Source organism: Tenrec ecaudatus, chromosome 5, assembly GCF_050624435.1.
Source record: "Tenrec ecaudatus isolate mTenEca1 chromosome 5, mTenEca1.hap1, whole genome shotgun sequence".
Lineage (NCBI taxonomy): Eukaryota > Metazoa > Chordata > Mammalia > Afrosoricida > Tenrecidae > Tenrec > Tenrec ecaudatus.
This window is the reverse complement of record NC_134534.1, coordinates 181,292,322-181,436,500: the sequence shown is the minus strand read 5'-3', so window position 1 is coordinate 181,436,500 and position 144,179 is coordinate 181,292,322. Positions and strand designations below refer to the sequence as shown.

Below are 144,179 nucleotides of genomic sequence, written 5' to 3'. Positions count from 1 at the left end.
TTTTTTATTTTAGTTTGTTGGCATATAAATCACCAATTATACAACTGAATAGTTCAATAGCATTAAGAACAGTTGTACAATCGTCACCACAATCAATTTTGGAATGTTTTCTTCATTCTTGTATGCATCTTTATTAGCTCCCCATTTCTCCCCAACCTCTCCTGCCAAACCCCCAAAGAACCACTAATCCAGTTACTGTCTCTACTTTCATATACAGAAAAACATTTTTTTAAAGAAAATGACAAAAAATCTCAGAATGCCCAGTCAGGAATACAGAAGACACACCTAAGACAGCATCTCCAGATGGCGAGAAAGCACTGGGGGATGTTTTGAGATGAAGGTCGCTTTGAAGGGCATTGTACTGGCTACATAATTCCATGCCAACTTGATAAATAGTGAAGGGGTGGAGTCTGGCCCGTCAATCAGGCCATATAGCTTGATGATGCCTCCTTGTGGGTGTGGCCTTCTCATAAGGATTCTGGGAACTTTCTCTTGCTCTTTCTCCCTGGAGGCAGGTCACACACACACTGTCTTCCTGTTGAAAAGACCCTTAGAGAGCTGTAGGAGACACATGCAGATCTAGGCCAGTGCTGAGATGCATTGGTCTGTTATCTTCCTGCATCTGGCACCATTGCATGTAGCTGTGTGCGCCTGAGGAGGGGTTTATGAACTAGCATCAGACTTATGGGCTAATATGGACTTGATCTGGACTTATGGACTTGGCCTGGGCAGGGCTGTGATGTTTTCTCAATATACAATTTTTCTTTTTTTTAAAAAATCATTTTATTGGGGGTCATACAACTTTTATCACAATCCATACATACATCAATTGTATAAAGCACATCTGTACATTTGTTACCTTCATCATTGTCAAAACATTTGCTCTCCACTTAAGCCCCTGGCATCAGCTCCTCATTTTTCCCCTGCCCTCTCCATTCCCCCATCCCTCATGAACCCTTGATAATTTATAAATTATTATTTTGTCATATCTTAAACTGTCCAATGTCTCCCTTCACCCATTTTCTGTTTCCCATTCCCCAGGGATGAGGTCACATGTAGATTCTTATAATCGGTTCCCCCTCTCTACCCCTTCCTCCTTCCACCCTCCCGGTATCGCCACTCTCATCACTGGTCCTGAATGGATCATCTGTCCTGGATTCCCTGTGTTTCCAGTTCCTATCTGTACCAGTGTACATCCTCTTGTCTAGCCAGATTTATAAGGTGGAATTGGGATCATGATAGTGAGTGCGGAGGAAGCATTTAGGAACTAGAAGAAAGTTGTATCATCATTGCTACACTGCACCCTGACTCATCTCCCCACAACCCCTCTGTAAGGGGATGTCCAGTGGCCTACAGATGGGCTTTGGGTCCCCACCCTATTCCCCCTCATTCCCAATGATAAGATTTTTTTGTTCTTTAATGCCTGATACCTGATTCCTTCAATACCTCATGATCACACAGGCTGGTGTGCTTCTTCCATGTGGGCTTTGTTGCTTCTGAATTAGATGGCCGCTTGTTTACATTCAAGTCTTTAAGATCCCAGATGCTGTATCTTTTGATAACCAGGCACCATCAGCTTTCTTCACCACATTTGCTTATGCACCCATTTGTCTTCAGCAATCGTATCATGGAGGTGAGCACAAAATGATACGATTTTTTGTTCTGATGATGTCTGTTACCTGATCCCTTCAGCACCTCGTGATCACACAGGCTGGTGTGCTTCTTCCATGTGGGCTTTGTTGCTTCTGAACTGGATGGCCACTTGTTTCCCTTCAAGTCTTTAAGACCCTAGATGGTATATCTTTTGATAACCAGGCTCCATCTGCTTACAATTGCTCTTGGATATAAAGTTCTCTTATACACATACGAGTGTCTTTGGATTTGTTTCTGTAGTCCACTCTGCCTACCATAGTCATCTTAGTAAATCTAATAAAGAGGTCTACATTTTTGGCAAACACAGAATGGGCAAATGAATATAAAGGTGAAGAAACATTGTTCCAGTTTTCAGTTGAAGTTGAGTGTTCAACAGCAGAGGTGCACTCATCCCAGTTTCTTAATCTTCTGAAGATTCAGATTCTCCTGAGAATCATTACAAAATAAAGACAACAAAAATACCCCTCCCCCCCCAAAAGACTGGATCTTTCCAGAGAAAGGAGCCTGTATGGTGCAAGGTTGAGAGCTCAGCTGCTGACCAAGAGGCCCGTTCCCCAAACCCACCAGCCTCTCCAAGGGAGCAAAGTCCTAGGGATCTGCACTTCTCAGAGACCCAGCCTAGAAAACTGAGTGCACCAGGATCCCTGTGCCCCATAGCTGGACTCCACAGTGCACAATGGCAATTCTCAGCACTCAAATTCAAACTCACTGCCTCCTAGTTGAGTCAGCTCCCTTGGAGAAGGATGCTGCCGTCTGCTTCCTTCAAGAAGACCGCCCTGGAAATGGTCCTTCTGTGTCTGACGGTTGCACGAGTCGGAATCCACTGAAGGGCAGTGGGATTTTGGTTTGAACAGCAAAGTGAAAGTACTATACTACATAGTGGCTTAGTATCCCATTGGTAAATTCTCTGTGTGTGTGTGTGTGTGTGTGTGTGTGTGTGTGTGTGTTGGCGGGGAATGGTTCCTGACCATTGTTGACCAATGGTGGTTGGATAGGATGTACTTTGTTTTAATTGACTGTATTCTATTGAGCAAAAATTAAAGGAAAGGTTATAGGAAGGGGGATGTTGTTGAGTGAACTGGATGGGAAAGGAAAGATACAAACGTCCCTAATGAAGTCAGCCCACGAAGCTCTCACTCTGTTCCTGCCCTTGTCCCTCAACCGTGGACTCAGGCTGGCCTCTGAGACACAGACCTTATTTAAGGCCCTCCGTCACCTCGTTGGGGTGGATACATTTGTCCCTGTGATTGGGCCTGCTTCCTGCACTGACAGTGGAGCTGAAGCTGGGGTTCCAGGTGGTCACATTTGCTCTCCATGGCAGGGTCACTCAGAGACTGACGCTTTCTGTCCAAGGGCTTTTATCATGGGGGGTGGGGGGCCTGAGGGGATGCCTGTAAAGTGCACTGCGCACAGCGGCAGCCTCCCTCGCTGGGGAGAGGTCACAGATCCAGGTGGCCTCAAGTCGTAGACCCAGCCTTGCTCTGACATCTCCTTTGCTCCTTGTCGGACTCTCCAGGAGCAAAGCGCGAACACACTGTGCTGCTAACCAACAGTTTGGAGAGTCCAGTCAACCCAGAGGCACCTCAGAAGAAAGGTCTGGTGATTCGTGTTTGAAAAAGAAAAATACAGCCTCTGGACACCCAATGGAGCACAGTTCTCCTCTGACACACGCTGGAGAGTGGGGGCGCTGCCTGGAGTCAGAGCACCGGGGGCGGGGGTGGGGGGCGTCGGGCATCGGTTTTCTAGCTGCAATCTGGAAGGGCCCGATGGAACACCTGCTGCCTTTTGGCAGCATTTTCCGCGACCTTTAGACCCTTTGCCGTCTGGACCAAGAACAGCTGAGCCTTGTTTCTCACACATCGATATGTCCCATTCTTAGCTCCAATTCTTCTTGGAGACTCGGGTGTTTGCCGCCCCCGCTGCAGAAAGTTGGCCTGGCAACAATGCCTTCTTCTAAGCGAGTCCCTCCCTTCTCAGCCAGGTTGCCACCTGCCCGGTGAAGAGTTGACATGAGAAAGGTATCGGGGTTGAGGCAGCAGCATCGGGATCCATTCCAGAAGGAAGCCATCCGCATGCGGCCAAGAGAGAGCGGAGTTTCCACAGGGATGTTTGCACATGTGGACTGTGGGTGTTTCTTGTTTTTAGTAATTAAAGCTCTGACTTCAACAAGGAGGCAAAACACCTCGTCGCTACATAAAGAGGACAGGCGAAGAAGGGTCAGGCGAGGAAAGACAGCGGGGGGGGGGGGGGATTGGTGGAGAAGAGGCAAAAAAATAGAGGGGAATAAGAAAAAAAATTTTTAAAGGCCAAAAAAATAATTAAGAAAAAGGCAAGGACTGGGGCCCAGTTAGAAGCACAGTGTGCTGGTGTAGGTTTCTCCTGGAGACAGCCCGGTGGAAGCGAGAGGGCTGCGCATTCCAGCTCCTGCAGTGCTGTGACATTGTCAACGGAGGGACGCGTCTGCAGGAAGCAGGCAGCTCCGTTCTGGTTTAATGTGATCAAGAGCTTTTCCTCTGGGATGAGATGCTAAATCCACCGGCTCCTTTCTGCGAGGCCTTAATGAGCCAGCTTGCAGTGCAAGCTGCTCCTCCATTGGCCAATGGGAAAAGTATGGAAAATTCCAGACAGTGGATAAACAAAAAAATTCCAATGCCTTTGGCTTGGTGTGCATGATATATGATGGTCGGGTTTTCAGTAGCAGATTTCCTTCCTAATGATGTTTTTCTTCGGCTAAGAAGACAGCCCCCACATGCCCCTGCATATTTGGCTGTTCCACCCAGCCCTCACTGCCTAATAAGCTCTGCCACTTGGTCTCTTTCCACCTTCACCTGCTCAGGCGAAAGTTCCCCTGATGCGTCTTAGCAAATTTAAGCAGACAAATGCAATTAAACCGACTTCCCCACTGCTCTCGCAGCACCACTCTGGACGCAGGCATGATTTGGCAGGACTAGGTCACATAGCTCTAATAATTAATCAATGTATTGACACATTAGAGTCTCAGGCTGGGGCAGATGGTTAAGCAATCTGCTACGAACTGGAAGGCGGGCAGTTCAAATCTCGCCAGAGGCACGCAGGAAGAAAACCCTGGCGAGTTGCTTCTTAAAGCCCATAGCCATTGAGAACCTCAATCTCTTTTGTCTGACACACATGGGCTCGCCATGAGTAGGAATCAACCTAACGGTCACGGGCTAAAAGAAAAAAATGTTTTTAATTGGTATATTATCTCTCATCTGCTGTGCCAGCACCACTTTTAAGCCCTGAGCAGTCTGAAAGTCAACTTTATACAAATGAAGGTCAATTCCAACTGGGTTTGACTGGGACGCTGGTGCCCCCGAGCCAGTGCTGAGTCACAACAACCTTCTGTATAAGAGGACGGAACACTGCCTGGTCTCACACCACCGTCCTCACAACTGTTATGGGGCTGGGCCAGGGGCTCCCAGAAGGTTCTCAGACTGTTTCCTGAAAATGAATTCCCTGGAAGCAAGTTGACTAAAAGCCCGTTCATCTAATGAACAGTGAGGATTTTCATCCACATGTTTGGCTTTGCCTTGACCTCTGCCCATATGTCGGACCCTGCCCACCTCTCCCTTCTCACACCATTTTGAATTGCAGTGGGTGTCCTGTCTTGGACCACAGAAGACAGGGTGTTTATTTGTCCTTCGGCTAACTGGACCCTGGATCTGGTTCTACCACAGTGTCTGGCTCCACTTCCACAGCGTGTTAGTAAACGGAGGGATCTTGTCTTCAAACACGGGCTGCCACCTTCTCCCGGGATTTGGCGGTGGAGTTCCATTCTCACGCTTCATGCGCAGCCAGGACCCAGGGGGCTATGGAAGTTGTGGCGTTCTCAGGATGCTGCACAGCGGAGCTCCCAGACTGAGACACACGGACACATGGACAAAGAAGTCTTGGGGCTTTCCTGTGGGAATGTGGACCCCAGTAGTCTGGTCTGTAATGGTGGGCACCGGCCAGCTCGGTTGTGCCCTCAGGATCAGGGCTACCTCTGAAGAAGCACTGAACGACAACCACCACCCCACTACCGTGTTATTTCCATTTTGCCCAGTGAGGCCATGCTGCCGCTCTCGTCCGTCCCATGCCATGTTCCGATCTCGGGTAATAAAGCTACGGAAAATGACTGCAGGCCTCGTCATTGGCATTTGGGCCGAGGTCAGACTGGTCCCTCGCCCACTTGGTAGGTAGATACATTTGTCCCTGTGATTGGGCCTGCTTTCTGCACTGACAGTGGAGCTGAAGCTGGGGTTCCGGATGGTCACATTTGCTCTCCATGGCAGGGTCACTCAGAGACTGACGCTTTCTGTCCAAGGGCTTTTCTGTTTATTAAGAGAGATTGCAGAGGGAGACCAGCCCTGGCCTCCTCCCAGAAGGCTCTTGCGCCCAGCCCCAGGACTCGGCGCAATGTGCTTTGTCAAGTTGTAGCAGGTGCTGGTTGCATGACGGGAGTGGTTGAGTGGCTGAAAGGCTTGGCAGCTAGTTGGAAGGTCGCTCGACCCCCCCTACCCGCTACTCTGCAGGAGAGAGGTGTGGCCGTCTGCTTCTCTAAAGATGAACCCAAACCCAAACCAAATTCAGGCCCGTCGAGGCAATTCTGACTCAGCAACCCTAGGACAGGGTAGACATGCCCCTGTGGGTTTCTGAGACGAGATCTTTTTATTTTATTTTTTCGTGATAGGGCAAAACTTTCAATAATTTCATTGACAGTGGCAGAACGAGGCATACCAGATTAAAACATCCTTATAAAGCAAGGAGAGCATTAAATTAGTAAGGATATGATTGCCCGGGGCCAGCATTCATGGGAACTGTCGAGGCAAGTGATCTGAACCAAATTCCAAGGACGGCCAACTCCATGTCCTTGGGATAGCAGTCCGCTGCTCCTTCTCACACTAGGGAGTTTCAGCCTACGGCCGCCGAGCAGTTCAGGTGCGTTTGAGGTAAAGCCCAGTTTGCTCAGTGGGGTTTCCACCTTGAGTCCTTCTGGTGTGGCTGATGAAAGAAGTTGTGCCCCGTAAAGGAACAGAGGAGTCTACAGACCCAGTGAGGCTGTAACTGTGTATGGGATTCAAACATCTCGGCTTTCTCCCAAGGAGCGGCAGGTAGTTTTGAATTATTGACCTTGCAGTTAGGAACTGCTGTGTCACAAAGCTCCGCCTTGGAAAGGCTACTCTGCTCTACAGAGCTGCTATGCGTTGGAAGCAGGGGTTTGGTTCAGTTTGGTTGGGATTGTACTTCCTGCGCCCCCCATAGCCAGGGACTGAGGCAGAAGCCAGAGAAGGGAGGAGGAGCTAAGAACACTGGTAGCAAAGTCAGAGTCGCCGGGCTCAGACTGTTCGGAGAGTGTGCAGTTGGGAGGGGGAAGCCCATGCCTGCCCCTCGAGGAGGTGCAGCTGACGGACAACCTGGGAAAGGTGTAAAAAGTGAACAGCAAGACAGATCTGTGGGGTGTTAGGCAGCAGGACCTCTGCCCTCCAGGTCACAGGGCCGACCTCCAGGCGTGCTAATGGGGCCTCAGGAGGCAAGTGTGGAGGAGGTGAGAGCCCTGGAGGGACTTCACTTCTTCTAAAACCACTGCCCCTCTCATTTCCCACACTGGAAGCCTTTGCAAAAACCCGGAGTGTTTGCAGTCTTGAAGGCTTAAGCACAGTGGAAGTCATTGTCTCAGGAAAGAACCCACGGGCCAGAGGCAAAGCAGGCTCTTCAAGGGCTCAGGCTGAAGCAGAGACGTTTTCGTTCCTGCCTGGAGGACAGGTCTCCTCTCCCTGCACAACTGACCTCATTTGGTTTTTCCACTGGGGTGGGGGAGACCTGGAAGGAACTGAATCTATGGAGAAAGATGACCCACTTTCCATTTTCATCTGTGCTTACACCTTAAAGAAAGAACGGTGTTCTCAATGGTGGCTACTCACAACACTATCAATCAAGCAAATGCCATGACGTGCCAATAAAATGATTTTTTTTTAAATCAGGCTTAAACAGCTAAACTCTCAACAGCAGCTCATAAAGTGAGGCTTGGCAGTTGTTAGGTAGTTATGGTTAAATCGACAGTCCTTTGGGGGGGGTGGTATTAAGATATCCAAAAAGCAGGGGTAGTTAAGAGGAGAGTGATAAATGGTTGGGCTTGCTAGTTGAAGAGAGTTTATGGCACATATTTAAACTTGACGTCAGGTGAGAAAGTGAACAGGAAACAAGGTATCGCTTCTCCAGTTACTCTGTTCGTTATTGACCTCGCTGGCGAGCTTCGGGGACACACTAGGAAAATCAAGATAGTGCTTATTTTAAGGAGGAACTCATTTCTAGGTCATGTAATATTGTCAGGTGAAAAAAAAATGTTTTTGTTAGTGACTTGTGTACAGTTAGCCAAAGCACAGAAAGGAAGGAATGCGTGATCAGAACAAGAACCTCTGGGAACGGCATGAAGAAAGATCATAGGAATTTCATTTCCCCGGGACTTTTAGCTGGAGAGGGTGCAGTTACGCTCGCCTCTCCATCAAGACCCGCCTGCCCCTGCTCACGTCCAGCACCGAGAACAAGCAAAACCGGCCGGAAAACGGTCCTCATGGCGGAAAAGTGGCTCTGGAGCGCAGCCTCAGAGATTGAAGGCAACCTGGGACCCACAAGGCAATGCTGACCTAGTGGAGGGATGATGGGAGAGCTGTGGGCTTCCTCCCCACGTCCCAAGCAGAGTGTCATTTTCTCAAAGAGTTAAAAAAAAAAAAGAGAGACCATCTTAAAATGGCCCGGCAATAACCCGTTACTTAGGAAGACAAGGCCTGAGTCATAAGGAGACCACAGGGAGACGGTAAATCCTGCGGAGTTCAGTTTCATAACAGAGCTAGAAGGGAAGCGAAGCTTAAAGGCTTGTTTTACCCCATCCAGAAATGGACTAGGCGGGAGGCAGGCTGGAACCTCGTCTGTAATTGCAGGCCCGAGTCAGCTGAATCAAGAAACGATCTGTCCGAGCCGGCGGACCTGATACGTGTGTATCAGGTGTGACCTTGCTCTGAAACACATGCCTGGACCGCAGCAGCCAGGGGTACTGTTCTCGGGCCCCCACGCCCCACACTTACAACTCAGGGGTCCCTGTGTGTGTACAGCGCTTCCGGTGGCTGCCTCCCTGAAGCAGATCCCCAGCCCTTCCTTCAAAGCGGGACTCAGATGCCCCTTTCAAAATGGAGAAGAGCAGGCACAACATTTTATTGTTTATATAAAATTTTATTGGGGGGTTCTTACAGCGCTTATGACATTCCATCCATCCATTCATTGTGTCAAGCACATTTGTACATTTGTTGCCATCATCCTCTAAAATCATTTTCTTTCTACTTGAGCCCTTGGTACCAGCTCTTTTTTTCCCTCCTGCCCCCACCCTTTCTCCCTCATGAACCCTTGATAATTTATACATTATTATTATTTTCATATCTTACACCGACCACTGTCTCCCATCACCAACGTTTATGTTGTTCATCCCCCTTGGGGGGGGGTGTTATGTTGATCATTGTGATCAGTTTCGCTTTTCTCCCCCACCTGCCCCCTACCCTCATGGCATCACTACTCTAATTATTTTTCCCGAGGGCTTTATCTGTCCTGGATTACTTGTGTCTAGAGGTCTTGTCTGTACCCATGTACATGTTCTGGTCTAGTCAGATTTGTAAGGTAGAATTGGAGTCATGATGCTCGGGGGTGGGATGGGGTGGGTGGAAAGCATTAAAGGACTAGAGGAAAGTTGTATGTTTCATCGGTGCTACACTGCACCCTGACAGGCTCATGTCTTCTTTGTGACCCTTCTGTAAGGGGATGGCCAATTGTCTACAGATGGGCTTTGGGTCTCCACTCCAACCCTACCCCGTCATTTGCATTGATATGATTGTTTGGGTCTTCTGATGCCTGATACCTGATCCCTTTGACACCTCGTGATCACACAGGCTGGTGTGCTTCTTCCATGTGGGCTTTGTTGCATCTGAGCTAGATGGCCGCTTGTTTACCTTCAAGCCTTTAAGACCCCAGACACTATCTCTTTTGATAGTCAGGCACCATCAGTTTACTTCACCACATTTGCTTATGCACCCATTTGCCTTCAGCGATCGTGTTGGGAAGGTGAGCACCACAGAAATAGCATCTAAAAGCACAGGAGGGACCCGGAGAAGAACATCTCTGACAGATATCACACCATCTCAAAGCAGATCAAGAGGAACAGATTGTGGAAAGCAAACTCAGAGAGAAGAGAGGGGGCATAAGTGATAGGGGAAAGGAGATAGTAACAAGTGAAGAAAAGCCTCGCAGGGGCAGGGAAACATGGAGGACAACAGTACAACCCCTGGACAAGTGAAGACTGCCCACGAGAGACCTGAGAGTCAAAAAACTGTCAGGAAAGGACCTGGGGCCCCACTAGGGGTTTGTCTCCCAGAGTGGAGCCTCATAGTGTCACACCTCTTCTGTATCAGACCACAGAGGTTTCCTGGCCATTTTAATCAAAGACTAGTATATGATCACTGTAGTTGTGAATTAGTTAAACATAGCTTATAGGGATCTTAACAAAACGGTTTTGTACATTTTTTTCAAACACTGACTGACAACATCAGTAACCGAGGGAAACCTCTTTTGTTCTCCTTTAATCACTACAGCACTCTCAAAAAATTATTGAAATAAGTTCACCATACTGATCACCACCCTGTGTTCGGCTAAAATGCCAGAACCTTGGACAAAATTATGAACGATAGAAGCACTGGTGACCATGAGATGCACAGCCCGTGCTGGGAGCAAGTGCAGATGGAGCCATGTGATTGGAAGGACCATTGCCATTGGATGATAACGCTGCCGGCTCTGAGCAGAGCTCATTTAGGAAAAACAACCAAACGCACTGCCGTCGAGTCCTCGCTGTCTCAGAGAGACTCTATAAGACAGCATAGACTGTCCCTCGGGTTTGCGAGGCTGTGACCCTTTACCAGAGTGGGATGTCCCCGCTTTATACGGAGGACTGGCTGGTGGTTTTGAATAGCTAACCCTGCAGTTAGTAGCCCACCTTGTAATCACTACACCGCTGCACTCCTTTAGAAGGCTCGGGGGGAAAAGTAGAATAATGTTTTAGCCTCGTAGACATGTTGACACATGCATGTTGGGCTTATGAAAAGTGTTTTCGCTGTTGTAGCTAACTGTGCCACACAAAGCAAGTGGTTGGTGAAACACCACGCACAATTTGTGTAGACAGCCCATCTGGGGTCACCCCTCCACCAGTGTCCCCCAGTGTGGCCACACACACTCCCTGAGGGGTACCAAGGGGAAGAACCGACACAGGAGTTCAACCGCAACCTCACCACAGCCTTGGGACACCCCACCCTCAGCCAAGTGTCTGCCATACTGCAGTACTCTACAAATGTTCATGAAGCACAGTGCGCCACGCCAAGGAAAGGAATAGGAAAGAAAGGGGACGTGTAAGCAGTTTTGTCAAGAAGTGAGGCAGATTCCCCACGTGGAACACATTAGATCTGAATATCTAGTCAGCTATCCCCTGCTTTGCAAAAGTCCATTTTATACCAGAGTTTGTACGAAACTTACACTAGCACCTGTTTTCCCTAAAAGAAACATCGCAAGAAGATTTTCACATCCACGCAAAAAAGCAGAAAGCACAACTAGTGTTCCAAGTGTGGTTTGCAGGGAGCTGTTAAGGGGCAGTGTGCACCCCAAGTGACGAGAGCAGCATTATCGACACGCATTAGGTCTACGTCCCAAGGCAATGTATTTCTCACCTCGTCCCTGCTTTGACCACGTGTGAGTGTGGTTCTAGGTTTCGTGTGCTGTTTGGTGTGATTGGGCAGGTTGTTCATTGAGTCAGGGAATGAACAAAAAGGGTCTTTTCCATATAAATTTATGATAGACCTTGGAGTTTGTTCTTGGATTTAGGAATGGTTTTCTGGGAAAACTCAAGTTTGGGGTAGAGTAGGAAACCTGTATCCTTAAGACAGCGCCACCCTGATGCAGATCTGTAGCCATGGGATGGGAGAACGTTGCAAAGTGATAGGGGCAGTAAGAAATACATCACGAAAAAGCACAAGTTGCCCCATTCTTCCCCATGGAGCCCCGCTAGGTTTGGGTCATTGACCTTGAAGTTAGCAGCCCAACTTGTAACCCAGTATTCAACCAGAACTCTTTATATATGCCACACACACACACACACACACACACACACACACACGAGCCCCCGGTGGCATAGTGGGTCACACATTGGCCTGCTAAACACAAGGTCAGCAGCTCAAAGCACTAGCCACTCAACAGGAGAAAAAGACTTTCTACTCCCCATCCAGAGTTACAGTCTCAGAATCCCCACAGGGGCACTTCTTCCTAAGACATGACATCACATTGATCCATGACACGGAGGGCGAGGCGTCTTAGTCCCAATAAGGAAAAGTATTGATCAGGCTTCCGCGTGCTACACAGTGGGAAATTGGTCTGACAAAAATTCAGGCAATCTCCGCCTCAGTGACCCTTCTAGAAGGCCAGTGGTGTGAGGCATGTTGAGATATTCCCACTAAGTTATTGCATCTGGCTCCTACTACAAGTAAAAAGTAGGCACAATACCAGGTGAGCCTCTTTTAATTTTGGAGGTGCATACCCTTCGTTTGGGTCAACTACTACAGCCTATTTATCCAGTGACTATTGGCTGGTTTTGAGTGGGGCGCAGAGCAAGGGAAGGCACTGCAGCATGTTCAGGCTGCTGATGAAACTGTGCTTGTGGTGTCAGGGGCCCACAGAGATGCTCTCTGAAGTCTTTGTCAGGCCCCCGTTGGTGAATCTCAGTGCATGTCCTTAGGACTTTGGGGTAAATCTAGGCCATCCCTTGCAGATACCTACTCCCCTTTTGAGGAACAGCTTTGGGCTTGCTCATGGGCCATCAGGAACTGGGTGTGGTCTGACCCCAGAATCTTAAAGTTGGATGTGCAACACAATAAAGATTGTGTACAACACAATCCATTATTCAATGAAAATGGTATATAAGGAGGGTTTTCAAAAAAGTTTGTGGAAATTTTTCATGATCTTTTCATCCATTTTCCAAGAACTTTCTGAACCTCCTTCCTTGGAGACTGGGCTCAAGCGGGACCTGATGCAGAAGTAAGTAACAGGAACAAGTGATTCAACCAGCCATGGTCCCATGCCTGCCACATCACCTCTCATGTTCCAGTCTGCACTTACGGCCTCCAGGGGGCTCCTCGTGATCATCTGACTGAAGAAGAGAAGCCTTCTGCCTGTTTAATGATGGGTCCAAAGGATAAGGAGACGCCACACAAAAGTGGGCAGCCATGTCACTGCAGCCCATTTCTTAGATCTCACTGAAGAATAGTGGTGAAAGGAAATCCTCCTGGCGGACAGAATTTCAAGCAGTACACCTTGATATCCACTTCTCTTGTCAGGATAAACGACCAGATAGGTGATTGTATACTTATTTATAGGCTGTGGCTGAATGATCAGGGAAGGAGGTGTGAGGAAGAGTATGTGGGTAGATCTCCCCGAATGAGCCAAAGAAGTGGATATTTGCATCTCGTGTGAATGGTCACCAAAGGGTGACCTTGGAAGAAGAGGGTTGTAACAACCCAATGAGCAGGATGATGTGCTCTGTGGAAATCAGCCACCCTCTCTCCTCAGCTGGTGTAGTTTTTACCCTATGAGTCCATGGACAAAGCAGCCAGGCAGCAAGGATGGAGATTATGCACGGGCTCAGCAGCCTGGACTTTCGCCCGCCAAGGCCGACTTGGCTACAGTCGTTGCTAAGTGTCCAATCTGCCAGCAGCCGAGACCACACTGAATGCCCAATGTGGAACTATTTTTTGGGGCAATAAGCCGGCAGCCTGGTGACAAGTCAATAACATCGGACCACTTCTATCGTGGAAAGGGCAGTATTTTGTTTTTTTCTGGAATAGACACTTGGGCTCTTTGCCTTCCGGCACTCAGTGCCTCTACCAAAGCCCCGCCCCCTATCCGTTGAGTTACACCACCCATCGCCTTATCATGGTTTCCCTTACAGCAGCACATCAAATGCAGCGTGACAACAGACCCATGCCTATGAAATTCACAGTCCTACTGTGCTCCCCATAATCCTGAAACAGCTGGACTGGCAGAATGATGTCTTCTACAGCGTGCAATATGCTGCTGGCTAGGTAGCAAAACCGTGCAGGTTTGGAGCACTGTTCATCAAGAAGCTGCACTTCGCTACAACAGTGTTCAATACATGGTGATTCTACCCATAGATAGTATTCATTGGAAATGGAATTGGTGTTACATAGTGGAGGCGAATAAGAATATGTCTGAAATACAAGAGGCCCCTTAGGACATCTCTTTGTACTACCATGGCCTGTTTTTAAAGTCACTAGAAAACTATAGCAATCTAATTTTGACATGTCTGCTAATGGCCCAGACCATTCCAGAATGAACATTTGGATCACTTCATCAAGCAAAGATCTGTGCTCATTTGAGGTAACTTTTGAGGAAACATGGAACATGTAGAGGGTGGTGGAAGGTGGTTCTAAATACCAGCCAAGTCCATGTGACTAGTTACAGGAATAAGGACTGCAATTGTTTTGAGTATCCCTTGTTTTGTTATATATGTATACCTGAGGGGTACCCAAGAAACAAATGGAACAAAACTCCCCTGGAAGGAGCTTTCATAGTATGCCTTCATCCTGCTAGGTGAGCCTGGAGCAACGTGCTCTGAGCGAGTGTACCCAGTGGCGTCACCAGGGAAGTGAATTTTTTCGTAAAAGCAGTTTTGCTTGAACTTGGTTTTTTTCGTGTGTGTGTGTGATGGCCAATTTCAGAGAACAGTGTGTGACTATGAACTTTTGTTTCCTGCTTGGGAAAAATGCCACAGAAACTTTTGTGATGTTGAACTCTATGGGAAAATCTCAAGTTTACAAGAGGTTTTCTCATTTACAAATAGGTGAAATGTCGATTGATGACAGCCCTAGTTCTGGACGTCTTTCAACTTTCCAAGCTGATGAAAATGTCGACAAAAGTCATGCACTTGTGCTTGAAGGCCTTTGATGGATGACTGAGGAGATGGGGAAGTTCTCTGGACTATCTTGGAGCTTGGTTCAGTGAATTTTAATGGGAGATTTGGGACTGAGATGGGTCGTTGTGAAATGTGTGCCTCGGGTTTTGACTGACCAGCAAAAAGAGCATGGAGTGGAAACATGCCGTGCTTTGAAAGAACAGCTCTGAAGCGATCCAGACTTTTTTCCCCCAAGGTCATTACTGGTGATGAGACATGGTGCTATTCTTATGACCTTGAAATCAAGTCAATGGAAGACACCATCATCTCCTTGCCGTAAAAAAGCTCATCAAGTGAAATCAACGATCAAAATGATGCTCACTTGTGTTTCTGATGTGAGGGGGACAATGCACTTGGAGTTCGTTCTACCAGGTCAGACTGTTCATCAAGCTTTCTATTTAGAGGTTCTGAAGAGATTGTGTAACAAAAAAGGCCTGATTTGTGGCAGGTGGGGGCGGGGGACTGGTTTTGCCACCATGACAATGCACCTGCTCACACAGCCATCTCATTGTGCTAGTTTTGGACAGAAAACAGCATGCCTCTCTTGCCCCACACAACTTAATCACCTGATCTCACTCTGTGTGACTTTGTTTTGTTTCCACAAATGCAGAGGAACATGAAAGGGCAGTGATTTGATGACATGGAAGAGGTGAGGGAAAAACCAAGGGAGGTGCTGTCAGCCATCCAAACAGATGAGTTTGAAAAATGATTCCAAAAATGGAGTTGCAGATTTGACAAATGTATTAAGTGTGATGGAGAGTACTTTGAAGGTGATAAGGCTGTTTTATAAAAAAATAACAACTTAAATACATAGCTTTGAAAAAATTGTTTTGGGGGGTTACTCCTTCGTATGCATATATGAGTACATATATAAATATATGCACACAGCAAACATATTCCATGACTTGTGACAAAATATAAGATATGAATGGGGCTAATGTATTTTCAGTTGGGCATGTGTGAATGTTTTGTGTTAGATACAGACATGACTTTATAATTAGGTTTAATTGGGGGATTATTCATTTAAAAAGTATTACTACAAATAACAGAAACCTTTAGTAAACAAAAATATCAAAACATGAAGCTACTGTTTCTCAACATATCCACCGTCTAGGTCTACATACTCTGAAGCCAGGGATTCTGCCTCTCTACACCTTATGCAAAGAACTTTGTGCTTTTCGGTTGATGCCACACCGAATGACAGTTTGGGCATCCTGGAGGAACTGCGGGCGGGTCTGTTTTAAATATTCTCCGGGTTTGGGGAACTAACAGGAGTCTGACGGAGCAATATCAGAGCTGTAGGGTGGATGGGATAAGGTCTTCCAAAGGAATTCTCATAGAGAGCCCTTGAAAAGAATGAATGGGGACATTGTGATGGGGAAACATTCCTTCTGTGACTCTCCTCCCGTTAATTCTCATCAACTCAGTTTTCATTGTTTTCTAAAACTTCCTCATTATAAACCTCCATAATCATTTGTGTCTTTCAAAAAAATCTATGCAGATTACCCTTGGGAGTCCCACCAGATAGCCACCATAACCTTCAGAGCTGACCTCTGTGGGCCAGAAGACCCCCTCATGAGACAATACCCTCATGAGACGAAGACAGTTGTAACATTGAGAAAACTTGTCTGTGGCTACTCGTGATCTCAGAGACACGTTTAATCAGTTTGTTTGGAATAAGCTCATTCATGTATCAAATGGAACCCTAGTGCCAGCACTTGTTTAGTTACTTAGGAACGATTTAAGGAGGTGGGGACAGACACCAGGTTGGCAACGGTAGACTGTGGTGGGTAAGGTAGGGGCTACCTTGGCTGGGCCAGAATTCTTAGTGGCTCGGCAGTTACGGTATGATGTAAAACGGTGTGCAATGCTGTAGATAACCTGCATTTTGTAAAATGATGTCGTTCTATCCGTGAAATGCACTGATGTGATCTACTGACACACTCTAAGAGGAATTTCTTTAAGGGTATGGCCTGCAAGTAGAGTATATGACATTTTACAGTATATTCTGCAAAATGGGATATTATATGGTTTGGTCATTGTGCAAACACCATATCAAAATCTATGTGAGTCCAATTCCAGTTGCCCTAGTGAGAGCATCTGCTCCTGGTCTCAAGCCCAGACCCATGTCCTCTGCCTCACCTGCCTGTATTCTGCCCAGAATGTGGTACTGCAGGAATCTTAGATTATTATGTACATGCTATATAATAATATTACATATTATATATTATACAGACATTAGATATTTATTTCATATTAAATGATGTATGAATTAAAAAATAGAAAATATAAATAAAATGCATATATAATATGCATATGTAATCTTTTTTTGTTTTTTAAAATCGTTTTATTAGGGGCTCATACAAGTCTTATCACAATCCACACATATATCAATTATGTAAAGCACATCTTTACCTTCATTGCCCTCATCATTCTCAAAACATTTGCTCTCCACTAAAGCCCCTGGCATCAGCTCCTCATTTTTCTCCTCCCTCCCTCTTCCCTCATGAACCCTTAATAATTTATAAGTTATTATTTTGTCATATCTTTCCCTGTTCGATGTCTCCCTTCACCCACTTTTCTGTTGTCTGTCCACCAGGGAGGAGGTCTCATGTAGATCCTTGTAATTGGTTCCCTCTTTCCAACCCATTCTCCCTCTACCCTCCCAGTATTACCACTCACACCACTGGCCCTGAGGGTATCATCTGCCCTGGATTCCCTGTGTTTCCAGTTCCTATCTGTACCAGTGTACATCCTCTGGTTTAGCCAGACTTGCAAGGTAGAATTCAGATCATGATAGTGGGGGGGGGGGGGGAGGAAGCATTTAGGAACTAGAGGAAAGTTGTATTTTTCATCGGTGCTACATCGCACCTTGACTGACTTGTCTCCCCCACTAGACCCCTCTGCAAGGGGATCTCCAGTGGCTGACAAATGGGCTTTGGGTCTCCATTTTGCATTCCCCAACCCCTCATTTGCTATGGTAAGATTTTTTGTTTTGATGATGCCTTATACCTGATCCCTTCGACACCTCATGATCGCACAAGGTTGGTGTGCTTCTTCCATGTAGGCTTTGTTGCTTTTGAGCTAGATGACTGCTTGTTTACTTTGAAGCCTTTAAGACCCCATATGCTATATCTTTTGATAGCTGGGTACCATCAGCTTTCTTCACCACATTTGCTTATGCACCCATTTGTCCTCGTATCATGGAGGTGTGCAGCCAATGATACGATTTTTTGTTATTTGATGCCTGATAACTGATTCCTTCAGCACCTCGTGATCACACAGGCTGGTGTGTTCTTCCATGTAGGCTTTGTTGCTTCTGAGCTAGATGGCCGCTTATTTCCCTTCAAGCTTTTAAGACCCCATATGCTATATCTTTTGATAGCCAGGCACCATCAGCTTTCTTCACCACATTTGCTTATTCACCCACTTTGTCTTCAGTGGTTGTATCGGGAAGGTGAGCATCATAGAATGTCAATTTAATAGAAGAAAGTATTCTTGCATTGAGGGAGTACTTGAGTGGAGGCCCAATGTCCTCCTGCTACCTTAATACTAAACTTATAAATATAGGCACATAGATCTATTTCCCCATCCTCATATATATATATTTGCATATGTACATGTCTTTATCTAGACCTCAAAAATGCCCTTTGCCTCCCAGCTCTTTTCTCTATTTCCCCTGACTTTCCTCCTGTCCCACTATCATGCTCCGTCTCCACCTGGTTTTCAGCAATACCTCTTCATTACATTACCCTTGATCATTCCCTACCAGGCCTCTCACACCCACCTCACCACCAATTTGGATCACTTGTTGTTCCCTTGTCCCTGGGTTTGTTAACAACACTTCCTTTCCTCCCAACTCCCCCTATCCCATGTCCCCTGGAACTGTCAGTCCTGTTGTTTTCTCCTCCGGATTGTTCATCTAGCCTATCTTATTTAGACAGACCTGCGGAGATAATAACGTGCACTAAAACAAGACAGAGCAAAACCAAGCAATGACATACAACAAAACAACCCACTGACAAAGAACAAAACAAGGAAGCAAAGCTTGTAGTTAGTTCAAGGATTGTTGGCCTTTAGGCATGTTTTCCAGTCTAGTCTGTTGGAGCACCAAGCCCTGCCCCCAAAGTCTACCTTCAGCATTCCCTGGGGACCTTGCCGCTGCATTCCCTTGCTGTTCCACTGCACTCCCCTAGTGCTTTGCCTCAGTGTGGTGGGATCAGGTCAGGTGCAATTCCCACACTGTGTCTTTGGCGCTGTGCCCCTCAGGGCCATGGGTCAGTGAGGGGCGTCATGTCTCATAGTGGAGCTGGCCATGTGATCCTCTCTGTGGACTGGCTTCTCTAATTGGGGTCATTGTCCTCAAGACCTTGTGGGCCAGGATATGCTCCACTCTCTCCTACTCCCCCTTCATCTGCTTGCCTGTGCTCTGATCAGATATGTCCCTCTCCTGGAGCTGCAGATTCAATGCCATCCTTTGAAATAAATTCTTCTGGGGGAGGGGCAGGCATCCACTTAGTATTTGGTACTGGGGCCAGCCTCCCAGACCTTTCCACTGGTTCCCTACTCCACGCCCGAATGTTGCATTCATACCTTGGGGGCACTGGATTTGAGTCTGGTCCCTCTTTCCCTGTGGAGATATAAACAATACCCTCTCCTTGGGTGAGTTAGCACCCTGTGGCCCTGCTACCCATTTCTTCCTTTTTTTCATCATTTTTTCCTTTCCCCACCTCTTCCCCCATTGTCTACATGTGCATCCCTGCATTTGATCTGGTCCCTGCCATAATACATGGTCCTCACCTCAAGGATGTTTGTATAGAGTACCTTTTTCCCCATGCCCCTTTGGCATTTCTTTTAGCGCTTGCCTCGGTGGACTCATGTTGTACTTGTCCTTTTGTGCCTGACTTACTTCGCTTAGCATGATTTCCTCCGGTTCTTCCCATGCCGTTATGTGCTTCATACATTCATCACCACTTTTTATGTACATACCACAGTTTTTTTTACATGTAGCACAGTTTTTAATCCCATCATCAGTTGATGGAAATTTGGGATGCTTCCAACTCCTTGCAATTGTGAACTGTGCCGCAATGAACATTGGAGCACAGATGTCTGGCCTTGGTTTGTTTCTTGCCTCTTCTGGGTATAAGCCCAGCAGGGGAATTGCTGGGTCGTATGGTAACTCGATTTCCATCCATTTGAAATATCGCCAGATTGATTTCCATAGTGGTTGTACGTACTTACAGGCCCACCAGCAGTGGATGAGAGTTCCTGTCTCCCCACAGCCCCTCCAACACTTGTTGCTTTCTGATTTTTTGAATTGGGCTACCTTTGAGGGTTTTAGGTGGTAACTCGTTGTTTTAATTTGCATTTCTCTTATGGCTAAAGATCAGGAACATTTTCTCATATGTTTGTTGACCATTTGGATTTCTGCTCCTGTGAAACTTCTGTTCAAGTCCTTTGCCCACCTCTCAAGTGGGCAATTAGTTTTTTTCTTTTTGAAAGGTAGCAGAGTATTGTAGATTTTAGTAATAAGGCCTTTGTCTGATGTGTCATTGCTCAAGATGTTTTTCCAGTTCGTGGACTCTCTTATTACTCTCTTGGTGAATTCTTTCGATGTACACAGGTGTTTTATCTTCAGGATATCCCATTTGTCGATTTGTGCCTCCTCTGTGTTTGTGTCCTTCCCTATTTCTGATAGCCTGTGTATTCTCTGCGCCAAAGTTCTGACGTTGGTCCCAATTCCCTCATTGATGGCCCTAATAGTTTGGGGTTTAACATCAAGGTCTGTGATCCACCTTGAGTTTATTCTTGTGCATGGAGTGAGATAAGGGTCCTGCTTCATTTATCTGCAGTTAAATAACCAGTTTTTCCAGCACCACTTGTTAAAGAGGGCATCTGTATCCCATTTAATATTTTGGGGGCCCTTATCAAAGATCAGTTGTCTGTATACTGTGTTTATTTCTGGGTTTTCAGTTCTTTTTCATTGGTCTGAGTATCTGTCATTGTACCAATACCATGTGGTTTTGACAATTGTGGCTGTATAGTATGTGCTAAAATCAGGTAAACAAAATCCCTCCCACTGTGTCCTTCTTCTTGAGGAGTTCTCTGCTAATTCTGGGCTTCTTCCCTCTCCATATGAAGTTGGTAATCAGTTTTTCCATTTCTTTGAAGAAAGATGAGGGTCATTGTATTGGGATTGCATTAAGTTTATATAGTGCCTTTGGCAGAACTGACATCTTGACTATATTGAGTTTTCCAATCCACGAGCATGGGATATTCTTTCGTTTGTTGAGGTTGCTCTTGGTTTCTTATAATAGTGTTCTGTAGTTTTCCCCATATAGATATTTTGTTCTTTTAGTCAGATATATCCCAGGATATTTCAATTTGTATTTGGCTATTGTAAAGGTACCACCTTTTTGATCTCCTCTTCTGTGATCTTACCCGATGTGTATAACTGTCTGATGGACTTCTTTTTGTTGATATTGTATCCTGCCACTCTGCCAAACTCCTCTAATTGTTTCCAGTACTCCCCTTGTGGAACTTTTGGGATTTTCCATGTATAAAATCATATCATCTGCAAGTAATGATAGTTTCACCTCTTCCTTCCCCAGATGAATACCTTTGATGTCTCGTCTTTGCCTTATGCTGTTAGCTAAAACCTCCAGCACGATATTAAATAGGAGTGGGGACAAAGGGCATCCTTGTCTGGTCCCCTTTTTCAGTGGGATTATGTTAGTCTTTTCTCTATTGACTACAACATTGGCTGTTGGTTCTTCATATATATATATATATATATATATATATATATATATATATATGCTTAACTTTATGTAGATTCGCCTTATGCCCCATCATGTGGTCTATATTTAAATATGTGCCATGTGGGTTTGTGAATAAAGTGGATTTTTTGTATTTGGATGAAATGTTCTGTTAATATCTATCAGGACAAATTGTCTAATTGTAGTCTTTAGCTCTCTAGCCTCCTTGTTGAGTTTCTTTCCCTGTGATCTATCTTTATCAGACAGCAGTGTATTGATGTCACCCACTATAACTGTTGAGGCTCTGATTTCTTTTTTAATCTTTTGAAGTGTTTGGCTGGCATATTTGGCAGGTCTCTCATTCGGGGAATATATGTTTACAATGCTTAGTGGTTCTTTGTCTACCATTCCCTTGAGCATTATAGAGTGTCCCTCCTTATCTCTCTTTATGGTTTGCACTTTGAGGTAATTTTATCCGAGATTAGGATTGCAACCCCTGCTTTTTTTGTATTGCTGTTTGCTTGGTATGACTTTCTCCAGCCTTTGATTCTCAGCCTTATTTTTGTCTGTAGCCTTGAGATGTGTCTCCTGTAGGCAGCATATCGATGGGTTGTGTTTTCTAAGCCAGTATGCTAGTCTCCATCTTTCAAAGCCTGAGTTCAGGCCATTGATATTCAGGGTTATTATCTCCATCTACAGAATCTGTGGTGTCATCCTATACCTTTTGTGTTGGGTATTTTCCTACTTTCTCATTAGTGTCTTGTGTGTGTGTGTGTATAATTCTTGACTTCTTTCCATCCTTAATCCAAAGCTATCTTGGGGTCTGTTTCCTCTTTGTTGCCCTCTAGGTCTCTTGTTTTGCTTGGTGTTGTTCTGCCCCTACTGGGCTGTGTTTTTTCTAACGAATTCTTTGAGTTTTTCCTTGTCTGGGAAGACTCTTACTTTTCCATCTATATAGGGAAGAGAGGGAAACAAAAGCAACTATGTAGCTGAGTCCCACTCCCCACTTGTGGAGCTGCAAGTGTTTATCCCCTGCCCTGAGGCAGCAGCGACAAGTCGCAGCTGAGCCGAGAGAAAGCCCCTGCATAGCCCTCAAAGACCGTGGGGGGACAGAGTGCAGAGATGTAAACAAAAGCAACAAGGTAGCTGAACCCGATCCCTGCCCGTGGAGCTGCGAGGGTTTAGTCCCCAACCGGAGGCAGCAGTGGCAAGCTGTGGCTGTGCGGAGAAAAAGCCCCTGCACAGCCTTCCAGGGCTGTGGGGGAACAGGAGCAGAGATGTAAACAGAAGCAACAATGTAGCTGAACCCTGATCCTGGCCCTTGGAGTTGCAATGGTCCTATCCCTGTCCTGAGGCAGGCGGGGAGGGGGGGGGTGCTGTGGCTGTGTTGAGACCAAGCCCACCTATGGGCTCCAAGTGGTCCTGGCTGAGACAGTGGCGGGGCCAAGGTCAAGCCCCAGAAGGCTTCCACTGAGGTAAGCCAAAAGCCCCCAGCCCTTCAAAACTCCATGGGTCTGTGCCTACTTATCTTTATGATGCTCCTCCTGCGTTCCAGCAGCTTTGAATTTCCCTCTAAGCAACTCTCCTGGGCTGGATTCTGCGGAGCCCCCTGGTCTGTGTCCCTCCGTCGCAGTCTTCGCATATGTAATCTGCTGGCTTTTTACTCACTGTGAAACCTTCATCTGGTCTTTTTTGGGACTTGAGTCAGCAGCCTGTGCTATTGATGACATCTTCCATACCAGTTAAAATTTTCTATAATTGGCAGATGTTACATTTACAATTTTAAAAAACATATTTTGTTTGTGCTTACAGTCAAGAATATAAGTCTGGTTTTACTCATAATAGTCAAATTTCCAGAACCTAGCTGTGGGGTAAAGTTTGCTTCAGAAGACTTATTGAGAAAATTTTTACAGGGCATGAATCTCCCATGTGGCTATTGTGTAAAGATCTGAAAACATAGGGGCTTGTTTTTTTCCCCTCAAACTCAAAAATCTCAAAGTATACTATGGCAGATACACACACCCCCAGTGCAAAATTTTTAATCCATTTCTAAGAAGGGTCTCAAAACTAGTAAATGGTGAATTTAGGATTATATCCCAAGGGTTATGACAGTCAACCGATTCATTATGATCGTGATAATTCTTATAATGGTGTTACAGTTCCATGGCTCTCTGAATGCTTGCAAGGGCTCATAAATATGCATTTGACAAAATCTAGGTCTTACATACTTCACGGGCCATTTGGGACACAGTGATAACCGTTAATGGTTGTGTAGTGCTATGCTGGGTGATGTAAATGATTAATTGCTCCACTAATAGCTTAAAGGTGGGCAGTTCAAAGCCACCCAGGGATGCTTTGGAGAAAGACCTGGTGATCTACTTCCGAAGCCACAGCCTTGAAATCCCTACAGAGCAGGGCTCTCGACACATGGGGTTGCCTGAGCCTGAACGGACGTGGCTGGCCAGTTACAATAGCCTGGTTTAGAAAGCACTTTTGTATCTACTACTTAAGTCCGCACTGCAGGTCTTTATCGATGTCACTTTGCAGACAAATAACTGGGTACCGAGGCCGAAGCGTGTTCCTCAATTCACAGAGGAGGGAAGAGTCCCAAACAGGCTGTCCCAGCCCAGCTCTGACCATTACCAGACCCTGTCTTCCAAACCATCCAGACAGAGGAGAGTCTGGCCTGCGGATCCTTGTTCTCGGTGTTTATTTGCACAATGTTATGCCATGGAGCTGGAAGCTTTTAAAAGCGGCCTACGGCTGTTGCCACTGTTTGTTAAACATTGGTCTTTGGAGCCGGCAGACAATACAGACGGCAGCTTGAGTTCGTAGTCATCTTGAATAGTATCAGGCGGGCTAATTGGAGGAGAAAGCGGTTCTTAGTGTGTCTGAATGAAGGAAACCGTTGTGCACACTGTTGTTTTCATTGGCATGTCCATTCTTACCTTCTGCTGCTTTCGGCTTGTGTCCAGGAAGCTCCGAGAGACGATAATAAAGCAATCTCCCTCTAATCCCGACACTGACTGCCACTGTTTCCCTACAGACTTTCACGTGAGGTAGCTTCCACTTTCCAAGGCACATTGCTCGCCTTTCTGGTGCACATTGTTCCGCGTTCAGTTATGAACTGGGAGGAGGGGAGTTCACATCTACTCAGAGGCACTTGGGAAGAGTTTCACTTAGCTCCGTCTGAAATATCAGCCGCCGAGGGTCCTCCTGAGCACAGTGCTGTTGCCGTGCGTTGAAACTCTTGGCCGCAGCTGGGTGACTTTCTGTCTCTCTTTTGCTCGATTGTGAATTTTCGGGGGAAAGACGAGGCTTTCTCCTCCTGAAACGGGCTCGTCTCAGAAATCCACCGGCTCCGTTCCACCCTGACCACGAGTCGCTGTGGGTTGCAGTGACTCGATGGCAGTGAGTTTGGAGTTTGATTGTGAACTTACCCACTTCTCATGTGCCCTTTACATTTCCTTTTTCTTACGTTCAAGCCCCTAGGGCAGAATTATAATGATGTGTTAATGCCTTTCCTCTACTGGGCCCCTTACTCACTGCCAGGCACAGTGGCGGGCACTCTGTATATTGAATGCTATCTCTAAACATCATAGAAAACTCTACAAGACACAAGACCCCTTTGGCAGATGAAGAGACTGAAGCAGAGAGTGTCTAAAGACGGCACGCAACACACAGCAGCGAGTGGCTGAGCTGGGATGCAGATCGCTCTGCCTCGATTTGTGCAAAGCCCAGACATCCTTTCCGGGACGCGCACAGAGCCAGGGTGCTTACCGCGTTACTACGCGAAAGAAGGCACTTAAGGGAGAGCCACGTTACACGGACGCATTTTAACAGCCAGCCTCACACTCGCTTTTCTCCAGCTCCTACGAGATGGGCTGGTCGTCTCAGGTGATGAAATTCAAACTTAGTCCAAACTCAGCCACGTGCCCCCGCCAATATTTCCTCCCTGTCTTGTCCCTTACCAACCTAATGAGAACTGTAGCACGTAACAGAGTGTTCTGTTCTACTTTACCTCCAGCCGGGCAACTCAAAGGAAAACAACATTCACAGGATCACTGAGGTCTAGAAATTAACTTTTATTTTAAACCTGTCATGGAACCCTGGCAGTTATTAATTTTATTAAAATGATTACATATGGTAAAACAAAGAAGAGAGGTCATGCTATTTCTCTATGACATAAATTAGGAGTTAGACTTTCCGCTGCTGGCTCAGCGTTGTTCAATACTCTTAGAAACGATTGCACGGGGTGGGGGTGGGGGTGGGGTGGGGGTTGTTTTATTTCCAGAACATGTGAGAGCAGCGTGAGAAAAATAAATGAAAGGTAATTGCAAGGATGTGCTAGCTGTAAACCTTCTTGGCGTGCTATATGGGCCGAACTCCAAGTCTGGGTATTAAAACAAAACAAAATCACATGGACAGTGTCCTATATTGGCTTTGCTTTTATCGTTTTCAACGGAACAAATCTGCTGATGGATTCTTCTTTTCAAAAGATGGCACAAAGAAATCGTGACTAATTCGGATACAGAACAGCCAGGACTCAATCATGTGAATGAAAGATATCAAAACAAACGAACAGAAATCAATTTATTAACATATGTAATGCCAGAATAACTTATCATAGTATGAAAAAGAGTGAAGTACGTGTCCTTAGTTTTCATTGGAATGATCACATTATGTTATAAATTGGCTGGTTAAGAGGCCAACGATTTGTATCCTGGATCTGTAATTACTTCAAAGTTTAAAGCAAAAGAACTCCTACTTCATCTGATCATACAGTCATAACATACATATCTTGCATTTTGCTCTTACTGTTATTGCAGACAGCAATTTGGAAAACAAAGTAAATATATATACACACACTCACATACACACACAATATTTTCATAGCAAATTATCTTCATGACTTGAAATAAACCCAATGCTATGTCACATGAAAAAGTGTCCCACAATTGATACCCAGACTGATGTGGTCCGCACATCACTGGAGCAGCCTTCAGTTTTAAAAACATTTTTGCAAAATAAGGAAAACTGTCACCACATGGCTGCACTATTGGCTTTCACACACACCAACAAAAACACTTTCCAGTTTTAAAAAAAAAATTACAAAATAGATTATATTATCTGGGGGGAGGGAGGGAGGGAGAATCCCACCGTAAAAGAATCAACTCCTTGTTGGTTTTCTGTAGCACATATGCTGTCATATTAGCATCTCTGTTGTTTATTCACGTTTCAAGCCTTCCCAAGCTGGTTCGAAGGTGACTGTTTGAGTGAAAATGGTTCTTCCTTCTTGATATTGATGATTCTCACTCCATGACAGTCTCATTCAGAAACAAAATGTTCTTTCTCTTTATGCATGATTCCACTTTTTTTTTTTTTACTGTGATGTCTTCTGTGGCAAAACCCAGAGGCCGTCCAACGTCAGCTTTCCATGTGTTTTAAACGTCACAATGAGCTTTCTGTGTGTGCATGTATGTCACATAAAGATCACCGTTCTTTCATGGTCTTGTTCTCATTGCAACGTAAGCCATCTGTCAGCAACTGTCATTCAAAATGAACCAAATGACAAGTTCTTCGCTATGTCTTATGAGAAACAGTTTCCATGGCCAAAATCACTGAGGTCTACCACAAACAGTTCTGCTTTAAAACTACACTCTTGGTTGTACATGTAATAGTGTTTAAACAGCAACAACAACAACAACAACACTTTGGCCAAACTCAAAAAAACCCAAATTCAGTCTTTGCCAGTGCCAGCAATGCTTGAAACAAACAAACAAACAAACAGTGTTTCCAATCACAACGTGCTCATTGATGATTTTCAACTTTGAAGGAATCTGTTCCTAAATGTACACAGAACCGGGATACATGGTACCTTCCCATTTGGATGCTGGAAACGAGTCAGAGACCCAGGCAGGAAGCATGCATCAAAAACCCCCACTGTCACTCTGCAAAGCACACTGAACAGTTTAAAATGCTGCAGGATTCCATAAAAGAGACATTGCTTTGGGGCTGAACAGATTTCCAAGTTTCAACATGTGAATTCTTGAATACATTTGCAAGGCCTTTCAGTAATTAGGGTTCTCGTCCTGGGATGCTGAGGTCCATCTGGGACGACACACGCAGACTAATGAGCATAATGGCGTGGTCCTCCTGAGGCACAGCTGTTTCCCGATGCCACGTTGCAGCTCAGTCTGGGGAAGCAAGGCACTTACTGTAATGACGATGCAGACACTGGATGCATAGTTTGAGTAGCATAAAATAAGTTAATATTTTTGATTAAAAGGTGTTTTTTTATAAGTTACATGTCTTTTCTAGAAGCAACTAAGTGATCTATATACTTTTTTTAGGATAATTAAAAATACGGATCAGGTGGGAGGGGTTGAGAAAGGAGGCCTTTCCAGCCTTGCAGTGGCTCTCGGGATTCGGCTGCTGGACGAGAGGCTGGCCTCCTGGGCTCTGACAAGCCCCTGTCCCCTAGAAGGGCTGCAGGAGCGGCACTTTGACCGTCTTTACTTCTGCTATGTGGGACGACTTCTGGATGATGCAGCTGGCCGTACCCTGCAGCTTGTCTTTCCCCTGGGCGAGGTTTGTCAGGGCCATGGCAGCGTTGATCTCCTTCCAGTACGTGTCGTCCTTGCTCGGCCCCTTTCTCTTGGCCGCACTGGATATAAGCAGGGCAGGGAAGAAAGCGTCAGATTCACGGCAGGGGGAGCTGACAGTGTCACCCCTCCAAAGGCACAGAGGACATAAAAATAGACACTGCTCACCTGTCACCCTTCCTGGATCCAGTTTCCAGATTGTCTGTAAAGAAAAGCAGAGTCCCAATTACTTCTCTTCCTTCAAAAGGCAACACACACACACACACACACACACACACACACACACACTCACTCACTCACTCACTCTTTCCCCAATACCAAGAATAAAATTTATCAGAAAATATGGCTGAAAACTGAGATGTACTCTGGAGAAAGATAAAGTGGTTCAAGTTAGTGTGAGAAACGAGTCTCTTTTAAAAGGAGTAGGGACAAAGAGGCCTTTTGAGTGCAGGTCATAAAAACATCGGAAGGAGCTCTCAGAGCTGCAGCTGGGTGGTGCAGACCAGGAATGCAGTCGGTGGTGAAAAGAAAGGCTGGAAGTTTGATTCTTCCCAGAGGTACTTTGGAAGTAAGGTCTGGTGATTTACTTCTGAAAACAGTCACTGAAAACATTACAGGTTACCATGCGTCAAGAGTAGACTAGATGGCAATTGTGTGTGTGTGTGCGATCCCCAATGAGATACACAAATTAAAGGTTAATTTATCTTAGAAATTGGACCGTTTTATCAAGAACAAAATGGTCCTGGGCAGGTTCTGCTCATGCTCCACCATTTGCCAACTGTCCACCTTTGACCAGATCATACTGCCTGCGATGGAAGTCCCGCAAATGTAAAGCAAAGGGATTCCTGAAAGATTCTGCGCATGTCGTGCCTCTGGCTCTAGATTCTACAATCCTATGGGAACCAAATATGTATCATAAAAATAAAAATGACTGGCAACTCGTTCCCTTTGGCTCGCTAGCACACGAGTCACAGACCCAAAGCTGGTAACCACCTAAGAGTTGAAGGCACATTAGACTGAGCAGGTGCTAAACTGAACCTTCCAACAAACCCCGCAACGTCTTTCTGAACCCACAAAATGAGGATGCTAGCTTTTATGTCCACACTTGCGCATTTGCTTTTTTCCCTCCCTCTCTCAAACAATGATTTCTCCTAACTCTGCCCAAATGTGAAGGATGGTGAAAGCGGCTCTTGATCTCAACGAAATCTTTCTCCTTGGGTTTCATTGGATAAAAGAATAAGGGTTGGGAACATAAGACCAGGCACACAAGAGGGACAATGTGCAGGGGTGAAGAGCAGCCACCAGCCTCGTCTGGGAAACCTGGAATGCTCCATCAGTCTACGAGACCCCAAAACTAGACAGTGGCCCGGCCATCGCCATCTTCAGCGACAGCAGACATTTATAGAAGAGCTATGCAGTACTGAGCGCAGGAAGCACTGACAACTCCATGATGTCTCAAGACCATCTCGGAGTTCTATGGTCTTTGGAAAGCTGTCTTTTCTGGCCTTCCTCAATCCAGTATTTCTCAAAGCAATTTTACCTTCTCTGGGATGCTCTGGTGGCAGAGTGGGTTACACACTGAGCTGCTCACCGCAAGGTGAGGAGTCCAAACATCCTGGCCACTTCCAAGAAGAATTATGAGTCTACTCCTGGGCAGATTTTAAAGGCTTGGAAAGCCAGAGGGGCAGTTTTATCCTGTCCTGTTACTAGGAGTGGGAATTCACTTGATGGTAGTGATTTTGGTTGGGTTTTGTGTCATTCTGGGCACGCTAGAGAAACAAATCCACAGAAACTATGTATAAGAGAGAGTTTTATATAAAGGCTAAGTGCACAGCAAGAAACAGCCCAACCCAGTGCTGCCCAAGCCCAAAAGTCCAGCATTAACCCCTATGTCCGACACCAATCCACTAAGTCCTCCTCCATCTCACAAAACACACATTATGACGCTGACTGCAGGAGGAAAGCCGAATCAGTGAACGTGTAAGCATCTCAGTGCTGGCAGGGGTCTCCACACGGCTGCTCCAGCACCCAGGGCTGCATCGGAGTAGGCTCATCTCCTCAGGGATGTCTTGCCACCTGAAGCAGGGTACTGGCGAAGACAGCTGTATGCTGGTCCGACCATCACAAAGCAAGAGACCCGAGAACTAGCAAAGTGATGCTCACCGAGCCATTTATCTCTCCATCCTTCAATTAACTCCACATTTGTTTATCAGACATGTTGGCACAATAAACTTTAACTATCTCAGGTTTATTATGGAAAATAAACCCTATTTGTTAGAAAATGCAGCATAATTTCCAATTCTGGGATCTAAAGAGTCATAGAAGTAGAAGAGGCTGGGGAGAAGAACAGCAAAATCATCAAGATGTAGTTGAACTAGGGCACAAATTCCCTAGAGGAGGATGTACCATGGAAAAGAATGAACTGGTCAAGATGAGGCAACAGTTTTACTGCCCTCTATGAAGCAAAAAAATTGGGAAGTCTGATAATACATCCTAACTCAAGGTTTTAAAGTGTCGACTATTGGGTTGTTGAGTGAGTTCTGGCTCATGGCAGCCCTGTGTGCACCAGAATAACAGACTGCCCGGCACAGTGAAATCCCCAGCATTGTTCCTGTGTTTGAATCCACAGTGGCAGTCACTGTGCCAATCCATCTTGTGGCGAGTCTTCCTCAACCCTCCCCCACCCCCCGGCCCACCCATCCACCCACTGACTCTCTACCAAACACGAGGTCATTTTCCTGGTATCAGACCCGCCTGATAATATGTCCAAAGTACATGACATCCTCACACTTCTAAGGAACAGCCTGGTCATATGTTCCCCAGGACAGATTAGTTTATTCTGCTAGCAATCCATGGTAAATTGAACGTTCTTTGGCAACGCCATAATTAGAAGGCATCGTTTTTTCAGTCCCTGTTAGTCACTGCCTAGCTCTCACATGCATATGAGGTGTCTGAAAAATCACGATGCGGGTCAGGCACACCTCAGTTCTCAAAGCAACATCTTTATTCTTGAGCGAATTAAAGAAGTCGTTTACAACAGATTTTACCGATGAAATGTATCATTTGATTTCTTGACAGCTGCTTCCATGAGCATGGATATGCAGATCCGAGTAAAACGAAATCCTGACAACTTCAGTGTGCTCTGCACTTACCATGACGTCACTATCGGTCCAGTTGTGAGTTGTTTGTTTAACTATGGTGCTCACCTTTCCCTATCATGAACCATGCAGTGCACCTTGGTCATACGATTGCCCACGATCTAGGAATAGGTGTGACATGAGCACAGTGAAGCGTTCTGGAATTCTCATCGTTAACCACAGTGGTTTATGATCTGCACAGATGAATCTTCAGAGTGCCCTCACAGGGCAGAGTAGAATTGTCCCTGTGGGTTTCTGAGACTGTATCTCTTTACAGCGACCGAAACCCTCATCTTTCTCCCGCACAGTGGTTGGTGGTTTCACACAGTTTAACAGCCCAACATGTAACCACCACCCACGAGTCAGAACTGACTCAATAGCGGTGCGTTTGTTTCATTGTGTGTTTGTTTACACAGTTGAATGTCTTTGGACAGTCAATAAAGCATAGCCAAACATCTGTCTGGTATTCTCTGATACCTGCCAAGATCCATCTGACATTAGCAATTATAACCCTCATTCCTTGCTCCTCTTTTGAATCCAGCTTGAATTTCTGGCAGTTCTTTGTCAATGTATTGATAGAACCCCATTTTACTTGTGTGTGCTTCTATTTGATAACTTCTGCATTGTGTGGGTTGCATGTTTGGCTGCTAATCACAAGGCCAACAGTTTGCATCCATCTTCTCAACATGAGAAAGGTTGTTCTTTCGGTTCCTATAAAAATGTTCCACCGCAGAAGCCCACAGGGTGCGTTCTGCTTGGCCCTGGGGGGTTGCCATGGCTGCACTGCGGAATGGACCCGACGGCAGAGAGAGGCTGTGTGTGTGGTTGGGTTACCGTTCTTTACCATAAGCACATGTATGAATCTTTCCCGGTCGGTTGGCCAGGTAACTGTCTTCCAGACTTGGCACAGGTGAGCACTCTGGCATGACGGCCATTCATTGAAACATCTCAGTCGGCAATCTGTCAGTTGCCGGAGTTCTGTTTGCCACCAATCCCCTCAGTGCGGCGTGGACTTCTGCGCTCAATGTCGCCACTTCTTCATCCGCATGCCTAACATGTCAGGACATCAGCCAAGGGGGTGGCAGGGGGGGCGGCTAGTGACTGGACTCCTGCCATCTTCTTTTGATGTTTCTGCAGTGTTCCATCTTCTGCTCCCAAAATCGCTATTAGACTTGGAGTTGTCTTCGTTTTTCTAGGCCTAAGGAATGAGGAGCATATTCTTTCCTTTTGGTTTTCCACCTCCAGATTTTTGCACATTTCATTTTAACACTCTTTGTCTTTTCAATTTGTCCTTTGAAATCGTCTGTGCAGCTCTTTCCCTCTGTCATGATATCCAATGACTTTAGCTGCTCTCTGTCCAAGAGCAAGTTTCAGAGTCTCCTGTGACATCCATTGTGGTCTTTTCTTTTATTCCCCCCTCTCTTTTTAAAATGGCCTTTTTGCTTCTTTCATGTCTGATGTCCTTGATATCACCCACAGCCTGTCCGGGTATTAATGTGTCACACCTGTTCTGAGATGGTCTCTATTCAGCTGGGATCTACTCAAGGATGTACTTTGGCTCTTGTTTTCCTTTTCTTCAGCTTCACCTCGAACTTGCATATGAGCCATAGTCTGTTTCACAGTCAGCCCTTGACCTTGTTCTGCCTGATGACATTGAACTTCTCCATCGTCTCTGCACACAGATGGAGTAAAAAATATTTCTCTGTAGTCCATTTGGCAAGGCCCACGCATGTAGTTACTGGTTATGTTGTTGGAAAAAGGTATTTGCAGCGAAGAGGTCTTCAGTCTTGAAAAATTCTTACCATCTCCAGTTTCTATCACCAAGACTATATTTTGCAAATACACATCCTTCCTCTTGGCTTTCAACTTTTGAATTCTAATCACCAGAAGTCTTCAATGCATCTTGATCGCATGCTATCAGTCTCAGACTGCAGCAGTTGGTGGAAATAAGGAAGGCCTCTTCATCATCGGCTTTGTGGTTGTGTGCAAATTTGAGTCTTGCTTGCATTCACTGGTCTTCCTTGGAGGTAGTTGGATATTTCCTATCAGTGAACACTTAGACTGTTCTCTTGACATGTTCTCTCGTCATGATGACTGTGACACTGTTCCCCTTCAATTTGCTATTCTCAGCAGAGGAAAGCAGCTGATTCATTCCAAATGGTGTAGGCGGGGAGGTAATAATTGGTCACTAACGAGCTGTAAGACTCCTTGGTGGGAAAAACGGTTAAGTACTTGGCTGTGAATGGAAAGAGTGACAGTTTGAATCTACTCAGGGGATGCCTTAGAAGAAAGGTCTACTGACTTGCTTTCAAAAGGACACAGCAAATGAGACCTGATGAAGTCCAGCCTTACTCTGACATGAGTCAGAATCACATCCTAAACCATAAGGGCTATCAGGGGAAAAACAGAGACACCTTAAGAGCCCTAATATAAGGCATAAACACTCTACTGACGATAAAGCAAAACACCTGCACTACAGAAAACAAAATAGAGGACTGGGATTTCTAAAAATACGACATTTATGTCCATCAAAAGACTACACTAAATGAGTAAAATGATCACTGACAGACTGGAAGGAAATGTTTGGCAATGAGATATCAGCTAAAAGGCTCAGTTCAACAATCTGGAGGAAACTACAACACCTTAATAATACAAATAATTCAATGCAATACAAATACAATAAAAATACACATAATGCAATGCAAATGGCCACAAGACATGACTAGGCAATTTACTAAAATTTGACATCCAGGAGGCCACTACATGAATAAATGTTTGAGTTCATTAGGCAGAAGATACATATGAATTAAACAGCTGTGAGACACATACTATCTCATGGCAACCTCCTAGCAAAATGAGAACAAAAATAGGAAATAATAAGTGCTGGAGGATGTGGAGAGACTGGAATGTCCGTGCATTTCTGGTGGGCTTGTAGAGCGAGTATACATACCTCCCGATCCTGCAATCTCTCCTAATAGCTACCTGTGGCAGTGACGTACTTTCATGTCAACTTGACAAATAAGTGCAGGGGTGGAGCTAGCTTGTCAATCAGGTCCCAGCCTCGTGATGCCTCTTTCTGGGGTGGCCTTCTCATGAGGGTTTTGGGAACCTCCTCTCTTTCTCCCTGGAGGTGGGCAACACTCCCTCTCTCTCTGCTGAAACTTCCTGTTGAGGTACCACACTCAGAGAGCTGGAGGAGCCCCATGGAGACCCGCGCCAATGCTGAGATGCTTCCACCCAGTGGCATTGGATCCATAAGACCTTTCACCCACCGGCCTGTGATCTTTTTGCATTGTGCATCATTGCAGGTGTTGCTGAGTCTGAAGAGGAATTTATAGACTAGTATTGGACATATGGGCTAATATCAGACTTGATATTGTGGATTTGATCCAGACCTGGCTGGACTATTTTCTCAATATACAATTGCTCTTTGATATAAAGCTCTCCCTTATACGCATAGGCGTGTACTTGGATTTGTTTCGCTAGTCGACCCAGCCTAACACAAAACCCTACAGAAATAAAGAACAAAAAACACACAGGCACATGCACACCCATGTTTATTGCAGCAACTTCTTTAATGGTTAAAAAAAAGGAAATAATCAAAAACCCCATCTGTAGAGGAATGCACAAACCAACTCTGGGACACTCACACAATGGCGCGTCTGCCAAACACTTCAAAATGTGGACAAAATCAAAGAACATAATGCTCATCAGAGTTAATCTCATAAAGTTAAATATTTTATAATATCACTACTTTGAAGAAAAAATGTCTTTCACACTAAAGGTTAAGACTTTAAAGACCGTTGCTGTTTTTACGGATGGGGGAGTGGGGAGAACAGGAAGGTCCCGCGAGAAGGAGGGTGGAAAAGGATAGCAGGTACAGCAAGGGGGATTTAATGGAACGTTGTCACTGATTGGGAGAGAGGCCGTGCACATACAAAGAATATGTTTTCCTTTACATGTAATATAGTCCACAAGCCAAAGCGAAAATATACATAAATAAACAAGATCCCCCAATACAAACAACGGCAGCTAAAATTAGAGAGAGAGAGAGAGAGAAGGACCACAGCTTAACAACCCCCTCCACATTCTTTACCCATCCACCTAAACATTGGTCTGAGAGACTATGACAGAAGGAACGGGGAAAGTGAAAATGACTTGGATTCATTCCACTATACAAGTTAGTTTACAGACAAAGGAGACATACAAGCAAATCAACAAAAACCCAATGCCATCGAGTCAATTCTGATTCAGAGTGACCGTATAGGACAGAGTAGAATTCCTCTTTTGTGTTGTCAAAGTTGTACATCTTTACAGGTGCAGAAAGCTCCATCTTTCTCCCAGTGAGTAAACTACACCTTGTTGTCAAGAGCTAACATGTCAAGTGCCACCAGGGATCAGTGTAGGGAAACCAAAATCCTCACAACTGGACCAATAGGTAACATCAGGGCAAATGGAGAAGAGGACTTCATCTTGCGAGGGTCCACCGTCCATGCTCATAGAAGCAGCAGCAGAGAAATCAAAGGACCATTGCGTGGTCAGATCTGCTACACTAGACCTCTGTGGAGTGTTGAAAAGCAGGGCTGTTACTTTGAGGACTGAGGCAGACCTGACCCCGGCCATGGTATTTTCAATCGCCTGTCTGCATGTGAAGGTTGGACTTTGTATAAGGAAGACCTAAGAGGAGTTGAGGTATTTGAACTAAGAAGGTACCATGGGCTTCCAGAATCAAACAACCCTGTCTTGGAAGAAGTGGAGTCAGAACGCTCCTTGGAAGCGAGGAGGGTGAGGCTTTGTCTCGCGTGCTTTGGATGGGAACGGTGTGCTCGGTGAAGTGGAAGGACAGCGAAAGAGAAGAGGACCCTTGATGAGCTGGATGGACCTAGGGCTGCAACAATAAACTCCAACACAGCGGTCTTGAGGCTGGGGCAGGCCAGGCAGTGCTGACTTTCTGCTGTGCACGGAGTCGCCAGGAGCTGGCGCCCACACCGCAGCAACATCGACAACGACAGTAGAGTTTCATTGTGGTTGAATTGAACTCTTTGCACAACCCTTCCCCAGGGCTCCAGGGAAAGTAACCCAAAGAAGGCCAACGAGTAAAACGAAACCCCTCTGCGCAGACACGGCAAAGCTAGTGAGATATGAATGTAGGAGATAAGGTATCCAAAATGGACCAAGAAATGCGGACATTCAGGCAGAGTTTTGTATGGTTCTCAGGATGCTTTGGGGGAATGACTCTCTCTCTGGGCAGCCGGGTGGTCATCTTTCTGGACCTCCATCAGCACCTGGGTCATCTGGTGTTCACTAGGTGGTCTGGGACAATTAGCTACACTTCTGCTGCTTTGGGCAACCTTAGAAACTACGGGGAAGAGTCAGTGCTTTGACATTAGTCCGGAACTCTGGAGAGAAGCAAGGGTGTGGAGGGGTGTTGAACTTATGTCTATCTTCAGAAGAAACAGAGAGTCTTGTGGCTGTTTCTTGTGAGGTCAAATCTGTTCGGGCTCACTGTCACCTCCTGTGTACGGGCAGGGCGGCTCCACAGGGTTTTCAAAGTCAGAGCACGCAGGAGGCCGACGACTGGGCCTGTCTTTGGAAGCATGTCAGGGTGGGTTCCAATAGGTGACCTTGTAGTCAATCAAGTGCTTCCTCATTTGTGCCACTTGGTGACGACACTGCTCTGGGTCATATTTTCAATTACACAAAAGTCAGAACCTAGATAAGGAGGACACCTGCCAGAAACAGAAAACTCGAATGTGTTCCACGAATGGCGAGTGACAGCAAGGGGGGAAGACCGTGCCCTGTGGACAGCGGGAAACCTGTGAGACCGGGAAAACAAGACGTTTCCGTGGCGTTCTGGCTCTCACAGGCTTCAAGTTGTAAAATTACTCCTGATGGGAAAGGCACAATTTTCAGTAGACACACACACACACACACACACACACACACTCTCTCTCTCTCTCTCTCTCTCTCTCTCTCTCTCTTTCTCTCTCAAAAGTCTGATCACTTCAATTTGCAATAATTTACTTGTTCCCAGTAGTATTCCAGACACTCTCCGTGTCCTAACTTATTTAGTACAAATGCCTTTTGTATGTGGAGCCCTGGTGGTGCCACTGGGGAAAGTGCTAGACTGCTAACCAAAAGGTGGGTGGCTCAAACCCACCAGCTGCTCTTCAGGAGAGAGTTGAGGCTCTCAGAGGAACAGCCTAAGAAACTCTAGATGTGGTCGTTGCACATCAGACTCTATGGCAGTACGTCGGCTTTGTTTTTGCATCTGGACTGAGCGCACCTCTGTTAGGGACACTGACATCATTTCTTGCTAAACATTATTTGGATGTTTTACCCTGCGGTGACAGGGACAAAGCACAGAGCCTTTGTTTAGGGGAAGGCAGCCAGCAACACAGGGCATTTTAGAGAGGTGGTGGGTAGTGGGTGGGACAGGGGTGAGGCAGTTAGGCCTTCCCTCGGTTTTGCCCACAAATTGCAACCATTCTGTTGCCAAAGTGAAGCTATAATAGGCCATGGAGATATTTATTCAATGGAAAGAGCTGGCAAACGCGGGATGCGCTCCATGAGCTTAAATAACATGAAGGAAAGAATTCAGCGAAGGAGTGTAACCCATGATGCTCTGACTTGCTCTGAGAAGGAAGCCATCTCCAAAGGGGCTGATCTCCATCTGAATGGCAGAGCTGAGAGGGGGCACTGGGCAGGCCAGGGGAAAGGACCTTTGAGTAGTGACTGAACCTGGGGGTGACAGCAGGGAGCTGCTCAGCCACCCCGCCTGCACTCATCTCCCCCCCCCACACACACACACACCAAGGACCTCAGTTTCAGACACAGAGTGCAGCCCGCTGTCTGTCCCGCTGCTCCCAGAGGCTTGGAAGCCGCTAGCTCTCCCGCCCTGGCTGCCTCCTTGAAAGCTTTCCCCTGAATACAGCCAACTGCGAAAAGTAGAAAATTCGGCTCCCTCCTGGTTCCTAGGAAAATAAATACCTTTGAAATGTAAAAACGCAGATTTCCTCTAAGCCCAGCCTGGGTGCTCTTTAATTAGTTTCATGAATTGCAAAGAAGGACAAGGAAGCTGTACTGAAAAGCCTGAGTCCTAGAGTAAAGACGGAATGTCCTTAGGTATGGAAGGCAGAGCCCGCCCCCACCCCCACCGCCACCAGCACCCTCGCTGCCAGCACCAGGGAAAGGCCTGGTCCTGACCTGCTCCCACCATCAACTGTGCGTGCTGCGAAGCGTGGGCCCTAATGGCAAACGCCGGCTCCGACTTTGAACCACAAGGGAAAGCTGACTGTCACCACCTCTGGGGGCTCGGTGTCAAAGGTGGTTTGGATTCAAACCCTCAGTCGGGGCTAGGAGGGCTTTCCTTCCCTGAGGCCCTTGGTGGGCTGCCCGGTCACTAGGCGCATGCAGGCAAGGGCCACCTCCTGCCGAGTCTGCTGGTCCAGTTCCCAGCAGGATGAGCAAAAGGCAGATTGGAAACAGGGGCCCTTTTACTCCGAAATATTTGTGTTTTTGTAGGAAAGTGACGGGCGGTTTCGGTCTGGTGGTTTGGGGAGATTTTTCTATTTGTTATTCGGAGGAAACATCCAGCTTCTTAGAGCACTGATATCATTTGAGGGGACTCAGAACTTTGACAAGCCTCCCAATTATATTAAAGGTGCTCATTTACTTCCCCCTCCTTATACATAAACTTGCCAGTTTTTATCTGGTTCAAATACTTTGGGTCTTTTCCGCCAATGTCAACATCCAGGGAGCAGTAGTTGTATTAGTGGGATCCCTCTCACCGCATCAGCTGACCCTGGTTCACAGTGACCCCACAGGACAGGGTGGAAGCGCCCCGGCGGTTTCTGCGACTGTAACTCTCTATGGGAGAAGCGAGCCTCATCATTCTCCCATGGAGCGGCTGGTGGTTTTGAACAGCTGACCTTGTGGTTAGCAGCCCAATGTGTAATCATTACACCACCGGAGCTCTGGATCAGCAGGATCCCTGAGTGGGGTAAGCGGTCAACATTCAGATACTCGAGGAAAGATTAGTGGTTCAAATCCCTCAGTGGTGCCTTGGAAGGAAGACAGAAGGCCTGCTTCTGAACTGAATGAGCAGTCATTCAGCCCCCCACGGAGCACAGCTCCACTTTGTGCTCACACACATGGGCTGAGACTGGGTTTGGCGTTTCTGGATCTCTTGGGAGGCTCCTACCCCACAGTGTAAGGAAGTCTTGCCAGCTCGTCTCACAAGTGACACCTAGTAGCTCAAGAAGCAATTGGACAGGAAGAAGGATGGATTCTGAAACTACTGCTGGAAAGATGGCAATCAGGAGCTTTCGAAAGATGCCTGTGTCCGCAGACTGGTCAAGGCAGCTCATTAGCATGCACAGAGCGGCCGGCCTGCCCAACTGGAGGCTCAGCTGAATCTCTAACCCGGCAAGTAGCCTGGCTCAGCTTCCCCAAACGTCTGAGCTAAAATGCCGTGTTAGATTGGAAGGTTCCAAAAATCGGCTACGCTGTCAATTACCATAAAAGCAACTGGTTGGCAGGAACACTGTATTCAACCAGCCAAAAGAGCGTGTTTCAAGACCAAAAAAGAAAAGGCCAGGGGGAAAAAAGAAAGAAAAACGCATCGTTAGGAAAATCTGGGATGCTGTAAAACTCAGAGCGTGTTCAGACTCAAAGCAGGGCTATCCTACGTTTAGAGGCTCGTGGTGCAGAGGTGAAGATGTCAGCTGCTAACCGAAAGGTGGGCCGTTCAAACACACCAGCTGCTCCTATGGTGGTCTGCTTCTGGGAAGACTTGAGCCAAAAAATCCTACTAGGATCAGTCCTGATCTGTCCTATGGGGTCAGTACAACAGCAACGGTATGGTTGAGTTATCCTGGGTTTGATGATGTGTTCCTCGTAAAGTACGGCGGAGGAACAATTGTATGGAAGGTTCTATTGCGATTTAAGAGCTATGAGTATATGCAAAAAGCTCTATGGACAGAGGGTCTTTCCAACGTGGATAAGCTTACGGCCACATTCAGTCTGCTATGTATTCCTGAGAGTGGCATTTTTAGTCACAAGAGACAAATATATGGCCAAATAGTTCCCCCAAAGTCATCGATAAGCCCCGAAGCTGCTAATGTTTTACAATGTGATACAGAGGACTAGCCACACTAAAGAAACCAAGACAGCACTATGTAAGGTGAAAAATGTGAGCAGCTGTCTGTGCTTCTGAAGCAGAATGCTTCACGGTGGTTTCAGTCTGTGTCCCAGGCCCGGCGTACTCCCTCCAACAGTGTCTGCACCCAGTGTGCGCTGTGATGCTGGCTCTTCTTTGCACAGTAGGTCTCCTTCCCAGCCCCGTTCCCATCTCCTCTCATCGTTGCTTGAGATGCTCACAGAGGGTTGCTAGCCTTTTAGTCTCCTCTGGATGCTTTTGGATGTTCAATTCAGCAGCACGCTCACGAGTAAATTACTTCCTTTAGTGGCCAATCTGCGAGCCGAGAGTGGAGCAAGCACTGCTGGGCTCCTGGGGAGGGAGGCGCAAGAGTAAGAAGCCATCCCTGGAGGAGCCTGGAAACAAGGCCTGGCGATCTGATGATTGACACCCCCTGGTGCACACTTCTATTGTGACACACCGAGGGCCACCAAGTGTCAGGATCGATTAGACACGACTGGTTCAGGTGTCTGTGGCAACAGCGATCAAAGGAAGGCAGAGCTTGCTTCAGATGCTTGGAAATTGTACTACCTATCCCCCCTCCCCACCCATAGATCAGCTTGGATCTATCATTGGATGGGAGTGGCTGGGGACAGACAAGGCTTTCTGTGACTTATCTCTGAGATTCTTCAACCAGAGATTCCCAGCTGGAGAACAAGACTCTGATGGGTTGGCTCAAGATGAACTCTCACTCCAGAATCCACAATATCGCTTGCTCCAGATTTGCAAGAGGTTACAAGAGAGGCAAAGGTCCCCGAGAAGCATACATGAGCCAGAGCAGATACGGCAGCTCCCAAAACAACCACCGACACGAACCTGAAGGTTGGCTACTGGAGCCCACTCAGTGGCACCACTGAAGAAAGGTCCGGCAATTTGCTGGTATGAAGACTGTGGTTGCTAGGCACCGTCCAATTCATTTTGGTGCATACCGACCTAGTAAGACAGAGTAGAACTTCCCTGTAGGGTGTGCTAGGCTGCAGTTTTTAACTCAGTTCTGCTCCGTAACACACGGGGTTACCATGAGTCAGAGTTGACTTGACAGTGAGCGGTGTACCTGATGCACTAAGCTTTCCCAGGCTCCTCTGCCATTGCCTTGGTCCTCCCTGGCCCACGTCGGTAGGTCCGGGCCCGGCTCAGACACACAGCTCGGGATGGGTTCCACTGGGGCTTTTTGCATCTTTCCTTTAAAACATAGCACTTGCTTTTCTCTAGTCAGGAAGCGACACAAGTTCACTGCAAACAATCCGAAGGAAAGTGTCAAGGAGAAAATAATGGGTATTTAGGGATAACTAATACTAACATTTAGGAATAGGGCCTCCCACCGAAGTATATGCACATTTATAAGAAATGGAGCATTCTGCAGCACACGGTTTAGAACTGATCTTAGCGCCCGTGGCTGTACGTAATATGACAAGCTACTTGATGTGGACAGGGCTTTGGCCATGACATAGAAAACCATTGGAAAGAGTTTAAAATCCAGCGACACCCAGTTTGAACTTGACTATTGAGAGACTCTGAAGTTTAGAGTGTAAACTTAGAAGAAGAGACGATGTCTTTTTATTTAAGTGTTGCTTTTCCCCCATGAAAACATACATAGCACCAAGTACCCCATTCGATCCATTTCTGTACATTCAACTCCGGACCTCAATCACACACTTAGACTGTGCATCCATTCTCCCTGTCCATTTTTGAATCATCCCTCCACTCTGAATGGACCCTTCATATCCTCCGAGCTAACACTCACTGAATGTTCATTCTTATGCCAGGGCTGCACCAATAACAACCACACAGTGTCTTTACAGCTCCAAATGATAGGCGTGTGTGGGGCTTAAAAAGCAAGCAGACAAACAATGTCCCTGAGTTGGTGCTGACTCACTGCCACCCGACATGGGCTTTCTGAGACTACACTGCTCTTCAGGGAGTCTATTCTGACACATCATGATCCTGTGGGACCAGGGAGAACTGCTGTGGTGGGTTTCCGAGTTGGTAATTCTCTGTGGGAGTCGAAAGCCTCATTTTCCACCCAGGAGCAGCTGGTAGGTTTGAACCACTGCCCATCCGGTTAACAGCCCAACGCTTCTCCAATTGTGCTAGCAGGGCTCCTATCTGCCAGTGGGTAGACCTGGACACATGCAACTCAATAGAGACGGACTAGGGAGCCGCTGTCTTGGGATTTTTTTTTTTTAATCGTGCACGAGGGCTTGGGCTGGGTGGCTCCTTGTTCATTCCCAGTTGTGTCTTGTTTCTGGAGGGCTGCGTAGCTGTTAGTACCTCAATGGTCGGGCTGGAGGATGGAGGGTGCAGGATGCAGGCTGTACAACTGGGAAATAGCTTTTCTGGATAAACAGCTTACCACCCAGTGACGGCGTCCAGTGCCAGCTTCACGTGCCATCATATGCACGCCCCATAGTAAATATTTCATTCGCCACATTACATATTTCGTTCCTGAGGCTAAACTGCTCGGCAGAGCCCCCTCTCCCCACTGTGCCCCTCTGCATTCCAAGAGGCTCCCGCCTTCCCCATGTCCAAAGCTTGCAGTCTGGAGATTTCACGTTGAAGATGAACTTGCTGCTGCGTGATCAGCATGGGGGGGGGGGAGACAGGGCGGGTCTGGCGATGTTCAATATTCTCATTTCTATTCTTAGCTCATGGTTGTGACCGCTGAGTATGGTCTGTGTGAAGGCATGGAGGTCGTGCAGCGCAGTGGCTAGGAGCCGGCCTCTGCAAACAGATGGCCTGAATTGGACCCATTCTTGACCACTTGCCCATGCCACCAATGGACGGGCTGCTTGGTTTCTCTGTGTATCAACTGTCTCATCCCTGAACCCCATGGAACCAGCTCACTGCCATCGAGGCGATGCTAACTGATAGCGACGCTAGAGGGCAGGGTAGAACTGGCCCTGTGGGTTTGCGAGACTGTAACCCTTTACGGAAGTAGAAAGCCCATCTGTCTCCTTCTGAGCAATTGGTGGTTTCAAACTGCTGACCTTACGGGTCGCAGCCCAACGAATAACCACTAGACCACCAGGGGTCCTTTCTCATTTATGTAAGATGAGTAAGAACCAAGCTGGAAGAGTCGTGATGGAGACTAAATGAATTAATGCTGAAGAACTCTTAAATGACAGCCTGAGCACAGACCCCCACACTCTTTGAAGCCACCTGCTGTGGCGGCACTGTGACTCAGGGCAATGGCACATGTGCAGCCAGGCCCCCTGGGGGTTTCCGTGGCTGGCCGCTCAGAAGCAGCCTGCAAACTTTTCTTCCGAGGTGCCTCAGGGGCGGGGGGCTCCAAGTTTCAGGTTAATCACCATTCCACCAGGGCTCCCTGGGGTGGTATGCAGTCCCCAGAAGAGTCAGCATGGTTCAGAGAGTGAAAATGAGTACATTAGATAAGAATAACATATTTTAAAGCGGGGCAAAGCCCATGGCCCAGATGAATGAACCGAGTACACAGATTCTACCGTCTTCAAAGACAATCTGGTTTTCCTGACGGACATCCGTGCCAGAGCCCTGTGTCTCCCACAAGCCCAGGCAAAGTCTCCTGGAGTTACTTCAAAGAGAATTTCCGAGTGTGAAGTGCCAAGTGGATTTTGTTACCTCGTCTTCTGCAGGGGAGTCTTGGGGTGACACCCAAAGTGTCTCACCCACGAATGATTAGTTTCTAGCCAGATTCTTGGAAAATGGCTTTCTAACGGGGGCCGTCCCCTTCTAGGTGGGCATGCAAAGTAGAACGACTTGTCCCCCAGACGGGGGGGGGGGGGCCGCTGACTGTGGTTTGTAACCAGCCCTTTGTTTGGTCCTCACCCCCCAGTATCGATGCGCATCCTCCACGTTCTTCACACTAGGGCCGACTTTGTCACGCTGCCTTTCTAGAAGGACTAGCATGCTTCATCAATATCCCAAGGTGTGGCTTTTGGCTACAAAGGACTAATGTATCTTTGAAAAAAAAAAAAAAGGCCTTGAAGTGGGGAAAAGTCCCCAAACCTAGGACTTGGCTGGAGAGGTTTGGTTCCATCCAAGTTTTCAAAGCTCTTCGTTGTCATCTACAAGGCCTTTGCCTGTGACACTGGCCTACCCATGTATCTTGGGCCCAGCGCACGTTATAACACATTGTCCTCCTCAGAGGTGTCGCCTCAGGCAGATGCTGGGTTGCACCCTGTGTAGTGGGGGTACACCGGACACGACACCGTGAACGTGATGACAGTCACAAACGTCTGGGTGCTTTCAGGCGAACGGCACTGTCCCTACTCAGAGGTCATCTGTCTGGGGAAACAGGATTTTACAAGGAGCCACACCCATATCGTGGACACGCGACGAGCACTACTGGCAGCCTTCTGCCCCGCCGTTTCAAATCCAATCCACTGTCCTTTCGTCTGGCCGGAATCCGGGACGGTGCGGGGTGGGGCAGTGCTCCACGTCCACATGTCTCTAAGGAGTGGCGATGCTTCCACCCAGCGCAGCCTCTCAGTCTCAACCGGGGCAGCGGGAGCCTTGGCGACGATGATGGGGAAGATTTCCACCGGGTCACAGTGGAGGGGGGGCTGGTGCGAAAGCAGTCATCACCACGTCGACTCGGACTCCCTGCGAGCCCACACGCATCAGAGCAGAACCGGCCGCCCCAGGGTGTCAGCGGCTGGGGGGGGGGGGCGTGCGGGGGGCAAAAGACGGGCAAGCTGAGAGAAAGGGGCTCAGCCAAAGCCAGGTACCTGGTGGGGAAGCCAAACCAAAGATCTTGTCAACCCAACACCACATTGCGGCACAACCATTCGCCCAACGATAGCCAGGATTCGTCTTCGGCCCACCTTGTGGGAATCCCTGGCTTCTCGATGCGGAAGAATTGATCTGTGCCCAGGACGGGCGAAGTCTCATCCCTTAGGGAATGGGGACAGGTTGCCTGCGTCACAGGCTGGCTGGGCGGCCTAAATGCGAGCCTCTCTGTGAAGCTGTCCGGACAGTGCCTGGCCCGCAGGAGGGGGCTCCGTCACTGTGGGAGATCCGTGGTCGTGCAAAGAGCTAACGGGCTGTTAGCCGAAAGGTTGACTGTTGACTGAAAGGTTGGCGGTTCGAGTCCAGCCAGAAGTGCCAGAGAAGGAAAGGCTGCCAATCCCTGGGAAGAAAATCCATGGCGTGCTGCCGGCGGGGTTGCCTGGATTAGAACGGACTCCACCGCCACTGGTTTCAGCAGAACGTCCCCATAGGGGCCCAGTGGCAATCTCTCGGCTCTAACTGAAGAAACACATTCTCCATTTTCCCCAGTGAGAATAACAGAAATAACATTTTTAATAAGAAAAGATGGTTCAAAAGTACTTGTGACTGTTTACCCTTTCTTAAACATGAGTACGTAAAAACCCCCAAACCCCAAACCCACTGGCATTAAGCCACTTCGGAATCATAGCCGCCCTATGAAGGGTTTCCGAGGCGTTTGAAAATCCTCCCAGGAGGGGACTGCCGGAGCTTTCTCTCCAGAGCGGCTGGTGGATTTGAACCACTGACTGCGTAGGCAGCAGTTCAAGACTGAGCAGTCATGGCAATATCACACCGCCTCTGGAGCAAGGAGGGTCGGAGTGGGTGAAGGCTAAGACAGTCCATAGGACATGCATCGCTCTTCCCAGTGGTTGTAAACCCCCCCTCCAGCCCTATAATGGATTATTAATTGGGAGTTAATCTATATATCGGATTAGTCCATAGTTCAATTACGATTCCTTGACATCGGTTCCCTTTTATACCCCCCAGCGCCCCACCCCAAGTTGTGACAACTTTTACTACCCAGTGGCAATCATCACAAGCACAAACCTTGGGGGGGGGGGAAGAAGGCCACGGTTTTCACGATCACACATGACAGCCTGCGTCAGCATCGTGAGCTCACGCTCCTTCCTCTGATGGGAACAGGTACGGTAAGAGCACCCCTTTGCAAGGGCTGTGCTTTCTCTGGAAAATGAACGTGCCGGTCCAGCTCTCCATGGCTGTGATTGTGGTGGTGGGGGTGCAGCTCTCCATGGCTGGAGGTGGGCTGGGGGTCGGGGGGTGCAGCTCTCCATGGCTGTGAGGTGGGCTGGGGGTCGGGGGGTGGCAGCTCTCCATGGCTGTGAGGTGGGGGTGCAGTTCTCCATAGCTCTGAGGTGGGGTAGGGGGGCAGCGCTTTATGGCTGTGAGGGGGGCCTTTTATTTTTGTTGAGGTTTCTGTGCTTTTTCATCTCTCCTGTGGGGAAAGTTGGTGGCAAATAGTAACCCACATCCCTACCCCAGCCGGTGGCCTGAAAGTACGTACTCCAGTGAACACAGAATCTCTTTCTAGGGGAGCATAAGGCTTTTATTATAAAGTAAAGCAGTGTTCGGGTCTGCTGTCCCCTCCAGCGTGCCTGAGAAAGGGCCCGGCCTGTTGCTACCGCGGCCCGGGGGACAAACTGACGGTTGGGTTATTCGTATTTTATTATTTTTCTGCAGACCTGAGAGCGGAAGTCCTTTGAAAAGGACAGGGCAACAGAGCAGAAACCGGGCAGGAAAAAAGTGTGGTGATCAACAATGGTGAGTAAGTTATCCCCGGAAAACAAACAAACAAACACACACATACACACTCTCTCTCCTTCCCCCTCTGTCTCTCTGACTCTCCCCCTTTCTCTCCCTCCCCCTCTCTGTCTCTCCCCTCTCTCTGTGCGTGTCTTTCTCCCCTCTGTCTCACCCCTGTCTGTCTGTCACCTCTGTCTGTCTGTCTGTGTCTCTCCTCTCTCTGTCTCTACCCTCTCTACCTCTCTGTCTGTCTCTCTGTCTCTGCTCTCTCTCTCTGTCTGTCTATGCCCTGCCCCCTCTCTCTGTCTCATCGCTCCCTTCTCTGTCTCTCTGTCTATCTCTTCTCTCCCCCCTCTCTCTCTGTCTCTTCTCCCCCCACTCTTGTCGGTCTATCTCTTTTCTCTCGCTCTGTTTGTCTCTCTTCTCTTTCTCTCTCCTCTGTCTTGTCTCTCCCCTCTCTCTCTGTCTCTGTCTCATCTCTCCCCCTCTATCTGTCTCGGCTCTCCCCCCCACTCTCTCTTGTCTCTATCTCTCTCTCTGTCTCATCTCTGTCCTCTCTCATCTCTCCCCCTCTCTCTTTCTCTGTCTCATCTCTCCTCTCTCTCTCTCTCTGTCTCGACCCACCCCACCCCCTCTCTGTCTGTTCATCTCTTTCTCTCTGTCTTTGTCTCTCTCTCTCTCTCTCTGTGTCTCTCCATCCCCCCTCTTTCTGTCTGTTAGTCTCTCTTCTTTATCTGTCCATTTCTCCCCCCTCTCTGTCAGTCTCTCTCAGTCTGCCTGTCTCTCCTCTCTATCTGCCCGTGTCTCCCCACCCCCTCCCCGTCTTTCTCTCCCTCTCTCTCTGTCTGTCCCTCCCCTAACTCTCTCTCCCCTCTCTGTCTGTCTCTCTGTCTCTTCCCACTCTCTTTGTCTGTCTCTCCCCTCTCCCTCTCTGTCTCTCTCTCCCACCCCCCCTCACTCTGTCAGTCTCTATGTCTATTTCTCTCCTCTCTGTCTGTCTCCCCCCTCTCTCACTCTCTGTCGGTCTCGCTTCTCTCTCTCTCTCTCTCTCTCTCTCTCTCTCTCTCTCTCTCTCTCTCTCTCTCTCTCTCTCTCTCTCTCTCTCTGCCCTTCCTCTGTCTGTCTCTCCCCACACTCTCTCTGTCTCTCCTCCACCTCTCTCTCACTCTCTCTGTCTCTCTATCACCCCCTCTCTCTGTCTTTCTCTCCCTCTCTCTCCCCTAACTCTGTCTGTCTCTGCCCCCCCTCTCAGTCTCTCCCCTCTCTGTCTCTCACCAGTCCCCACCCCCTCTCTCTCTGCCTGTCTCTCTTCTCTATCTGTCCGTGTCTCCCCCCTTTTTCTCTGTTTCCCTCCTCTCTCTGCTGTCTTCTAGTCTCTCCCCCCCTATCTCTCTGTCTCTCCACCCCCCCTCTTTTAGTCTCTTCCTCCCATCTCTTCTCTTTCTCTGTCTCCTTTCTCTCTCCATCTGTCTCTCCCCTCTCTCTCTGTCCGTTGCCCCCCCTCTCTGTCTCTCCTCTCTCTCTCCATCTCTCCCTGTCTCTGTGTCCATCTCTTTCCCCCTCGATCTCTGTCTGTAAATCTCACCTCTTCCTGTGTCCCTGTGTCTGTCTGTCTGTCTCTCCTCTCTCTCCTTCTCTCACCTCTCTGTCCATCTTCCCCTCCTCTCTCTCTCCGTCTCTCCCATCTCTCTGTTTCTCACTACTCTGTCTGCCTCTCTCTCTGTCTGTCCTCTCTCACCTGTCTCTCTCTGTCTCTCCCCTTTCTCTCTGTCTCTCTCTCTCCTCCCTCTGTATTCGCCCTCTCTGTCTGTCTCTCATGCCTCCCTCTGTCTCTCCTCTCTATCTGTCCGTCTCTCCCCTTTCGCTGCTGTTGTCTCGTCTCCCCCCCCCCAACTCTGTCCATATCTCCCCTATCTCTCTGTCCGTCTCTCCTCTCTCTCTGCTGTCATCTCATGTCTCTCTGCCCCTCTCTGTGTCTGTCTCCTCCACCCTCTCTGTCCATCTCCCATCTCTCCCCTCTTTCTCCATCCTCCCTCTCTCTCTGTCTGTTTGTATCTCCTCTCTGTCTGTATGTCTGTCCATCTCTGCCCCCTCTCTGTTTCTCTCTCTGTCTGTCTCTCCTCTTTCTCTCTGTCTGTCCGGCTCCCTCCACTCTCTCCGTCTGTTCCTCTCTCTTTTCTCTGTTTGTCTGTCCCCCACCTCTCTGTCTCTCTGCTCTCTCTCCCCTCTCTCTCTGCCTGTCCTCCCCCCCCCCTCACTCTGTCTGCCTCTCCAATCTCTCTCTGTCTCTCCTCCCCCTCTTTCCTCCCTCTTGCTCTCTGTCTCTCCCCTCTCACTCTCTGTCTGTCCCCCCCTCTGTCTGATCTATCCCCTCTCTCTCTCTCTGTCTCTTCTCTACCCCCACTCTCTTGTCTGTCTGGCTCTCTTCTCCCTCTCTCTCTCTGTCTCCATCTTACGCCCCCCCCCAGTCCGTCTCTCCATCTCTACCCCCACTCTCTCTTTCTCTGTCTCTCTGCTCTCTCTCTCCCCTCTCTCTCTGCCTGTCCTCCCCCCTCTCTCACTCTGTCTGTCTCTCATGTCTCTCACTCTGTCTGCCTCTCCAATCTCTCTCTGTCTCTCCCCCCCCCCCCCCGTCTCTCCCCTCTCTCTCTCTGTCTCCATCTTACCCCCCCTGTCCGTCTCTCCATCTCTACCTGCACTCTCTCTTTCTCTGTCTCATTTCTCCGCCCCCCTCTTTGTTTCTCCATCTCTCCACCCACTCTCTGTCCATCTCTCCATCCCCCCCTCTCTGGGTGCGTGTTCGCCTCCCCCCACTCTCTCTTCTTTGTCTGTCCATCTCTCCCCCGTCTTTCTGTCCATCCTTCTCTCCCATCTCTCTGTCTGTCTGTCTCTCCCCTCTCTCTCTGTGTCTCTCCCCTAGCACTCACAGTCTCTCCCCTTTCTCTGTCTCTTTGTCTCTCCTCCCTGTCTTCACTCCCCTCTCAATCTCTCCCCTCTCCCTCTGTCTTTCCCCTCTCTCATGTCCGTGTGTCTGTCTCTCTGTCTCTCTGTCTCTGTCTCTGTCTCTCTCTGTCTCTGTCTCTCTCTCTCTCTCTGTCTCCACTCTCTCCCCAGTTTCTTTCTCTGTGTCTCTCCCCTCTATCTCTCTGTCTCTGTCTTCCACTCCCCTCTGTCTGTCTCTCCCCCTCTGTCTCTCTTTCTGTCTCTCCCCACTCTCTCTCTGTATGTCCGCCGACCCTCATCTTTTTCTTTTCCTGCTCTCTCTCTCTGTCTCTATGTCTGTCTCCCCACCCCTCCCTCTGTCTGTCCATCTACCCCACTCTTTCTGTCTCCCCCCTCTCTGTTTCTCACCTCTCTCACTCTGTCTGTCTCTCTCCTGTCTCTGTCTCTTCTCTCTCTCCCCGCCCCCCCTCTCTTTCTTTGTCTCTCTCCTCTCTCTGTCTCTCCCCTCTTTCTCTCCTTCTTCTCTCTCTGTCTCTCTGCTGTCGTCTCATGTCTCTCTGCCCCTCTCTCTGTGTCTGTGTGTCTGTCCATCTCTCCCCCCTCTGTCTGTCCAGCTCTCCCACTCTCTCTGTGTCTGTTTGTCTCTCTTTTCTTTGCTTCTGTTCGTCTCTCTTCTCTCTGTCTGTCTGTCTCTCCCCCCATCTCTTCCCCCTCTCTCTCTCTTTCTCTCTCTGCCTGTCCCCGCCCCCACTCTCTCTCTGCCTGTCTGTCTCTCCACTCTGTCCTCCCTTTCTTTCTCTGTCTCTCTGTTGGTCCTCCCTCTCCCTTCCCTGTCTGCCTGATCTATCCCCTCTCTCTCTGTCTCTTCTCTTCCCCCACTCTCTTGTCCGTCCATCTCGCCCCCCCCTCTGTCTCTTCTCTCCCTTCTCTCTTTCTGTCTCTCCACCTACTCTCTATCTGTTCATCTCCCCCCCTCTCTCTTTCTATCTCTCTACCCACTCTCTGTCAGTTTATCTCTCCCCTCTCTCTGTCCTTCTCTCATCTCTCCTCTCTCTGTGTGTCTGTCTGTCCATCTCTCCCCCGTCTCTCTGTCAATCCTTCTCTCCCATCTCCTCTCTCTCTCTATCTCTGTCGGTCTGTCTCTCCACTCTCTCCCCAGTCTCTTTCTCTGTGTCTCCCCTCTTTCTGTCTGTCTCTTCCCCCCTCTCTCACTGTCAGTCTCTGTCTGTCTCTCCTCTCTCTGTCTCTCTCTCTGTCTCTCTCTCTGTCACCCACCCCCTCTCTGTCTCTCCTCTCTCTGTCTCATCTCTCCCCCATTTCTCTCTCTTTCTCTATCTTGTTTCTTCCCCCTCTCACTGTCTAATCTCCCCCCTCCAACTCTCTCTCTCTCATCTCTCCTCTCTCCTCTCTGTGTCTGTCTGTCTCTCCTTTCTCTTCCTCTGTTCATCTCCCCTTCTCTGTCTGTCCACCTTTCCCCCCTCTCTCTCTCCCCTCTCTATATCTCTCCCTCCTCTGTGTTCCCCCCCTCTGTCTCTGCCTGTCTCTCCTCTCTCTTTCTGCTGTCCTCTTATCTCCCCCACCCTCTTGCTCTCTGCTGTTGTCTCATCTCCCCCCCCTCTCTATCTGCTTTCATCTCGTCTCTCCCTCTCTCTCTGTCCGTCTCCCCCATCTCTCTGTCTCTTCTCTCTCTCTCCCCCAACTCTTTCTCTGTCCATCTTCCCTTCCTCCTCTGTCTCTCCCCCCGTCTCTGTCCATCTCTTGTCACTCTCTCTCTTGCTTTCTGTCTCTCCCCTCTCTCTCTCCTCTCTCTCTCTGTCCATCTGTCTCTGTCTTCTCTCTCTCTCTCTCTCTGCATGTCTCTCCTCTCTCTCTGTCTGTGTCCCCCGTCTCTTCTATCTATCTCTCTGCCTCTCCGTCTTCCCTCTGTGTGTCTGTCTGCCCCTCTCTTTGTCTGTCAGTCTCTCCTCTCTCTCTCTGTCCATCTGCCCCCTCTCTCTGTCTCTCTCATCACTCCCCCCTCTTTCTGTCTCTATGCCCCCTATCTCTGTTTCTCCTTTCTCTCTCTGTCTGTCCATCTTCCCCTCCTCTGTCTGTCTCCCCCCCCCTCTCTCTCTGTGCACCCCCTCTCTATCTGTCTCTCCCCCACCTCTCTGTCTGTCTCTCCTCTTTTTCTCTGCTGTGGTCTCATCCCCCCCCCGCCCCCCCCATCTGTCCGTCTCCCCTCTCTCCCTCTATCTCTCCCCACACTCTCTTGGTCTCCTCTCTCTCTCTCCCCCCCTTCTGTCTCTCCCCCCTCTCTTTCTCCGTCTGTCTCCCTCTCGTCTGTCTCCCCCTCTCTCTCTGTCCACCTCCTCTCTCTCTCTGTCTGTTGGTCTCTCCGCCCTCTGTCTGTATCTCCCTCCTCTGTCTCTATCCGTGTTCCCTCTTCTCTCTCTTTCCCCTCTTTTTGTCTTTCCCCCTGTCTCTGTCCATCTCTCCTCTCTCTCTTCCATCCCTCCCCTCTCCCTCTCTGTCTCTCCGTCTGTACCCCTCACTCTGTTCTTCTCTCCTCTCTCTCTGTCTGTCTGTCTGCCTCCCCTTCCCTCTCTCTGTCCATCTCTCCTCTCTGCCTGTCTCTCCCCTCTCTCCCCCCTCTCTGTGTCTCGCCCCCCTCTCTCTCTTCCCATCTTCTATCTCTGTCTCTCCTGTCATCTCATCTCCCCCCCCATCCTGTCTGTCTCTTCCCCTCACTCTCTCTGTCTGTCTGCCTCCCCCCCCCACTCTCTCAGTCTATCTGTCTCTCACCCTCTCTTTGTCTCTCCCCCTCTCTCTCTGACTCTTCTCTCCCTCCCCCCCTCTTTGTCTCTCCCCCTCTCTCTCTGACTCTTCTCTCCCTCCCCCCCTCTTTGTCTCTCCCCGCTCTCTTTCTCTGTCTGTCTCTCTCCTCTCTCTGTGTCTCTTCTTTCTCTGTGTGTGTCACCCCTCTCTCTCTCCTCTCTCTTTTTCTCTGTGTCTCCCCTTCCTCTCTGTTTTCTCTCTCAGTCTATCTGTCTCTTCTCTCTCTCTCTGTCCCCTCTGTGTGTGTGTGTTCGTCTCCCTCACTCTCTCTGTCTCTCCGTCTCTCCTCTCTGACTCTACCTTCTCTCTCGGTTAGTCTCTCCTCTCTCTGTGTCTGTCTGTCTGTCTCTCCCCACCTCTCCCTGTCTGTTTGTCTCTATGTCTCTCCCCCCTCTCTCTGTCTCCTCCCCCCCCTCTCTGACTTTTACTCCCCTCTCTCTGTTTGTCACTCTTTCTCTAGGTCTGTCTCTCGCCCCCCTCTCTCCACTCTGTCTGTTTGTCTCTCTGTCTCGCTCTGTCTCTGTCTCTCTCCTCTCTTCCCCTCCCCTCTCTCCCCCCCCACTGTCTCTGTTTGTCTCTCACCTCTCTCCCCCTCTCTGCCTCTCTCCACTATCTGTTGCTCTGTCTGTCTCTTCTCTCTGTCTCACCTCTCTCCACTCTCTCTTTCTCTGTTTGTCTATCTCTCCCCCTCTCTCTGTCTTTCCCCCTTCTGTTTGTCTCTCTCCTCCCTCTCTCTCAGTCTATCTGTCTTTCACCTCTCTCTCAATGTACTATGTCTCTCCCTGCTCTCTGTCTTGTCTCCCTTTTCTCTCTGTGTCTCCCCCCTCTCTCCCTGTCTCTCTTTTTCTCTGTCTGTCTCTCCCCAGCCTTTCTATCCCCCCTCCCTCTCTGTCTCTCCCCCTTCTCTCTCAGTCTGTCTCTCCTCTGTGTGTGTGTTCATCTCCCCCACTCTCTCTGTCTCTCCTCTCTGTCTGACTCTACCCTCTCTCTCTCCATCTCTCCTCTCTCTCTCTGCCCTGTCTCTCCACCCCCCACTCTCTCATATCTCTCTCAGCCTGTCTCTCCCCTCTCTCTGTCCATCTCTCCCCTCTCTCTTTCTCTGCTGTCGTCTGATCTGTGCCCCTCTATTTGCTGCGATCTCCTCTCTCCCCCTCTCACTGTCCATCTTTCCCCTATTTCTCTCCTCTATCTCTCCCTGTCTCTCCCCTCTCTCTCTGTCCTATCTTCTCTCTCTTTGTCTGTCGCTCCCCACTCTCTCTCTGCCCTCTCAGTCTCTTCTCTCTCTCTCTCCCTCTCTAGCTCTGTCTCTTCTCTGTGTGTGTGTGTGTGTCTCCCCTAACTCTCTCACCACCCTCTCTGTCTCTCCCCTCTCTATATTTCTCTGTCTCTCGGTCTGTCTCCCCCCCCACCTATCTCTCCCCCTGTCTCTCCCCCACCTCTCTGTATTTCTCTCCCCTCTCTCTGTTTGTCTCTCTGTTTCTCCCCCTCTCTCTCAGTCTATCTGTTTGTCTCTCACCTCTGTCCCTCGCTCTGTCTGTATCTCCACTCTCTGTGTCTCTGTCTGTCTCCTCTCTCTCACTGTCTTTCACCTCTCTCCACTCTCTCTCTCTGTTTGTCTGTCTGTCTCTCCCCACTCTCTCTCTCTCCTCTCTCTCTGTCAGTCTCTCCCCACCCTGTTTATCCTTCTCTCTCTCTCTCTCTCACACACACACACACACACACACACACACTGTCTGTCTGTCTCCCTCCTCTCTATCTCTGTCTCTCCCCTCTCTCTTTCTGTTTCTTCTCTTTCTCTCTCGCTCTCTCTTTCTGTCTCTGTCTCCTCTCTGTCTCTCACTCTCTCAATCTCTCCACTCTCTCTCTGGCTCTTCTGTCTCTCTCTGTCTCTCTCTCCCCTTTCCCCCCTCTTTCTGTCTCTCTCCCCCCTCTCTGTCAATCTGTCTATCTCTCACCTCTCTGCCTCTCCCTTCTCTCTCTCTCTGTCTCTCTCCCCCCCACCCCCATGTTTCTGGCTATCTCTCCCTTCTCTCTCTCTCTCTCTCTCTGTCTCTCCCCTCCCTCTCTGTCTCTCCCCTCCCTCTTTCTCTCCCCTCTCTCTCTGATTGTCTCTTTGTCTCTCTGTCTCCCCCCCCCCGCCCCCCGCAGTCTATCTCTCACTCTCTCTGTCCTTCCCCGTTCTTTCTCTGTCTCCTCTCTGTCTCTCCTCTTTCTCTCTCTCCCCCTCTCTCACTCACCCCTGTCTCTCTCTGTCTCTCCCCTCTCTCTCTGTCTCACTGTCTCTCACATCTCTCACTCTCCCTATCTCTCCCCTCTCTTTCTGTCTCTCACCTCTCTCTGTCTCTCCCTCCCGCTCTCTCCTCTATCTCTCTCTCACCCCTCTGTCTCTCCCCCTCTCTCTTTTCTGTTTCTCCTCTCTCTCCGCTCTCAGTCTCTCTGTCTGTCTCTTCTCTCCCCCACTCTCTCTCTTTCCTCCCTCTCTCTCAGTCTGTCTCTCCACTCTCTCTATCACCCCCTTCTCTCTCTCTTTCCCCCTACTCTCTCAGTCTGTCTGGTTCTCACCTCTCTATCTCTCCATTCTCTCTCTGTCTCTTCTCTCTCTCTCTGCTGTCCTCTTATCATCCTCTCTCTCTGCTGTCGTCTCATCTCTCCCCTCTCTGTCAGTCTCTCCATCTCTCCCCTATCCCTTTCTCTGCTGTCTCCCCCCTCTGTGTGTCTCTCTCCTCTCTCTGCTTGTCTGTCTCTGCCCTCTCACTGCCATCTGTTTCTCTGTTTGTCTCTCTGTCTCCCCTGCTTTCTTTGTCTGTCTCTAGGCCCCCCTCTCTCTCTCTGACTCTTCTCTCTCTTTCCCCACCCTCTCTCTGTCTGTCTCTCCTCTATCTCTCTCCGTCTGTCCCCCCTCTTTCTCTGTCCCTCCCGTCTGTCTGTTCATCTCTCCCATCTCCCTCTGTCTCTCCTCTCCCTCTGTCCCCCCCTCTCACCCCTCTCTCAATCGCTCTCTAAGTCTCTCCTCTCTATCTCTGTCTCTTCTCTCTCTGTGTGTCTCCCCTAACTCTCTCCCCACCCTATCTGTCTGTCTGTCTTCCCACACTCTCTCTGTCTGTCTCTCCCCCCTCTCAGTCTATCTGTTTGTCTCTCTGTCTCTCATCACTCTTTCTCTCTCTCCCTCTGTCTGCCTCTACCCTCTCTGTGTCTCCTCTCTCTTTCCGTCTCTCACCTCTCTCCACTCTCTGTCTCTCTCCTTTCTCTTTCTCTGACTTTCTCTCCCCTCTGTCTGTTTTTCTCTCTTTCTTCCCCCCCCTCTCTCCCTCACTCTCTCTATCCGTCTGTCTCTCTCTGCTCTCTTTCTGTCTCCTCTCTCTATCTCCCCCTCTCTCCCTGTCTTTTTTTCTTTCTGTCTCTCTTTCTCACCCCTCTCTGTCAATCTGTCTGTCTCTCACATCTCTCTGTCTCTCTCTACTCTCTCCATCTCTCCCCTCCCCTCTTTCTCGGTCTTTCTCTCCCCTCTCTCTCCCCTCTCTCTCTGATTGTCTCTCTGTCTCCTCCCTTTCAGTCTGTCTCCTCTCTCTGTCTCTCCCCTTTCTCTGACTCTTCTCTCTCTTTCCTTCTCTGTTTCTGTCTCTCTCCCCCTCACCCCCTCTCTTTCTTCCCCCACTCTCTCAGTCTGTCTGTCTCTCCCTCTCTCACTCTCTGTCTATTCTCCACTCTCTTTCTGTCTCTCTCCTCTGTCTCTCCCCCCACTCTCAGTCTGTCTGTTTCTCACCTCTCTCTCTCCATTCTCTCTGTCTCTCTCTTCTCTCTTTGTCTCTCCCCCCTCTCTTTTTGTCTCTCACCCCTTTCTGTCAATCTGTGTCTCTCCCCTTTCTCTCTCTCTGTCTCTGCCCCCCCCACTCTCTCTGTCTGTCACCAGTCCCTCAGTTTCTCATATCTCTCCTCTCTCTCTATCCATCTCTCCCCTTCTTTCTTTTTCTGCTGTCCTGTTATCATCCCTCTCTCTCTATCTGCTGTCATTTGTCTCTCCCTCTCTGTCAGTTTCTCCATCTCTTCCCTATCTCTTTCTCTGTCTCTTCCCCTCTGTCTCTCCCCCCCCCCTATCTGTCCATCGCTCACCTCTCTCACTCTCTCTCTGTCTGTCTCTTCTCTCTCTGTGTGTGTCTCTACTCCCCTCTCTGTCTCTCCCCCCCCCTCCCCCCCTCTCTCCCCGTCTGTCTGTATGTCTCTCTCTCTGTCTCTCCTCTATCCCCCCTCTGTTGGTCTCTCCCCTCTCTATCTCTGTCTCTTCTCTCTCTGTGTGTGTGCCTACCCTAACTTCTCTCCCCACCCTCTCTGTCTCTCCCCTCTCTCTTTGTCTCCTCCACCTCTTTCTGTCTGTCTCCCTCCCTCTTTTTGTCTCTCTGTCTCTCTATGTCTCTCTCCCCTCTATGTCTCTATGTCTCTCTCCCCTCTATGTCAATCTGTCAGTCTCTCCCCTTTCTCTCTGTCTCTCCACACCCCCCCCACTCTCTCTGTCCATCATCAGTCCCTCGGTCTCTCTCTGCCTTTCTGTCCTCTCTCTCTATCCATCCATCTCTCCCCTATCTCTTTCTCTGTCTGTCTCTGCCCCTCTCTCTCTGTGCACCCCCCTCTCTCTGTCTCTCGGTCTGTCCCCCCCCCCCTCTCTCCTATCCTCTCTCTCTGCCCCCCCCCGTCTCTCCTACCTCTCTTCCCTCTCAATCACTCTGTCTTCCCTCTCACCCCCCTCTCTCTGTCTCTCTCTCTTTCTCCCCCCCTCTCTCATTCTGTCTGTCTCTCACCTCCCTCCACTCTCTCTCTCTCTGTTGTCTCTGTCTCTCCCCCTCCTCTCTCTCTCCCCTCCCCCTTTTTCTTTCTCTCCCCCCTCTCTCTCTTCTGTTCCTCTCCCTCTCTTTCTCTGTCTGTCTCCTCTCTGTCTCTCCCCTCTCCTTTTCTCTGTTTTTCTCTCCCCCCTCTCTCTATCTCTCCATCTCTCCCTGCTCTCACTCTCTCCATTCTCTTTCTCTCTCTTTCCCCCCCTCTCTCATTCTGTCTGTCTCTCACCTCTCTCTCCACTCCCTCCACTCTCTCTCTGTTGTCTCTGTCTCTCCCCACTCTCTCTCTCTCTGTCTATCCCCCTCCTCTCTCTCCCCTCCCCCTTTCTCTTTCTTTCTCCCCCCCACCTCTATCTTCTGTTCCTCCCCCTCTCTTTCTCTGTCTGTCTCTCCCCTCTACTTTTCTCTGTTTTTCTCTCCCTCTCTCTATCTCTCCATCTCTCTGTCTCTCCCTGCTCTCACTCTCTCCATTCTCTTTCTCTCTCTCCCCTCTTTGTCTCGCCTCCACCTCTTTCTCTCTCTCTCTCTCTCTCTCTCTCTCTCTCTCTCTCTCTCTCTCACATCTCTCCCTGCTCACTTTCTTTCTGTCTCTCTCTGTCTCTTCTCTCCCCCCACTCTCTTGTCAGTCCGTCTCTCTTCTCTGTTTTTCTCATCTCTTCTCTCTTCTCTCTCTCTCTCTCTCTCTCTCTCTCTCTCTCTCTCTCTCTCTCTCTCTCTCTCTCTCTCTCTCTCTCTCTGTGTGTGTGTGTGTTTGTTCCTCCACTCTCTCTTTCTGTCTCTCCCCATAACTCTCTCTCCCCCCTCTTTGTCTCCCCTCTCTCTGTGTGTCACCAGTCCCTCAGTCTCTCATATCTCTCTCTGCCCATCCATCTCTCCCCTCTTTCTTTCTCTGCTGTCCTCTTATCATCCCTCTCTCTGTCAGTATCTCCATCTTTCTCTGTCTGTCTCTCCCCCATCCCCTCTCTCGGTCTCACCATTCTCTGTCTGTCTCTGCCCTCTCTTTCTGTCTCTCCCCCTACTCTTTCTATTTCTCTGTCTGTCTCTCTCCCTTCTCTCACAGTCTCTGTCTCTTCCCCTCTCTGTCTCTCCCCCTCCCATCGTCTGTCTGTCTCTCCGCCTCTCCTCACCCTCCCTCTCTGTCTGTCTGTTTCTCCTCTCTCTCTCTATGTCTCTCCCCCTGTCAGTCTCTGTCTCTCTCTCTCTCTCTCTCTCTCTCTCTCTCTCTCTCTCTCTCTCTCTCTCTCTCTCTCTCTCTCCCTCCCTCCCTCCCTCCCCCCTCTCTTTCTGTCTGACTCTCTCCCCTCTCTGTCTGTCTCTCACTCCCCTCTCTCTTGGTCTGTCTCTCCCTTCTATTTCTCTGTCTCTCTCCCTCTTCTCTCTGTCTCTCCCCTAATTCTCTCTGTCTCTCCCCCCTCTCTCAGTCTGTACTCTGTCTCTCTCCTAATTCTCTCTGTCTGCCTCCCCTCTCTCAGTCTGTACTCTGTCTCTCTCCTAATTCTCTCTGTCCGTCTCTGTCTGTATTCTGTTTCTCCCCGCTGTCTTTCTCTCTCTCCTCTCACTCTGTCTCTCCCCTCTCTATCTCTGTATCTCCCCTAACTCTTTTTCTCTGTCTCTCGGTCAGTGTCTCCCCCCCTCTCCCACTTGTCTCTGTCTCCCTCCCTCCCTGCTCTGTTTCTCTGTCTTTCTCTTCCCGGACCTCTATCACCTCTCTTGCTCACTCTTTCTCTCCACTGTCTCACTCTCTGTCTGTCCTCCTGTCTCTCCCCATTCTCTTTCTCTGTCTCTCCCATCTCTCACTCTCCTCTCCCTCTCTGTCCCCCTCTCTATCCCTCTTTCCTCTCTTTCTCTCTTGCCGCCTCTCTCTCACCCTCTCTGTCTATCACTTCTCTCGCTCACTCTGTCTCTCCCCCTCCCTCCCTTCTATTTCTCTGTCTCTCTCCCTCTTCTCTGTCTCTGTCTGCCTCTCCCCTCTGTCTGTACTGTCTCTCACTGATCTCTTTCTCTGTCTGTCTCTCTCCCTCTGTTTGTCTTTGCTCCCCAACTCTCTCTGTCTCTCCTCCCCTCTCTCAGTCTGTCTGTCTCTCACCTCTCTCTCTCCCTCTCACTGTCCGTCTCTCTCTGTCTGTACTCTGTCTTTCCCTGTCTCTCTCCTCTCACTGTCTCTCCCCTCTCTATCTCTGTATCTCCTCTAACTCTCTCTGTCTCTCTCCCTGCTCTGTTTCTCTGTCTGTCTCTCCCCCTGTCACTATCCCTCTTCTCTCTCTCCCCCTCTCTCTGTGTGTATGTCCCCCTCTCTCTTGTCTGTCTCGCTGTGTGTCTCTCCCCCGACCTCTAACTCTCTGTCTGTCTGTCTATCATCTCTCTCACTCACTCTGTCTCTCCTCTCTCTGTGTGTGTGTCTCTCCCCTAACTCTCTTTCTTTCTGTCTCTCCCCCCCTCTCTTTCTCCCCCCTTCTTTATCTGCCTGTCTCTCCCCTCTCTCTCTCTCTCATATCTCCCACCACTCTCTCTCTGTCTCCCCTGTCTCTCTCCCCGTCTCTCCCCTCTATCTCATCTGTGTGTCTCTCCCCTGACCTCTCTCTGTCTATCACTTCTCTCGCTCACTGTGTCTCTTTCCACTGCCTCTCCCCTCTCTCTGTCTGTCTCTCTCTCCCCTCTTTTTGTCTTTCCCCCTGTCTCTCACTCTCAGTCTCTCCCCTCTCTATCTCTGTCTCTTCTCTGTGTGTGTCTCCCCTAACTCTCTCTCTCTGTCTCTCTCTCCCTCTGTCTCTCTCTCCCCTCTCTCAGTCTCTTTTCTCTCTCCTTTGTCTCCATTCACTCTCTCTGTCTGTAGTCTGTCTCTCCCCTCTCTTTCTCTATGTGTCTCTGTCCCCCTTCTCTCTCTTACTCTCCCCTCTCTCGTCTGTCTCTGTGTGTCTCTCCTCCGACCTCTCACTCTCTCTGTCTGTCTATCACCTCTCTCTCCCACTCTCTCTCTCTCACTGTGTCTCTCCCCATTCTCTTTCTCTGTCTGTCTCCTTTCTCTGTCTCTCCCCTCTCTCATCTGTCTCTCCCCCGACCTCTCACTCTCTCTTACCTCTTTCTCTCCCCCCTCTCTTTATCTGCCTGTCTCTCTCCTCTCTCTCTATCTTTCTGTCTCTCACCTCTCTCCACTCTCTTTATTTCTGTCTCTCCCTTCCCTCTGTCTCTGCACCCTCTCTTTCTTTCTCCTTTTTATCTCTCTCTCAGTCTCTATGTCTGTCTCTCCACGCACTCTGTCTCTCTGCTCTCTAGCTCTCTGTTGGTCTCCTATCTCTATCTCTCGTCTCTCTGCTCCCCTTCTCTGTCTCTTCCTCTCAATCTCTGTCTCTTCTCTTTCTCTGTGTCTCTGTGTCTCTGTGTCTCCCCTCTCCTCTCTCTCTATCACCTATCTCGCTCACTCTTTCTCTCCACTGTCTCACTCTCTGTCTCTCTGTCCCTCCCCACTCTCTTTTTCTGTCTCTCCCTCTCACCTCTCTCCACCCCTCTCTCTATGTGTCTCTATCTATATGTCCCCCTTCTCTCTCCTTGTCTGTCTCTCCCCTCTCTCGTCTGTCTCTCTGTCTTTTTCTCTCTCTGTGTCTCTCCCTCTCCATCTCTTCCTGCTCTCTTTCTCTGTCCCTCTCTCCCCCTCCCTCTCTCTCTCTCACTGTCTGTACTCTGTCTGTACTCTGTCTCTCCCGCCCCTCTCTATGTCTCCCCTCTACCTCTTTCTCTGTCTGTCTCTCCCCTCCTTCTCATCTGTCTCTGTGTTTCTCCCTGCCTGACTCTCTTTCTCTCCCCGCTTCTCTATCACCTCTCTTGCTCACTCTTTCTCTCCACTGTCTCACTCTCTGTCTCTCCCTCTCACCTCTCTTTCTATATGTCCCTCATCTCTCTCCTTGTCTGCCTCTCCGTATGTCTCTCCCCCAACCTCTCACTCTGTCTCTCTCTCAGTCTCTTCCTGCTCTCTTTCTTTGTCTCTCTCCTCTCTCTCTGTCTGTCTCTCCCCTCTCTGTTTGTCTGTCCCCCCATTCTCAGTCTGTCTGTCTCCTCTCTCTGTACTCTGTCTCTTCCCGCTCTCTTTCTGTCTGTCTCTCTCCTCTCCCCCTCTCTGTGTCTGTCTCTCCCTCCTCTCTATGTCTGTTTGTATCTCTGTCTCTTCCCGCTCTCTTCTCTCTCCCCCCATTCTCTCAGTCTATCTGTCTGTGTCTCACTCTCTGTCTCTTCTCTGTGTGTGTGTCTCCCCTAACTCTCTTTCTGTCTCTCCCCTTTCTGTCTCCCACCCTCTCTCACTCTCTCCTCTCTCTCTCCATCCTCTTTCTCTATGTGTCTCATCTGTCTCTGTGTGTCTCTCCCTCGACCTCTCACTCTCTCTCCACTGTCTCTCTCTCCTCTCTTTCTTTCTGTATCTCTGTCTCTCTGTCCCTTTCTCCACTCTCTTTCTCTGTCTGTCTCCTCCCTCTCTCTATGTGTCTCTCTGTCTTTATATCCCCCTTCTTATCTGTCTCTCCCCCGACCTCTCACTCTCTGTCTGTCTGTCACCTCTCTCTCCACTGTCTCTCCCTGCTCTCTTTCTCTGTGTGTCTCCCCTAACTCGATATATCTCTCTCTCCACTCTCTCTCTGTTTGTCTCTCCCCTCTCTTTCTTTCTGTATCTCTGTCTCTCTCTGTCCCTTTCCCACTCTCTTTCTCTGTCTGTCTCTCTCCTCTCTTTCTGTCTTTCCCCTCTCTCTTTCTCCCTGTCTCTCTCCCCTCACCTCTCTGTCTCTCCATTCTCTCTTTCTTCTCTCCCCTTTCTCTCTCTCCCCTCTCTCTGTCTTTCCCCACTCTCTCTCAGGCTGTCTGTCTTTCTCCTCTCTCCCCCTCTCTGTCTGTCTCTTCCCCTCTCTCTGTCCGTCTCCCCCCTCTCTATGTGTCTCTCTGTCTTTACGTACCCCTTCTCACTCTGTCTCTCCCCTCCCTCTCTTCTGTCTCTCCCCACTCTGTCTGTCTCCCCCCTCTCCCTATCTGCACTCTCCCCTTGCTCTTTTTCTGTCTTTCCCCCTCTATCTTTCCACTCTTTCTCTGTCTGTCTCTCTATCTCTGTCTCCCCTATCTCTCTCTGTTTGTCTCTACCCATCTCTCTGTGTCGCCCCCCATGTCTGTCCCTCCTCTCTCTCGCTCGTCTCTCCCACCTCTCTCTATCTGTCTGTCTCTGTCTCTCTGACCCCCCTCTCTCCTCGCTCTCTGTCTGTCTCTAACTATCTCTGTCTGTCTGTCCATCCATCTCTCGCCCCTGTATCTCTGTCTCCCCTCTCTCTCTGTCTCTCCCCTCCTCTCTCTCTCTCTGTCTGTCTCTCCCTTGTCTCTGTTTGCCTTCTCTATAGGAGATTGGAGTTTGATTCCCCACCAGTGCACCTCCCGTGCAGTCACCTCTGGCTGCCAGTGGAGCCTTGTAGACCCAGGTAGGCTAGGAAGAAAGCCCTGGTGATCTACTTCCGCACACCAGGCCATCAATGAGCTCCCTACACATTTCAAAGGAATATCGTTCCATATAAAACTGGCCATCTGACGCTGGGTCAGAACAACAGAGCCCTGACTTGGGGGTCCCCTCCACGCAGCCAACAGCTGAAACATGCATCAGGAAACCACTAGGAAAGAGAGGGGAGAGGGGAGCCCTTATGATCTTAGAAGAAAAAAACCTCAGCACTTGCTAAACGACCACAGGAAAGGAGGGGAGAGAGCACATGCTACAGAAGAGAGTGTGGGAAGCAGTTTCTTGGACATCTAAATACAGAAGAATGGGAGTATGTCACATGATTTAAATACATTTAAAAGCTAAGCAGCTGCCATACACATCCTCTCCTCTGTCAGACGTATGTAAAACAATGAAAAAAAAATAAAAGCAAAAGGCCTTTGCTTGAGTCATGAAAGTTACGGATTAGGGGAGGGTGGGGGTAAGGAAGTGGTGTGAATAAACCCAGGGACAAGGGAACAAGTGATCCAAATTGGTGGTGAGGAGGGTGTGGGAGGCCTGGCTATGGCATGATCAAGGGTAATGTAATGTTGTGAATGAGGGGGAATGCAGAGTGGGTCCATCTGGGGGAAATTGGACATCCCCTTGCAGAAGGGCTGTGGGGAGGTGACAAACCAGTCAGAGTGCAGTGTACCGACGATTACACATACAATTTCCCTCTAGTTCTTGAATGCTTCCTCCCCACCACTGTCATGCTCCCAATTCTACCTTACATAACTGGCTGGACCTGGAGATGTACACTGGCACGGATAGGAACTGGAAATATGGTGAATCCACGACAGATGAGCCCCTCAGGAACAGCGGTGAGAGTGGCGATATCAGGAAGGTGGAGGGAGGGTGAGAGAGAAAGGAAACGGATGACAAGGTCTACATGTAACTTCCTCCCTGGAGGACGGACAACAGAGAACTGGGTGAAGAAGACATCGGATGGTGTAAGATATAATAAAATAATAATTATTTATAAATTATGAAAGGTTCTGGGGGAAGGAGGGAGGAGAAAATGAGCTGATGCCAGGGGCTCAGGTGGAGAGTGGGTGTTTTGAGAATGATGATGGCAACATATGTACAGATGTGCTGGACACAAATGATGTATGTACGGATTGTAAAAAGAGTTGTATGTATGGATTGTGATAAGAATTGTACGAGACCCCAATAAAATGATTTTTTAAAAAGAGTTGTATGAGCTCCTAATAAAATTATTTTTTAAAAATAGGATAATGTAATGAAGAGGTATTGCTGAAACCCAGGTGGGGACTGAGCATGCTAGTGGGGCAGGAGGAAAGTCAAGGGAAACAGAGGAAAGAGCTAGGAGGCAAGGGGCATTTACAGAGGTCTAGATAAAGACATGTACATATGCAAATATATATATGAGGATGGGGGAATAGATCTATGTGCCTATATTTATAGGTTTAGTATTAAGGTGGTGGAAGGACATTGGGCCTCCACTCAAGTACTCCCTCAATGCAAGAATACTTTCTTCTATTAAATTGGTATTCTATGATGCTCACCTTCCTGACACAACCGCTGAAGACAAAGCAGGTGAATAAGCAAATGTGGTGCAGAAAGCTGATGGTACCCGGCTATCAAAAGATATAGCGTCTGGGGTCTTAAAGACTTGAAGATAAATAAGCAGCCATCTAGCTCAGAAGCAACAAAGGCCACATGGAAGAACACACCAGCCTGTGTGATCACGAGGTTCCAAGGGATCAGTTATCAGGCATCAAAGAACAAAAAATCATCATTGGGTGCACACCTCCATGATACGATCGCTGAGGACAAATGTGTGCATAACCAAATGTGGCGAAGGAATCTGATGGTGCCCGGCTATCAAAAGGTATAGCATCTGGAGGGGTCTTAAAGGCTTGAAGGTAAACAAGCGGCCATCTAGCTCAGAAGCAACAAAGTCCACATGGAAGAAGCACACCAGTCTGTGCAATCACGAGGTGTTGAAGGGATCAGGTATAAGGCATCATCAGAACAACAAAAAAAAATCTTACCATAGTGAATGAAGGGGGAAGTACAGAGTGGAGACCCAAAGCCCATTTGTCGGCAACTGGAAATCCCCTTGCAGAGGGGACTAGGGGAGGAGATGAGTCAGTCAGGGTGCGATGTAGCACAGATGAAGAATACAGCTTTCCTCTAGTTCCTAAATGCTTCCTCCCTCCCGCCCCTGACTATCATGATCTGAATTCTACCTTGCAAGTCTGGATAGAGCAGAGGATGTACACTGGTGCAGATAGGAGCTGGAGGCACAGGGAATCCAGGGCAGATGATACCTTCAGGACCAGGGGTGTGAGTGGCGATACTGAGAGGGTAGAGGGAGAGTGGGATGGAAAGAGGGAACTGATTATAAGGATCTACATGTGACCTCCTCCCTGGGGGACGGACAACAGAAAAGGGGGTGAAGGGAGACATCGGACAGGGCAAGATATGACAAAATAATAATTTATAAATTATCAAGGGCTCATGAGGGAGTGGAGAGCAGGGAGGGAGGGGGAAAAAGAGGACCTGATGCAAAGGGCTTAGGTGGAAAGCAAATGCTTTGAAAATGATGAGGACAATGAATGTACAGATGTGCTTTACACAATTGATGTATGTATGGATTATGATAAGAGTTGTATGAGCCCCTAATAAAACGTTTAAAAAAAGTTACGGATTTGGTATCTTTTCAACCTTGGACTTCTCTTTTGACAAGGTGAGAAAGAAATATAATATTTCAACAACAAATAATAGAGTCCTACCAAGTGAAAAAAAAAAGGGGCGGGGAGGAGGTGAGGAAGAAAAGCAAGCACAGACCGGGCCCACCTACTCACATTTTGGGGGTTTGTGGATGGACTATACTACACACACTCTAAGGAGGGTGAATTGTGACGTATCAAGGAACTCTGGTGGCCTAGTGGGTTACGAGTTGAGCTGTTAATCCCAAGGTCAGCAGTTCGAACCCACTATCTGCTCTTTAGGAGAAAGGTGAGGTTGCGTGCTCCTGTGACAATGGACAGCCTCGGAAACCCAAAAGCAGCAGCGCTGCGTGTGGGTAGAGCCACCTGGAGACAGGAGAGGGGTGGTGTTGGCTCTTAGACCATTGGAAAAATGTTTTTCGATGGTCTTAGGCGACCCCTGCAAAAGGGTCCTTAGACACCCCTACCCAAAGGGGTCATGACGCACAGGTTGACAGCTGCTGCGTTGGGGCCTCAGGCCATCCCCTGTCTGCCCGGGGTAGTTCGCATCACCTTACCATCTCTCAGGAGGTGAAAGTATTAGTGGCAGGTAAAAACCGGCTTTAGATTGGCAGGATAGTTTCTCATGAGAAACCTAGAGCCCACAGGGCCCAGACCCTGGAAGCAGGGCCCAGCCCCATTGTTGATGGCATCCCAGTGGTTCTCAATGCCCATCCAGTTAGATGCACACCCGGTGAGCTGCTGCCCAGCATGAGTGTCACTGGATGGTACAGACATTATGCACATGATCCAGATCCACGGGAATGGGAATGGAGGCATCTCCTGAGAGGAAGGGATTCTTCCGGGCCACCCACAATGGGTGCCCAACACCGGACATTAGGAACACACACAAAGAAGCGAGCTATTGTTCCTGCGCTCAGAGTAGTCTTGAATGACATCGCCCTCACTGGAAGACGAGGAAGAAGTAAAGAAGGCTTTTCAGGAAAAGGACCAAAAATAAAAGTTCACATGCTCCAAATTTTATGAATCAGATATATTATCCAGTTGATTTTCAGCTTACTTTAGGACAGTGGTCTCAACCTTCCTAATGCCGTGACCCTTTAATACAGCTCCTCATGTGGTGGTGATCCCCTCCCCCAACCATAAAATTATTTTTGTTGCTACTTCATAACTGTAATTTTGCTACTGTTATGAATCAAGCGACCTCTGTGAAAGGGTCATTCGACCCCCAAAAGGGGTCACCACCCATAGGTTGAGAACTGCTGCTTTAGGAGATTTATGAGGAGTCCCAGTGGCATAGTCGGTTACTCATCTCACGACTAACTGCAAGGTCAGCAGTTCTAATCCACCCATCGCCCGGTGGGAGAAAGATGAGGCTTGCCAATCTTACAAAGATTTACAGCTTCAGAAACCCAGAGGCAATTCTACTCTGTCCTCTAGGGTCACTGTGAGTCAGAATCGACTCGGTCACAGTGAGTTTGAGCCAGGGGATTTATACATCTTCCTCCAAGGCAGGTGGGAGCCCTGGTGGCCTAGTTATCACAAGTTGGGCTGTTAACACCAAGGTCAGTATTGCAAAGCCACCAGCCGCTCCTCAGGAGTAAGTCGGGGCTTTTTACTTCTATCAAGGGTCAGTTCTGCCCTGCCCTGTAGGGTCATTATGAGTTGGCATTGATGACTCTCTCTCTCACTCAGTCTCTCTCTCTCTCTCTCTCTCTCTCTCTCTCTCTCTCTCTCTCACACACACACACACACACACACACCCAAGAAAAAAAAAATGAGTTGGAATTGACACGATGGCCTTTTGATTTTTTTTGTTTGTTTTTCTGTTTTTTAAGACAAGGTAGGTAACTAGGAAACTTATTATAATGGCTATTATTTCAGAAGATGCACCCAAATCTTCAGACAGGTAAGTACTGGGGTCCTAATGGGAATGTCAGAGGTTCACAGCCACTTAGAGGCACTGCCAAGGTAAGGCCTGGCAATCAATCTCCAAAAACCCAGTCTTGAAAATCCTGTGGTGCTGAGTTCTCTGAACAGCATGGGGCTCCCAGGAGTCAGGGCTGGCTGGGCGGAGGCTGCTTTTTGTTTTTCTGAATCACGGTAACAATGAAACATAGCCTTTGGCAAGCATGAAAGAAAGCACAGGGTAGGCCCAGCCATGGAACCGATAGGATTGTGTTTGCAGAGAAGAGGAAGTCGTGGGACTTGTGTGGGGCAAGTGGTGGAAGCCTCAACTAACGGTGTGTATAAAGCGGAGTGGAGTGGATGCCGACGATTGACTGAGGAGCCACCCCAATGCAAACCCCATGCCTGGTCCATTCCAGAGCGGCGGGGGATGCAGGCAGGAGACGAGGTTCAGGTTTGGGGTCTGGGGCTCAGCCCTGCTGCTTATTAGCCGGTGGTTTGGAGCAAGCTACTTAATCTCTGTGTGCCTCCTTTTCTCTCTCAATATTCATTAGTATGACAGAATACCGACCACTGGAACTGCTGTGACCATGAACAATGGCCACTGTCAGACACCTGGCTCTCATTAAAACTCCATCAGCAGTAGCCACAATTAGCCACAATGGCAAACATTCTTGTAGAGGCAGCAAGCCTTTGATGACGGTTGAAGATTTACCTTGAGAAATTCGTAGCACAGATTACAAGGACCACAACCATGCAAAATAGGTTTGGCATGTGGATGGTCTAAGCTAGGTCAAGGGCACCTCCGAATTGTTGTGTCTCTGACGCTCTGCTGTAGAAAAGGCTCAACAGAGCAAAGCAGAATATCACAGAGGCTTCTGTTTTCCATTGGCTTGGAGAAGGCCACATAGGGTGCTTAGCAGCCACAACACAAAAGATTAGGATGCACTCCTCCCTGGCAATGGGAATGGAGGGAGGGAGGCAAATTCCAGACCCTGTCAGTCAGCATGGGGCCTGCTGCAGGAGCTGTCCCATGGGGTCCCTATGAGTCAGAATGATCTTGACAGCAGTGAGGTTGGTTGGTTATTTGCCTTTTGGGCTTATGAGCTGCTGAGGAGTCGGGCGGTGCTGTGGGTGATAAGCTTTGTGGTGCTAGCGTCTAGGTCAATGGATCAAACCCACAGCCACTCTGCAGAAGACAGGCAAGGTCGTCTGTTCCTGTAAAGATTGATAGCCTGGGAAACCCTAAAATGGGTCACTAGGAGTCAGAATTGGTTCCATAGCCAAACCCAAACCGAGCTCACTGCCATCGAGTCAATAGTGACTCATACGGATCCTATCAGAGAGGGTAGAACTGGTAGAACTGCCCCTGCCAGTTCCTGAAAGTATAGCTCTTTACAAGAGTAGAAAGCCCCATCTTTCTCCCGAAGAAAAGCTGGTGGTTTTGAACTGCTGCTCTTTCAGTTACAACGTGTAGCCACTGTGCCCCCAAGGCTCCGGGTTCTACAGCAGTAGGCTTGTTTTGTTGGGCTACGTAACAGCTGCTGGCTCAGCCTTTATGCCTGTTCCTCATTCAAGGTCACGGCGGCCCCACAGGACAGAATAAAACTGGCCCCGTGGTCTGGGAAGCTCACAGGGACAGTGGGACCCAGCCCTAGGGGGTTACTGGAAATCGGTATCGAAAATAAACAAACAAATAAATACAATAAATAAATAAATCAGCGTTGATTCGCTGGCAGTGAGTTTGATTGTGAGTTGAGTTTAACTCTTTACGGGCATAGAAGAAAGTCTCAGCGTTCTCCCAGGGAACCACGGGGGGTGTGGAAATGCTGACCTAGTGGTTTGACCCACAAACTGCTCAGCGCGGGTGACCCACGAGGCCACTGTGGCAGAGCCCGGACCACGGCAGAGAACGAGACCATTCGATCACACTCACATAGGGTTGTGTGCCGTTTACTTTAATTGCTCTGACCAGCTAGAATGTGGCATCTGGGCTTGGGGAACAACTTTTGAAATTCCCAATTTTTAAAAAGCTACCGCCCTTAATCTTTGTTAACAATCATTTTCTATGCAGACATAATCAACTGGGACACCAATCCTTTGTACAAAAATACCACCAGGCACAAGCGTGTCAGATTACCCAATAAGCAAGGAAAACACTGGCCTACTTGGGCTTAGTTAGTAATCCGTCACGAACAATTTCACTTTCCCCCCACACACATAAAATATTATACTTTGAGGTATGGCTTGCGCCTGTCTCTCTCCCAGCCCCACAGCACTTTCCTACAGAACCAAAACCTCTTTCCACACGGATAATTCCTGACAGGGATGGAACACCCAGTAGTAAATCAGGCAAACCCACGTGAGATAGTTCACGACAGAGTAGTAAGCCTGTGCTCACCTTGCTTACTAGGTCTGCCTCTGCATTAAAAAAAAAAAAAAAAACGGTCCCTGAAAGTACTGGGGGCCAAACATTGTGCTGCTAGCCACAGGTCAGAGGTTCAAACCCGCTCGCTGCTCCAAGGGAGAAAGATGAGGTGTCTGCTCCCATAAAGATGTGCAGCCTTGGAAAACCTAGAGGGCTGGATAATCTTAATGGAAGCTGAAGGTGCGCTCTTTTCTCTTGTACTAGGCCTGGTGGGCTTGACCTGATGCTTTGGGGTCAGCAGCTTAACCCTTTATGCCACCCAGGCTCCTTGTAAGAATGCACACCCCAAACCCACCACCTGCAAGTCAGTTCTGGCTCAACGGAGACTCCAAATACGGTCCTCGAGGCTGTATATCTTTATGGGGACAGACTCATGTCCTTCCCATAGAGCGTTTGGTGGATCCAAACCTCAACCTTTGAGGTGAGCAGTGCAACGCTTAACTGGCAGCGCCACCACGACTTCTGGTCACTTGAGATTTTACACAGAGGCCAATGGCTACAGAAGGTCTTTGCTATCAGAACGGGGACACTCCTTTCCTTTGGGAGGTCTGGACATCTTTGACCGCCTGGGGCTTTGGTAGGTTGGGTTTTGAAACCACTAGCCGCTTTTGGGGAGAGAGAGAGGCTTTCTACTACTGTGAAGAGTTATAGTCTCAGAAACCTGCAAGGACCGTGTTCCCTGGTCCTACAGGGTCGCTATGAGTCAGAGTTGACTCAATGACAGTGAATTTGGTTTTGAGTTTTGGTAACCACCCTATGACCACGCTGAGCTCATTAAGAAAAAAACAAAAAACCCCAACGATCTTTGTATGATGGTCAGAGAGAAAACACGAACACCTGTGCTTGGGGAACAGCATTACCCACACCTTCTTTCCTTTCCCTTCAGGAAAAACGGCCATTTCCGGGAAACTCGATGCCTGGTGAAAACAATCCTTAATGAACATTTTCATAAGCCATTAAGTGCATACAGCCGAGGCCCCTTGTTCTTCGCAATCCAGTTCCCATTTGACATCGTGGAAATGGAGACTCAGAAACCATAGCTTCCCAGCCCAAGGTCAAGCTGTTTTCCAACAATGAGGCCAATACTAGGAAGAGATCTAATTCTAAGAGCAACAGAATTTGCTTTTCTCTGTGCTGTGTCCATTTATTTACTCGCTTTAGTGAACACTTACAGGGTGATCGCTGTGTGCCCCGCACCATGATCACTCACTCACTCCTCACTCACTCACCAGCTCATCCACTCACCCGCTCGCTCACCCACTCCTCACACACTCACTCACTCACTCACACACCCACTCACCCACTCACCCACTCACCCACTCACCCACTCACCCACTCACCCACTCACCCACTCACCCACTCACCCACTCACCCACTCACCCACTCACCCACTCACCCACTCACCCACTCACCCACTCACCCACTCACCCACTCACCCACTCACCCACTCACCCACTCACCCACTCACCCACTCACCCACTCACCCACTGCTGTCAAGAGCAGTCCTACTCATAGCAATCCAATAGGCCAGGGTGGAAAGGCCCCAGTGGGTTCCTGGGATTGTCACTCCTTAAGGGAAGAGAAAGGCTCATCTTTCTCCTGTACCATGGCCGGTGGTTTTGAAATGCCGACCTTGCTGTTAACAGCCCAGTTCCTAACCACTATGCCACGAAGGCTCCTCGAGGCTCCTGTGGCTGTAAATAAGCCCACAACCAGGAAACCCTCGCCGAGTCTGATCAACACCTACATTTGAAGAGTTCAGCCTGCCAAAGTGCAGTGACAGCACTGAACAGGCAGGGGGAGGGGGCCAGGCAGCATGAGGGGAATCCAAAGGCAGCAACCTCCTTGACACCCTGCGGTGGAGGCCCCCGGACACCTGTTTCCAGCTGTCCCCAGTGTGCCCAAAATGTGTCACCACCAGCCTGTCTGACCACAGGGGCAGAAGGGACCAGTTGTCAGACATCAAAGAACTAAAAATCATATCAATGGGTGCCCACCTCCCTGATACGATCAATGAAGACAAACATGTGCATAAGCATATGTGGTGAAGAAAGCCGATGGTGCCCGGCTATCAAAAGATATAGCATCTGAGGTCTTAAAGGCTCGAAGATAAACAGTGGCCATCTAGTTCAGAAGAAACAAAGCCCACAAAGAAGAAACACACTAGCCAGTGTGACCACAAGCTGTCGAAGCGATCAGGTATCAAACATCAAGGAACAAAAAAGCATATCATTGAAAATGTGGGTGAGTGCAGAGTGGAGACTCAAAGCCCATTGGTAGTCAACCGGACACCCCTTACTGAAGGGTTGTGGGGAGGAGATGAATCACTCAAGGTGCAGGGTAGCAATGATGAAACATATAACTTTCCTCTCATTCTTAAATGCTTCTCCCCCCCCCCCCTATCATGATCCCAATTCTACCTTACAAATCTGGCTAGATCAGAGGATGTACATAGGCACAGATAGCAACTGGAAATACAGGGAATCCAGGACAGATGACTCCTTCAGGACCAATGATGAGAGTGGCAATGCCTGGAGGGTGGAGAGAATGTGGGGTAGAAAGGGGGAACTGATTACAAGAATCTACGTATAGAGAAGAAGGTGGGGGGAGACGTCGGACAGTGTAATATATGACAAAATAATAATAATTTATGAATGATGAAGGGTTTATGAGGTGGGGGGAGTGGGGAGGGAGGGGGGAAAATGAGCAGCAGATATTAAGGGCTCAAGTAGAAGGCAAATGTTTTGAGAATGATGATGGCAACAAATGTACATATGTTCTTGACACAATGGATGTATGTATGGATTGTGATAAGAATTGTATGATCCCCCAATAAAATGATTTAAATAAAAAACAAAACGTGTCACCAGTCTCTGAGCATCCAGACCCGGAGAATGCGGCAGGCGCAGGCCTCAGGTTGAAACCAGTGGAAGTGCCATGCCTGGAACCGTGGGCTCCTCTGGGAAGCTCTTTGGCTGCCTCCAACGAACAGCGTATGTGGAGGGGCGCTGTTGGGGAATGAGCTGAGAGAGATGTAGAGGATGGGTCACTGAGGGTTTGGAGTGACAGGCTAAGGAATTTAAACTTTATCTTGAAAGGTGTGTGGGGGAGCATTATTAGGGTTCTAGAAAGATCTCTCTTGCTCTGGTGGAAAGACTGAATTTGAGGGGGTGCAGTAAGTCCAGGGCCCTGGTGGCATAGTAAGTGATGCACTGGGTGGCTAACTATGGGGTTGGCAGCTCGAAAGCACGGGCCCCTCTCCGGCCGATGATGAGGCTTTCTGGTTCCACGAAGGAGTGAGTGACAGTCTTGGAAGGCCGCAGGGCAGTTCTACTCTGTCCTGTAAGGTTGCTCTAAATCAGAAACAACTGGCCACAGTGAGTTTGGTCTTGGTGTGAGGCACGTCCGTGGTGCTCTGGCAGTACAGTGGGTTAAGCAGTGGTCTGCTAACCACAAGATCAGTGGTTCGAAGCCACTACTTACTCCAATGGAGAAAGATGAGGTTGTTTGTTTCCGGACAGATTTATATCCTGAGGAACGGTCTGGAGGAGCTCCACGCTATCCACTTGGGTTGCCCACTTGGTGGCAGCTGTGTGTGGTGAGGCAGGTCCCTATCGGGAACTTCAGTATGACTCGACGGGCCCGGAGGGTTAAGGAAGTAGCACCGGGAATGGAAATGTAAGGTCTCTGATGGGTGGGGGCGGGGGTGTGTGTCTCCAAACAGTTTGTGGCAAAATGGCATGGAAAGATAATGTTTAGTGTAGTTTTCTCAACCTCGGCGTGTTAAGGGGTCAGACTTGCTGTAAGATTAGCTCCGGAGCCCAAAGGCAGGAGTCTGAACTGCTTCTGACGTCTGTCTCGAGTGGATGACGTTGGCATTTGCTGAGCTAGGGAAGGAAAGAGGAAAGGAGGCGGCGGGATGTGGGCGTGGTGAGTTTGCTTTTGACCTGCTAATAGTGCACATGCGAACGTCGAGATGGACGATGCGGCTCTTCCCAAGAAACCACAGCAAGGTGACGCTGGGCCGCTGGATAATTGAGCCACAGATAGTCTTTCCTCCTGTTAATGTGAAAACCCAGCAGCTTACGAGAAAAAAGACGCATATTGGTAGATGCATGACGAGAGAAGCGTCCTACTGAAATTATGACAGAATACCATCTTAGCACAATGGCCTAAATATTTTCCCAGATGCTCAGTTAATATTATTCAATGTGTGAGGTTTTTTAAAAAGTGTAAAATACCCAACCTTGAAAGATGAATTATTTAAAAAATCCACCCTTAATACAGACCGCATTTTCTCCCCGAAGAAAGCGTACGCCCCAAGGGCAAAGGGAAAGAGATCATTTCCTTAAAGCGGAGGAATGGAAAGAGCAGAGGAGCTAGCTGGCTCCTGGCCAGTCGGAGGATATTGAAAAGCTGGGAGTTTTGAGGCAAATCTCGACTAATCCATCTTTTACCCAAGTTCGCACTTAAAGCCCCACCTTTCGACATGAAATATTTAATAGGCATTTTTCCTTCGCCACAAAGTACCCTGAGGGACGTTTCGCACTGGGCTGTGTGCTAGACCAGAATCAGAAGGTATTAGATGGCAGGGGAGAAAACACACAAAGGGCAATCCCACGTATTTTTAAAAATCAAGGAGAAGGCAAAAAGGGACGTGTGGAAATCCCAAAGCAGTTAATGAGCGTGTCTCTTGGAAACAAAAAGGTAATGACAAGACAATGTTCCTCTTCTATTGGGGGCAGATGCTTCCTGAGCGTAGTCTGGAACCCCAACTGTCATCTGTTGAAATGGCCCAGAGACAAAACAACAACAACAACAAAAACTAACTAAATAAAAGACATTCTCTTTCAGAAAGAAACCCCCTCCGCGGCTTTCCCCCTAGCCTACCGGCTTTGGAGACGCGCCCTGCAGGGCAAGGCAGGCGTGCAGGGGGCTCGCGGTCGGTGCGTGCGGGGCGTTCATTTGTCTTGCATCTAAAAATTAGAACATCACAAGCTTCTAATCATCACTTGTTAATTTGAAACAAAAAGAATGCGCTTTTCCATTGGAAGCAGATTGCAGTCCAAAAGCAAACAAAACAAAACAAAAAAACCCGACCCAGCAGTCTCCAAGGTCGTATGTTGTTGGCACCGCGTGGTCCAAGTGCTTACATTCAGCTGTGTTTACTTAGACTGAACTTGACCAAGTCTGCCTCTGATTATACGGAGCAGTCATCTGCCCACGGATAAATAGAGATTACACAAACTTTTGGAGGGAATGGCATTTGGCTCCCATAATTTTGGAATAATTTACTGGGTACCCTCAACTTAAAACCCCCAAATGATTCACAGTATGTTTGGGGGATTCAAACGTCGATATTTCATTTGACAAAGGGGCTGTACGGATTTGGGGTGATTTAATAAGAAAGTGCGGTCCTACTTTGGAAGGTGCGGAGCAGTTCCGAATCCAGCCGTTTCAGGCGGCCTTTATTCCAGCCTTTTCAATAACCATCAAGAGTTCAAGGAATTTCGGTAAACAAACTGTCTCTTAAAGAAAATAACTTTCCATCATATTTTTTTGCAACAAGTCTCCAGAACAGAATGCGCATATGAAAATATGAGTTAACGAAATTATTTCCAGAGACCACATTGTGGAGTGATGTTTACACTATCGGTAGAAAGCAAAAGCCCCGTGTTTTACCACTATATCTTACACTCAATGCAAAATGTTGCTTTTGCAGAAATGTAAACCATTTCCACTGCCTGGAATCTGTTCCTCATTACCCGGGAACTGACGATGGCCCGTCGTATTTACTTTGCTGGCCGTTATATTTACATAACACAGGTAAGCATGCTTTCCTCTCCAAACTAAGATGCTTCAAAGGTGGAAACACTCATTCTATTCCCCAGCGACCAATCAATAAACCAATCAATCAACAGATTTTTTTACTGTCCGTGTTAACAGCTGGTAATACAGTAGTGAACATGAAGATGGTCCCTTGTCCTTAGAGATTTATCTAATGAGAAAACCATAAATCTAACACAGATTACAGTTTCTATCCACTGCCACCAAGTGGATTCCGCCTCACATGGACCCTGGAGGACAGAGGAGACTGACTGCACAGCATTTCTGAGACTGGAAATCACAGAAAGATGAGCAGACAGCCTCACCATCATTTGCAGTGGGTTTGAACCACCAGCCTCTTGGTTAGCAGGCCCACACCGAACCCACTGCTCCCCAGGGCCCCTTAGCGTGTTCTAGGCTGACTCATTGGGATGTATGAAATTATACAGTGTCTGCAAAACTTCTTCCTGCTGAAGCAAACGTATTGTCTTTCCCTGACTCCTGCTTGGAGATTGGACTGGCTCAGGGGCGAGGCCTGTCATTTGGAATGGCCGTCTGTTAGGGGGCCGCTCTCGGAACTTGGGCGGTATCTGTAAAGACATTAGCTTTTGGGGTGTTTTGTGTTTTTTTTGACGGATTCATTTAGTACTTTCTTACTTTTTTCTTCTAATTTGCTGACTTTGCTCTGATAAGCCCTCTTTTAAAGTGAGCCCCTGCAAAGAGCTGCTGTTGGAACCACTTCCATCTGCTGTTTTCCCTTTTCGTAGCCCTATGTGCACGGTGACCCCACCGTGGGTATCTGACCCTTTTTCCAAGCCAAGTTCCGTGATGTGAACTGCGTTCATCCAGGTGCTCAGCCATCACCACGATCCGTTTCCAGACCTCCCACCACCCGTCAGCAATGGATGCTTTATGCTTTCCACGGGCCCCGTCCCTGTCTGCCCATCTTTGGTCGCCACTTACTGTGAATAAGGAAGGGTTTTTCCAAAGCCTTTCCCTTGAAAGAACTGAAGGGATGGGGTGATGGAACATTCTGACATTGTTCTCTCATTATGCTTGTGCTCCAAGAGCCACACCAAAAATGACCACACATGTCATTGTGTGTATGTGATATGTACATATACACGATATACAGATACACCTACATATACTTAGGGGGAAGATGACAGTGCCACTGACCAGGTCAGCAGACGCATCCACAGCACGTGCCAGACACTGCTTTCCACCTCGCTCCCATCTCCCTGAGAGGATGCCCACACGAAGGGCTCATGAGCTTCTGGGGCAGAGCTGCCTCGACGGTCATTTCAGAAAGGCCAGATTGCTGAGACTCGAAGTACCCAGAGAGGAGCAGAGCCAGGAAACTGAAGGCGCAAGAAAGTCTGTCCTGAAGCCCAGCTACATGACAAAGCCAGAGGCTGCGCCAAAGCCACTGAGACAGGAGCGAGCCCAGGGAGGAGGCTGCCGTGCTGCTGGAAAAATCGCTTTCCCAGCTTAGTGCTTGGAGCCTGTGGCCGCAGTCTCTAAAAGGAAGGGGTGTGTGTGGGGGGCGCGGGTGTCAGCACACATTCTCCCCTGCAAACTCCAAGGCGAGGGGGTGTGGGGAGTGAGCTGGGAGGGCAATTCATAAGAATTTTAACCCAAACTCGGGGAGATGAAGCCATGGCTTACATACAGTCTTACAAAGAGAAGAGTGAACTTGTAGATCTTATCAGATTGGACCAAGACAGATTATTCTGCAGTAGGGCTACTCATTAACAAATAAACAAACACACCCAAATTATTTGACCTTCAGTCTAGGCTTTCGTATAATTCCTCAGGGAAAGGGGGAGGAGAGTCACTAGTGTCTGCAGACAACCCCCTCAATCTGGAACCCACAGGCGAGGTGCGTGCAGACGACGTGCACTTGAATCACGCACAGAAGGCCCCCTGAACGGTGGCCCAAGCAGAGCAGGGGAGGCAAGCTTCCACAACCAAAAATCTTGAAAATTTTCCTGTATTTTCTAGTTTTCTTTTTCCCAGAACTGCAAACACCACAAAATAACAACACCCCCGTGGCTTCACGTCCAGCTCCGCCAGGAAGTGCTGAGGTACATAAACATTTTATTTCACTTTTTTACAAGAAGGTGACCAAGACTTTCTCAGCCTTCCAAAAAGCTTCGGATTTGGAATACATTCTGGTTAAAATGTCAGCAAAGGAATTTGCTCATCATTCAAAAAACACTTTTTCTTTCCAAGCTTGGAATATATGTAGAAACCGTGTTGTGAATGGAATTACAAAAAGGCTCTGGGCCACAAAGGGAAATCCAGAGTATTACAATTTCGGATTCTTCTTGCAAAGGCTCATTCTCCACAGGAAGGAATAAAACTAAGAAGGGGTGGTTAACCGGGATGGGTTTGCCTTTCAGTCTTGTTAGATGTGAGGCTCACATCAGCTCCATGAGTGAATTCTTATTTCCCTCCTCTTTCTGATGACCAACCAAGTGGGAAAGGTTAGGTAAGCAACAACGATGTCTCCATCAGTTAGTGCAGAGGGAGAGAAGAAAATCTGAACCCAGATCCTCAAGACTGAAACCCCGCGGCATTGATCTAAGCAGACTAGCAACCCAAAGGGTAGCATCGGATTTCATGGGAAAATAGTGGAAGTATTCTCAGTAGGACTAGGAATGGACACTGCCTTCACTATTACTGAACCCAGAGAAAGATGCCCAGGCACGAAATGCAGGACGGAGCTAGAGCAGCGGCTCTCAACCTGTGGGTCGCGACCCCTCTGGGGGTCAAATGATCCTTTTCACAGGGTTACCCAATTCATAACAGTAGCAAAATGACAGTGATGAAATAGCAGTGAAATAATGTTATGGTTGGGGACGGGGTCACCACCACACGAGGAACTGTATGAAAGGGTTGCGACATGAGGAAGCTTGAGAACCACTGGCCTAGAACAATCACTATTTGTCAACTGTTTGTAGGACTAGAAAATCCAAGACGATAAAAGGAAATCTGTAGCTCCATAAATTTTTTTTAACAATGATATATTATGTATTTTCAACTGGGAAACTACAAAAGTGATCGGGAAATTTACTGGTAGCACAGTGCAATGCTACCACAAAGGAAAAAAAATCAATACTGATTATATATATATAAAATGTAAGGGAAAGAAGGACCCAACTTATAACAATAAAACAAGTAGATAAAATGCCTAGAAATAAGTTTAACAAGAAATGTACAAGACTTTAAAACATTACTAACTGGCCACATAAGAAGCAACATATTAACTTTACAGAGAAGCTTCTACATCCTAAAAATGTCAGCATTCTATAGTTAATCCATCATTGTAACGTCATCCTATTAGAAGTAACAGAAGAGTTTTCTTTTTGTTTCAGTAAACAAATCATCCCAATGTTAATAGGAAAAGTCTGTAAGCTAGAATAGCCAGAAAAACAACCCCCCAAAAAAGAACAATGAGAGAGAATAGACTTCAATAATTAAGCCAGTGAGAAAAATCAATAAAAAAAGAACAGGAAAGTAAAGTCAGTTCGATTTAAAAAAAAAAAAAGCGTTTCTAACAAGGGTAGAGGTAAAAGTATCGACAGTGTTGGGATATTGGATGGATATTAAAAATAATAAAGTTGCCTATTTTCCCCACACTGTTATATGTCTATCTCAACCTACAACCTATTCCAACTAGATCAAAGACTTTCCATAAAAACTGAGACTACAGAAATACTAGGAGAAACCTTGAGAACACTTTAAAATTTTGGATTGCAGAAGTTCTCACAATCACTTAACGTCCAGAAAACGTAAAAAGGAAGCACTCCGTTCTTTTACAGGGATTTTAATTTAGTGATTAAATTCAATTGGACTGTGAATCTCAGGGTTAGCAGTTCAAAACCACCAGCCGCTCCACAGGAGATGGGGTTTTTTACTCTGACCAACAGTCTCAGAATCTCCCGGGGGAAGTTGCACCCTGACCCGAAAGGCCACTGTGAGTTGGCATCCTTTCAATGGCAGGGAGTGAATAATCTGTGACCATGTCTTTTCCCATGTTTCCCAATTGGGAATTTTGCGTATTGATTGATTTTTGCAGGAGCATTGTACATATTAATCTTTCAGTATATGCTGCAAATATTTTTCCTATTTGGATATTTCTTTTATATATTTGTTTAAGGCTCTTTTGTCAATCAGACTTTTTTACAATTTACATGACGCACTCTATCTATTGTACTTCGAGTGCTTAGGACCCCGAGGAGTCATGTCAGAAAAAATTCCGCATAGTTTTCTTCGTGGTAGATGGGAATATGCTTATTCTTAAGGAGGCTACAACTAAACAATGACTAACACGGCAGACATGTTTGACGTATTATATCACAATAAAATTTTTAAAAAGAAAAAAATGCTACATGGGGAAAACAGAAAAATCAAAACATATAAAACTGGGAGAAATGTTCAACAACAAAACTTGTTTAACAAAAACATGCTTAAAGATTTGTAACCGTGTTGCAGATATTTTAGGCTAATCCCTATTTCATAAAGTACTCTTCAAGTGAATTAAAAATTATCAGTGAGGTCGTCTCCAGAAAAAAGACTAGACAGTACACGGGAAAGCAGAATGACAAATGCTTCGTAAAGAGATGCTTAGACTCATTCTCTAGAGAACCATTCATTCAAACTGCGCTGCAATAGGGTTTCCACTAATCAGATGGGCAAGCTCATCTGAGCACTGAACAGCACTGTGCCGCAGGCACCGCCATGTACCGCCGAGGCAACTGACTCGAAACCTGTGGAGGGCATCTGGAATTGGGACGCAGTGTTAGACAGCTATAGAAAATGCAACGAGAAGCCCTCCGTGTGCTCTTAGGGAAATGTTTCCAACGTGTGTTAGTAAGTGAAAAAGTTTAAGGTATAAAAGTGCGTACAATTGGCTGCCTTTTGCATAAGATGGGGGAAAATAAGACTGCATTCATGTTTGTTTTCCGTATCTAAAGAATTTGTATAGGGCTACATTACAAATTAAATACTTTAAAAAGGGTAGCTATCAGTCCATCATATGGTGTCATATGTTGTGTGACAGCCCAGCCTTCTCTGTAGTGTTCAGGGTGCTTCTCTGATCAGTGAGTCTTTCAGAATATGCTGTGTTGGCATCCATTGCTTTAGCCCCAACACACAGCAGAAAGGGTTCTCAATCAATATTCTTTAGCAGATTAACCAAAGGAACGAGAGTGATTTAACACATCAAAGCATGCCAATAAAGTATCAGGATCCTACGCTGTCTGGTCACAAAAGAAGCCCATCTCTGAAAGAAGCCACGGGAGTTATGGGCTGGGGTGGGTTGTGCACGATGACTTCTGTGGGGGGGAGGGGGAGGGGGACCAGTGTAACTCCATGAAAATGTTCCCATTTACATTGGATGACTGCATCAGAATAAAGACTTCATACAATCCAGGCTGGGTTGTTATTACATATCCGCGCATCTTTATTATATGTTCACTGTTACATTCCTTTTCTTTGCCAAATAAATTAAAAGTGAAATATTTTCATGGGCCCTAAACAATATTATGGACTGTAGGCGCTTTTTTTGTGTGCTTCATGAATAACTTGGTCTTGGGTAAGGTTGTCACGGACAAAACAGGGACTATGAGGTATTTCACAAAGAAAAGAGGCCTCCGGCACCCAACGCCACAGGCCTGCGTGATTGCAAGGCCACGTGAGGGCTTGGGAACCCGGCCTGAAGGGAAGGAGAGGTCAACTGACCCTGAAACTGTCACCATTTGGAGGCAGGCCTTCCCACGTCCACAACCCTGCCTTGCTGTCCTGTCCCTCTGACAATTACTTTTCACCACACTCTGCTTCCTCTGGCGTCAAGCACAGACTGCTTCGGCAGAGCTAATTTAATAAGCTTTGAATTTCAAAAGTGAAAAAAGTAAAATAAAATACAACCTTCTTTCCACCATGCCCTAACTATCCGTCTAGTGGAGCCAATTGCATTCTCAAGAGAAATTTCCTTTTTAAAAAAGCAAAATTTTCTAAACACAAGGAACCCTGACCAAGCAACGTTAAGAGCTCTGCGGTTAACCCCAAGTTTGGAGGTTTGAATCCGCCACACGCTCCTCAGGAGAAAGAGGTGGCCATCTGCCCCAATACAGACGACAGGGGCGCCAAATAAGTCTGCATTGAAGGAGCCCACCAGCCTGTGTGATCCAAAGATGATGGCAACAAAATCCAAGTATGATGTCAGGAGAAGTATCGGCGCTTCAGTTGCCAACACCCCATTTGTAGAAGGCTATGCAGGGCAGGGGGAGCCCCAAATCCATCTGCAGAGTGTCTGCTCAGTGTACGCCTCCGGCAGACCCCCCCTCTAGCCACAGGCAAGGGACTCAAACGGCTTTGCTCTCAGACGGAGGTGATTTTAGACTGGATTAGGGTGGATCGAAACTTGGTATAATATGATACTCGGTCATTTGACATCCCTCTTGAACCAACCTGAATTTGCTCTAGGCTCAAATATTTCTCTCTCCTTTGTTCCATGACAGAAATTTCATCTCTTTTTAAATGTTGTTGGTGGTCTTTTCTTTCTTCTGTTTTACTTTCATGTTTATCTTCCTATTATTCTTTTCTTCTTGTCGCTCACTTTGCTTTGTATTGTTTCTGGTAGGGGCCCCAAGGTATGAAGCACAGAGGCATGGCTGCAATGGTGTCTCTGGGTTAGGGATGGGGAGGGCGAAGGGAACTGGGGAGCAACCAACGAAGGCAGGAGCTGGGGGAGGGAGCGCAAGAGCTGAGGGTGATGATGCAATTACAACCTTTTAAAAACGCGATTTAACTGTGGAAGTTTATGGCACGTGAATATTCTATCAATGTGTTAGTCCAGGTTGACTGGAGAAACAAATTCCAAAACACCCATATGTGTATAAAGAGCTTTATATCAAAGAGCAATTGTATACTGAAAAAGCATCCCAGCCCAGTCCAGATCAAGTCCATAAGTCTGATATCAGCCCATCTGTCCGATACAGTCTATAAAGTCCTCTTCACACGCATGCAACACATGCAATGACGTGGAAGGCAGGAGGATCACAGGCCAGTGGGTGGAAAGTCTTGTAGATCCAGTGATGGTGGCAGCATCTTAGCTTAGTGGGTCTTCATGTGGCTCCTCCAGCTCCAGGATTCTGGCTCCATCAGAATAGTTCCATGTGGCTTGCCAACAGGAATGTCAAGCAGGGAGAGTGTGTGTCCCACCTCCAGGGAGAAGACAGGAGTTCCCAGAATCCTCAGGAGAAGGCCAGGCCCACAGAGAGGCCTCTTTGGCTATGGCCTAATTAGGCCAGACTCCACCCCTTTGCCCAAGTAGACAGATTATATAACTGCCACAATCAAGAAAACTACTGAAAAAGAAGCCAGACTTGACCAATGGTTACCATGGATGAAGGTGGAAGAGATTTTGCTTAAGGAGCACTGAGTTCATGTTAATGGTAGTGGCATAATTTGGAAAAGGATGTCCATAATGGTTGTACAACACTAAGAGTGCAATCAATGGCATTGAATTATACACGTAGGCATCGCAGAATTGGAGAATGTTTTGCTGTATCCATAATAATTACAAGTGACAATGAGTACCAGGAAAGAGAAAATGTTCTAAAATTGATTGGTTTAGTGATTGAATGGGTAATCATAGCAACTCTTCTTGATATGATCGAACTATTAAATTGTATGACACCTGGATGAAGTAGGAGCCTGTGCTCTAGAGTGGGGCCAAGGCGACACCTGCCAGTGTACAGGCACCTGTGCGCTCCCAGGGCCTGCGTGATGCGAGGAAGAGCTCTTTCCCCAACTTTGTCCCCATCACCAGCAGTTCAGAAACTATTTACTCCATGGCAGGAATCAGGGGTCTACAGGTTGGGTGGGTGGCTGCTATAGTGTTGCTATAGTCCTGGCAACGTTAGGCTGCTGTAGTCCTGGCAACGTTATAGCCCTGCAAACCCTCCGGGGCAGGTCTACACTGCCGCGCAGGGTCTGTGAGTCGGAATCAACTTGATGGCGACAATTAGTCTAAGGCAGTGCTGGCTCAGAGAAATATGTGAGCCAGAAATACAAACCACAGCTATCATTTTAAACTTTTCTAATAGACACATTTTAAGTAAAAATAAAGGTCAAATTAATTTTAATACCAGATTACACTTAACCCAACACGTCCAAAATATCATCATTTCAATATGTAAGCCATCTAAAAGTGATGAGTGAGCGCCTTTGCATTCTTTTAAAATTTCATATTCAGCCTTCAAATCTCCACACTCATTTTGCATGTACAACAGATCTCCATTCGGCTCGGGCGCCGAGCGAACTGACCTTTCTTCCTGGCTCTGACACGAAGTGGCGAGAGCAGGTCCCTCCCTCCCCATCCTGCATGGGAGTGGGAATATTTCTCCTTATTTCTACCTCTCAGAATTGTAATGAGGATCAAATACAATAACAGATGTCCGCGCACTTTCCTGTAGCACACAGTGCTGCGCGCTATAAAATACTAATAGATCTAATCTGGCATTCAATTCACTAATCTAAGACCAAAATAGTAAGCACCAAAAATGACCTTAGTCAAAATATTTTTACAATTCAATCATGAGTATTTCACCCCTTGCCTTGCCACCACAAACAATGGCCTTCGGCTCTAAATGGTCCTTTTTATTCTACACCCAACTCTGGGAGTTTTCTCTAGGCCTCGGTTTCCCAGTTGTATTCCGAGACTACCGCCAGGCCTCTCTGCAGCGAACACCCCGGGTCGACGACGCAAAGAGGCTCTGCTGGCTCTTTCTTGTGCGTGGCAACCGGCACGACACCAGATCCGACCCAGGGATTAAGTCATTGGTGTGCGGAGCCCAAAGGGAGGCATAACTCCAGAAGAACAGCCAGACCTGCCGGTGCTACAGCATCCAGAAATCCACAGCTGCCGCGACAGTTACAATTTGTAGTCTGTCTGGCACACAGGGACCTAGCGGCAGGCTCTGTGGTTGAAATAAAATGTATCCACCGCTGCTTGGACCCATGTTTTTCAAATGTTCCATGTTGTTTCAGTTCAAGGACAAGCTTTTAAAATGAAAAGAAAACTTTGGCTTTCATTAGAGATGAAAAAGGAAAGTTATCTTAAAGGAATGTCGCTGAGCCCCACTGTGGGAGGAAGGGGGCGGGGGAGGGGGGCTAGTTCTCCTCTTCCAGCAGCGATCTCCATGAATCCACAGTGATCAAAAGCTACATCCACACGTAGAGGCGACATTGCTGTGGTTTTCAAACTGATAGCCACTGTTCATCCGCCCGGCATTAAGAGCTCCCAGTGACTTTCGGCTACACTTGACGCCCAGGGTGTGGTATTTTAATAAGCGATGCCGTCTGTCACGGCGGCGGGCTGTTGACATAGCTGGTTGTCCTCAACATTCTTGGAACATGGTATCTTAAAACGGAAACATGCGGACCACAAAAGCTGCGTCCCACCGATCACACAACCAGACCTACGGCAGGCTCTCTGCCGAATCTGATTCGACTTCCACCTCAGCTTTCTTTGGACTCTCCCTGGTGGATGCAGCCCCGTCATGGGTCTGTCTGTTGACTGTGAGGTTGGAAGCTCCTCAGAAGCAAGGCCTGGCAATGCATGTCTGAAAGAATCAGCCTTGAACCCCCTGTGGAGCACAATTTGGCTCTGGCACACACGGCTGCATGAGTGACAATTTGGTTATTCTCAACATCAAGGCTCTGTTCTGCTTTCCGCGGGTTTGCAATCTCTGCAAGTAAGAGCCTCATAGGATGGGGGGTGGGGTCTCACCTCCTACCCTGCTGTCCACACGTTGGGGCCACTCTCATTTCTGAGCCTCCAGGGGGTTAAAATCATGACTGCAGTCATGCTTGCCTGTATCTTAGACCCGACGTCTCCTTCGGGTGGAAAAGCTCTGGCCCCCGGCCAGCAGAGGGCCCTCACTAGGGTTCCCGCGATGGCGTCCTGCCTTCTTCACATGTTTGGGCTCTATCACTGTCAGGGGGATTTGCTAGAGACAGACCCGGTCTCCGTCCAGTTGGTCTGTTATGTCCCAGATCCCATCTCTTTCTCCGGAGCTGGAGGCCCTGCACAGTGCAAACACTTACCCCACAGGGCTGGGAGCCCCAAACCTTGTGGGGTTCAGGTTTGCTCTGACAACATGGGGTCTCCACAAGCTGAGACCAATTGAAGAAGTCAACTGGGTGTGGTTTTCTCTACAGAGAGGCTCTGCACCCCCATCGAGGGTTAGCCAAAATGCCATTGCCCCATCCTACCAAGGGGAAGACTCGGCTTGAATGGTGCCAGCTCCGGCCTCAAAATGCCTCAAAATGCTGTCAGCAGTTCGAAACCACCAGGTGCCCTGAGGGAGAAAGATGAGGCTTTGCTCGCGTAGAGAGTTACAGTCTCAGAAACCCGCAGGGACAGTTTGACCTGGTGCCAAAGGGTCGCTGTGAGGTAGAGGTAACTGGATGACAGCGAGTTTTGAGTTTAGTGACTCTGAAAGGAAAGGAGCCCCTAAGATGGACGGAGGGGACGAAATACACTTTCACACAAGCCAGGCTGTGACTGACGGCCTGGGAGCCAGGTGGTCCCAGTCTCCTGGCCTGGGAGAAGGATCCGAATTGCTCACAGTAGCCAAGGGGCTGCCATGAAAACGCTCTCTTGCACAGACTTGGGCTTCCAAGGGTGACGTCTGCTCGCAGAACACCTGTGGGAAGAAGGTGCCGTGCAGACCGGGTTACCCCTTCTTCAGAAGGGGCGGCCATGGGAATGAGAGAGACCCCTGCTGGCGTCGGGGCGATGTGTTGGGCTGCCAGCGGCAAGGTCGGCAGCTCTAAACCAGCAGCCTCTCCGGGGGAGAACGATGAGGCTTTCTACACCCAGAAAAGAGTTCCGTCTTGGGAACCCACAGGGGCAGCTCGACGCATGTCCTGCAGGATCTCTGCGAGTCAGGATGGATCCACTGGCAGCAAGGGAAGAGGACGGTGAAGTCAGAAAAGGCACCACGCGTGCTCGGCACTGTGCCTGGCGCGGTGACGTGTGCACACGTGTCTGCCATCATTGCTCCCTAAGGCCGTCTGAATCTCCCCTCACGGACGCTAGCTGTCCTGAGATACGGGCCTGTGTTGAGATATGCTGTCCCACCTGTGGGTCTGCCCGAGAACCTCCCAAGCTCGGCTGCGGGCTGAGCGTGGCACAAGGACAGAAGTACCTCTGGCGGTGAGAGAGAAACAAAGAAACAAAAAGGAGCCAGGAGTGAGAGGGAACCCCCAGGAAAAGGTGGTGGACAGACATTTCAAAGACAAATGACCTCCTTTGTCATTTTTCCCAGCTTCGGCGAGACAGTGAAATGTCACGGTCAAGAGCCAAGTTTTGACGTCCCCACCACACCAGCTCAGAGCTTGACCTCTGATGGAGCAGCACCCCCGCTGATGCGGGCCGCGCATGCTCCTTGAGTCTGTTCTGTCTTGTGCACTGTGTGGCTGGGGCACATGCCACAGAGCTCTGTAAGCATGAAACGAAATCGCGCGGACGTAAAGCCATCAGCGCCGTGGGGGGTGTGCAGTCAGCGCTCAGTGCATCCCAGCTGCTGTGCCAGCAAACACTCACAGGGTCCCTGCAATGGCCTGGCCAGCCACCCTGAAAGCTGGCCTGCATGCGATGATGTCTGCCACCATGTCTGGAGGTGAATCCCAGGGAACCGGAAGGAAAGCAAGGTGATCTGGAAGTAACAGGAGGCTGCACTGTGTGTAGCCTGGGCTCATGGGCCAATGAGGACGTCCATGCCGGTGAACAGACTCCGATGGGTTCGGAGGACTCAATTTCTACTAGATGGCCCAGATGGAAAGCGTGTGTGGAGCCGTCCCTTTTCATAATCACAACGGACAGAGCACACCGATGGATGCCGATGCTGATGCTGGAGACATTTGAAGTTGGGAGGACAAAAGGCCAGCGTTGCCACGGCTGCTGAGTAGTCCCAAAGGATGTGGCCTCCCTGCGTGTCATAGCAGAACTGTGCTTGGGGTTGTGCTGTGGCTAATTTGTCAGAAGTAGACCACCAGCCATTTCCTTCTAAGCATGTCTGGGTGGGCTTGAACCTCTAGCCTTTCAACTAGCAGCCAAGCATGTTGCTTGTTTGTTGCCACCCAAGGACTCCCCTCCCCACTAGCATCTGTGTCCCCTGGGGTCACACCCCTACAGTGTTATTTTGGGGGGCAGTGGAGGCAATTCTGATTTATTTTTTTTTACAAAGAACTTAAGGCAATTTTAATTAGATCTGGATCCAGCAGATTGAGGAGACGATAGTCCCCAAACAAAGAAATAAAAGATTCCCACCCCAGGCAGAAGTCGGCTGGTACTAATAATCCTGCAATGGGCATCATGGCTGGAATAATCTGGATTTTCCTTTTGGGAATCCAGTCACATACACTCCCTGCAGCAGGCTCTCTTGAAGGAAAGCAGAGCAGAATGCTTTCATGGCGGCCACAGTGTACTGTTAATGACCAGTGACCGACCATGAACAAGTTACTAACCCTCCTGAGACACAGCTCCCCCATCTGGAAAGGAGGGGTGGCTGCTGTTAGATGCCTTGGATTCGTCTCTGACCCAAGGATGGTGCCATGTCCTGCACGTTTCACCACTTGTCCATCCATCTGCCTCATGAAGGGCCTCTTTGTTGTTGTTTCTCTACTTTACTAAACATGATGGTCCTTTCCAGGGACTGGTCTCTCCTGATAACATGTCTAAATAATGAGTCAAAGTCATGCCACCCGTTCTTCTATGGACCATGCTGGCTTTCCCGAAGGCAGATTAGTTTGTTCTTCTGGAAGTCCACAGTATTGCCGACGTTCTCTGCCAGCACCGTAATTCAAATGCATCGATTCTTCTTTGGTCTTTCACCTGCATCTGAGATGATCGGAAGTACCATGGCTTTGGGTCAGGCACACGATAGTCCTCAAACGGACATCCTTGCCCTTCGACAGACACTTGAAAGAGGTTGTGTGCAGCAGATTTTCCCAACAGAATCCACTGTATGATCTCTTCGCTGCTCCATCAGCACTGATTGCGGATTCAAGTGAAATGAAATCCTTGACAACTTAGACCTTTTTTCCATTATCAAGACGTTGTCTATTGATCCAGTTATGAGGATCTGGGTTTGTGTCACATCGATTACAATGTCAGTAAATACTTCACATCCTCCTTGCTTCCAGCATACAAGATTGTGCCCTGATATCAGGGATTGTTAATGAGCCTTCCTTCGATCTCGAGGCTGCATTCTTTGCATAATCCATCTCCTCAGATGATCTGTTCAGCATCCAGTTGAATACGGATGGTGAGAGGCTACAACCCTGATGCGCACCTTTCCCGATTTTAAACCACTCGGTATTCTTGTGTTCTGTTCAAACAACTACGTCTTGGACCATGCAAAAGTTCTTCATGATCACAATAAAGTGTTCTGGAATTCCCATCTTTCTCAATGTCATCCAGAGTTTACTAGGATCCACGTATCTGAATACCAGTGCATAGTGAACAGATCACAAGTAAACATCTGCCTAACATTCCCTGCTTGCAGTCAAGATCTGACACCCACCGTGATATCCCTGTGCTACGTCATCTTCTGAATGGAACTTAAGTGTCTAGCAGCTCCCCGTTGATGGACTGCTGCGCCCACTCTTGAATTCTCTCTGGACACGTCACTTGCATGGGATACTAATTACAGGATTCGAAACTTTGCATCCTGCTGGGTCACTTTTCTTGGGCATGGGCATAGATAGGGATCTCTCAGTCAGCTGGCCAGAAAGGTGTCTTTCCGTTTGTCTTGGCAGAGGTGAGTGCTTCCAGGACTTCTTCAGCCGATTGAAACATTTCCAATGGTTTCCAGTCACTTGATTCCTAGAGCCTTGCTTTTGGTTAATACCTTCAGTGCAACTTGGACCTCTTCTTCCTTGAGTCCCATTGGTTCTTGATCACATGCTATGTCTTGACATGATTGAATGTCTACCAGGGATTTGGGGGTGGGGGCACAGTGACTCTGTATTCTTTAAACTCAAGTGCCCCCAAAGTCCCCTCACTTCTGACCTACTGGCACCCATCAAAGAGTTCCCATGTCTCAAAAAGAGATGTGCTGTCTTTCCATTTGCACTAACACCTTTCACCAACTTAGAAGTCCATGGAACTTCCATTTCCAGAGCCTTTACAGGAGCCTCAAGATCGACTGAGTCGTCTCTCTACCCTGAAGTTGGCTGACATCCTCTGGTGAGTTTTTCTGGATTGGTCAGCTCCTAGCCAAAAGGCACTCATGAACATGAACCCGAAGGTCTGGTTTGGGGGGTCTCATCAAAGACACTTCAATAACGGGGAAATTGCGAGCCTTTGGAAGTTTTTGTTTAATTTTTATTGTGAATTAGGTGAAGGTTTGCCAGGCAGATCATAGTCTCACAGTCAACAGTTCATATACATTCTGATCCAACTCATCCACTGCAATCCCCTCAATGTACCATCACTTCTATCCTTCCTCCTCCTCGTGCTCAGTTCCAGGCCCACAGTCTCGAGAGTCGGGGAGACTCCCACAGACCTCTATCTGACCAGTAAGCCTGCTTTCTTTTATGATTTAAAGTTCTGTTCCACATTGTTTTCCCACTCAAACCAGAACCTTTCTTTTTTTATATAGTTTTATTGACATAAAATTCAAATATCATAGACTTCCATAGTTATGTCGCTTTTAAAAAGCGTGTATCATCACCACCAGTTCCAGTGCACCCCCCTCCCTCCTGCATTCATTATCTGCTGCCCAGTTCTCTCCCAGCCCCGATAAGCCATCACCATCAGTTGTTGTCTGTATGCATCCACTCCTCTGTGCTACATGAACTGGGAAACCTGCCGACAATGGAGACACGAAAAACCAGGAGAGTCTGGCCTCTGATGAAGCAGGAGAGTGCAATTCTGATTCTTACTGGCCCCCGTGATTGTGCAGAATTGTCCCTTAGGATTTCCTTGGTTATAATGTTCATGGAAAACGACTGTCAGGTGCTTCTGTCATGGAGCTGCTAGGTGAGTTTGAACCACCAGCCTTTGGGTTAGCAGTCAAGCCAAGGGCTCCCTGAATGGGTTGCACTACAGAAAAGGGGGCTTTGCAGAAGTAACTAAGATTGCTTGTGACTGCCTGAGGGCACAGCTTTCTCCTGGTGAGGGATGAAGAGAAAGAGAGAGAGGGGGGTCAGAGGTTCCAAACCGAGGACTTGAGGTGTAGCTTCTGTCTGAAGATAGAGGGGGGTCTGAGTGAAGGAATGTGGGCAACCCCCAAGAAGCATGGAAATGGAGAACTCAGCCCGACAACCACAAGTTGCTGGCCTATGCCAGCCACTGGAGTGGCCTTGGAAGTGGACTCTTTCCCATAGCCACCAGTAAAGAGTCCCTTTGACCTTGGTTTTGGACTCTGAGCACAGAACTCAGCCGTGTCGTGCAAGGCTTCTCACCTACAGACGGGCAGTGATTTTCAGCTGCTCGGCGGGTGGCGGTTTGCTGTGCAGGGACAGAAAATGAGTGCATAAGCACAAACCATCCTCCGAAGCAGCACCATCCTCAGCAATTCTGCACCTGCTAATGAACTTGAAACAGCACCCCCTGCTTCTGACGGAGGCATAGGGGCTTTCTCTTCATGGGGCTCTATGTCCCATCATCTCAAGCTAGCCTTCTGCAACTTTCCTTGTCCTTAGTTTCAGGGGAGCTACTGCTGGCTCTTAGGCGCTCCAAGGGGCCCTGGGGGGTTACATGTTGGGCTGCAAACTGCAAGGTGAGTAGTTCAAAGCCACCAGCTGCTTGTGGGAGAAAGACAGGGCAGCCTCCTCCCGTACAGAGTTAGAGAAGCACTACTGAGCAGTTCTACCCTGTCCTATGAGGTCGCTACGAGTCAGAATTTACTTGATGGCAGTGAGTTTTCTCTTGCTTTTCACAGGAGGAATGCATGATCACCGGAAAAGAAAGCCCCTCAAGTCCCTGGATGGAGGGGGGATTGTGCACACGCTATGGGATAGGCTGCCGTCACGGACTATGAATTAGGTCTGGACGCTACTGTTTCTGTTCCCTAGTGTGACCAACCAGTGATTCTCTGTAAAGGCCCAGCCTCATCAGAATTCCCCAGAGGCCGTATCACAAGCATTGGCTAAGTAATCCAGGAAAGATCCATTCAATAGCATCCCATCTCCCAATTCAAATCCACTGCAAAGAAAGGGAGCTCCCACAAAAGAGGGTGCTGTTCTTGGGAAGAGCTCAGGGACAGCAGCCCGTTTTACTGCAGAAGTCGTAGACTTTCCACCGTGGACAGCTGGGCCCCGAGGGAGGAAAGGAAACCCACAGAGGAGTCTCCTGTGGTCAGTCCACCTCGACCCAGAAAGCGAGAGGGAAGTATGGCAGAAGAGCCAGCCCAGCCACAGCCAAACCAAGGGAGACCAGACAGGAGAGCCCTGGCCTGAGACAGTGCTCCCGATTGTACAAAGGGGAAAGGGGAGACGGGAGGAAAGATGGGGAGGGTGTCGGCGAGAACACAGACAGGCTAAATCAAATATGCTAACTTCAACGAGCATGTGACGACTAGCTCTGGAATATACGAACCCTTTTCTCCCGATGATGTCTTCTCATTTTGATACATAACTTTAATCAACTGCCTTTGAATCATTTGCTAAAAAGTATTAAAATAACCCAAGGACAAAAAGGTAAAAAAACAAAACAACCCAACACCATAAAGCCTATAACAGTTAATGCTCTATTAATTGATAATTTTGCTGAAGAAAAAAAAATTGGCAAAAAGAAACAGAATTCTTGGCTCCTTGTTTCTGTTTTAAAATCCCCGAGAGTATGCACTCAAACAAAGAACTTAAGTTTTCCACAGGAAAAGCAAAAAAGAAAAGTTCGATCTCGCGGGCTCTGCCGTGACAGAGCATAGTATCAAACATTTGAATTCGAATCATGTTTCTCCAGGGCAGTATTTCTTCCATCAGTAGCTGCCAAGTGCTCCCTAATTGTCAGGAGCTCGTGAATGGCTACTCACCAACCACCGGGTCAGCAGTGGGAACTCCCTGTCACTCCCAGGGAGAAGGACGAGGCGTCCCCGCCTGCAGAGACTGACAGGTGCAGACACCCACCAGGGGCAGTTCTGCTGTCTGACGGTCACTGTGAGTTGGCAGGGGCTCGATGGCAGGGAGTTGGGTTTGGGTTGCTTTCAAGAACTGTCATTTGGAAAGCTGGAGCCTTAACCATCGTAAAGTGTCATGTGTGGGCACATGGGGCCTACTCCAAGCTTGTCAGGGCTTCCCACCACCGTGTTCCGCGTGCAATTACTGTGCATTGACTGCAGTTGTTGAGTAGACCTATCCCACAGGGGTTCCGAGGTTGCGATCTTAGAGGAGCCGGATGCCAGGCCTCCGCTGCCCTACCCTGCGCCCCACCCTGAAGCTTCTTTTTGAATAAAAATTGCCGGGCCTTTGGCTGCGTGCCTAGGGTTTCACCACGACACCACCAACCCTTCTCTCAATGTGTCTTCAATGCCAACCCACGGCTGCCAAGTTGATTCTGACTCACAGCGGCCCCTGGGCAGGACACAGTCCATCCTCCTGGTTTCTGAGGCTGTCGGCGTTTGGCTGCCGTTTTCCCTGTCTCTAGTCACTACTCCTTGATATTCGGCATCCATGCATAATTCAGAAGGCGTGCAAACTTCTTCTAGAGAATGTATCAGGGGGCAAAAAAAAAGGAACCAGGGTCCGTGATGAAATCATTGTGTCATCGTCTGGAAGGAATGGGCCTCTTCGCTTCTCTAACGCCTGAAAGTAGGTGTAAAACAAACACAGGCAACCAAGAAGGGCATGAAAACAACAAAGGGTGCCCGCCAAATGCTGAACCTCGAGAGATTCAGGAGGGATGGACCGCAGATGTCCTCGCCCGGGAGAGCCGGAGAGCCGCAACTCAGAGCAAGTGTTGGCAAGCAGTGGTGACAGGGGCGTCTTTGTTTCTGGGGACACAGACATGAAGAAGCACAGCAGGGGCCATGGGAGGGACATCGAGGTGACTGGCAGCCCTGGGGAGTGCTAGACCATGCCCTTCCTTCTCAAAGGAGTCCACTGCAGTAGAGAGAGGGGAGGAGCCCCAGGTGCCAGCTGAGGCAAATGCTCTGGAAACCCCCAGGGAATCTGCCTAAGGAGGGTCCCTAGCAAAGACAGTAGGACTGAGAAGGGGCTCTGGGTAGAGGCATAAAGTACTTCTGGATCATCTGGTCACATCTCCTCAAGAAAGCAAAACCAGGGGTCACTGAATCCATTCTTGATGCAGAGCGACTGCCGCAAGTGTGTCAGTAAACTGTGCCCGTAGGGTTCACAATGGCGGATTTCTGCCCCAGAAAGACACCACCCCTTCCTTGTGACCCGTCTGAGAGGGGAGGTCCTGTGGTCCACAGGTAGGTTTGGGGTCTCCACTCCGGCCCCACTCATTCTCAACAATATATTTTTGGTTTTTGGTTTGGGGTCTTCTGGTACCTGATGCGTGATTCCCTATACACCTCGTGATCACACAGGTTGGTGTGCTTCTTCCATGAGGGCTTGTCACTTCAGTCTAGCACCGATGAAACATAATAGTCCTCTGGTTCTTTGAGGTGTCCTCACCCCCCACTACCATGGCCCCAGTCCTGACTTTCCGTTCTGGCTAGACCAGAGCACGTCCACTGCTACAGATAAGAACTCACAACACACGGAACCCAAGTCAGATAGACCCCTCAGGAACAGAATTGGAAGGAGCAATACCAGTAGGGTAGGGAGAAGGTGGGGGAAGAAGGGGGAACTCATCGCAATGATTGGTGCATAATCCCACTGCCCCCCACCCCTCCGCGGGACGAACAACAGAAACATGGGTGAAAGGAGACAGTGGTCGGTGTAAGACACAAAAACAATAATAATTCAAAAGTTATCAAGGGGTCACCGGTGGGGAAGTAAGGGAAGGGAGGGGAAAAAAAGAGGAGCTGATACCAAGGGTTCAAATAGAAAGTAAATATTTAGAAAATGATGATGGCAACCTATGGACAAATATGCTTGAAACAACAGATGTATGGAATGTTCTCATAACTGTAAGAGCCCCCAATAAAATGATTTTTTAAAAAGGCACCATTGCCAGGCATTTCTTCCTAAGTGCCTCCCGGTGAATCTGAACCTCCAACCTTCTGGTTAGTAGCTGAGTGCCCTAACTGACACTCCGCAGAGAGTAAGGTCTTAGCTTGCACAGGGACCCGAGCACCACTAGCCAATCAGGGCCGCACGCAGAGCTCATGGTTCCGAGTGCAGTGATTTCTGTTCCACTCCATTATAATGGCCTGTCTGTCCTAACCTGCAAGCGAGCAGCCCAGGTAGCAGAGTGGTTGGTTACCTGCAGGGCTGCTGGCCGCGAGGTCAGCAGTTCAACACCACCAGACGCTCTGAGGGAGAATGATGAGACTTTCTTTCTACTCCCGTAAAAAGCTAGTCTCAGAGACCCACGGGGTCAGTTCTCCCCTGCCCCGTGGGATCCCAGTGGAGCCGGACTCCGCTCATGCCTGTGCGTCTGGTGTGGTTCTCAACCTGCATGTGGGTCAGTCCAGGCCAGGTCAAAAAGCTGATTGGACACAAAATTTAGACTGGAATATAGACTAAGCTTGTTTCGCTTCCACCAAACTCTGACGGAGACCTTTATAGCATCACTGTAATGAAAGCACCCGAGACAGGATGAGTCCAGACAGAGGCCAGAGAGACCAGGCCTCTTGCTAGTTCTCTCTGAAGGGGCCGGGCCAGCACGTCACAGAGAGTAGGCGTCCGAGGAGGCAGGAGTCAGAAATGGCATTTGGGAGCTGATCATGTGTCACAGAATCATAAAGTGGAGCTCTTTTTCTATTTTCCTAATGATAGGAAAGTTATTGTAACTATAAACGAGAGAAATCTCAGTGTTGTAATCACAGTAACCATGAAATAGTCCTCAAACACCTTGCAAGATAGCCGAGAATGAACATTCCAGATGATTGATGCCCATGCCCTTTAAACACATGTAATAGGGGAAAAAATTTAAAAATACTTCTGAAAGGAAAGGCGCCCAGGTTTGAGAACCTGGAGGTCCTGATTGACTCAGATTGGCTCCCTATTCTTAAGAGGGCTGAAAGAAGGGGACCTAGGAGAAAACCCAAAGTGAAATGAAGACCAAGTATACCGACTGGCATTGTTGTGCAAACACACACACACACAACTCTTTGATCCAAGTGAGGTAGATATAGCAGCTCAGCAAAGCATTAAAGGAGAAAACATGCAGCAAGAACAGACACAACCCAGACAGCACGGAAGGAAATGAAAGCAGTATCCAGCCCCCACTGCAATGATGGGGGCTGTGCATGAGCTAGCTCACACAAACAGCCCCAGCAAAGGCACCTGGCAGCAGGCGCCCTCTGGCCAGGGATTTTACGTCCAGAAATGGAAGAGCCAGTAACATTTAAGGGATTCTCCCTCCTGCCAGATAGCCGTCCTCTGGTCCTGAGGCCCCAGACAAACGGTCCTGGATAACACTTTGCCGTTCACGCATCTGCTGTCTACATCGGCGTAGACACTGGAAGGAGGGGCTCTTTGCAAACGGCGGTCATAATAACAATCTTGGCAGAAAAGGCATCCCTCCTTGAGATGTCTCTGCCATGCTGAGACGTTTGCTCACCAGACCTGCAGCCTGGCTTGGTGGCGGGGCTGAGTTCTCAACTATAAACACCCGGGCGGTTAGAGGAAGACGTGTTGTGGGGGAGACGCTGCTACTTTAGGAATGGTGGTCGCTGGGCAGCTCGCAGCACTTTTTGCAGGATTTGTTTTTCACTCGAGCCCTTTCCTCCTCTGGTTTAATGTCTTTATTACCCAAGCCTCCCACTCACTCGACTCGGGCTCATCGAGACCCTGTAGGACCGAGCAGCCCCACTCCCATGGGTTTCCAACACTGTACATCGGAATAGGAGTGGAAAACCTCGTCTTTTCTCCTGTCATCCAAATAATCAGCTTGGACGCACTACTGAAAATTTTCCCCTGGATTTACAGAAGACTAGACACAGGCAAAGCCGCTTGTGTGTCTCTCTATACTAAAGAGAGTACATTCTTGTGAGCAAAGACGCATGCACGGGCCTCAAAACATATGTGCGAAAGATAATTTTCCCATGAGCTTCTGGAAGCCTCTATCTTGACCACTGGATCAAAGAAGCCCCAGAACACTGGTGGGCAGCAGGAAGAGGGTCCAGCCCTGTCTGCAGTCGTGTATTTCTGGAGAGCACGACTTGTGGTACCAAGCATCTGGCCACGGTGCCAACCCTAAGGCGCTGCCCACCCCTGTGACGGACGCAGGCCCACCACCCGTTTTGTTATTTCTGGGCCAGTGGGTCTGGATTTGGGTCTCAGTACTTCTAGTGGCGAACCTGAGGGACACCTGAATGTGAATCCCACCTCACATCACCTCAGCATGTCCTGCAGGTCTCCGGCCGTGGGCAATTGCCTGGGCTTGGAAAACAGCTCGCGGCTTGCTCTTCTGACCCGGACGCCTCTACAGTGTTGGAAGCCCAGGGAGGACAGTGTGGCTTCAGGTTGAGACTCATCAAAGCAACTTCCCTCCAAACCACTACCCCATTAGGCTGTTGTCATTCAACTGGTTCCTGGGACCACCTGCAGGTCATGACATCAAATGTCTCCAGGTGCTTGCACAAAGGGAGAGGGGAGGCGCCCCTTCATCTGCAAAAGCTACTTTGTCTTCACAACTGAGTTCATTGTAGATTCATATATTACTAGTGTTACTGATACTATCAACACACACACACACACACTCACTCACTCACTCACTCACTCCTGGCTACCAGAATTAACCATGAAGAAAACCCAGTGTCCCAAGCTCACCCATCTGCTCCATGGCAGAAAGACCTGGAGATCTTCCATCAAGATTCTGAAACTCAAGCCCAACTCCGCACCATCAATGCAGCTCTGGCTGACAGCAGCCCCGTGAAGATGGCCGCCTAGCAGATCCTCTGAGGCAGTCCTCTGATGTCGTATACAGTCACTTGCTTCAAGTCACTCCAAAACACCTCACCAAACAACGACCTGCCCACGGGGATTGCAAACTTTTCCCACTCAACTATGAACTGAAAGGTTGCTGGTTTGAACCACCCAGTAGAGCTGGGCAATCTACGCCCTAAGGAATGTTGCCTAGCAAGCCCTCCAACCCTCTGAAGGACGTCCACCATGTGACACAGGAGGTCACCATGGACCAGATCGACTGCACAGCAAGCAGCAACAACACAATAATGAATGACCACTTAGGTCAGCGGTTCTCAACCTGTGGGTCGCTACCCCTTTGGGGGTCACATGACCCTTTCACAGGGGTCACCCGATTCATAACAGTAGCAAAATGACAGTTATGAAGTAGCAAGGAAATAATTTTATGGTGGGGGGGGGATCACCACATGAGAAACTGTATTAAAAGGCCACGGCATTAGGAAGGTTGAGAACCGCTGGCTCAGGTAAACTTCTGCAAACCACTCCTATGTCACATAATAACCAAAAGCTCACCTGTAGGCATTGTGGGGCTGTGCTGGCTGCAATTTTTAATATGCCTGGCACCAATCCAAACCAAAACTTTACATTCAGAAACACGTACCTCAAGTTCTCAAAAGTTTAATACAACGATATAAATATTTTAAAATTAAATCTCCATAAGGCCTGCCATCACTCTCTCCTACAAGAGCCATGTGACATATACTGATGGCCGGCACCATGTCTCAAATAAACAAGAATCGCCCAGCTACAAGAACACTTTTAAAACGAGCGACTCATGTCAAGTCAACAGCAATTTCCTAAAGTGTAAAATAAGAGGTTGGCCGTGGACCCTTTGAAGCCCAGGGCTGGATTGATAATGACCTCTTCAGCACAATCAAGAGGAGAGTAATTGGCAGCTTAGCTGTCAGAGGGGCAAGAGATGGGGGTGGGGAAGGTGGGCAGGAAGAGCTGTTTCGTAGACCTGTTATTTGAATATGCTATTCTTCACTTAAACTTAAAATGAAGAAGATTTCAGATGTGTGAATGAAATTGGGAAACGTGAATAAAATGAGCATTTATTGGCTGAATTACACACCACATAATTTCTCACAGACAACAAGAATACACATTTCCAAAACTGAAAATCACCAGCATTTGGGGCTGGAAGAAAATGCCTATTTCTCTTGAGTAAGAACTCTTTCACATCAACAGGACAAATTTTGACATAGAAAAATACTTGTTTAATTTTAGAAGCAAAGCACGGAGCCAGAGGGGAAAAACTAACTGCAACTCACCATAAAAAGAAAAAGAAAAGAAACCACTTCCGTATTCATTAAATAGATGTCTCGTTATTTTCACAGTCAAAGAAATAATCATAATTTTAAAAATTTACATTTAGTTGTAGGCTGGTGAAGTGTCAGTGGAGACGACGCTCTTGGTGAAGAATAAAGAGTTTACAAACTTAATGAAATTTAGAACTCCTAAGCCTTATACACCTATATTCCTTATACATGGAGGAAGAAAAAAAGTATATTTTAAAGACCCTTTTATGCTAACTTTGAGTTTGGCTTGCCTTTTTATGGCTTATTTAGAAACCCTAGGGAGTGAAAATGTTTTTTTTAATGGAAATACTGACACGGTCTTACATACGGTGACATGAACAAGCACTTTCTTGAAGCTGCAGCAGGGATGTGACTGGCCGCGCTGGCAAGTCTGACCAGCACCCAGCACCAGGCAAGCAACTGCGGTGGATTTGACCCAGCCTCAGTGCATCGGTTTATGAGCATTCGCCACCGATAAATACCGGCCAATGCCGCTCACGCCGGCTTTGAGAGCCTGCCTCTGCGGAGACCACGTTCGCGTGGATAAGCTTGTTCTTAGAAAGAAAGTAGAAGACTTCTGGACATTTTGTACTCGGACACACGGCGGACGGTGTGAAAAGGTAAAAGACAAGAGTCTGCAAAGACGCTCCCCCATGTGGTCAGGTAATTACAGCCACTTTGAAAAAGCCCAGGATATCTTGTGAACCCCGAAAGTGAGTGTGGCCCAGTTTAACACAAAAGCACAAGTGTGTAAAACAGTGGGTGTCTGTCTGTGCTTTCTAATGGGTTATGTTCTAGATCGAGGCAGACAGTGGAATCTGTGAGGGTCGGTTTACTTTCTTAAATCCCATTTGTTTTTAATTAGCTACCTGCAAGGCTTCCGATTCCTCGGTGGCTTCTCTTTAAACCGGCTAACCGGTCCCAGTGATCGTCCCTTGCATTTCCTTCCCTGGAAACTGTTCTTTCTCTTCAAGATGTGTTTAGTTTCATTTTACACTTTCGAAGTGTGTACGTGGAGCCTCTTCAACAACTTCGTTTGGTTGACTTCTCGCCTCCCGCCCCCCCCCACTCCCCTGGTTTTAATGAATGGGTTTTATTTATTTCCACTCTTGGCTTCGGAAAAACAAAATCAAAAACCGAAACTTCCCTACGGCCCTTTGCGTTCTCTTGTCTGTCCACAGACGCAGCTGAACACGTGCATTTGTGAATTAACATGTCTTTTAAGATTTAAGAGGCAGACAGACGCGATCATTAAAACATTGACTCATTCATTCAACAAATATTTATGAAGCAAATATGTGAAAGACACTGTCCTGAGTGCTTCGGGGACTATAAAAAATTAATAAAACGCCATTTCGGCGCCTCAAAGAGCTTTTAATATTACACAAGGTGGCAAAGACCGGCCCAGAGGAAGAGATGGGAGGCGGCAGCAACATGTCAGAAAACAGCTTGTCTACATTCAGACAGACGTGAAGTGTATTTTGCTGTCTTTCTCAGCTCTCACATGAAGGACACACAGTGTTAAAAGGACCAAAGTGTCGGGACCAAACATGGCCTTAAAAAGTTGGTACATTTGCTCACCCAAACTGCCCCTGACACTTTCTTTGTTTCTGAGCCCGACGGCTGAAAGGAGCTGTGTGGCTGAGCATCTGCCGGCAGGCTTCTTCAGGCGCATGTACAATACCAGGTCATCATCAGCGCCATAATAAATGAAGACAAGTAAATGAACAGCTACTCCTGAAGGAGCCAGTGTTCCTTTTCTATTTTTAATCCGTCATACATTTTTCACTGCTCAACAGTGGGTGGAACACGCATGCAAATTCATTTAGATTTGGCAAGGGACTCCACAAAGAAAAGCTAATGTTCGAACAAAAACAACTCCATTTGGAGGTCAGAAATAAGCCTGGCCGATGTGTTTGCCACCGCTGGCCTTGACAGTACTGCTGAAGAAGCTGTGGTGGCCAGAGGAGCCCTCACCGCGTCACACGCTCTATCAACTTCGCACAGGTCCAGAGGCGGGGTCTCTGTAAGTCTTACTTAAGAGGCGTGTTATCAGGAAAGACTCTGTAAGGAAGGGCTATCAAAAAGATGCCTCTCTCTTCTCAAAAGGAGTTGGGGGCAGGTTTAGGGCTCGTCTGAAAGGCTAGGCTGGTCTAAAGGAAACTAGGAGAAGAGGCAGCGTAGACAGGAATACCCTGGCACATCCCAGATGTTGTGCTGGAGGTCAAAAGTTTGGGAGGGCAGACATTTCCAAATTTTCAGATTCGGAATGCCCACTGAAAATTCTATCTGGAAAATGACACTTGCCATAAGGCCTCGCTCCCGGCCGGTGTTTGATAACTGAGGTGCGGTTGTAAGTAATGATACAAGACAAGGGCTTGGCTGTGCCTCCAAGGACGCTTTCAATGTCACGAACGGGGCTGGCCAGGTTTTACGATCCTAGTCTGGAACACAGCGCCCACCACAGTGTGGGTCAGGAAGAGAACCCCTGGAATAATGCAAAATGGCAAGACCTAATTCTTTCACTAAAGACAAGGAAGCGACAGGCACATGAAGGAAAAGAAAAGAGAAGAAAGCATGTCTGAAGTCGGCTTACAATCAACCCCCTAAAGAGGAACTCAGCACGGCCACAGACAGATACCCTCCCCTCACCCAGGGTTTCTGAATGGCTGGCTCTGGACCCAGCTCAAGCCCCGACTCCCATAGAGGCTTTCCGGAAGCTCCCTTCCAGATGCCACACCCTGACAAGGCCAGAAGAGCTCAATTAGGGGTGACTTCCCAGGCATCTTCCTCTGCTCCGTGGACTGAGCCCAGAGCAGGGCCTGTGGGCAGTGGCTCTTCCTGGACATCTCTATAGGTGCAAGGAATGCGGTGTCTTCCAGAAGCGTACTTACATTGGACCAGTTGTTTCACACTGAAGAATTCATTTCTCCAAAGAAACTATTTGAGGCAGGAAGATGAAATCCCAGACAACACCCTTGGTTTGTCTAGCTTGCTAACATGCCTCGATTTTACTACTTATAATATATACTCTGTCTTGTTCAATTGCCTAAAATCAAACCCACTAGTCCGGAGTCCACCCTTCACAGGGTTTCTGAGGCTCTTAATATTCATAGGGGCAGAGAGCCTCAGCTTCATCCCACAGGACCCCCCGTGCTCTGAAAATGCCTACCACCACCCTGAATTAGGGTCATCTAATAGGAGCCTTGAAGACATGTTGTGGTTACTCATTGGGCTGTGATTCACAAGGTCAGCAGTTCGAAATCAACAGCTGCTCCATGAGAGATAGACAAGGCTTCCTACAGAGGTCTAAATACAAGCATGTACGCATGTAAATATATATACACATGATGATCGGTAAATGTGCATAATTTATAGGGTTAGTATTAAGGTAGCAGATGGACACTGGGCCTCCACTCAAGTACTCTCTCACTGCAAGAACACTTTGTTCTATTAACCTGGCATTCCATGAAGCTCACCTTCCTGACAAGATCGCTGAAGACAAAGCGGGTGCATAAGCAAATGTGGTGAAGAAAGCTGATGGTGACCGGCTATCAAAAGGCATGGTGTCTGGGGTCTTAAAGACTTGAGGACAAACAAGCAGTCATCTAGCTGAGAAGCAACAAAACCCACATGGAAGCAGCACACCAGCCTGTGTGACCACGAGGTGTCAATGGGATCAGGCATCAAAGAACAAAAAATCAAATCATTGTGAACGAGGGGGAGTGCAGAGTGGAGACCCAAAGCCTATCTGTAGACAACCGGGTATCCTCTTACAGAAGGGTCGCGGTCACAGGGAGGAGATAAGTCAGTCAGCGATCAGTATAGCAACGATGAAACATACAACTTTCCTCTAGTTCTTTAATGCTTCCTCCCCCCTCCCCCAACTATCATGATTCCAATTCTACCTTACAAAGCCAGCTAGACCAGAGGATATACACTGGTACAGATAAGAACTGGAAACACAGGGACTCCAGGACAGATAAACCTCTCAGGACCAGTGCTGAGAGTAGCAATACCAGGAGGGGGAGGGGAAGGGGAAGGTGGGGTAGAAAGGAGGAATTGATCACAAGGACAACAGAAAAGTGGGTAAAGAGAGGTGTCAGACAGTGTAAGATATGACAGAAGAGTGATTTATCAAGTGTTCTTAAGGGAGGGGGTAATAGGGAAGGAGGGGAAAATGAGGAGCTGATACCGAGGGCTCAACTAGAGAGAAAAGGTTTTGAGAATGACGAGGGCAACAAATGTACAAATGTGTTTGACACAATGGATGGATGGATGGACTGTGATAAGAGTTGTACGAGCCCCCAATAACATGATTTGAAAAAGAAAAAAAAAAAAGAGTTACAGTCTCAGAAACTCACAGGGACTGCTCTAACTTGTCCAATAGTCACTATGAGTTGGCATCGACCCGAAGGCAGTGAGCTTGGTTTTGAATTTTGGTATGTCACAGAGGATCGCTGGAGGCAAATTGGCTACTCCTTGGACTGCTAACCACAAGGTCAGCAGTTCGAAACCACACGCCGCTCCGTGAGAGGATAATGAGGTTTGCTATTCCTGTAAAGAGTTACAGTCTCAGAAATCCACAGGGCAGTCAGCCCCTGTCCTACAGCATCACCATGAGTTGGCATCGACTTGTCAGCAGTGAGTCCTTGAGGCTCATCGCAAGCCTATAGGTGGAGTGTCTATGTTCCTGTGAGTTCCTCAGATTGACTTTCTCTACAGCGGATGCAGGTCAATATCTCAGAAGAAACGAGGACTTTGAGATAAAAACACACTTAGTAGTTGGTGCACGGGACCATCTGGGAAGGAGAGTCCACTTGGCTGGCCTGCCATTGGCTGGAGAGTTGGAACAAACCAAGGCACTGTGAGCATGGAGGCCCTGGGAAGTAGACAGCCAGTTTGGGAGGCTGACAAAGGTCATTTTGGAACGATCTCTTGGCAAATGATAACCCCATGAGAAGATGTGCTTCTTTTTTCTTCTCTCTCTCCCTGCACACTCATGTATTCTAGAACTTACTTGGCATCGTGAGTGGTAGGAGTTCTGGGTTGTGTAAGTGGTTCATGGACCAGGCTGCTAGTCCCAAGGATGGAGGCCTGAGCTCATCCAGAAGCACCTCAGAGGAAAGGCCTGGTGACCTACTTCGGAAAAGTCAGCCTTGGAAACCCCTGCCGATCACAGTTCTACTCTGAGCCTCATGCCACCTGGAGTAGACCTGGGTTTGTTATGGCTGGAGTCCCACCCTGTCCCTGCTGAAAAAGGACCCTTCTAGGCCTCAGATGGTAACAGGAACGCACTCCCACCAAAACCTGAAGATGATCGTCTGCTAAGCGGGCCTGGTGGCACTGCTGGCGGAGTGTTGGGCTGTGGGCCCCAAAGCAGGGGCTCAAACCTACCAGATGCTCCTTGAAAGTGAGTCAGCGCTGTCTGCCTTAGGAACTACACAGAGGTGCGTCAGTCAGGCTGGACTCGATGGCAGAGGCTTGGAGTTGAACCTAACACCGGGCAAACTCCATTAGCACATCTGGCTGCTAACTGAAGGTCCGTGTAAGATGGATGTGGCGCTGTGCTTCTGAAAGACGTGCCGTCTTGGAAACGGCAGTCAGCTCCACTGTGCCTCATTGTGTCTAACATAACAAAAATCTAATGTAAATGAAAATGATTTCGATTTAGACCAATTAATTTGATTTAGATTTAGGTTTCAACCAATTAACTCAACAGAGGATGCCAAGTGACGGAATTTCCTAGAGGATCGCTTTTAAATTTGGAAGCAACAGCTTTTTTTAAAAAAAATCATTTTACTGGGGGCTCTTTCAGCTCTTATCACAATCCATCCATCCATTGTGTCAACATTTGTACATATGTTGCCATCATCCTTCTCAAAACATTTTCTCTCTAGTTGAGCCCTTGGTATCAGCTCATCCCGCCCCCCCACCCCACAATGGCATTTTTTAATGGTGTAACTACCACTGTCAGAAATGTTCTGACAGTTTTTGTCGAGAGCCTACTATGCGCCTGGCATGATGCCAAAAATTGGTATTAGAGAGAGACTCAAAGTCCACACAAAACAAGCAAAACTATTTTTTTGTTATCTGCTTTGCTGCCTTCTAATACAGCTTCAACTGGAATTACTGCTTTATACTCTAGCACGTTTCTATCACATAGAATTTAACACAAGTGAAATAGAATCCAATGAACATTTTCTTCCCACACACTGACTCTTTGATTTGGTGTTTGAGTGCAGATAACTAATGAAATGCACTTTAGGGTAGCAACCCTTTCTCAAAAGCTGAATAAATGGTCATACTCTTTCTGCAAAGGCAAGCCGCTAGTAAGTATCCAGGAGTCAAAAAGAATTTCAATGTTAACATTTCGATACTATTTGCCACTGCCTCCAGGAGGGTAAAGGGGCTGGTGATTCAGGCTCTGCACTGCTAACTGCAAAGTCCACAGTCCAAACCCATCCGCTGGCCCTCAGGAGCAAAATGAGGTTAGCAAACTTCATGAGTCAGAACTGACTCCGTGGTCGTGGGTTTGGTTTTTCTGGTTGAAGTGGGTAGGCACTGCTCATAGCAGACTTTGAAGATTTTTATTTAGATGAAGGAAGTTACAACCAGAAGGAATTCAGAATAAACTTGTCAAGCCAGAGGAAATCATAGCAGTTACAGGGCACGCACTGATCTCAACCCCCCCATTCTATGACACGTGCATGTGTGGTACGTCGGCTAGACATGGAGCAAGCAAGATTGTCCCTCTGACTCCACAGACAACAGCCATCTATTGTTTCAGTCTATAACTTCGCAGACTAGTCTTAGACCACCAGCCAGTGTTAGTGCTCCACTCACAAATGCCAATAAAAACGACTTTTTGGGGGGTAAACTCATAAACATGCATGAAAAACAAAAACGAAAATACAGAAGGTTACATGGCTAGGTTGCCTTTTGGGTGCTTGCATAACTTAAACTAATAATAATAAAGTAGTTTTATTTAAAAATAAACTTGGCAAAGGAGTAGTCCGCAATATGGACCAAGTGCATCTGGAATGCACTAATAAAAATAAACGGCGGGGACGCTCAACTTTGAAGCGCACTCACTGTGAAAGCACACTGGTCCCTCCTGGACGTTCTATTTTGCTACCTTTGAAAAGAGTATTTCTACAAGACTCACCACCTCGGGTGAGTTTTGCAGGCGTATTTTTGTAGACTTTGTTTTGACTGGGCAACAAAGAATTTTATTAATCTTTGTCTTTTTATAAAACAGACCTCCAGTTACCTCATCTCATCAAAGTTAACTCCCCTGGCCCAAAATAATTTCTTAGTTTCGTCCACAAATGTCTCATCAAAATTATATTCAGCGTTTTTATCATTTTCAATTACATTTTCATGTAACATTATATTATCAGTATTACTCATATTGGTTCATAGCCAGTATTACAATAAGTAAAAAAAGTGAACTTTTATGCTATCTTAATCTGGTTTGGAATTAGAATAGCATTTTTATTTTGCAAATCCGGAATGCTTCCCATATTTTCACGTGCTGTAGAATCTTTATAAAACATATTAGCCATTTCTTCAAAGTTTGAACAACAACAACAACAACAACAACAAACCCTTCACAATGATGCTAATCAGATTTGGAGGTAACGAATTGACTCTAAATGTCTTCATATCTCCCCCCGAGTGAATTAGTCTTTTACATCTTTCCATGTAAGACTCTGTAATTTAATGTGCATGTACCCCAATGTACTTGAGGTGCACGATCACCCACATTGCTCAGCAAGTATGCATGCTGCTTCACCACAATTAAAAAATAAATCTTTTTCACAAATAATTACGTGTTTGCTAGGCCTTCTTTCTCATAACTCATTTGTTTATTCTGTTTTTGCATTCAACAAGTCAACTCTTGATTTGCAAACACTTGTCTACGTTCCAGCTTTCTATTTTACCTTTTCCATTTTATCTTCATCTCTTAAAAAAACTATTTTCTGATGTCTGGAAAGAAGCATTCCTAAAGCTCTGAAGCAGCTCCCAGTTCTGCTGGGTCCCATCTTCAGAACTTGCAGTGGGAAGGCCACTTAGCAGGCCACTTCTACAGGTTGGAGTGTTTTTATTGTTAGAGTTGGGGGTGCGAAGAGAAGGTGGGGTTAATTTGAAAACTTTAAAATAGGAATTGAGCTTCGCTCTGAGCCCTCATTGATCACCTGTCTAGCACACGTTCTGTAAACACGTGCAAATCAGATTTCTGGCAAGGTAACCTCAACGTGCATTGAGCGGACCAAATTCTGACCCCCTACAACAACGGATTGCTGGAAGATGAAGTTTCTCCACAGCAGGAGAACTAAACATAGGACCAAGTGCACGGTGCTTAGCACAAGGCCTGGGACATGGTGAGTACCCAAGAAATAATGGTCGGCGCAGTGGTCATAACAATAATTTCCCAAAGTAGTGGCATTCCTATCTTTTTAAAAAATATGACCCTTTATTTTACTGACACTTATTTCCTAGTGAGGTTTCTTTTATAATTTGTATGTAGCCATTTATCATCCTATCTTTTGGGGCAGGGCAGCTACAGAGAAACTCTGAAGGACGGGCGCCATCGTGTTCGTGGCCGGGACGCCCTTCTCGCTGACAGAGGTGGCTGGGCTCGAGGTTTTCTGAAGTTATTTCCAGAGCCGAAGTTCTCCATCTCGTTGCCAATGTTAGAGCGGGCTCTATGTTTACTAAAAAGTAGGCCCTGCGTACCTCTCGTTCCTAAGGAACGTGTTCCAGCACTCTACAGCAGCGAAGCTCTGAGAACCAGTCAAGCTCGAAATGCTTACCAAACCTGTAGCCCAACGGTTTGAGCAAGTGGGAAAGTCACAAGTTCAAGACTCTCTGTCGGCTCTGCTTGTGCTTTCCAGGACCCCGAGCACAGTCCCCACAGCAACATGGAGTTGGACCTATTTTTCCCTTGCAGGAAAGCCCTGTTCATTTCCTATCACCATTAGCAATCAAAGAACCCACGAGAAAATACACAGTATTTGCCTGTCTGGCTCTATAGACTCCGGGGCATTCCTCCATTATACTATATTGCCAGAAGCCAATACACCTTCTCTGAGACAGTACACCAGGAAGAAGAAAAATATCCATCAAAGAGCGAAAGCCCTTATCATTAGCACTAAGAACGCAAATGTCCCAGTGTCGACCAAACCCCCTCGGCTAAGAAATGAGAGCTTTGACGTGCGGTGAGGGCACAACCTACACATAACCTGATACCAAAGCAGTAAAAATCGCATCTGTGTCCTTGTGAAAACAGTGCCCCCCCCATCGCCCCCCCCCCCCCCCCCCCGCCCCCGGCTGCAGCTTTCATTCTGCTTTCACGGCGGCAAGGTCATGCTGACTATAAAAAGTGGACTCACCCGTGCGGTAGACGAAGTTGCCTTCCGTTTCCGAGGACGAGGGGGACACCAGCTCTTCCTCAAATTCATTGGAGCTAAAGGAGCCCGAATGGTGTCTCTGCCTTGTTTTCCCCATCATGGCGGCGTTGGTGGCCATGACGTGCCTCAAGGAGTCATTAAGGTAGCGGTTCAACAAGCTGCTCTTGTACTTGGGGGGCGACACGTAGTCCTCGCTTGCGCTGGAGCCCGGCCTCGCTCCGGTCTGGATCACCGAGCTCTGGCTTTGCAGCGCCGGGTGGTGACCTGGCTTGGTGTAGGCCCCTTCGGCCATGTGCTTCCGGGGCGGATTCTCGCCATCTGCAGGAGACACATGCCACGGGGCAGTAGATTCTGTCACCCAGTCCCTCCACTGTCATTTTTAACCATTAAACATGGGGGGAAATCTTGAAAGTGTATAGGGCTATCCTTGGTATTCGGGATTAATTTTCAGGCAAACGGGAGCAGAGATTCTAGGGGATTTCCCTGCACACTATTCTGACACCGCGTCAATCCATAGACTACAGGGAAAGGCCATCCTTCTGCGGGTCGCGGACAGTCCTGGAACAGCGAAGTGACCTCAGGCCATACAACGCGCCCTCCTTGTATACCACACTATTCAGTGGGCTTAGCCCTAAAAACAGCAAGTGTGGTGACCTTCTCGCGCCCAACACGAAGCAAAGAAAACACGAACACACCTTCAGAGCACGAGTCGTCGCTGCTCACACTAAGCCGCTCGGCGTTCCCTTGGACATACTTGTTGTACAATTTTATTCTCAACGCCCAGCTTAAGTCTGGCTGGCGGACCGTATTCTTAAGCCGACGTCTCGCATTGGCAAACCAGTTTGACACCTAAAAGAGTTATTATTTTTTATTAACAACACATGAAAAAATAGTAATAATAATACATCACATGGTTACTACGCCTGAAGGATCCGAGCTTTTCCCGGCATCTCTCTGACCAGGCTGTCTGCTCAGGGCTCAATGGCGACTGGTCATCCGGACTCACTTAACAGGCAGACCGAGCACTTGGCATGGCAGTCGGGCATTGATTGCGTTATCAGAATACATTTTAAAGGGTTTCCCATCAATAAAATGTCAGTCCGGTAAGGAAGAAAGGATGGTGGCATTTTTTGGTTGGTTGCCACTGAGTCGTTTTGACTCTTCGACCCCAGGCCACCCAGCAGAACTGCGGCATAGGGCTTTCTTGGCTTCATCTCTCTGGGATCAGACCATCAAGCCAGGTCCTACAGAGCTGTTTGCTAGGTTCTCATGATCAGCTCTTCAGTTAGCAACGAGCGCTTAACTGTTTGCATCACTAGAAATCCTTAATGAGAGAGATGCCATAGAATCCAAAATGTTCTCATAAAGGAAGAAAACAAAAACGGGATAAATGGCCTAAGAGCCACTAAAACAAAATGATGCAGGAATACACAGGAAGAAGGGATTACTTCCAATATGACTCAAGAGCTTGTGAGAAATTTAACGCAGGCTTTAGCGGAAGCACAGAACATTCCGGGTAAAGTGGGTACTCACAGTGAAGAGGGCACAGGAACAAATACAGATCAGAATTCAAGAGACAGTGGAGAAAGAGCAAAGAGCTAACTATCCATCAACCTGTGTAATCAAGAGAAGGGTCGTTTCTGACTGGTAGCGACACCATGTGAGGAAGCAGGGCTGCCTCAGGGGCGTTTCTGGGCTGTCATCTTGAAGGGAGCAGATCGTTTGGTCGTTCTCCCGGTCACTGGGTGGATTTGAACCACCCACCTTTCAGTCAGCAACCAAGAACTTAACCATGATGCCACCAGGGCTCTGATAAGAGAAGTGGAGTGGTACCCTTTTTCTAGGGCAAATCGTCTCATTTGGGGCATATTTGGTTAGGGGACAGTTTAATGCGAGGCACTACAAGAGTATCCAGGGAAAATAGCTTTCAAGAAAATCAAAGTGTGTGCCTGGGAAAGTCAGAGAGACTCGATTTTGGCATCAAGTGCACAGAGGCGATAGTTGACCCTGTGAGAGAAGGCAAGAAGACATGAAATGCAGGACCAACCTTAGGAAAGCGCCATCAAGGAGTGGGTTATAAGAAGAGGAGCTGACTAGGTAGTCAACGATAAATTATTTATATCACTCAAGAATAAGACGAAGAAGCCAAAGGACATCCCTGTTGAAGCTCAGAGTCATGAATTTCCCAAGCAAAGGTGTGATGGGGGAAAACAAAGACAAGGAAAACACTGCAAACCACAGAAAAATTACTTCAATTTTTAAAAGCTTCTAGCGCAGTGGTTCTCAACCTGTGGGTCGCCACTCCTTTGGGGGTCGAATGACCCTTTCACAGGGGTCGCCTGATTCATAACAGTAGCAAAATTACAGTTATGAAGTAGCAACAAAAATAATTTTATGGTTGGGGGTCACCACAACATGAGGAACTGTATGAAAGTCACGGTATTAGGAAGGTTGAGGACTATTGTTCTGGAGCAGGCGTCCTCAAACTATGGCCCACGGGCCACATGCAGCACACCGAGGACATTTATCTGGCCCGCTGGGTGTTTTTGCCCCATTTATTTTCTTACTTCAAAATCAGATATGTGCAGTGTGCATAGGAATTTGTTCATAGTTTTTTTTAAAACTATAGTCCAGCCCTCCAATGGATCTGAGGGGCAGTGAACTGGCCCCATGTTAAAAAGTTTGAGGATCCCAGTTCTAGAAGCTAAAATGGCACTTGAGGTTGATTCTAAAATATCGGTACAAACATATAATTACATATTTTATATTATTCTATATAGTCACATAAAATTTAAAAGAGTGTGCATAAAGACCAGTCTGTTAGGCACTATAATGTGAACAGAGATGGATTGGTATGGGCATTTTGACAAGGACAGTCCGATGGCTGCCTATGCCAGCAACGACAAACTCAAGAGGAATGGGGTCACGTCCATCATCACAAAGAACATCTCAAGATTTACCTGAGCGTGCAGTGCTGTCTGTGCCAGTGTCCTATCGTTACTCCTACAAAGACGTTCAGTCAGTACTAGTACTCATATGTACGTATCGACAACTAAAACTACTGATGAAGAATTTGAAAAACTCAACTAACTTCTTCAGTCTGAAATTGATCAAATATGTAATTAAGATACTCCAAGAATTATTTGTGATAAGAACGTGAAAGTTGGAATCAAAGGGGAAGGATCAGTGATTGGAAAATATGGTCTTGTTGATAGAAGCAACATGGAGATCGCATGATGGAATTTTGTAGGAACAAGGACTTCTTCATGGCAAATATCCCTTTCAACAACATAAGGGTGAGTATGCACATGGGCCTCACCAGACGGAATCCACAGGAATCAAATTGACTACATCTCTAGGAAGAGATGATGGGAAAGTTCAGTAGCATCAGCCGAAACAAGGCCACAGGCTGACTGTGGAAGGGATCATCAATTGCGCATATGCAAGTTCAGGCAGAAAGGGGAGAAAATTAAAATACATACAAGAGAGCCAAAATATGACTGTGAATAGATGTCACCTGAATTTATAGGCCATCTTATGAGCAGACTGATGCTCTGAATACTAATGATCCAAGACCAGATGAGTTGTGGGATGAGAACAAGACAATCACATATGGAGAAAGCCAAGCATCAGCAGAGAGACAGGAACGAAGATCAAAGTGGATGTCAGAAGAAACTGTGAAACGTGCGGTCTGTAAAGAAAATGGAAGACGCGATGAACAGAATGAAATGTACTAAAAGCTGGAACTCGAAAACCCAAAGGGAATAAATACACTAAGCCTGTCGCAAACTGAGAGAAAGATCAAGCTTCCAGTTTCAATACTGAAGGATTCTACGGTCAAACTCTTGATTAATGAATAGAGACTCAAATAAAGGTGGAAGGACACAGAGCCATTGTTCTGACAGGAACTGGTCAACATTCAACTATTTCAAGAGGAAGAATCTGATCAAGAACTGATGGTATTGAAAGAAGCAGTTTAAAACAAAAAGAGAGACGAAGTCTAAGCTGCACTGAAATCGTTTGCAAAAATAAAAGACTCCAGGAATTTATGGAGTATCAATTGAAGTGTTTCAACAAATGATGAAATACTGAGATCCCTCATCTGTATCAAGAAATTTGCAAGATAGCTCCTGTGTTAGTCCAGGTGGACTAGAGAAACAAACTCATGGACACTCATATGTGTTTAAGAAAGAGGTTTGTATACAAGAGCAGTTGAATATTGAGTAAATAACCCAGCCTATCGTTCCAATTAACTCTAAATCTTAGCACAATCACTACCACGTATAAAGTCCAATTCTTATTCAGCTCTTCGTAAAATAAAAATACAATAATCACCTAATTTATAAACAGAGCATACTTAATTCACTATAATCTTAAAATAGAAAAATGAAAAGCATTTACATGTCATAAGCTTCTAGCTTCTTATATGTAGCGCTATCTTAGTTATCTAGTTGTGCTAATATGAGAAATAAAGACTCCCTCCACTTAGGCCCTGGCTCATCTTTCTAAGTGATAGTATGTCCCTTTTTTCTGCTCCTTAGGATTGGCTCAATAGCAGTGAGTTGAGGCCACACCCCAGGGAACCTTCCTTATATGGCATCCCACCCTAATCTCCTAACTTCAGATCATATCCTGGGCGTAATATGATCACAGTATTACATGACTGCCAAACTATTGTGAGGACCATAGTCTAGCCAAGTAGACATATTGAGGGTAGGGGATGGAGAGGACAAACTTCAATCCACGATGAGGACCATACATTTTCTTATGTTTTACATATTCATAGTTCCTGCCATACTACAATAGTTTATATATATATAATTTATGTACAAAATCGATACATTAAAAAACACACATAGTACAAAAATCAGGACATTTCCAAGAAAGGTTTGCTAATGTACAGCATGTGTGACACTAAATCTCAACTTCTTAAGTCTGAATGGTACCCAATTCAATCCATTTGAGTGGCACTCGATCTGCTAATAGATTTACATCAGGGTTGCATGGCTGTGAATCTTCATGGGAGCTGACAGCAAACATCAGACAAATAGTTGACTAACTTGTGTAAATCATTTGATTGCAATTTTTTTCTTGGTGAATTAATGCAAATTCCTTCTCTTTCGCTGGAGGCAGAAATACCAACTCAAACTTTCTACCTATCGCAGCGATGGAGTCCTTCAGTTTGGCATTCGGGTTTTCGCTAAATTCTGATTTACATGTAACAGGGCTCATTTGCCAAGGGGAGGTTCTGGAATAGTATTTTAATGTCAAACTCAGAGTCTTCATAGCCTCATATTTTATAGCAAAAGCTTAGAGAACAAAATCTCTAAAAGCTGGATGAAAAAAAAAGACGCCATTTTCATCCGACTCTCACAGGAGTGTTTACATTCATCACACTGACAGCAATCATTGCAGCAGAGGGATGCATTGGCCCCTGTCCACCTTCAAAAACACCGAGTTCACAAACTGATTCTGAAACCTGAGTCCCGTTTCTGGACCACGAAGTAAAGCATTTGGGATAACGCAGAAGGGCCAGTCTAGGATATTGTTGAATACGTAACAGCTGACATAAGCTTTGTTAAAGAGCTCTGTTGACACCAGCTTAAGCATTGGGCTGCTAACTGCAAGGTGAGTGGTTCAAACCCACTGTGTCAGTCCGGGTAGACTAGAGAAACAAAGTGTAATACGAAAGAGCTTAATTTAAAGAGTAATTCTACATGAAGAAAACATCCCAGCCCAGTCCCGATCAAGTCCCTAAGTCCAAATTAAGTCTCAAATTGACACCAGTTTATGTAACTACCACACCCACAAACTGCTAACACAGAAAAGAAGGAAATGATAAGAAAATTCATAAACAAAAATCATTTGGTGCAGAAAAATATATTGAGCAAAGAAGTCTTTAGCAACACACACGATGCAAAATGACAGCAGTGGATTTACACCTATTGACAATTAAATTGAATGTAAATGGATTGCACCCACCAGTCAAGAGACAGAGTACCAAATGGACAAATAGACAAGCAGGACCCACCTATAACCCATCTATAACCCACCTATAACCCACCAGAGATACATCTAAGACACAAAGACTGAAAAAGGTTAAAATTCAAAGTATGGAAAACATCAACCAAGCAAATGAAAACCAAAAGAGAATAATAGTGGTGATACTAATTTCTGATAAAATAGGCTAAGGTAAAAATCAGCAAAGAGATCAGAAGGAACATTATACAGGGACAAATGGGCCAATCGAACAAGAGAACAAAACCATAGCGCATAACCGCACACCCAATGAAAGTAGCCCCAAATACTTAAATCAAGGTTCAGCACAACTAAGAGGAGAAAGAGACAACGCCGCAAGAATAGCTGGGACTTGAACAAAATAATTTCCATAAAGGACAGAGCACTTGGAAAGAAACTCAACAAAGATATAGGAAAACTAATCGAGCCCAATCAATCAACTAGACCAGATAGACATACCCAGAGCACTCCCTTCAGCAATAACATAATACACTCTTCCAACACACACAGAACATTCTCCTGAATGTTTGACTACAAAACAAGCCTCAATAAATTTAAAATTTTTGGAATACTAAAATGCATCTTCTTAGATGACAATGCGATAAAACTAGAACTCAGCAAGAACATTCAGATGAAAAAATCAAATGCATGGAAACTCCTTAAAAACGACTAAGCAATAGGATAAAAATGAATTTGAAAGTCCTTGAATGCGAGGAGAATGAACCACAACATACAGACATCTCATAGACACGATGAAAGCAGGGCTCGGAGGACAATCTACAGCAGCAAACACGCACAGCATAAAAGAACCAAAATGTAGACCTTAACCCATAAAAAAGACAGCAAAAAAGCATAAAGTCACTGTAAGAAAGGACAGAATAAACTGAAATTAAAAGGCTAATAACAAAATATACGAAGACTTGTACTTCAACAAACTTGAAAACCTAAAAGAAACAGACCCATTTCTAAAACCACACTACCCACCCAAATTAAAACGCTCTGAGGTGGGAATTCTTAGCAGACCCATCACAAAAAGAATAAATTCAAAAGGTCATTTAAAAACAAAAGATTCACAACAAAAGAGTCATATCCCAGATGGCTTCACTGGTGAAATCCACCAAACCTTAGAGAAGGGCCGACACCCATTCTACTCAAACTATTCCAGATCACAGAAGAGGAAGAATGTACCCGTGCTAATTCTATGAAGCAAATATAACCCCGATAAACCAAGCAAAACACCACTAAAAAAGGAAATTATAGACTAATACCCCTCGTAAACATAAATGCAAAAATTTTCCACAAAGTCCTTGCTAATAGAATCCCAACAACAACAACACAGGAAAAACAAACAACACATCATGACCAACTGGAAGTCATACCAGTTAGACAAGGTTGGCTCACTATCAGAAAAACAATCTATGTGATATACATATTTAAAAAGAAAAAAGAACCGCATGATCATATCAAAGGGTACAGAAAAGGCATATGACATTCTTGATAGAAAAGAAAAATGCTCGGCAAAGTAGGAACAGAAGTGTGACGGTCAGATTTTAAATCAACTTGTTGCACCTGAGGAAGGTAGGAGTGAAGTCCAATCTAACAATCAGGTCAAAGCCTGATGACACCTCCTCAGGGGTGTGGCCTCTTTATCATAGACACTGTGGAGGACTCTTTCTCTTGTCCCTGTTCCACCTGTGTGACCAGGTCCTATGTGTGCCCCCTGAGGCCAGTGACTCAAGGGGCTCCCCAAACCTGGGAGCCATGGTTGACCTGCCATGTTCCTTTGAACCTTGGACACATGCAAGTGCACCCACAAGCCTGTGGTCTCCCAGCTTCTGGCTTCACCTCCCTGCTGCATTGATTGGCGGCTATGTGAGTCTGACGGGGGTTCGAGCTAGCATCTGACTCGTGGACTTCAGTTGGACTAGGCTGGGCCACTTTCTTAATATAAAATCACTTTTTTGATATAAAGTTATTTCTTATTCATATAAGAGTGTCACTGGTTTTCTCTCTCTACAAAACTCAGCCTAACACACGAGAGAAAATTCTTTAATAGTTACGGGCATATACAGAAACAGTGGCCGACATCATGTTCATTGGTGAGAATCTGAAAGCATTCCCCTTGAGAATGGGAACAAGGATGCACTTTATCATCACCTTGGTTCAATATTGTACTGGGAGTCTTAGCCAGAGCTGTAAGGCAATGAAGAGACGTGAAAGGCATCTAAATTGACAAAGAAGTAAAACTCTTTATTTGCAGATGATCCCATATGTAGAAAATCCCGGAGAATCAACAAAAACACTGCTAAGACTACAAGAAGCATTCAGCAAAGTTGGCAGGGTACAAAAGTAACACAAAAATCAGTCGGTTTCCGCTATACTAACAAAGAAAACCTTACGGGAGTAACCAGGAAAACAATGTCATTGATAATAACCATGCAAAAGATGGAAGTATTTAGAAATAATCTAACCAGAGACACAAAAGACCTATACCAAGAAAGAGACAAAACACTAAGAGTCAAAAAAGTCCTAGTTAAAAGGAAAAATATACCAGGCTCATGGATAGGAAGACAACATTGTGATACTGTCAATACTAGCCCAACAGATGTAGAGACGTAAAACAACCACTACCCAGATTCCGGTATCATTCTTTAAAGAGAGAGAAATTAATCAGCAACTTTCTGTGGTAAGTAACAGAAAGTTGGAGAAGTAAAGCACCACTATAGAAGAATAGCTATGTAGATCTCACAATCTGAACCTCAAAACCTGCTACATAGTTGCGAAAATCAAAACAGTATAGTATTAGTCCAATGACCAACATACAGACCAATGGAACAGAATTGGGAACCCAGAAGTAAATCTACCAGCTTAAGGAAAGCTGATCTCTGACAAAGGGCAGAAAACATTAAACAAAAAAGAGAGATGGTGTCTTTTAACAAATGATGTTGGAACTGACATCCATTTGCAGAAAAATGAAACAGAATACATGTCTAAAGTCACATGAAGAAAACTAGCTCAAGATGATCTAAAGACCTAAATGTAAAACTTAAAACTACAAACATTACCAAAGAAAAATGGGTGCAAGGATAGGAGTCCTAGTAGATCACAGAAATAGACTATCCAACAGATCTGTAATGCATAAGTTAACAAAAGACAAACTAGACCAGTAAGACCCCCCCCCCTAAGATTTAAACACTTATGTACATCAAAAATGTCACCAAGAAGAGCTAAAAGTGAACTCACAGGGGAAACAATGTTGGCAATGACATATTGGACAAGACCTTGATCTCTAAAATTTAGAGAAAACTTCAATGCATCATCATCAAGAACAACAAAAACCACACTAACGAGCTAATTAAAAAATGGGCAGAAGCCACGAATAGACAGTTCAGCAAAGAAGACATTCAGGTGGCCAAGAAATACATGAAGGTGCGCTCACAATCACTAGCCATTAAACAGTGGTTCTCAGCCTTCCTCATGCCGCCACCCTTTATTGCAGTTTCTCATGTGTTGGTGACGCCCCCCGAAACCATAAAATTATTTTTGTTGCTACTTTATAACTGTAATTTTGCTACCGTTATGAATCGGGCGACCCCTGTGAAAGGGTCATTCGACCCCCCCAAGAGGGTCTCAACCCACAGGTTGAGAACTTCTGCTAAAGAGATGTGAATCAAAATAATGAGGAAAGATCATCTCACCCCAGCATTAATAGTAAAATTCAAAAATAAGTAAAAGTGCAAATACTGGCAAGGGTGTGGAGAGAAAGGAACTCTCACACACAGTTGGGGCTGTAAAATAGTTCCACCGCTACGGAAAACTTGGCAAGTTGTGAAGAGAAATAACATATGAACCAGCAATTCCATTACGAGGTAGATAGCCTAGCAAAATAAGACCGATAACCTGAACAGATAAACACTAATGTTCATGTTGCACGATTTCCAATAGCAAAAAGTTGGAGATGTCCTCAGTGGCCATCAGCAGATGGATAACCAAACTATGGTACATGGACACAATGGAATGTTATGCAGTGCTCCAGAATAAGGGCGAAGCCACAGAACACCCCAGAACGTGGATGAACCTAAAGGACGACATGCTGGATGAAATTATCCATCTCAAAAGAACAAATAGGGCATGAAACCACTACAGAAAGCACTGTAAAGTTGATTAAGGCAGATACAGCTAGGTTAAAATGTAATAATCTTATCATGTGATCTCCCTTTTGATTCAGTTTTAACTTGTTTCAGTTGTGTTTTTTTTTAAAAAAGCAAACAGGAAATGCACGAGAATTAAACCTCTGGTGACTCCTCCCTGACCACAGACCAGGATGGTGACGCGCTGTGCTCTCTGCAGAACGCATTACGGCAGATGCAGTCAGGTTCCACCTGAACACCTTTACATGTGATCTCCCTTTTGACCCATTTTGAAGTGGTTCCAGTTTTTAATATTTTCTGCTTTCTTTTCCATTTGTTTTTCTCTGTTTTGCGGCTAGTTGAGTGTAAATGATTGGAGTATTGAATTGTATGATACATGAATTATGTGCCAATAAAACTTATTTAAGTCAAGAAATAGTTTACACACAGAAAGAAACATTCTTTGATGGTTACCAGAGGTGGGAAGGAAAAGGAAGGTAAATTATTTAGTAGTGGCTACATAGGTATTTCACTGGGTAAAGGTAAAGGCATTACACTATAAAACATGAATGGTTCAGGCAAAGGAAGACGCTGGGAGTGGCACCAGAGTTAAAAGCAACACAGGTCAATGTTATTCCACCCCCAGTGCTGCCATAACAGTAGCAATAATCCCAAAGTGGGGTATAGACAGGCACTCCAGCTGAACAAAGGTAGGAAGGTAAGTGGAACTGCACTCGTGAATGCACCTAGGCTTGATCAAGGGGGGTTTTACATAAGCGTTTACTTAAATATATGCATGACTGTAGTAGAGCACACTGGAAGCAAAGTCATGAAAAACTCAACTATATGCCTCAAGGAAAAGAGTTGCTGTGCCTTAGGACTCAGGAACATAGTCTCGGGAACATCAGGCTCCATTGGAGGAGCATAGGCCAAAATGACAATGTTCTACATCCTGCTTTGATGAGTAGTAACTGTAGTCTTAGATCCACCATCTGAGGTCCAAGTATTGGCCTCAGCCTCGCTAGAGAAAACAAGAGTGAAAAACATCAAAGAAGCAAGGAAACAAATTAATCCGAAGGTCTAATGAGCTTCAGGACCCTGAGATCAGAAGAACTAGATGGTGCCCAGCGTCAGCTGTTGACAGCCTTGAATGGGATCACAATAGGAAATCCTAGATAGAGTAAGAGCACATGTAGAATAAAACACAAAATTTTAAAGCAGAACTGGCTTTCTTGTCTTATAGAGATTGGTTGCACCCCACACCTCTTCCCCAGACCTGGCCCTTAGCCACACTTCAGGGCAGGGATGGAAATCATCTCCACAGCTCAACTTTCATCTAAACTCTAAACTAAGGTGACCAAAAGTCCTACTCTTGGTGGAACAGTCCTGATTTTTAACAGTGTTTCCCCCGTCCCGTGGCATTTTTAAAAAGTCCTGATTTTTTGAAAGAATGCAGGACAAGCTAGGGTATATGGTTTTCGGATGCCATATGACTATTTCCCCAGGATATGAGTTTTATCAATGGTGTCCCGCTTTACCAATGTTAAAATCTAGTCACCTTACTCTAAACAGGTCTACAGATAAACACTACCGCCAAGGAGATGCACGCCCCTTGGAACAATCAAACATACAAGCTCAAAAACAAGGACAGTATTTTCCGAGGGATAAAAGGCAGAAAAGGACAAACAGAAATGATAAATACGAGGAAGAAATGGAAATAACGCTATATCATAGTGATTGCAGTCAATGTCACAACACAAACATGAACCAATTGTTGGGTGGAAAACCAATTTGCTCTTTCACCTACATCTCCATAATTTTTAAAAATTCTTAAAATTCTATGATAATTAAGGAATAAAGCCATGCGTTAACAGCTTGTTAGTACAGACATGAGCAACAGGATATAAGTAGTTTCTACAATGAACAAGAAATAGGATTTAGAGCCAGAAATGAAGGGAACACTATTTGTCCATAGGCATACAATACAACTTCCAAAGATTTTCCAAATAAAATGAGTTATGCTTGTACAAATGTTCTGCAAACCATCATATAGATAATGAGCTATCGCACTTTGGTCAAATTTCAAGACATACTCAAATGATCAGAAGAAACGGTTGGAGAGACCCATGATGTTTATAGTGCTATTTTCCACATGGAAATTACTCGACAAGGACGTGCTTTGTTATCTAGAAATCACTGTACTGGCTTGACATGGAGGTACAGAGAGGCATCAGACTTGGTCACTCCCCTCAAACAATTTACTCACAAACAAACAAACAAGACCACCCCCACCAACCATCTCACTGCCATGGAGTCCATTCGGACTCCCTGTGACCCTGGAGGACAGAGCAGAATGGCTCCCATGGGTTCTAAGAAAGCCCCATTTTTCTCCCCTAGAGTGGCAGGGGCTTTGAGGGACCCACCTTGCTGGTGACCAGCCCCATGTGGAATCGTTACAGCACCATGGCTCTGCTGCCTCTTGAAACAAAGGGTCTAATTTATGGGGACCAAAAGCTTTACTCAGATCATAGTTTCTTGTCATCATCGTCCCCACCCCCCACCCTGCCCTCTAGAAATGAAAGTATTTATGTAATTTATTTGGTTTTCCACAGAGTCTGAATCAGAATTTGTTTCGGATGTCTAACACATGCCTGGTTGTTGCCGTCAATCGTGGTCCCGTGTCACCTCACAGTCAGTCCTTGCTATGTATGCACCCACTGAGGCAGCTACTACATCAATCCATCTGGAGGATCTTCCTCTTTTATTGCCCCTCTACCAAGCAGGATGGCCTTCTCGGAGACTAGACCCTCTAGGTCAGCAGTTCTCAACCTGTGGGTCGCAACCCCTTTGGGGGTCGAGCGACCCTTTCACAGGGGTCGCCTAAGACCATCAGAAAACACATATTTCCCATGGTCTTAGGAATTTAGATACTGCTCCTCTATCTGTCTCCAAGCAGGTCCACCCACATGCAGATATGCCCACCTATGAGTACCCAGTGTGAAGACTTTTACCCATGTTACACCCTGCTTCACGACAAAATTTAATTGATTTGTCATTAGAAAGAAATATTTCACAATGTAGAATTACATATTGTTTTGTGATTCATCACAATGCTTTTATAATTATGTTCAATTTGTAACAATGAAAATACATCCTTCATATCAGATATTTACATGGCAATTCTTAACAGTAGCAAAATGACAGTGATGAAGTAGCAATGAAAATAATGTTATGGTTGGGGTCACCACCACATGAGGAACTGCATGAGACAGGCTAAGATCCACTGCTCTAGGTAAATCCAAAGTACATGTGAGATGACGTCTCACCGTGTTCTCTTGTAAGGGACATTCTGGCTGTACTTCTTCCAACGCGGCTTTGATGGTTCAGCTGGCAGTCCCTGTCCATCCAATGCTCTCTGCCAGCACTGTAACTGACAGGTATCAATGCTCCTTTGGACTTTCTTAATTTTCACAGATCGGCTCTCTCACGCAGATGAAGTGATTGAAAAGGCCACAGTTTGAGTCAGGCAAAATCACTTAGTCTTCAAAGTGACCTTTTTGATTTTTAACAATTTAAAGAAGTCTTTCTGTTGTAGATTTCCCCCAGTGTGATATGCAGTTTGGTTTCTGGACTGCGGCTTTCAGGGGCATTGATTGCAGATCCATGTAAATGCACTCTTTAATAACATTGATGAGTTTTCTCCATTTATCAGATGCTGCTTCCTGGTCCAGTTGTGCAATTATTTTTTCTTACGACAATTCATCATTCAGTTGTATTAAGCACACTTATACATATGGTGTCACCAACATTTCCCAAACAGTTTCTTTCTACTTGAACCCTTGGTCTCAGCTCCTCTTTAACCTCCTCCCTCCCAAGCTTCCCACCCTCGTGAATCCTCGACCAAGTATATATTATTGTTTTTATTTAGCCTCTCCTGCTGTCCATTGTCTTCCTTCATCCACATTTCTGTTCTTCGTCCCCCTGGGGGGTGGGCTGCACATCCAACCTGGTGTTGAGGTGAAGTCCACATCGAAGGCTTTAGTCTTTGATTTTCATTAGGAAGCCCTTGAAGACCTCTTTGCTTTCAGCAAGCGTGTATCACCTGCACTCCGAGGACTTCCTCAAATTCTGAAGCTGAGTTCGTCTTCATCTAGTCCAGCTTCTGAGATGAGCTTCCCAGCACACAGATTGAATAAGTATAATAAAATGATACTATTTACACACACACACACACACACACACACACGGACTTTAAAATTCATGGGACAAAGGGAATTGAAAGACAAAGGATTTTTTTCATGTGCTTTAGAAAAATCTGTGCATATATACATATACATGTATATACGTGCTGTTGTTAGGGGCAATTGAGTCTATAGGTACATTATTTCTTGACAAGATGGGTTGACACTGTGGCTGCAACCATGGGAACAAATATAGCAACAATCATGAGTATATTTTGTTCTGTTACATGTACGGTCCATATGAGTCTGAATCAACACAGCTGTGCCGAACGACAATATTTATATATGTTTGTGTGTATGTATATACCCCAAACTCACTGCCATATAGTCAAATACGACTCACGGCAAACCTACAGGATAGACTAGAACTTCCCTTATGGGTTTCAGACACTGTCAGTATTCACACACACACTCCCTCCCTCCCTCCCTCCCTCCCTCAGTTATACTTGAGTTTTTCCCTTTTAACCACCAGTTAATAACCAATTCCATTGATGGTAAGATTTGTAAATCATTATAGAGGTAAGGCTTCTTATTATAATTATCTCTATACCATTTAAAAATACATCTTGTATATATTTTTATTTTCTGAGAGCTAGTGTCAGAGATATAAAATGTTTTGAATTCAAAAGAAATTAGAAGAATAGCCTTACCAAGATCTAAATGCCCCAAACAAATATTTTATATGCACTTGAACTCTGTAGAGGGGCCAAATAATCTTGGTCCCTATCAAAATTACAATTACTTGTATTGCAACAAACAAAACTGTTAAGTAAGAAATTTAAAAGTCTCTGCAAATAATGTTATTTTTTATAATTTTTAAATGTTCTAAAATATGTTATCAAAACACAGTAGTTAGTGTTTGGCTTCTACCCCAAAGGTGAGCAGTTTGAACCCACCAGCTGCTCTGTGGAAGGGAAGGGATACCCTCTTCTGTAAAGATTCCAGGCTTGGAAAGCCCTGGACCGCTTCACCATGTCCCCTAGGATCCAGACTTGGAATCCACTCTATGGCAATGGATTCAGGCTTGGTATGAAAGAACGCCAAGCTTGAAATACAGAGCTATGTAATCGACCAAAATAACCGAGTATTTTATTGTTGATGTCATTGTGAACTATACAAACAGCTCCATCATTAGAGGATCTTAAAAATCAAGAGCCCACCTGTTTGAACTGAAGTCTTAGCACAAGCATTTATTTTCCTGAGTGAAGTTTTTCTGACTGGGATAATTTATAGAGCAACCATTTTTATTTATCAACAAAAAGTTCTACAATGCCTCCCTCCTATTTAAAAAATTAAAAAATATTTGTAAGAAACTCACTTCTTCCTCTTTCAGCCATTTAACTCTGACAGTAATAGCAAGTTTGAAAGTTGGGCCTGAGCTTTCTTACTGGCCCATTATGGAAGAGTCTGTTGTACAACGACAAGATCAGCAACTTCAGCATCACCTGTTAGAAATGTCAATGATGGGCCTCACCCCAGAGCTAAGGAATCAAAAACTCTGGGATGGGGTCCAGCAGTGTATATTTTAACAAGCCCTCCAGTGATTCTGGTGCACACCCAAAGCCTACCAACCACGCGGGAGTAAGTCTGTACACATGTGGCTGGTTTGCACACATCTAGTCCCCGGATTCCTAGCTACCTTGTCCTAACTCTGCAGTGGGCCCTTCATTCCTCTCCCTAACAGCCATCGAAAGAGAGCCCTCCGTCCTGATAGATAAGGATGAGAAATCTGGTTTGTTTTCCCAAACAGAAGAAGCCTGCGCCTGCACCAACCCCTCCTCAACCCCAGCAGCAGGAATTCACCCCCAGAGCATCAGGTCTGCCTCTGTCCCACTCCTCCACCTGCAGCCTTTCCCAGGGAGAAGTCCTCTGGCGCCTGGCCCGCCCTGCGGAGAATCAGCTGCGCTCTTGCCTGGTGCTAAGAGAATGGCCGCGGTGTTGGTGGGTGCTGCTTACCTGAACGAGAGTCATCTGTGATCCAAGGGCCAGGAGAATCTTCTCCGTCTTGGTGGGGTACGGGTTGTCGCGATGCTTGTAAAGCCACTGCTTGAGGGGCCGCGCCATGTCTTGGAGGGCCTGCCGCTTGTGCCGCACCTTCCCGCCATTCTGTCGGGCTCTAGCACGTAAGCGGGGAGGCGCTGGTGAGCGGCCTGCAGGGGACAGCCCCCACCAAGACCCTCCATGTCTCCAAACATTTCAGAAGCTACAGCCCAGCAGGCTGGCCTGGAAGGGATACCCAGACCCCGGCACCCCTGGACATCTAAATGGCGGGCTGGTGGAGGTGGCACCCCGTGGGAAGTATGGCCAAGGGTAGGAGCCATGAGATTCCATTACTTTTTGGGCATCTTTCCTGCACCTCTCCATTTGAAAGAGCCTGGTGGGCTGGCCTTATCTTTAACGGGGGGTGTGGAAAAGTCATAAACCTGAGCTCAGAGGTTTAGGAGAAGATGGTTACATGATTTGAATAAAAACGTTGCCTGAGTTGCGTTCGGGGCAGCAGGACCCATTGCCATCCTTCCCTGCGCCTGGCACCACGCCCTTTGCGGCTGGGCCCGGCTAGCTAGGTCCCGGTTTCCGGCCGTTCTTCAGGAAATTCCTACCTGCTACCCGGACTTCCCGTCGCCCGTGGTTACCAGAAAGGTCGCCCTCGGGGTGGGGAGAATAGAGCCTGGGAAAACTGCCACCCCAACACCCCAGCTCCTCTCCAGCTCCCCTTTTCTTCCGAGACGAGGGAAGATTGTCCAAAGGGATAGGGTTCGCGAAGGAAGGATGTAAAACCTAGGGAGCCACGCTAGGCATCGCCTGGCGCAAGGAAGAGCCCAGTGGAATGCTCGGTCCCACCTCGCAAATGAAAAAGACCTGGGGAAAACGCCATCTGAAGGACCGCAGATGGAAGGGGACCCGCCGAGAGGGAGTCGGGCGCCAAGCTGCGCTCCTGGGCCGCTCCGAGAGGGGTCGCCTCGCCGGCCCCCTCGCCACAGTGCCCTCCCAACCCCACCCCCGGGTCGCACGCGCCTGCGCCGCCGCCGCCTCCCGGGCTTTCTCCTCTTTAAAGACGACTTTGAAATGCAATCCCATCGGAATGGAATGGTAGTATCCTTGCAGCGAAACCTAACCGTTACTTTACTAACGCGGAACCTGCCGAACCAGCAGCTGACGCAATCGTGCGGAGGGGAGACGCCAGCCCTGCCCCCCTTCCCCCAGCAGGGCATCCCAGGAGATGCCCAGATCTGGCAGGGACGCGCGAGCAGCTCGCCTTCCCTCCAGCTCCTGCACCCCAAGGTGCCCCTCACCCCGCTAAACCAAAACAACGCCGCAGCTGCTCCCGGCTGGCTCTCCGGTTCCCTTTCCGAGCTCGCCGCCGCAGGGCCGGGTCCGCGCACCCCGGGCGCGCAGGGAGGAGAGCCGACCTTCCCGACACCCTGGCTAGACAGAGCAAGACACCCCGCGAGGGTGAGCCCCCCTGCCCGCCCGCCCCCCCAATGCCCTTCTGAACAGAAGACTGGGTCGACCTGACCTGGGAATTCCCAAATGCCTGGCTCTGCCCAGTCTCACTCGGAGTGGTTTCTGGCTCTTCTCGACTTTATAGGGTCTCCAGACAGGCAACCCCTTATCCCGGAGGGCCAAGGATCGGGGCCCTGGAGGGCAGCTCCCAGTGTCCTCTGCACAGTTCCCACTAACCGACAGCTTCCCGTGGCACAAGCTGACACCACAAAATGAGATGCGCAAGAACCAGGGCCAGAGACCCGCCCTCCCGGGAAAACCCAGGGCCCATAGCCCCCAGCTACAGGCAGGGCGCACTAAGGGGTCGGGGGTCCCGGGAGGACTATGCATACCCTGTCCTCCGGTGTCTCAGGCCGAGGTTGTCCTTCAGGGTCGGGCTGTCGGGAATGCCCACCTCCGGGCGCGCGCGTGGACTGTCCAGGACTCCTCCGTAGGGTCGGCTGCCCCGCTCCCGCTCCGGAGCTCCGCTGTTCTCAAAAAGCACGGCGCCGCTGAGCTTGTTGAAGACGATGGTGTTCATGATGTTCGCTGGCAGAGGCCCGCCACGCGGCCGCTGCGCCTCGGGAGCAGGCCGCCGGGCTCCGCAGGGCTCGGGTTCTAGGAGAGGAAGCGCATCGCGTTACCCTGCGAGGCTCACGCTCCTCCAGGCCCGGGCTCGGAACTGGGCGCCTGGCAGGCGGCCGGGCAGGGAAGCGGTGTACCTCGCTGGGGGAAGCCTGCCCTTCCTGACCTGTGGTACACTCCCACCCCCAAACAACATCATCTCGTGTGTGTGTGTGTGTGTGTGTGTGTGTACACACACACACACACACACACTTCCTCTTTGCCTCCGGAATCTGGTTCCCCAAGGAACCTCCAGCATGAAAAATTTACCTGCGGGGCAAAAAAGGAAGTAATTCACAAAGATGCTTCTCTGTCTGGAGTTTGTTCTTTGAGAAGCACGTTGCTGACAGCGGACTAGGATAGGCGCGCCGAGTCCCGAGTGGTTGGTTCTTCAAGCTCAAGGGAAACCTAAAGCTCGCCCCAGCCCTTTAGGAAGGTGAGGATGGAAAGCGAGGGAATCGGGTGCGTAGCCTGAACAGCTATATTCTCAGGACCCCGTTAATGAGTCCTTGGGCAAACCAGGATTTGCGGAACTTTCGTGGTTTCTACATCCTGACTCATTTGGCTGAATCCTAAGCGCCCTTCTTGGGGTTAAGGTCATCTAGGGTGGAGGATAGAGGCTGGGGAAGTCAGGGAGGGACTCCAGAACTGGAAGTCCATGGGGGAGAGGGCGTCAGGGGCAACTGCAGTCTGTTCTACCACGAGTGAGTCTTCCCACCACCACGCTGCCCGCCGCAGAATGCGCGGGCCTGGGCAGGTCCCCGGGAGAGCCGGTAGCCAGGGTCACCCACGTCTGTCCCCTGCACCCCACATCCTTCAGAAACACCAGTCTGGAGCCCCGCCACATTCGCCCCCTCTCCTGGACCGCACCAGGGAATTTCAGAGACTGCTGAGGCGTCCGCAGCTTCTGCTTACCACCCGGCCCATGGCCCCTGCGTCCTGAGCTAGTGACCCCAGGGGCTGCGCCGCGACAGTGGCTGCCACCTCCCGAGACAGCCTCCAGCTCACCTCCGAGGTCACGGCGGCCCAGAGCCTCTGCTCGCGCCGGCGGGTGTCAAGGGCAAGTTGGTGCCGCTGATCAGTCGGTGCTCCACCGTCCGGAAGAGCGCGGCCGCCCTCGCCCGCCCCATCTCCCCGCCTCGCGTCTCGTGGCAGGTCCTGTTTCACTGAGCGGCCTCCCCTTCCCTGGCAGTGGCCCCGTCACCCCGCCCGGGTCCCCCACCCCGCCCGGCACACACGCCCAGCCGCGCAAAGCGCCCGCACTCGCCAGCGCCCCCACCGCGCCCTCCGGCCACCACCGCGGCGACCACGCGCTACCTTCCCAGCCGTGACCCTAGCGCTGAAGTGACGGCTACCTGGGAGATCTGTGGGGAGGACAAGTCAGACCTCTGCTGGCTGCCTCGGGTACCTGGGATAAGAGTCCTTCCAGCGCAGCCAGGTACGTGACTCCCAGGGAGTACGCAGCCTTGGTGATGGGTCCCAATGAATCCCGCGCCCACAGCCCCAGTCCTACCAGGACTCGCCCTTGAAAACCAGAGCTCTTGGGGATTTGCATCCGCGCCGCTCGGCTCGCAAATCGCACTCCCCCGCCGCAGCACGGCCGTGGCCGCCTCCCCCATCCCAGTCGCGCCCCGAATGCTGCGGCGTGGTTTTCCTCGTGAAGCCCGGGACACGCCCTCTCGCACCCTGCTCGGGCCGCCCCAAAGGCGCGGAGAGCTACCTCAACTAACGGTCTGGCTCGGCTGGGAACCAGACGGGCCTGGAGCGGCGCGGTGGCAGCCGGCGGGAAAGGTCTGAGAGTTCAGATCTTTGGCACTCCGCCCTGGGGCGCGCGCGTGAATGCCCTGGCGGCGGCGCCAGACCTCCTCCTCCAGGGGCGCGGCCCCCAGCTTCTCTTTTGGGGTCCAGCTCTCTACTTACTGACCCCCTCCAAGGTCTCCGGGAAGCTCACTCCCAACGCCCAAGAATCATTTCCAAAGGGGGGGGGCGCGACCAGGTGGGCGCCGAAACTCCGAGCAGACCCTCCATTGGGCAACGTCCCCAGTGGACTTTGGAGGAGAGGAGAGAAGAGGGCACGGAGAGGCGAGGGATCGGGGCACGGGGCAGAAGAGGCATGGGAGCGAGATCGGGAGCTTCTGGTCACGCGAAACCTTGGCCAGGACGCCACAACCCCGGGGCTGGCTGTACCTGCGGCGGCCTGGCCGGCGGCCTGCGACTGCACGGCTGACTTTCCCGGCTCGAGGCTAGGCGTTGTCCCATCCCCGCCGCATGTTCCCCGCGCGGGCTCCAAGCGCTCACTGCCGCCACCGCCGGCCTCGCGGCTTTAATGGCCCAGCCCGGCGCGCGCGGCCCCGGAACAGGAATAGCGAGGCCTTCTCATGTTTCCCGACTGCCGAGCCCAGCCGGCGAACATCCTGTGGGCGCGCTATCCACGTTCCCGGGACGCGGAGGGGAAGCCCCCGCGCGCGCGCACGCGGCCGCCGGAGCGGCCGTGAACCCCCGGCCCAGGAGCCGCGGCCGCTCCCCTCTGGAGCGCGGCTGTCAGATCCGCCGTCCTCGCCCTCCTCGCTGGGGCTGTTTCCTCAGCACTAAGGGGAGAAATTGGAGACACCGCGCCGGGAGCAGCCGGTGCTGGCTCTGGGATCCGAGAGACTCCAGGCAAATCCCTCTCTCCAGCTGGAGGGAGAGGCCCCGGCGACGTGCTCCACTTCTGTTTAGCTGGAGTGGAATTAGATCTCGCGCAGCGCACACAGCACTGGAGGGTCAAAGCTGACGTCCCTGCGCCCAAGGAGTCTCTTTGCCGGCGTGCTTGGGCTACAGAGGTCCGGGATGTGTTAGTCAAGGCTGGGCGCGCACGCACGTCCACCGTTCCCAGTTAGCCCCGGAGAAGCTGGGCTCGCAGCCTGCCGAGGATTGGCGGGGTGAGAAACCAGGGACTCGGGGAGCCTAGGTGCTCGACCTGCATGGTCAAGGTGTGGAAAAGATGGCGATGCCCCAGCCGGAGGTCTACGTGGAGCCAAAGGGAACGGAATTTGAAAGAATTCTGGCTAGTTAGGTCTCTCATCAATGATAACTTGGCCCTTTCTTTAAAATCCAAGAGTGCCCCCCAAGAAAGTTGTCATTTGGGGGCAACTGGAAGCTCAGAGCGTAAAGCAGCAGCACCAAGGCACTGAGCAAAACTATTCCCCCCCAAACTCCGGCCTCCTCCTGCTGTCCAATGACACCTATTCACTGAAGAGCAAAAGAAGATTTTCCCAAACCCGTTGGTCCTTTTCTCCTGCAAAGGCAGCTAGCGCCGGGGCCGTGGCCCACCAAACTATATCTCTTTTTCCCTAGCCTGCAAGTGGTTGAAATGCGTTCTGAAGCTATTATTTTCAAGACGAATAACACCATGAATTTCCAAGTACACTATTTCTCAAAATAGTTAAACTGGGGCCCAATCTAAAGCAGAAAGGGCCATATATTTTCATTTTTATTGCGCCGAGGGAGGTAAATATCATTTGATCATGTTTCTGGAGAGCCTCTGTCCTCTATATTATAGAACTTGCCGATGGCCCTTCACTCCACTTGCTGTATTGTGGAGTCAGGACAAACCGCGCTGAGGGACACAGAAGTAGTAAGGCTAGCCCACAGTGTTTCAGCCCCCAAAGTTCTGTAATAGGTTCCGTGGCAAAAGCAGACCTAATTGAAAATTCATGGGAGGAGAGGAACACTTTCTCTTCTGTGGTCTCCCCGGGTGATGTTGGTTACATTGCAGTGAATGAGCTGTGACGCTGTCCCACTGGCCTAATTGTTAGTCAGTTCTCTGATGGAAAGCAACAAGCTGCTTGTGTGCACTCGCTCCCAATGGCTCTCGACTCTGCTGAATTATTCAACTACCCACTAGACACTAGATTGCTAGACTAGGACAAATAAATCATGTCGTTTTAATATTGAACTATTTGCATGATTCAAAGACGCATTGAGAGGACCTAGGCTTAACATATATTTAAATGTGATATTTGTTTTCCTTAAAGTCTGATATAAAATATACAGCAAAAAGTCTTTCTGAAAAATATACTGTGAGATTGCCTAGGACTCATACCTTACTAATACCTTAGTAAAACTCTGGTGAAGTCATTAATAATTAATATAGAATAATTCCTGTCGACTATGATTTAATCAAATGTATTTTCAAATGAAGTAGTCTATTTAAAAATGAAAGTGTGGAGAACTGTTGTTTAGGATAAAGATGAGTATATACTTAGTCCAAGACCAAAATTTTATTTTTGCAAATGTCCTCCTCTATTCAAGATGAAAATAGCTACTTTATCTTAACCCATAGTCAAAATCCACTTATCACTATATTAATTTTCACCCTCTAAAATGAATTTTACTCTGCTTCTTATGTTATCTTCCAACTTCGGTATATAAAATGCTCTTAAACTTACAAGCTAAAACAAATTCCAGTGTTAGAAAGCACTACTAGAAAATTTAAGGGATGCCTATATCTTTTGGGAGATTTTATATTTGCATTTGCTGAAGTGTAAAATAAAGATAACACTTTTATCACAAACTTGCCTTACACTGTTACTAGGATATATATATAATGTGAGAGTATGGTCATCGCTATTGATAAACTTAGAAAACTGAGATCACTTACAAAAATCTTGATGTATTCTGTTTAATCTAGTTATAAATATAAATATAAGAAATGTTTACTTTTTAGTAAAGAAGGAAAGGAGAAGGGACTTCATTTTTAGCATTTTGATATGTTACTAAAGTATGCTGCTTTTTCAGAACAAATATTTGGTCCGAGTTTTTGAAAATTAGTTCTTTTCACCATCCTTGTCCAGTTACTCCCTAGAGGCAGTAAAATGAGTGACAAATTCCATGGCTCACTTCCTTCCTGAATGGTACGGAATAGTAAATTAGTGAACAAATAGGAGCTTCACACTGCACTTGTTCCGTTAGGCTTGCGGAGCTACCAGTCGGAGGGCACAGGCGGATACGGATACCAGCAGGAACATGTGAGCACACGAGTACACGGGCTGGCACAAAAGTGTCTCACAAGCATGTTTCCTCTGTTTATAATTTCATTTTAAGTAACTAAATAGAAACTATACTTCCTCACAGAGAAGGTCTTTTCCATAATGCCCTTTCAAACACTGAAGTAGCAGAGTACAAACAAAAGTCTAGTTCAGTCACCTCTACTGGATGGCATGTCTCAGAGCCTGCCATCCAGAAGTGGGCACTGCTGGTCTCGGGTGCATTCTTTCAACCTTTTCCTATGCATTTATGTACAGTGATATAAACAAAAGTTCGTGGTTTTGTTTTCCAGTACTCTATAAAACAAATGGGATCACAGGGTAAATATTATGCTTTGAGCCACTCAATCCTTCCACAGAGGACATTCATGTTAGTACATAGATGTACAATGCCTTTTTTTGCACTACATAAAATCAGGAGCTTTTGAGTAGATTCTGACTCATGGTGGTAACCCCATGTGCACCGGAGTGTAATGGTTTTCCATAGGGTTCTCAATGGCTGAATTTTGGGAAGTAGATTGGCAGGCCTTTCTTCCGAGGCACCGTGACATGAACGTGAACTGCCAGTCTTACTGTTAGCACGCAAGCTCAGGCATGGTTGGCAGCACTGCTTCCATTGTAGCCTCACTATTTAACCATCCCCCTAGAAATATCTATGGAGTTGCTGCGTGGTGCAATCTGTCAATACAGAGATAACTTTTCGCCTTAGGCCAAGAGTACTCTCTGTGTTTGAAACGGAATAGTCTCACCAAACCAAACAATAGTTGAGTTGATTCCTACTCATCGTGAACCGCTCCAGAGGATTTCTGAGGCTGTGAATCCTTACAGGAGCAGACCGGCTCCCCTTTCCCTAGGGATCAGCCTTTTGCTTAGCATCTCAACCCAGCAGTTCTAGGTTGCTATGAACCGGAATCCACTCCACAGAAATGGGTTTTACTGGAGTGGAGCAACCCCTACGAACCCATAGAGTCTTCAAATGTTTTAATAGATGTTTGAGCTTCTTATTGTTAAGCCATATTAAGCTTATTATTAAGCCACATTAAGCTTTTGGTTGATGTCCTCGAATCTGCCCTGCCTGCACCCATTTTCTCGTTCTGTGCAGGATATGGATAGACCGCCAAAGGAACGTGAACAGACGTGACGTGTGCCCCATAGTCTTCACAGGTTTGAAAGGAAATTGTTAGTGCTCTCCTTGAACTTGTCCCTGCTTCCAAGGGCAGGGATAGGACCGTGGTGCAGTGTCAGTGGAGCTGAAAGCCACATGAGAGACAGCAGAGCCACAAGGTGGAAAGAACCTGGGGCTTTAAATGGCAGCAGCGGGTGAGAGCTGCCCTGACAAGCTAGACTTGGCCTTGGCAAGCTTGTCCTGTAAAGGACCAGATAGCAAATGTTTTCAGACTTTAGGAGTCCTGTGACTTCTTGTCACAATTCTTTAACTCTGCCACTGTGGAAGCGTTCACAGACAATATTTGCAATCAATGAGTCAATGAATTCCTGTCACTGGTTTCAGGTACATTAAAGAGTGAATTTTAAATAGTTTTCATGTACCATAAATTATTATTCTTCCTTTGATTCCCCCACCCCCACCCCCTACCCCCTACCCTTCTAAATAATCTGAAAGCGGTTCTTACGTCAGACACAGAAACCAGCCGGCGTCTGGCCAGACTAGGCTCCAGAGTGATAATGCGCTGCCCCTCAGATCTAGACTGAGATGGGAGGGAAGTAAACTAACCCTTAGCAAAGTCACTGTCGTTTGAGGTGTCTTTGCCAGAGGAACTTAACTATACGCTAGGTGATGCACACCTGCTTGACCAGCATTTCAGTCGCCATGAGTGGGCTTCAAAGAACTCTAGTGGGCTGAAGGTTAAGCATTGGGTTACTAACCACAAGGTCAGCAGTTCAAATCCACCAATGACACGGGCAGGGGAAAGGAAGAGGCGGTCTGCAACCTTAACCATGGACGGCTTTGGAAACCTTACTCAGAGTGATTACGTGATGGGATCCACTCGATGGCGGTGGGTTGGGTTTTAGTTTTAGGTGAGTTTAAGAAAACTGCGTTCTATATGATGATGACAAGAGCTATGTGGGGGGAGGTCAGATGCTTACAGACATCCTCCCTGAAGGCAATCACTGCCAGACTGCTCTCTCACACCCCCCCCAAGGGGTGGGCCTGCTCCCTACTGCTGGGGGACAATGAGCTATTTCTCCCTGAGACCATTAACTTGGTTCCTGTAGGTGGAGTTCACACCCTACCAGTAATGGTCTCTATCAGTTGAACCAGGGAACAAGTCAAACCAGCTCTGTGACAGCCAAAGTTAAGATGCCACCCTAAATCTAGGATCCGCCCAGCTTGTCACATGTATACCCCCAATCCCTCCTCTTCCTATTGCTTGTGTGTCCCTAGACCACCCCCTCACTGCTGTGTGACATAGTGCAACCCCTCCCAGTGACATATGTCTTTACCTGTAATTAGGGGGCTTGCATGCCCCCAAAAGGGATATAGGCCTGCGTTATTAACAGAGACCCCTCCACCCCACCCCTGCTTCTCCCTCTCCTCTCTCCCTCCCTGGACTCTGGTGGTTCACTCTTCCCTGTTTCCCTTTCCCCTTGCCCTCCTTCCCTTCCCCCTCTCTCCACGTGGACCATCAAGAGGGGCTGAGGTGAGCATGCTACCATGTAATGTGTCTGACTCCATTGTTTGACGCTCTCTTCTATCGCTCATGCTCTCGATGACTTTAATATATATTTCAACCGTACAATTGTGCTTAATGAGCCCGTGATTAGTGGTGGGGGTGGGCTCACCCCAACGCATACCACAGACCTGCCCTAATAGAGAAGTCTAGAAAGATTACACAGGAAGTGTTTTTTTCTTCCACCTTTGAGAAGATGTTGCATGTGCTTAGAGAATCACCTGCATTATATTTACTTTATATAGTACTGAATTAATTTTTGGGGGGGCATTTGGCTTGATTTTTAATAAAAATATATAGCTAGAAAATGTCTGATTATTAGCTCAGCATACAGATTAAACAACGATGATCAGAGGATACAACATTAACACACACTTGTCCTGATTTTAAACCATGAAGTAGTCCCTTATTCTTTTTTTTTTTAGTATTTAAAACATTTATTCATGATCACAAGGATATACATTTGCATCAATTTAATGAGTTTTTTTTAAGACAGTAATGTACCTGCACACACAGTCCTGGTGTTTGGATTTGGATAATTATGGGTTTTTTTTAATAATCATGGAGTCTGAATTTCAAAGAAAAGTTAAAATGAATTTTCAAGGACTACTGTTAGTTATTTATTTATTTTGCTGACCTACCCATAAGGTTTAACTATTTAAAAAAATGTTTTCTCATTATTAATCAAGAATAGCAATGTATGGAGCACCTGCATGCAAAGTCCTGTGCCAAGAACTTCATCAAATTTTGATCTAAAAGCCATACAACTCGCCTAGCTTATGAACCTGTTAAGAAAGTACAGGAAAACACTTTGCTTCATCCAAAGTGTTTCGGAGTATCTGATAGAAACATTGCTGGGATTCAGTAAGTCTACAAACCGTCTGTGGAAATGCATGAGGGAGCTGGAAGACAATAGGACAAACATTTTATGTGTCTGCTAAAAACTTTGTAACCCTATTACCAACATCCTTCCCGAAAAAAAGCGCATTATTTCAGAAATCTGAGCCTGATTGAAAAACAGTATTTTCACCTCTTACATCAGGCTGTTTTCAAATTTTATACCCCAAACTTCAGGGCGAGGCCTTTCCTTGGGGGAAAAAGTATGGAAACAGGACCCGCAAAACCTTCCTCCCTTTCATCCCCTTTGTGCTTCCGCAAACCCGCCCGCCATCTCCCCCTGATGATCTGTTTGTTAAGGTGCTGAAGGGAGAGGGGTTTGGAGGAGAGAGATGCTGTGAACAGATTTGTCATACCTGCAGTAAAATAATCCTTCTCAAGCTCACTGTGATCCCAACTCAGAGTGACCTTGTAAGGCAGGCTAGAATTGCCTCTGTGGGTTTCTGAGACTGTAACTCTTTATGGGAGTAGAAAGCCTCAGTTTTCTCCCGCTGAACAGCTGGTGGTTTCAAACGGCTGACCTTGCCGTTAATAGGCTAACACAGTGGTTCTCAATCTGTGGGTTGCGACCCCTTTGGGGGTTCAACGACCCTTTCACAGTGGTCACCCAGTTCATAACACTAGCAAAATGACAGCGATGAAGTAGCAATGAAAATAATTTTGTGGCGGTGGGTGACCACCCCAGGAGGCACTGTCGCGGCATTAGGAAGGGTGAGAACCGCTGCTCTAACACATCATCACTGCACAAGCAGGGCTCCTACCAAAGTCATCGTTGGGACTTACGACGAGAGATGAGACACAGTGGTGCAGTGGTTAAGAGCTTCGCAGCTAACAGAAAAGGTCAGTGGCCCCAACTCACCAGCGGAACCTGCTTCCCTAAAGATTCACAGCCAGGAGAACCCAGGGTGGGTGGTTCTGCTCTGTGCTAAGGGCTGCCTTGGATTGGAATGGAGGCCACCTGATGACAATGTGTTTGGGTTTGGTTTGGAGTGAGAAGCGTCTGCAGCTTCTAAGGAAACAAACTCTTGCCTAAGTCGCTGGGCCTCGGCTCTGGAGGCCAGGCAGCTGGCAGGAGGGGACAACACTCAGAGCTTCGCAGGAGGCCGCCACAGTGAGCCTGGTGTTCAAGGATCGTGTTTGGATTCTGCACAGACTCTTGCTAAATGTGCTTTCCTGGTGCCAAGGAGTCTGCGCCAACTCCCGGTGCCTCCTTGGTGCCGGAGGAGCATTGTGCCCCAGAGGGGTTCCCCCAGCTGCTGTTTGGGAAGTAGGTTGCCAGCCCCTTTTCCCTCCAGAACCTCCGGGTGGAACCAAACATCCGATGTTTGGGTCAGCAGCTGAGTGATTTAGCCCATGACACTACCTAGGGCAGGGGGCGGGGTAGGGGGGTGGGGGGAGGGAGGAGGTGATATTGTCGGTGACTGCGACTCCTGTTTAGAAAGGAGTTTGCGCTACAGGAAAGGGAGGAGGAACGCAAAGGTGTTATGTAATTCATTGTTCAATTCAAATAGCCCTAAGTCCGGGTAAGGGAAGACCTAAGAGTTCAAATGTCCCAAATTCTCCTTGAACCTGCAGCAGCAGTAAGGTCAAGACATAGCTCTCGAAAATGCTCTTTGAGACTCTTACTAATGGGGGTCTAATTATAGATATATTTAAAAGGTATCTAGTGCTGAGAGAGAAAAAATAATCAAATCCAACTAGTCGACTGCAAGTAGGTTCTAACTGGATGCAACCCCAGGGATACAGAATAGAATTAAGCCCCACGGGGTTTTCTGTAGCTGAAAGAAAGGCTTTCTTCTGAGGCATGAAGTTAAACTGTGTCTTTATTGATTATAGTTCTTTTAAGTTTCTCGTCTTAACCCTAATAGATAATTTGAGTATCTCAGAATAAAAAGAACACCTCATGGCATTTTAATTTTTTCCATATTTACTTTAATGGACAGTCGATGAAAATATGTTCAAATGATGGACCCTTTAGTAGTGGGTACGTTGAACTTGCTACCCTTTAGGGCACAGACGACGAGAGAATGTTGACTACCACGTCGCTAAGGCGAAAAGAAATGAATGGAATAAGTAGAAAATAATCTAAAAAATTATGTCTCCTTTTATGACTCCTCCAAATACTGCCAGCCCAGCAGCAGACTATAGAGACATGTGCAATGGCAATGAACTGTGTTCGTCTTTGACGTGGTGCGTAGCAGCCTGGTACTTCTCCACTTGGGACACCCAGGGGTGCCACCTACTCCAGTGCACTCACTGTCCGAGGCACTTAACTCATGCCATTCTCACCGCCGCCCTTTGGAAGAGACACCCGCTTCTGCAGACAAAGACTCTGGGACTTAGAATTACCGAAACTCTCTGACTGAGGGAGGCAGGATTTGAACCAAGTGAGGCACCAGGGTTTGGGTGCTGAGTCACCTAACCATGACACCGTGAGGGAACCAGAGAGCAGCGAGAGTTGAAAAAGCTTGGCTGTAAACACAGTTAAACACAAAGTCACACTCCTTTTTGCTCCTGTTAAACACCAGGGAATCCCAAGTCAACGTGTTCGTGTCTCCTTCTGGACACGGCACGTATTTATTCTGGGGCGAAGCAAGTGGCACTCAGTGTCACCTGCCAAAGGATGGTGTGACCCAGTCCCAATCTCATGGCCACAGAAGCTGGGCTTCTTGCTTGCCTTCTGTGTGCGCGCACACCGAAACGCCCCTACGCAGGACATTCTGAACATTCCCCGGATCTGGAGAACATCCTCGTACTGGGCAACGAGCGGGCCAGCAGCACAAAACAACCCGCGTTAGAAAAGCCCCCGGCAGCCTGAAATGTGGGTGTCTTTTAGAAGCAGACACAGCATGAACAGAAGTCACTCATTCTCAAGGGGACCGAGGAGCCTTCGGAGACGACACTGACCTCTGCGCCCCGGGCTCCTCTTCTTGTTTTGTCTGCGCTCTGTTGTTTTGTTTCGTCTTGCGCCTTTTGCTGTGGTTGCCGGGCCTGTCCCTCACATTATGTCGCCCAAGGCAAGTGTACAAATGAACGCCCACGTACCATATGGCGAAGTATTTAAAAACTATAAGCCAAGCTAGAAAAACTGTTAAGTCAACTACGTCCCATCGCCCAACCTGGACAAATCGACCTCGTTAATGAGAAATCAAAAACCATGTGTAAGGCTCTGATTTTTGTTGGCACGGTATCAAAGATGAATGCACTGAGCCCACACTGCACATGTCTGGGGATGCCGTTGCTGGGCTGGCGACGTTTAGACGAGTAATAAAAACAAGGAGACATAATTTGCAGATTATAGTATATTTGTTCCATTCATTCTTTTTTGCCCCATTAGCAAAAATCCACTCCTGGTGTTATAATCAACTTCCCTCATACTCCGTGCACTAAAGGATTGCAAGTAAAACGTAACCACTAAACGTGTCCAGAGTTTGAATATACTTTCATCAAGTATTTCCATGAAAGGCAACATAGAAAAATTTAAATGATACGACGCGCTCTTTATTCTGAGATACTCAAATTGTCTATTAAGAGCGGAGGAGAAAAATATAATTTATAAAGGCAAATTTTAATATAAAGCTGAAGTTTTCCTTTCACTTTTTTTGGGGGGGTGGCTAAAACTATTTTCAAGGCTCAGGCTCAGTGGAAAGTGCGGGTGTCAGGTTTCATGAACGATTTGTCTAGATTTATATGTACAGGTTTCTCCACTATCCAGAAGCACAGTGTTCCTCGCTAACGCTGCAGAAGCCAACGTGGTGGGGAGTGAAGTCACCACCGTGAATTTACACTGGGGAAAATGATCATTCCTAGAACCCAAAAGGAGCCCTGGTGGGATAGAGGAGGAGGACCACCAGCTGTTCCCATGGGGACAGACGAGGCTTTCGCCCCTCTGAGAGTTACAGTCTGGGAAACCCACCGGGGCAGTTCTCCCCTGTCCGATAGGGTCTCTATGAGTCACAAGCCTCTCGAGGGCAGTGAGTTGAATTTTTTGTTGTTGCTGCTTTGCTTTTCCCTTGAGACCCCCCTTCTCAAAACAACCCACCAAATCATTCTAAAGAACACACAGAAAACCTAAAATGACACTAATGTAGAGTCCCCAGACACAGTTCAAAGCCATGATGGTTCAAGGCTGAGTGCATCGAACGAGGGAACGAGCTTGGTGAAGCACCTGGCTGCTCAAGGTGCCTGCTGCCTCTTTACCTCGTTGGAGTACAAATGCGTCTCATCCTTGTCTCACAAAAGCAAAATCTTTTGGATTGTGTCTGGTTATTAAAAACACAGCTCCTTCGTGAAAGCAAAGTGACTTACAGGGACCTTTTGAAAAGTGAAGGATGTCTACATATAGAGAATTACTCAGTTGTGCCAACCTGTTCTTTGGTTGCCCTGTGCAACTGTTACCTGTTGCATTGATTTCTCTAACTCCTGACACCCGGCTCCCTCCAGAACTATGCATTAGAAAAACCAGGAAACAAATACCAGGCACTTCCAGGAAATAAGACTAGATGGACAAAAAAAAAAAATCCATCGTCATCAAGACAATTCCAAATCATAGTGACCCAATGGGACAAAGTAGAACTGCTCCATGGGGCTGTGCTTCTTTATGGGAACAGACAGCCTTGTCTTTCTCCCGGGGAGTGTGAGGGAAAAGGAGGCAGCCTTTCGATGCAGGATTTGATACACTGGCTGCAACCATAGGATTAAACCCAACAGTTAGGAGGATGGGGTAGGACCAGGGCTTCATTCTGTTGTACAGAAGAATGCTCCGTGTCAGAACCGACTTGATCACCTTTATCCCCACCACCTCCAAGAGCAGTTGTTGGGAATGTTCTTCACGGATTAATTAAGCTTGACTCTGGTGAATTAAAAGGAAACTGCATTTACTGGAGGCTTTCCATGAGTTTACCCTCCAATGATCCCACACTGATGAATACATGCCAGCCCCCCCGCCAGGAAGTACAGGAGAACGCAGGCTCATTACACAGCCCTGCCCAGGCAACATGCAATTTTAAAAGAGAATGCATGCACCATCATCCCAGACAAGGTGTGGAATGACACCAACAACATCACTCGGGTGGGGGGGGGGAGAGCGAATGGCCATTAAAAAGAAAAGGGGGTGGGGAATAAGAGATAAAAATGGATGTCACAGGAGATTCAGAAACTAGCTCTTGCACGTAGGAGTAGCTGAAGTAAATGGCAGAGAAGAACAGAAGATTTTAAAGGACAGCGCGAGAAGACGAAACAAGAGCATGACACACACAAGGACCTGGAGTTAGAAGATCAAAATGGAAGTGCACGCGCAGCAGAGTTCAAGGTGAAAGAGCTGGAGAAGAAAAAAATCTCTTGTTGCAGTATTGAAGTATTCACTGGACCAGTGTTGAACAATGCACGTAGTAGCATCAAAAGACGATGGAAGACATACATGGTCACTGCACTATAAAATAATTGCTCAATATCCAACCATCTCAGTAGGTAGTATCTGATCTAATATGCGTGAAAACCAAGCCCCCAGAACTGACTGAATCTCACTTGAGATAGATGTAATGCTCAAAGACGCTCACTTGCCTGTTCTAAGAAATGTGGAAGATCAACTGGAAGAGATGCATGTCTGTTCTTATTCCAGAGAAAGGCGATCTTACAGAATGCAGAAATTACTGAACAAGAACATTAGTACCACTTCCAAGTTAGGTTCAAGATTATTTTTTTTATTGGTTGCAGCAATACATCAACAGGGGAACTTTCCAGAAATTGGAGCCAGATTCACCAGAGGACATGGAATGGGGAATCCCATTGCTGATGTCAGATGGATATTGATTGAAAGCCGAAATATCAGCAAGATGCTCACTTACGTCTTATTAACTATGCAGAGACATTCCATCGTGTAGATCATGAATTATGGGTAAGGTTGTGCCAATGGGAAATTCAGAACACCTAATTTGTGCTCATGTGGAACCTGTGCACAGACCCGAAGGACAGTTATTTGTGTATAACAAGGGGTGTTGTGTGGCTTAGCTGAGATCATCAGTTAGCAGCAGGAATATAGTGCTTTTATGTTCTTATCTTTGCCTATCATGTTTTCTAATTTTCTCAGTGCACACATGTGGCTTTGGTCATAAAGTTAATTTCTTTCACGAATCATAAAAGGGGTCGTGTGCTTTGGCTGGGAGTGCCCCAATCTAGAGATTTGTTCTTTTAGACGTTTTGATAGCTAGCACTGGTGAATGAAATAATGTGAGATATATGTATGTATGCCTTTTTACAAAAACGAGATAATGTGGTACAAGTTGTCTGGTACCCTGATTTTCTAGGTTAATAATCTTTCTCTAAGTCAGTGCCTTTTTCAAATCTTATATCTTAGTCTATACATATTCAAACTTCCTCAGTTCTCTCTTAAATATCCTCTAGAGTCACTCTAAACAGATCGGATCTAGTTGTACGTCTCTCGGTTCTGTGCTGCTCCAGCACCATCCTCCATCTTTTGCCATTGCGCACGGACTTGCTGACTAGGCAGAATCCGTTCTCTCGCAAAATGACTCCTGATTCCACCTGGGTGTCTCCTGGAGCTTGTGTTTAAGCTTCCCTCACCCTCTGTCCCTCCTTTGAGCGGAACGGTCTAAAAGCTTGAAACGTGAAACATTTCACGGGCAACATTCGGCTACAGTATGTCAGAGACGATGTCTTGTGTCATCCTAGCTGATGGTTGCCCCATTCTCAGGCTTCACCGTGGCCACTTGAATGAAGGGAATGGAAACCCCAATCCTCCTCTGCCCACTTACCTTTCCCTCCGTGACTAGAAAGACATCTTTGTGCGATTACTTGGGTGCTCTTTCCCAGCAGTCATGTGTTTAATGCTTTAATTAAAACAAAGAAACCGGCACACCCATTGCTGTGGAGTTGATTCTGATTCATGGCGATTCCATGTGTTACGGAACTGCTCCTGTGGTTTTCGTGGCTGTGGTGTTACTGCTAACCGAGAGGTCAGTAGCTCTGACTTACCAGCTGCTCCTCCGTGGAAAGATGTGATAGTCTATTTCTGTAGCCATGACAACTTTGGGACCATCTCTATTATAGGGATGCTGTGACTTCCAGTGAGCCTTGAAGGCAGCATGCAATTACACGCCACCAGGATGCCCATCCTTTCTTCGGTGCCTTTCTTTGTGTGTCCGCACTGCCAGCCTTTCCATGTGTAGTTGGGAACAAACCATTGGGCCATGCAGGAACCCACTGATTTGCACACGAGTCACAGTAATCCCTGTCTGGGTCAATAACTGCACGAGGTCTTGACAGTTACTGTCATCTAATTCCATTCCTCCTTCTATCTGAACGGACACCGCTCTTCTCCAAAACCGAGTGTTCTCTCAGCCAGAGGGGTTTTTGATTTCCCCGACACATAGTCCTACTGGAAAGCAGGAGAGACACTGTCTTCATTAGACATAAGGTTTCAAAATTAGGAGTTTTAGAAATAGCTTTCTCAACTAATGACATCCAGGCTTCTCTGGGGCTTCCTCTCTTGTTTGCTAAGTCCACACGGAAGAAGCACACTAGCTTGTGTGATCCAAAGACAGCAATTACAAAATTCGAATTTGTTGAAGAGAAAAGCATCAGAGATAAAATTATGAACACCCAATGTGTAGAAGGCTATGGAGGATAGTGTGAATCCAAACCCACCTACAGAATATATTATCAAGTCAGACCTAGACAATGGAAGATCCGCTCTCTCCACAGGCAAGAATCCTAAAAATAGCCTTCCTGTCAGGCAGAGGCCACTGTAATCTTGATTATGCTGGATCTAACTTCCTACTTGCTAGTTGACTTCCCGACGGGCAGGACCTGGATGTGTACTGAGTGGACGCAGCTCTTAGCTGTTCCATGACAGAAATTGCTCCCCTGGCTTTTTAATGTTGATGGAGGGGGGGATGTCTTCTCCTCACCCATTATTTGTATGTTTATCTCTTTAGTGATATGATCTTATCCTTACCACCTTAGTGCAATAGGTCTTTCATTGTTTTCTGTTGGGTTTCAGCTGTGAAGCACAGGAGGAGGGGAGGCATCATGATAATAACTGGTACAGGTGTTCTAGGGAGTGCAGGGGTGGGAGAGGGACAATAGGGAGGGTAAGGAGATTTGGGGACTAAATAATGAAGGTGTGATAGGGGAGGGGGCACTAGAACTGACTGTGAGTGCACAACTCACTTTAAAGGTTATTTAACCATGGAGGGAGGTGCTGCGGGGCCAGGGATGCTCTAAGCTAGAAGTGGTGGTGATTGTACAATTCCCTTGATATGACTGAACGACTGAACGATTCAATCATATGATATGTAAATTATGTGTCGATAAAACTGTTGTATATACAACATCATAATGCGCTCTTGTGCACCCTCCCCCCAGTCTTCATTATTTGCTCCCCTATCCCTTCCGCTC

General features: G+C 47.6%; 1 protein-coding gene across 1 annotated transcript; it reads right to left on the bottom strand.

The window, feature by feature from the left end:
* Positions 1-27,158: 27,158 nt before the first annotated feature.
* Positions 27,159-127,132, bottom strand: MKX (mohawk homeobox). The gene is made up of 6 exons (XM_075550805.1): positions 126,877-127,132; positions 124,997-125,156; positions 109,347-109,500; positions 108,634-108,969; positions 28,233-28,266; positions 27,159-28,126 (listed from the first exon to the last, which is right to left on the bottom strand). The coding sequence occupies exons 1-6, from the start codon at positions 127,062-127,064 to the stop codon at positions 27,940-27,942; spliced, it is 1,059 nt and encodes a 352-aa protein (XP_075406920.1). The 5' UTR covers positions 127,065-127,132; the 3' UTR covers positions 27,159-27,939.
* Between the last annotated feature and the right edge of the window lie 17,047 nt (positions 127,133-144,179).

What these genes read in the sequence shown, in the direction of transcription:
- MKX (XM_075550805.1), bottom strand. Translation starts at nt 127,064, where the DNA reads ATGAACACCATCGTCTTCAACAAGCTCAGCGGCGCCGTGCTTTTTGAG. An exon ending in CGACGACTCGTGCTCTGAAG is followed by an intron (nt 108,970 to 109,346) that starts GTGTGTTCGTGT and finishes TGTCTCCTGCAG; the next exon opens with ATGGCGAGAATCCGCCCCGG. An exon ending in CAACTTCGTCTACCGCACGG is followed by an intron (nt 28,267 to 108,633) that starts GTGAGTCCACTT and finishes TTTTCTTTACAG; the next exon opens with ACAATCTGGAAACTGGATCC.